General features: G+C 40.8%; 6 protein-coding genes and 1 pseudogene across 7 annotated transcripts in view; 1 reads left to right on the forward strand and 6 right to left on the reverse strand.

Annotated features, from left to right (window-relative positions):
• Window positions 1–5,460, reverse strand: part of LOC140534102 (keratin, type II cytoskeletal 71-like) — a 13,608-nt gene extending 8,148 nt beyond the window's left edge. The window contains exons 1-3 of the mRNA XM_072654746.1: window positions 4,944–5,460; window positions 2,239–2,453; window positions 378–438 (exon numbers count right to left, since the gene is read on the reverse strand). Of these exons, the coding sequence (XP_072510847.1) occupies window positions 378–438; window positions 2,239–2,453; window positions 4,944–5,408 (741 nt within the window). The 5' untranslated portion in view covers window positions 5,409–5,460. The remainder of the gene's footprint in view (window positions 1–377; window positions 439–2,238; window positions 2,454–4,943) is intronic.
• A 16,514-nt stretch (window positions 5,461–21,974) lies between these two features.
• LOC140534103 (keratin, type II cytoskeletal 74-like) lies at window positions 21,975–36,636 on the reverse strand. The gene is made up of 9 exons (XM_072654747.1): window positions 36,141–36,636; window positions 35,139–35,353; window positions 33,973–34,033; window positions 32,820–32,915; window positions 31,752–31,916; window positions 29,957–30,082; window positions 27,442–27,662; window positions 26,811–26,845; window positions 21,975–23,091 (listed from the first exon to the last, which is right to left on the reverse strand). Exons 1-9 carry the CDS (start codon window positions 36,606–36,608, stop codon window positions 22,886–22,888), a joined length of 1,593 nt encoding a protein of 530 aa, XP_072510848.1. The 5' UTR covers window positions 36,609–36,636; the 3' UTR covers window positions 21,975–22,885.
• A 13,546-nt stretch (window positions 36,637–50,182) lies between these two features.
• On the reverse strand, window positions 50,183–64,966 carry LOC140531377 (keratin, type II cytoskeletal 72-like). 2 transcript variants are annotated; one of them, XM_072650341.1, is made up of 9 exons: window positions 64,493–64,966; window positions 62,527–62,741; window positions 60,263–60,323; window positions 59,051–59,146; window positions 57,858–58,022; window positions 56,245–56,370; window positions 53,331–53,551; window positions 51,979–52,013; window positions 50,183–50,646 (listed from the first exon to the last, which is right to left on the reverse strand). In XM_072650341.1, the coding sequence occupies exons 1-9, from the start codon at window positions 64,964–64,966 to the stop codon at window positions 50,462–50,464; spliced, it is 1,578 nt and encodes a 525-aa protein (XP_072506442.1). In that variant the 3' UTR covers window positions 50,183–50,461. The 2 variants fall into 2 exon arrangements, with proteins under 2 accessions (XP_072506442.1, XP_072506443.1); XM_072650342.1 differs by lacking the exon at window positions 56,245–56,370.
• Window positions 64,967–72,021: 7,055 nt separating this feature from the next.
• Window positions 72,022–87,470, reverse strand: LOC140531378 (keratin, type II cytoskeletal 73-like). The gene is made up of 9 exons (XM_072650343.1): window positions 87,018–87,470; window positions 83,596–83,810; window positions 83,203–83,263; window positions 82,225–82,320; window positions 80,402–80,566; window positions 77,130–77,255; window positions 76,192–76,412; window positions 75,639–75,673; window positions 72,022–72,445 (listed from the first exon to the last, which is right to left on the reverse strand). The coding sequence occupies exons 1-9, from the start codon at window positions 87,468–87,470 to the stop codon at window positions 72,186–72,188; spliced, it is 1,632 nt and encodes a 543-aa protein (XP_072506444.1). The 3' UTR covers window positions 72,022–72,185.
• An 11,827-nt stretch (window positions 87,471–99,297) lies between these two features.
• Window positions 99,298–101,609, forward strand: LOC140534105 (carnosine N-methyltransferase pseudogene; annotated as a pseudogene).
• A 1,969-nt stretch (window positions 101,610–103,578) lies between these two features.
• On the reverse strand, window positions 103,579–115,686 carry LOC140534104 (keratin, type II cytoskeletal 4-like). The gene is made up of 9 exons (XM_072654748.1): window positions 115,102–115,686; window positions 111,887–112,101; window positions 110,980–111,040; window positions 109,616–109,711; window positions 109,232–109,396; window positions 108,632–108,757; window positions 106,592–106,812; window positions 105,287–105,321; window positions 103,579–104,854 (listed from the first exon to the last, which is right to left on the reverse strand). Exons 1-9 carry the CDS (start codon window positions 115,603–115,605, stop codon window positions 104,589–104,591), a joined length of 1,689 nt encoding a protein of 562 aa, XP_072510849.1. The 5' UTR covers window positions 115,606–115,686; the 3' UTR covers window positions 103,579–104,588.
• Window positions 115,687–135,803: 20,117 nt separating this feature from the next.
• Window positions 135,804–144,179, reverse strand: part of LOC140534106 (keratin, type II cytoskeletal 2 epidermal-like) — a 12,300-nt gene continuing 3,924 nt past the window's right edge. The window contains exons 5-9 of the mRNA XM_072654749.1: window positions 140,335–140,499; window positions 139,587–139,712; window positions 138,128–138,348; window positions 136,834–136,868; window positions 135,804–136,719 (exon numbers count right to left, since the gene is read on the reverse strand). Of these exons, the coding sequence (XP_072510850.1) occupies window positions 136,226–136,719; window positions 136,834–136,868; window positions 138,128–138,348; window positions 139,587–139,712; window positions 140,335–140,499 (1,041 nt within the window). The 3' untranslated portion in view covers window positions 135,804–136,225. The remainder of the gene's footprint in view (window positions 136,720–136,833; window positions 136,869–138,127; window positions 138,349–139,586; window positions 139,713–140,334; window positions 140,500–144,179) is intronic.

Below are 144,179 nucleotides of genomic sequence, written 5' to 3' on the forward strand. Positions count from 1 at the left end.
TTTCATAGTCTGTTGAAGCTTATGAAACCTTTCTCAGAATAATTTTTTAAATACTTGCATGAAATGATGAATTTCAATTTGGGGTTAGTGAAAATAAAGATGTATTTCATTTCCCACCCAAGTTTATAGATCCCCTGAAATCTATTCATGGATTCCAGATTAATACTTTAGGGCAATCCTCATATGCTTAAAAATATTTCTGAAGTCCTCCTCCTCCTCTACCTCTACCTTCCCTAAAATCTTTCTCTTTTCTGTTGTTTTCATCATGATCTCTCCCCTCCTCTGGTCCTCACTGATCCTGAAATCTCATAGTGAATGACATTAAGGAGCAGGGAGATGTCAACATACCCAAGACCTGGGAGGCCTCTACAACTCACCTTCTTGAGCAGCACAAATTCATTTTCTGTGGCTGTTCGTCTATTGATCTCTTCCTCATACCTGGAAGGGGAATAGCTTGTCAGTGAATATATTTTCTTTTGTGGTTGTTCAGTTGTTTTGGGTTATGTACAACACTTCTTGACCCCATTTGGGGTTTTCTTGGCAAAAGATGCTAGAGTTGTTTGCCATTTCCTTCTCCAGCTCATTTTATAGTTGATGAAACTAAGGCAAACAAGGTTAAGTGACTTGCCCTGGGTCACACAGCCTAGTAGTGACTGAGGCCAGATCTGAATTCATGGAGAGGGAGTCTTCCTCACTCCAGACCCAGCACTTTATCCATCCTAGCTAGCTGCCCCTACATACTTTCTAGAACATCCTTATGTGCAAAGTCCTACCTATATTCCTATAAGGAGATACAAAAGGAAGGAGAAGCCAGGGTTCTGTACTCACAACAACTAAAAAGGAATGTTAATATCAGTATAAATAGGTCTAGACCAGCAGCCCATACTATATGCCACAATAAGTTTCAAATGGACCCGCAACTTAAAGTGATGGTTACATCATAAAAAAATAAAAAAAAAGATTGGAGGAAAATTGATAGAGATCTTTAATGTCTATGGTTAGAGGAGAATTCTTAATCAAACAATGGTTAGATATAACAAAAAATAAAATAACTTTGATTATATTAAATTAAAAGGCTTTTGCAAGAACAAAATCAATGTAGCTGAGACTCCCCTCCCCCCAAAAAGGAAACTGACGTGAGGGGGCAAAAAAGTCTTTTCTTCAAATGTCTTTAATGAGGGTGTGATATCCAAGTTATATAGGGAATTTACACAAATATAAAGGCTCAAGACCCACTTCCCAACAAATTATGAACTTAATAAGGATATGAACCAATGGTTCTCAAAAGAAGAATTGAAAGCTATTAACAATCATAGGAAAGATTGCCGCAAATCCCTAATAATAAGAGAAATGCAAAACTCTGAGGTTCATCTGACACTCAAAAAACTGGAAAGATGGTAAAAGAAGGAAATAGTACTGGAAAGTTCATGGGAAAATAGACACACAGATTGCTGAATTGGCCCAACCATTCCATAAGACTATTTGGAATTTTGTTTAAAACCAAGTGGAGAAGGGAAGATATTAAAATGTCTAGAACCTTTGAACCAAAGATTCCATAGTCATGTATACCCTAAGGAATTCAAAGATAGAAGCGAAAGTCCCTTGTACACCAAAGTATCAGAGGGAATAATAGTTTTTGTGGTCATGAAAAACTGGAAACAAAATATCCATTGACTAAGGAATGGCTAAACAGATTATGGCATATGAGTGCAATGGAATATTATAATACACAACTAATGACAAAGTATAATGCACAACTAATGGCTCAAAGGAGCTCCCAATTCAATCTCATGCTACTTCTGTACCTTATGATCATCCAGGTTCTAGGTGTAGGCAGAGCACAGAAATGATCATAACAACCACTGCCCAATTCACAGGATGCATCATATATATATATATGTGTGTGTGTGTGTGTGTATAATGCATATGTATACACACACGCCTATATGTATATGTGTGTATGTATGTATATGTGTGTATATGTATGCATGTGTGTGTGTGTATCCCTATGTCAGGCTAGGGCCATCCTAGGAATTGCTGGCATCCTGTATGATATTACTAAGGTATTAACTCTAGGGGCACTGCTAGCCTTCTCCCCAATCACTAAACAGTTCAAGTTTCCCTTGCAGAAACTAATGAAAATGCCCCAATCTATGCTGAACTGGCCCAGTTCTGCAGGACTGAATGCATTCTCTGGGGCCCAGGTACCCAGTCCACAAAGATCACCTCTCTTCTCACCTCTTCTTGAAGTCCTCCACAACATCTCGCAAGTTCCTCAGCTCAGAGTCCAGTCTCACCCTGTCCCCTGACAGGGCCTCCAGCTGCCTCCTCAGGTTGCTGATGTGACCCTCGTAAATAGGTTCCAGGTTGTTCTTACAGTTGCTCAGGTCCAGCTGTTGCAGTAAGTTCCACTTGGTTTCCAGCACTTGGTTCTGTTGTTCTAGGAACCGCACCTAGAACCCAACCCCAGAAGTGAAAACCTACTTGAGGATATGCCATTCACCTGGATTGTGAGGGTGGCTGAAACAAGCAAGGTGATAGCCCCAATCCTTCAAAGCATCATATGCCTCTCTTTAACTTCCAAGGCAGAGAATATACCTTAGTTCTCTCCATGCTCAAGTCTCCATAGCAATCCATTGGTGATTCCCACATGTCATTTTGCAATTAGTCTCAGTTTCCCTTTCATGTAAAATAGATAGATTGAGACTTCCCTGCCTTTCTTTTCCTTTAGTAAATAAAGGTCAAAAGATGAGAGAAAGGAGGCAAGTACTTTGACGTTGAGATGTTAGAGCTATATTCTGTTTTATTTTTTATTTTCTATTTCCAGAGGTACTAAGAATACACTAGGAGGCACATAGATGGTGGAGCTGGAGATTACAGGTGAGCTTCAGGCTAGGATGCAGCACTGACATAAGTCAATTTGCTTCCCTGGGATTCAGTTTCCCCAGCTGTAAAATGAGGGGATTGGGCTAGATGGTTTCTTTTAGAAAATGTCTAACATTCTTACCTTGTCTATGATTAAAAATAATCCACAAAATTTCTAATCTCCACATAGATGATCAAGATAATTTTGGTAATCATAGTTTGAAAGACCTTGTAGTATAACCTGGTCTGACACCTTCATTGTTTGAATGAGAAACAGAAGCCCAGAAAAATGAATCAAGACATAGTGAAAGAACTGGAATTCAGCTTAGGTCAGAAATTCAGATCTCTTTCCACTGGACCACACTGTCCCTCTTTCCATGCCATTCAATCCACCAAATATTCTATTTCCTGAACTCCCAAGGGGACTTCTCCGGCTGCTGAAAACCAACCACAAAGCCAACTAGACCCAAGCTAAGCTATGCTTCAAGGACTGTTAGATTCCACACTGTTAAGTGTCTGGCTTTCTGGAAACATCTGGATGATGAAGTTGAAATCCCTACCAGTTATCTGCTTTGGAGGATGCACAGCCTCTACTAGAGGCTTTCGCTCTATTGTCAATCAAAAATAATTTGGGGATGCTCTGTTCCTGTGGATGATTCCCTGGCCTAGCTTCTTTCTCTTAACATGGAAACATGAGAGGGCCCAGTTATCCCTTTCTTGGTTCTCAGACCTTCCTGGATCCACGGCATTTGCCCCCACACAGGTAGCTTGCTACACTCCCATTCTCAGCTCTCAGTGCAGAATGATGACCTCCTTCACATCCCTTGATAATTGACAACTGGAATAGGGCAGAGGCCAACCAATAGATAGTGAATTTCCCAACAGATTCCACACAATTCAGAAAACTAATGCTGGCAAAGTTCAGATGGAGATTACAAATAGACCAATGGATGACCTGTGGGCCGACTTTCTTTATCGTGAATTGTACATTACTGCAAAGGCCTTTTGCCCTGAGATGGAGGCAGCTGGTGGTGCAGTAGATTGGAGTCAGGAAAATCAGAGTTCAATTCTGGTCTCAGATACTTACTAGCTGTATGATCCTGGGGAAGTCACTTAACTTTAGCTGCCTCAGTTTCCTCAGATGTAAAATGAGGATCATAATGGCACCCACCTCCCAGGATTGTTGTGAGAAGCAAATGTGATAATATTTGTAAAAAAGCACTTAATGTGCCTGACACATTAGTAGGTGCTATACAAATGTTTATTTCCTCCCCCTTCCCTGGTCAAAGGAAAGGAGCCCTGTCTGGAAGGCAAAAGACCAGGATTCCAGTGCCTTCTCTGCTAGTAGTATGACACGTCATTAAGCACTTGTAGCCTCTTCTGTAAAAATATGGACTATGATACCTTCCTGGAGGCAGAGGGATGGTTAGACCAGATGACCTCCTATGGTTCTTTATAGCAGACACTATACTCTCCTTCATAGACCCTTTTCCCCTCTCCCTTCCATGAGGTCATATCTAATTCGGTGAAACTTCTGTTTCATGGAAGGGTCGTTCCAGAAATGTTGAGTGCACATGGCTTGAATGATGAGTACACATGGCTTGAGTCCTAGGTCCCATGAAAGGAGACATCATCGGAAAGAGCAAGACGGTCCCAATGCTTCCTTGGTTTTTCTAGGAAGGCTATGGGAGAGAATTGTTATTTCTCATCCACTTTTCTCTACAAAGGCCCAGGAGCTAAATCTTGGCACCAAGATAAACCTTAAGATTAAGGTCTATGTTTCTTTTCCCCCTTAGCTCTCCCCTTCTTAGTTTTAAGGACAAGGTTCTGTACATGGCACTGAGATAACCTAGTAGATCTAGCTTTTATATTCTCCCTAGAAACACTTCTCATAAAAACAACAAGAAAAACTCAGCCAATTCACTTTGTTCCTAGAATATATTTTGACTAAATGCAACAACTACTCTTTTGTTTGGGAAGTCCCCCACAAAAGTCTGATCTTAGATTTTCCTGCTACAACTGAAAGATGTTTTAAAAACTAGTTAGGCACCATTATCCCTCACTTATGTCAAACTCACCTTATCGATGAAAGAGGCAAATTTGTTGTTGAGTGCCTTCATCTGCTCCCTTTCCTGGGTTCTCACTCTCTGTATCTCAGGGTCCAGCTCCACATTGAGTGGAGCCAAGAGATTCTCGTTAACAGTCACCTGGTGAATGCCCCCAGGTGGGCACACCGATGGGCACACAGGTCCTAGGGCCACACTGCCAAACATACTCCCAGCAAAGCCACTTGGCCGGCCCCTGCCCAAACCATAAGTCCCATTCAATCCATTTCCACCAGCCACATTGAATGAGATATTTCGGGTTCCCCGTAGGCTGTAGAGACTTCGACTTCCAAAGTTTCCCCCAAGCCCTTTGCTTCTTGCCTGGTAAGAGGATGAGCTACCCAGTTTGCTGCTGGTAACCCCAGAGAGCACAGCTGAGCAGCCACTGAAACCTCCCTTGCCATAGACTCCTGGTTTGCAATTGAATTGGCGACTCATGAGGTTGGTGGAGAAGGTACTTGGATGAAGCACAAGGAAAGCAAAGCCTGGGGATCCTCCTCCAGTGGTGTGAGGGACAACCACCTATCCCCTTATATATGTTTGACGCCCAGGCTATCACTCTAAAGGGGCAATCCAGGCATTAATTCATGGGTTTGGTTTGCCTGGAAGCAAAAAAACATTTTCTCTCTGCTGAGCCTCCCCATCTCTGAAACAACATGAAACACTCAAATTGCTGGGCTTGCAAGCCTTGCTCATATAATTTAGCTCTTATCTAATTAACTTGCTGTCATAGAGTAATTAGTCCAGAAACTCTCCTCCAAGGGAGTTGGGTTAGGGGGATGAAGTTATGCTTTTTCCTCCTGGTTGCTCTTTTCCAGGTCCTTAACTCCTTTTCTGGGGTATAGAGACAGAACCACTGGTCTACTGGCAGCCTCATCTTTGGTGAGGTGAATTCACTCTGTCCCCATAGGATGACCTCCCCTGAACAGGTTAGGTAGACCATTCCCCAGGAGAGCAAGCTGTTGAACAGAGGCTCAGAAATCCTAATCACTGAGAAAATGCCAATTGTCCAAATTTCCCTCCTCTGCTCCTCCTGGAAAAATGCCCCATTCTTATTTGGGGAAAATGAGGAATCTTCACTTATTTCCCATTTGTTAAGTGATAAGGAGAGGGCAGCTTGGCATAATGGAAAGAGCTATACTTGAAAGTCAGAAGAGTCCACTTGGAATTCTGGTTCTGCTATTTATGTAACTTAGACAAATCACTTAACCTCCAGGGACCTCAGTTTCCTCATCATCAATGAGCTGAACTATGTAAAGGATTCTATGAAGGGTTCTTAGCCTGTGACATGCAAACTTGCTTTTTTCCCAAATATTTTGATAATTGTATTCAATATAATTGGTTTCCTTTGTAAAGGAAGTGCATGTATGCAGCATGTGAGATGTTCAGAGAAGACCAGCAGCTATGCTCATCCACCTTCACCAATTCTGACCTGGCCCCAGGAAGCTGTAGCATGCCATGTAGAAACCACACCCTGATAAAATCATGTTGGTAGACAGGCTACACTAGGTTGAGGGTAACCAACAGGCCTCAAACTAACTGGTTGGTTAGTTATGGAGGGTGTCTACCTCCAAGCATGGAAGACTTCTCCCTGGTGAAATGGCTGGATGAGAACAGTTTGTTCCAGTGGCCATGAAGGTGGCCAAAGCACAAACTGTGGAGTGCTTAGAGTTTCATCAAGCATCGAAAATGCCAAGGTCATCCATTGCCTCCTGAGCCGTCACCAGTTGTCTTGATTTTTATTGTACCACTGGACTTTGATGACTCTGGAAGAGAGAGCGAGGTTGACAGCTGAGCAACTTGGCCTCCCTCAAATCCAAGTCAATCGAAAGACAAGACATCACCCTGTGATGTTATTGGTCCTCTTTGAAAATGAAGGATGAACACCACCACACCACAAAGGTGTCCATGACACATACAAAAAATTATAAAAACTTCTGGACTTGATTGGACTAAGGTCATTCCTAGTTCTAACTCCCACTATCCTAAACCAGGATTCAACTGACCTTCTTAATATTCCTCACACATAGTCCTCCATCTCCCACTTCCATATCTTTGTACTAGCTGTCCTGCATGCCCAAAAGGTACTGACTCCTTACGTCTACCTCTTAGAAGCCTTTTCTTCTACTAAGGTTCAGGTCAAGTGCCAACTCCCATACAAAACCTTACCTGATACCCATTCCTCCTCTCCAGATTATTTTGAATCTATCTTGTATATTACTACATATAGACATGTTGTTTTCTCTTGCTTATTATTTCATCTTTGTATTGCTGGCACCTAGTACATGGCTTGGCATATAACTGGTATTTAATAAATGTTTTCTAATTGATCAGATCAGAACCCCTGTGTGAAGGGTCACTTCTGGTTATATAAACCAAGATACCTAAACTTGTGTTTCCACAGTTTTTCATGACACACTCCTACCTAAGCCATCATTGTGATGGTGGTGGTGGTTCACTTCATCATGTCTGACTTTTTATGATCCCCATGGACCCTATTGCTCATGGGGTTTTCTTGGAAAAGATGCTGTAGTGGTTTGCCATTTCCTTCTCCAATGGAGAAGCTATGTCTAAACTACCAATTCACAAAGAACAAAACTCACCCAATTCCAAGTAGGAGGAAATAACAAGGAAATAGAGGAAGGGAATATATAACTATATAACTATATATATATATATATATATATATATATATATATATATATATATATATATATATATATATATATATATATATATATATATATATATATATATATATATATATATATATATATATATATATATATATAACTATACACACACACACACACACATATATATATATAGTACTAGAAAAGGAAATACAACTAGAGAGAACAGGGAAGGGGGATGAAGGAGGTTTGAGGCTTTAGTAGAAGACAAAAATGGAGTACGCTTAAAATGAATAAGGGAGGAAGATGAAGAGGTCAAGGAAATGAATGACCAGGAGGATGAAGGAGGTTCTGGGAATAAATGAAGAAGAATCAGGACAAAAAAGAGGACAAAAAAGAAAGATGGAAAGTCTCAGGGAGAAAATAAAGGAAGAGGATAGAAGATACATGGAGAATAGGGGAAGAGAAAGGAGGAAACTCAGGAGACGGGGTAGGGAAGAGGTACAGAGTGTGTTCAGGGATAGAATGTGCTTCCTTCTTCATGTCTTTCTTCTAGAATTCTTAGCTTTGTTCAAGACTGTTTGGGTGCCATTTCTTACGTGGAGGGAGCCTTTCTTCATCCCTCAAGCTATTGCTTTCTTCCTCCTCAAGTTACCTTATGAGTACTATCTGCAAATGACATATTTTCCTTTCAAAATATAAGAAAGGAGAGGGAGGGAGAGGAAGAGAGAGAGAAAGAGAGAGAGAGAGAGAGACAGAGACAGAGACAGAGAGAGAGAGAGAGAGAGAGAGAGAGAGAGAGCTCCTTGAGTTCAGGGACTGGTTTTTGTTTTGTCCTTGTATCTCCAGCATCCAATACTGAAGATGAATTCTTTGAATTGAATTGAACGCACCTTCCAGGTATGGTGGAGAAGAGAGAATGAGTTCGTATTGTTTAGTTTGGTATATCTGCTTTTATTATGTATGCATTTGCTAGTGTATTCTCTCCGGGGGAGAATAGAGAAAGAATGAAGAAGGCTTAGTAAAAGAATAGGGAAAATAATGTAGCAGAAAGAATGTTGACTCTGGACTCAGAGGTCATTGTTGCCATTTTCAATCATATCTGACTCTTCATGATCCCATTTGGGGTTTTCTTGGCAAAGTCACTGGAGTGATTTGCAATTTCTTTCTCCAGCCCATTTTATGAATGGGAGAACTGAGGCAAATAGCGTTAAGCAACTTGCCAAGGGCATACGGCTAGTAAGTGGAAGAGGCTGGATCTGAACTCAGGTCTTCCTGACTTTAGTTGCAGCCCTCTGTCAACCCACTGTGCCACCCAGCTGCCCCATGACTCAGAGGGCTAAATCCACATCTCAGTTCTGCCATTTGCTGCCTATATGACATTGAGTAAATCACTTAAATTTGGATCTCATTTTTCTCATCTGTAAATGAGGGTTTGTAATTAGCTAGCTTCTAAGAGTTCCTTCCAGCATAAATCTGTGATCCTATCATATCTAGAGGCAAATATTATCTAAGATTAGTAACTGATTGTCAGCAGAGATGAGATCCATGTAATTCATCCTATGTAGTTTTTTGGTAGATACCACAAACATGTAACTTAAAACTTTATAAATGCTATTTATAAAGATTCTTCCAAATTTTTAGACAAGATTAGGCAAGATGGGTCTCATTATGCCTCCCTACCCAACTTTTGATTTCCTACACCCACCCCAGACTGTCAACAGGCTTCTCTCATTCTAGTCTCCAGGAATAGGATCCTTTGGAAAGAATTCTCCATAAATGATGGACCATAGGCCCTGCATCCTACTGCCTCCTGGCAGAGTCCTAACTTGGCAAGACCCTAGAATAGTTATCATCCTGCGTCTGTGGCTAAAAGCCCCAGCACCACCTCCTCGTCATGGCTCCCCACCCTTCACTGTCACCAGCTCCTCAGCGGGTCCTTACTCAGTAGTTTCACCTGGGTGATTAGAATCACTGTTTGGCCTCCCTGATTCAGCAGATGTCTCTACATTCTGAAAGCTTGGTCTGGCCCAGGCCCCTAGCTGGGTGACTGATGAGTGATCTCTGACTCTTGAATAAAGGGGTGGTTTGGAAGGAGCAGTTAGAATTCCCCTATGCTGCCTACTGAAGGGTCTCCACTTCACATCTGATCCCATCTTTTCTAGTCCTTCTGAGTTTCTCCCCCTTTCCTTCCCTTGATCATCTCTCTCCATTGTCCTCTCCTTCCTTCATCTTCTCCATCCTCTTCTCCTCCCATTCCCTTCCTTTCTCTCCACCCTAAACAGTGGCTGCAATCTGTTGCCAGGGGAGAGAGATCTGCTCAGTCTGAGAAACAAGAACTAGTGACCCCTGTTTTGTCCTTCTCTGTCTCCCCTTTCCCAAAGTATGCTGGGTCTATGGAGAATTGCCTCTGGGGTATGTTATGAAGAGACCAAGGAAGGCTTCTTCCTCCCCCAATCCCAATATCTCCCCACTCAACTGTTGTTGATGTCTAAAGCTCTACCAATTTCTTTAGAATTTGCTCAGCCAACAAATAAGAAACCTTTCCTGTGAAAGGAATAATTTGGTATTTCTAGGTCTAGTTAATTTCATCAGTACAGGTCCTTAATCCAGAAGATGTTTATTAAGTGTATGTCCTATACAATGATTTGTGTCTGATTGGAGTAAGGGGCAAGAGGTGATAGGGAAGAGAATACTAAGACCAAAACAAAATGAAACCATCACTGCCCTTAGTGAGCTTAAAGTCCATCTGAAGGATACAATACAGTACAAGGAAAATTATAATACAAGGTAATTGGAGGATTCAGGAGGAATCAGGGAAGGTTTTCTGAAGCAGATGGAACTTTCAGAGTCTTTAGGGAAAATAAGGATTCAAAGAAGAGGTCAAGGAGAGATGTGGGGTTGGGGAGAAAGATGGGTAGACTCTCCATAGATATGGTGGTATAACATAGTTTTCAGGGAAAAGCTGATAGAGTAATATTCATAAAATCCAGAGGGAGTGTCTGAAAGGGGATGATCAAAATAGGTCTGGAAGGTGAAATGGAAGTCAGTGAGTTTGGAACCAGAATGAAGAGTTCACAATTTTAGCCTAGAAGATAGTGACATGGCCAGACTCTTCTTACCTTGATTTTGTCAGTTAAAAGGAGGCTGGATTAGAGGGAGAGGCTAGAGTCAGGGAGAGGCCAGTTAAGGGACTGATTTAATAGTCCAAAGGAAAGGTGATGAAGACCTGAACTAGGGTAGTAGTCCTGTGAGTAAAGGTGAGAACAGATGCAAAGGCTGTGAATAATAAAGGGACAAGGTCCTATTACCACAGTAGAGGCAAGGAGGCATCAGCACAATCCAGAAGGCTGGTGAGGGACTGGGTTTGGAGTCAGATGATCTGATTCGGCCACCAAACAGGACCTAAAATCAAGAGCTAGGAGGGTTCTTAGAGATGATCTTGTCCAGCCCTCTCTTTTTACAGATGAGGAAACGGAGGCCTGAGGAGGAAGGATAATTTGTCCAGGGCTATAGAGATAATAATCTTAAAAGGCGGGATTTGAAACCAGAACCTCTGGTGGCAAAGCAAGTTCTCTTTCCGTTCCACCTCCTCCCTCTGGTGGCACAGAGGACAGAGAGCTATACTTTGAGTCAGGAAGGGCTGAATTCAAAGTCTGACTCAGACAATAACTAGCTGTGTGACCCTGAGCAAGTCACGTAGTTTCTATCTGCTTCAGTTTCCTTATCTGTAAAATGGGCATAATAACAACATCTAACTCCCAGGATTATCATAAGGATTCTATTTGTAAAACACTTTGCAAACCTCAAAATTCTGTATAAATGCTAGTGATTACTGCCATTGTTGTTATCAATCTACATTGCTACCTGCCAGAGTTTGTAGTCCTTCATTATAATCTTCAAAAGCACAGGATATAAATTAAATTATAGATATGGGATTATACCAATCTGACTGCCAATGTAGCATTTTATAGAGTCAGGCAAAATAATAACAAAGTTCATTTGGAGGAATAAGAGATGTAGAATTTCAAGGGAAATTATTTTTTAAAGGAGGAATTAAGGGAGAGAATAGCACTTCTTAGATCTCAAATTCTGTTTATTACATCATGTCTTATAGTATATGCTCTGTCATATTGTATTATATCATGTCATATCATTTCAAATCATATCGTAATGTATTGTGCTATATATTATAGTGTCACATGGTACTATTTCATATCATACATTATATCATATATCATTATGTTGCATTATATCATATATCATGTATCCTACCATATTATACCACATCACATATGATATGATATGATATGATATTGATCATGAATGCTATTTTGATACAAGTTCAAAAACAAAAAATATATTCAGAGGAACAAACTAAATAAGCAAGTATCAGAAGGAACTGAACTCAGTAAAGCAGTATTTGATAAACCTGAAAATCAGAGCTATTTGGGGAAGGACTCCCTGTTTGACAAGAACTTCTAGGAAAACTGGAATGCAGATTGACAAAACTAGGTTCACACCAGCATCCCATACCATATTCTATAGGTTACAAACGGATACTCAATTTGAGTGTAAAATTACTCATCCTAAAAGTGGAGAAGGGAAATGTATGGAGGTCAGGAAGAGAATCCTTAACCAATCAAGGGAAAGAGGAGATCACAAAAGATAAAATAGGCAACTTCAGCTACATGAAACTGAAAGACAAAAATAACGCAACTAGATTGAAAAGAGAATGTCTCATATTTAATGATAAAAGAATCTTGGTATCCAATATTCATGATAAGAGTATATCTAAGTTATATAAGGAGTTAATGTCAATATATGAGACTGAGAGCCACAGTGGACAAGACCATTCCACAACGGATAAGGTGGTCAGTTTACAAGAACAAACAGTTCTCAAAAGAAGACTCGTGAGCTATTAATAACCATAGGAAAGATTGTTCCATAAAAGTAAGAGAAATGAAAATCAAAGCAACTCTGAGGTTCGTCAGAAAAGATAGCAAAAGATGGCCATGCTTAAGAGACTTGGAGGGAAATAGGAGATACAGCAAATTGGTTAATTGTTCTTAAAAGATATTTAAATTTAAATAGTTTTAAAGGGGTGGAGGCAAGGCATGCCCATACCCTTTGAACCAGAGATCCCACGACTAGGCACATACTCCAGAGAAGTCAAAGATAGAAAGAAAGGCCTCTACCCTAAAACATTTAGAATAGCACTTTTTGTGGTAGCCAAGGACTGATAATAAAATAGACGTCCATTGCTTGAAGAATGGTCAAACGAATTGTGGCACATGAGTGCAATGGAATACTATCATACCATATGCAATGACAAATGCCAAGAATTCAAAGAAGCATGGGTCAATTTATCTGAACTGATGCAGAGTAAACAGGCAAGCAGAACAGGAAATAGAACAGTAAGCAAAACCAAGAAAATAACACAGGTGATGACTACAGCAATGTAGATGATAGAACAAAACAAAACAAAATTGAATGTTGTTTAATTATGATGACCAAGAAGCTTGGCCCTGGAGAGTAGATGAGAAAATACACCGCCCTCTCCTCTTTCCAGAGGTGGAGGATTATGAGTGTGAAATGTTACACATACTGCCCAGTAAATATGTTAGTTCGTTTTTCCTACACTGCTTTTTTTTCTGTTTTAAAAAAACTTTGTCAGAAGGGAAGACTTGCTACCTAGAAAGGAGAGGGAATATACTCAGAAAATCATTTTTTTAATAATCAAAAGGCATCAAGAAAAAAAATTCAAAAAACAAAGAATGAAGGATCACACATGTCTCAGATAAAACATAGAGGTTTTGAGTGATGAAAAGATTTGATTTAGAATCAGAGAATCTGAGTTCAAATCCCAACTCTGTTGAGTTTTTGATCATGACCATGAGCAAGTTGTTTCCTCTCTCATGGCCTCAGTTTCCTTCTTTATAGAATGAAGGAAACTGAAGTGACCTCTAAGAATCATTCCAGCTAGTGTAGGGATATAAAAATGGATTGCAAATCATTCCTTTCTTCAGGGAGTCTAGAATCCAGAATTACCTCTTGAAATGCAGATGCTCCTGGCAAAGGTAACCAATTAAGCTATTATCAGTCATTACCACCTTAGCTGAAATTAGTTTATCAGATTCTTTATAACCTGCCAGTTAATCTTAAATTGTACCAAATAAGAATGAGACACCCAGTGTTTGTTGTTATTGCTGCTGATGACAATAGTGGAGAATAGCAGAACTACCCAGGGAGGGGCAGGTGTTTAAGAGAGCAATATAGGGCGTCCTAAGGAGTGGGCATCAGATATATGTGTGTGCTAAGGATTGGGGCATGGGAGAGAATGTTGTCAAAAACAGATTGGTAAGGAGAGAGGGAGGCGTATAAAAGATAAACTATGAGAGCAGATACAGAGATTTATTTTATATTTTATATTCTATTTACATTGTTTCTATGAGGAATTTAATAAGTGATGAAAGAAAGGAAGAAAAGAGAAATAAAGAAAGAAAAGAAAGAAAAAAGAAAAGAAAAGGAAGGAAGAAAAGAAAGGAATAAAGAGAGAAAAGAAAGAAAAAAGAAAAGAAAGGAAGGAAGGAAGGAAGGAAGGAAGGAAGGAAGGAAGGAAGGAAGGAAGGAAGGAAGGAAGGAAGGAAGGAAGGAAGGAAGGAAGAAATGGAAGGAATTCAGCTTCTACTTAACTCAGTTTTACCAAAGGACAGAACTGATGTGTGACCTCATTTAACACAGCACTGTCCTGGTTTCTGAGTTGAGACTTCGAAGAAGGAGGAGATAATACTAAGAGGATTGATTTGGGATTGATTGGACCTAGGTCCAGTCCTGGTTCTACCTTTTACTTACCTATGAGACCTTGGGGAGGCTGAGACTCAGAGAATCTCTAGACCTCTATTTCTTCATCTTTAAAATGGTAGTCAGACTGGATGACCTCCAAGTCTTTTCCCAACTTCACAACTATGATTCTTGTTCCTTAGGGTCTCTTAGTCTGGTGAGAGAGATAAGTTATTGGTTAGCAGAAGTCCTACAAAAGGAGAGCATCTATTGAGTGCCTACTAGATGCAAAGCACATCATAGGTAATTCCTGATATGAAAGATTCCTTTCCTTGGTACTTATTCAGTACAGAATTTCATTCACATCATTTTTCTTCGTTCCCTCCATGTTATTTATATTATCTGGTTTTTTACTCAAAAATGAAGTTGTCTACTAAATTACTTTAAATGTTATGGTGCTCATTCCCATAGTTAAGAATTTCTAGTGAGTAGGACTTTTATTTCTGCATGGGATCTAGTTTTCTTGTGATCAAATTAGCAATGTATTTATCTGACTTCTCAGTATCCATTTTGATACCTTTAATACCCCCTTTTTAATTCTCTGGTAATCATAGCTAGGGAACATACCTGAGAGGCAGGCAGAAACAGACAAGGATGAGGGGTGGAGCCAAGATGTTAGAGTGAAAAGCAGGGACTTTCTTGAGATTTCCCCCAAACCCCTCCAAATACCTGTAAAAATGACTCTAAACAAATTCTAAAACAGCAGAACCCACAAAATGACACAGTGAAACAAATTTCCAGCCCAAGTCAACCTGACGGTTAACAGGAAAGGTCTGTTGCACCTAGCTAAGAGAGGAGCTCAGTCCAGCATGGGCTGTGGCAGGCACAGATTGGGCCAGAGCAGGCCTCAAGGGACTGAATCAGAGGCAGCTGTGGCAATCTCCAGACCTCTCAACTCACAAACGCCAAAGTCAACTTAGAATATCAGTAGGAAATGTCTGTCAGACCTTGGTGAGAAAGCAGCATGGTCCTGTCCCAGCCCGGGAGTAGGGGGACGAAGGGGAGGGAAATGAGCAGCTGATCAGAGGGGGACTGCAAGCAATCTCTTTGCTAGCACTAAGGCAGGATTCTCTTGCTTTGCCTTTGTCCTGGGTGGCCTTCCTGGGATGAGGAGGAGCACTGGCATGGCAGAGCTTGTGGTGGCAGTGGAGAGAGAATCCTCCTCACAGTTCCAAAGGCAAAAAAGAGTGCTTGTGGTCACTGATAGACCAGAGCACAGGCCAGGAGAGGAGTAAATACCTCTCCTTTGATCACACCATCTTGGAAGAGTTGAAAATTTACAGGTCCCTAGTAGTATCTCTGAAAAGAGTCGAACAAAACCCCTGAGGTTTAGAACAGTTCACCCTCCACCCTGGGAACAGGCTCCCGCCTTAACAAAGATCTAAAAAGTCAAATGAATGGCTGGGGAAATGAGCAAATAGAGTGAAAAAAATCAGAATATAGAATCTTACTTTGGTGACGAGGAAGATCAAAACATGTAACCAGAAGGAGACAACCAAGTCAAAGCTCCTACATCCAAAGACTCCAAGAAAAATCTGAATTGGTCACAGGCTATGGAAGAGCTCATAAAGGATTTTGAGAAACAGACAAGGATATACACAGGGAAAATAATTTAAATTAAGGGTATCCAGCTAGGTGAAGGGGAGGGAGAGGAGATATAAAATAAAGAAACAATTAGAATTGGGCAAATGAATCAAAGACGTTTCCCTAAAAAGGGCAGTCTGGATCCAGTCTTTTAAGGAAGGGAGGGTTGGTAGATTGGCAAGCAGATTTGAACAGAGCATTGTAAACTAAGAGAAGGTTCTGACTGAAGGATTAGAGGCAAAAATAAGCAAGTCACTTGTGTGGGATGGGGAGCAGAGGAGGTGGCGCCAAATAGAGTGAACAGGCCATGTTGGGGCTTTACAAGTAGTAATGCCAAACAATAACCACGAAAGTGCCCCTGTTGCAGTAGAAAAAGGTTGAGCTTTGGAACGAGGAGCTTGAGTTCAAATTGGGCTTTGTGATCCATTACTTTGGGCAAGTCATCTCTCTCTAGAATATCCCTAAAACAAAAATCAGTCCATTCCCCTACTCACAATTATTCAATAAGTCTCTATTGCCTCCAGAATAAGATACAAAATCCTCAGTCTGGAATCCAAAATCCTCCATAATGTTAGTTCTATTTCACCTTTCCATAGAAGGAGAGATTTAAAGCTAGAAAGGATCTTAGAGGCCATTGAGGCCAACACTCTCATTTTACAGATGAGGAAACTGAGTCAGGGAGAGGTTAAGTAAATTGCCACACAGTTAATAAGTGTCTGAGGATGGATATAAAATCAAGTCTCCCTGACTCTAAGACCAGCATTTTAGCCACTGAGTCTTCCAATCTTGTTTTATATCAGTTCTCTTTGTGTACTTTCTGTTTCAACCCAATTAGCTGATTTGTGCCAGCTATGGCATTGTATATCTTATTTCCATGGCTTTACCTAGATGGCATCCAACTTCTATAATATGTTCTCTCTTCCTCTTCTAAAATCCCTAGTTTCCTTCAAAATCTAGCAGAGACAGTCACTTAAATCAGCCTTTTTCCAATATCATCAAGCTGATTGTTCTTCCCACTCTTTTTTCTCTCCTCCTTCTCTTTCTCCCTCCCCTTCCCCCATTCCTCCTCTTCTTTATATCTTGCTTTCTTTCTTCTGTCCTTCCTTTCTCCATTTCTTTTTCCTCCTCCTGCTCCTCTTCCTTCTTCTTGTCCTTCTTCTTCTTGTTCTCTCTCTCTTTCTCTCTCTCTCTATCTCTCTCCTTCCCCCTCTTCCTTTTTCAATATATCTCAATATATTCAGAGGATAGGCAAAGAATATATACATATATATGTGCATGTGTATATTCTTATTTATTTGTATATATGCTCTGTCACTCCAGTGAAATATAAGTTCTTTTTGAAGGCAAGGGTTGCATTTGTTTTGTTTGTGGGGACGGGGGATTGTCCTTCATATTTCCAGTCTCTCGTACATAATAGATACTTAGATGCCCTCTGAGTCCCCTGATGGCTCTAAATCCTTTAACCAAATGAGTTAGAATATACCACAGGTTGCTAAGAGCACGTGGAGGACCCCAGTTCAAAGCTTTTGAGGACCCTTCAATGTGTATGCAGGACAGATGGAGGAGGATTTAAGAGTGTGAAGAAGCTGAAGACAACAAGAAGAGAATAAGGCAAATTGTTAGCTAAGCAAATAGTTTCACTCACACACACACACACACACACACACACACACACACACACACACACACACACACACACACCCTCTGAAAAAGAAATTAAAATGAATTAGTGATGATGATTCCAGTGACATCAGCTCCTATTCCTCCAGCTTCTCATTGCTCTGAAAGGAAGAATTTGAAATGTTTAGCCCCTGAGTTGGGTGAGCCCCCCACTCCTCAGCAGCCCATGTTGGGTCTTTCATATCCCTTCCTCCTTCCTGCAGTTTCTGGCAAGAGCCATCACATGAAGATTGGTCCAGCCCATCCCACTCCCCCCTGGGGATCACCCTCACAATCTGAGCAGCTCATCTATAGGGAGGACCTAGCCGCTGAACAGGTCTGATGCTGGCATTACTATGGGTGGGTGAGGTCATCATGGGTGTTGTAGGTCTCTCGAGTGTGTTAGGTTTGGGCTTGAACAAAAGGAGACCCTTGTAGAGTATCTAACTATTAACAAAAGGAGATTGACATGATTCTCTAAAACTGAAGATGAAACATGCTACTCTGAGAGGTAATGGACTCAAGGTAATAGGGACAGACATTTTTAGAGAGATAGATATCTTTATATTATGATAACATAGTATATATTTTAATACAAATATATATTAAAATGTAAGTTCCCACTTTGATTATATAAATATATATATGTATACAAGCATATATATGTATATAAACATATGTATTGGCTATATATGATATATAGTATGTATGTTTGTTTGCATATGTATACATACATAAACACACATAAATATATCCAATGTGGAAAATTATTTTGCTTGACTGCACATATTTGTTACAGGGATTTTGCTTTTCTTCTTTCTTCCCCCAATGGGAAGGGGTAGCGGAGAGAGAAAATAAATCCTTCTTGATTGATAAAAATAAATTAAAGAAGGAAAGAAAAACAAGTTTCCTTAACCTTAATAAGGAAAGGACAGTCAGCAAGTATACCTTGTTGACAGGCTATAGCATTGATTCGGTGTCAGTTTCCTGTCACCATGTTGGCCATGCTGGTGCTCTGGTCAAGCCTGACAGAGAGGACTTACTGACTCATCATGGGTTGTGTCTTGTACAAAAGCAATCAGGAAGCTACTTTAAAAAGCTGAAGCCTTCATGCCCCAAGTCATTTGAGTCTTGAGGATAGCCCCAATGCCTTTCTTTTTTTTTTTTTTACATGCAAGTTTTATTTTATTTTTTCCTCAATCATGCGTAAATAAAAATTTTTAACATTTAATTTTCATATTCTCTCCCTCCCTCTCCTCCCCCTTCCCTGAGAAGGCAAGTCATTTGATATTGATTATATATAAGAAGTCATGCAAAACATTTCCACATTAGCCACATTGCAAAAGAAAATGTGGACCAAAAAACAAATCCAAAAATAATAAACAAAGTAATAAAAGTATATTTACATGTACATTTAGACTCTGTCAGCTGTTTCTCTGGAGCTGGATAGCATTTTTTCATCATGAGCCTTTAGAACTGGCTCAATACCTCTCCAGGAAATATTCCTGTCACACAGAGCATTGGAAGTGTCCACCTGCAGGCTGGTGAAATAAAAAGGATGGGTAAAGTACTTTTTGACTCTGGGCATTGAGCCCTGTGCCTGTAGGAGAGAGAGCATCATAATATTTTCTTCAGTCATCTGTTCTGTTCCTCTCATTACCTTCCTCACCACTATACAATCAACTTTCCATTTACAGGGTGTCCCAAAAGTCTTAGTACACCTTAAAGCTATTGTGTTGGTGACTGGGGTATTTTTGTTGTTTTGCACACTCTGAATGAATGTGCTTACATATGACTACACATCTATATCTTTAGGTTCTCCTAGAGCTGAAAATATGGCTGGGGTATTGCCAGGTGCAGATAAAGGAAACAGTTAAGTGGCAGGAGAACCCCAGTGAAAGGACAGTTAAAATGGTTATTGATTGGGAAGAACAGTTGCCTCAGACAAATGCAGGGATCTGGGTTCAAAGGTTTTGGGGTCCAGGTCCCAAAGACATGGTCTTTTCCTTTTAGGAGTCCATCATTAGCACCTCATCATGGAGTTTTGTGGCATGGAGACCCATTAGAAGGTTATTACTGTGGTCCAGGGGAGGAATGATGAGGGCCACGACTAAGGCTAAGGCTCTGTGAGTAACTAATAGAAAGTGTAAGAAAGACGTTGTAGAGAAAGACGTTCTAATTTTAGGCAGTGGATTAGATATGAAGAGCGAGTAAGAGACAAGTAAAGGATGACATTGAATCAAAGTTATAAATCTCTGTGACTCCGAGTTTGGTGGAGCCCTTAGGAGTAATAGGGAAATTCATTTTACAGGTGAGTGAACTGAAGCCTGAGAGGGGGAGTGATTTGTCCACAGTTAGCTAAATCAGTGGCAGAAATAGAAATAAAAAGTCAAGATTCTTGATTCCCCGGCAAGCCCTCTTCTAGAAGAAATGTCAGATGACAGGTTCCCTGAACCATAAACAAGGTGCCAGAAGAGAACTTAGGGGTCATCTGATCCAATCTCATCATTTTATAAATGAGGAAACTGAGCTTAAGTGACCTACTAAGGATTACACTTGGGGAGCAAATGTTGGAGCAAAAATTCAACCCAAGCCCTCTTGCTCCAAATATAAATCCCTTTCCACTACATCAAAACCTCACTGAACATCTGAGGTTCCTTCCAACTGTGAGCTTCTATAATTTTATAATTACGTGTGTGCATATACATACATATTTTATAATTGTATATTATGTTATATATTATATATTATAATAATGTATATTATATAATAGGTGGCTCAGTGAATAGAGGACTGGTCCTGGAATCAAAAAGTCATGAGTTCAAATCCAGCCTCAGACACTTACTAGTTGTATGACCCTGATTACCTTAATCTACTGGAGAAGCAAATGTCAAACCATTCCAGTATCTTTGTCAAGAAAAACCCATAAACAGCACTGGTGTCCACAGGTTCACAAAGAGTCAGACACAACGGAACAATAACAATTACATATTAAAATTATATACATTTTATAATTGTACATATGTATAATTTTATAACTGCATATATATGTAATTGTACAGGCAGGCATACCTCATTTTATTGCTTTTCACTTAACTGAGCTTTGCAGATGCTGCATTTTTTACAAATTAAAGGTTTGTGGCAATTCTGTGTTGAGCAAGTCCCAACAATAGCATGTGCTCACGTGTCTCTGTTACATTTTGGTAATTCTCACAATATTTCAATCTCCTCATTATTATTTTATCTGTTCTGGTGACCCGTGATCAGTAATTTTTGATGTTACTCTTGTAATTGTTTTGAGGTGCCACAAACCAGGCTCATGTAAGATGATGAACTTCATTTATAAATGTTGTGTGTGTTCTGAATGCTCCTCTGACCAGCCTTTCCCCATCTCTCTCCCTCTCCTTGAGCCTCTTTATTCCTGAGATACAACAATATTGAAATTAAGCCAATTTATCACTCTACAATGCCTCTGTGTATTCAAGTGAAAGGGTCAATCTATGGGCGAAACCGAGTTTCTTATTTCAAGAAACTGCACTGCCACTCAGCCCTCAGCAAGCACCACCCTGATCAATCAGCAGCCTCAAGGCAATACCTTCAACCGGCAAAAATGTTATGGCTCACTGAAGGCTCAGATGATGGTTAGCATTTTTTAGCAGTAAAGTATTTTTAATTAAGGTGTATACATTTTTTACATAATACCCCTGCACACTTAATAGACAATGTAGTACAGTGTTAACGTAACTTTTATATGTACTGGGAAAGCAAAAAATTCACCTGACTCACTTTATTGCAATATTTGCCTTATTGCAATGATCTGAAGCCAAATCTGCAATATCTCCAACGTACACCTGTATATATCCCTCGGTTTGTGCCATAGTAATGGATGTGTGTTTATGTCTAGACTCACTCCTTCCCTCTGTCATGAAACTGGGAGCTCCTCAAAAGCAAGGACTTTATTTCTTTCTTCCTATGAAACCTTCCCCCCCACCCTAACTCTCACCTGTCTTGGTCCCCAGGACAAAAACCGTACACACATGAGCACACTTGCCACCAGCTCTAACATTTACCTCCATGACTTTGGGGCAAATCACATAATTTTTCTTAATCTTGGTCTTCTTGTCTGTCAAACTGAGATAATATCTCCACTCCCTGTCTTACAGGTTTGTTGTGAGGAAAGAATTTTGGAAACTTCTAAACCTTCTCAGATGAGTTATTCGTAAAGTTTGCTGGAATGTTGGACTAATTGAAAACAAAGAAACCCATTGAAGTTACGCTAGTGCAGTTTATTTGATATACAGCAGCTATAACTTAGAACCATCAACAGTAAGCAGAGGATGACTATGAGCAAAGAGCACGCTGGTTATTTAGGGACTATTTACATAAACAGCTAAGGCTACTCAGGTGTGGGCATTACTGCTCAGGAGCCAAAAGAGAACATTCTAATCACCGAACACAGCTCCTGGCTTTCTCTAGAAGCAAAAAAAGCATTAACAGATTAAGAGCTATTGAGGCAGATGACCCCAAAGAGGAGATCAAAGAGCAAAAATCATAGACCCAAAGGCGTTGAGATAACCTGACCTATTGAGTGTTGCCAAAGTGGCTGAGGCCATTGATCAACTCTCCATTCATGTGATATTAAGGGGAAAGGATAAATAAAAACAACAGAAAGTCCAAAGCTCTTCTGGACTGTGTTTTGCAACAATGGGTATATCTGATGGGCTGAGAAGTCGCAGCCTTTAGCAACCAATAACAAAATTACCCTGTGAGGACTTGATCCATGAAGAGTCAGGAGGCTGGCTAACTCTTCCCTCATGCCCCACTCTTTCCTTCTTCATACCAGGGAAGGACAGTATCAGTCACCTAACAGTGACTAAGCTTCTGCCTGGATACAATTGTTCTCCCTCTCTTTTCCTAAGTATGTACCTTCTTCAAATCTTCCTTAGAACAGAGGATGTAATTATAGGTTTTACTTTTAAAGGACTACTTCAGGAGTAAAAAGCAAAAAGGTCAAAGGGGAGATATTTGTTTCAATAACAATTTGGAGTCAGGAGGCCAGTGTTAACTCAGAAACATTCTAGATACTTGGGAATTGTGAATATTATAGGAGGGCAGTAATTAAGGTCAGTATCCTCCTCAGGCTGTGGGTAAAAATCATTTTCTTCCACAGTGCCATGGAGAGTGAGGCCAGAAAGTTTATCGAGTAGTTTTCTTCACTGGGGAGCTGGCTGAGGAGGTCTTGGTCAGGGATTTCTTGAGATCACCCACTCCTTCCTCTTTGGTCTTGGTTTCAACACTTCGGGTACTGCTAGAGGTGCTTGACCTAATGCCACTGCCGTAGTTGGCACCAATCGAACTGGGTCGGTAGCCATAGCTACTCCCGCTGCCACTACTGATCACAGCTGTGGAGATAAAACCGAAAAAAGACCAATGGGAGTGGGGGACTGTATGCCAAACAGTAAAATCAAGAAGGGATGCTGGGTAGGCAGTTGGAGGTGGGAAAAAGAAGTCAAGTTCAGTAGTTCTTATTCCCGTAAGAGAATGAGATTTCTTTGCAGCAAGCAAAGGGCTTTTGACTAGAAGTGAAGTTGAATTTCCCAACCATAAAGAGCAGGAGGTAACGGGAAGCTGTGATATTTCCTATTTTGGACCTGTTTTTGAAATGATCATCACAGAATAGGAGTGATAGCAACCACACAGCAATAATAGTGGAAACCAAAGATTCTCCATGAGCAACATTCACAAGAGTTCATACAATATATTGATTTAAAAGAGGAATATAAATAAATGACTGAGTTTTGCAGATTCATCAGTGGAAATAGAAGGCTTTATGAAGGCAATTGAGGATCAAGTCAGTGTCACTAGAAATTACAAAAAGTTATCTTTAGAGCCAGGATTTAGTGATCAATGCAGATTATACAAAGCATCAGTGGAAACTACGAAACACGTTACTGCAAACCATAAAAGACTGGCACCCTCTGGATATCTGCAGCATGCTACAAATATATACCTCAAATATCTTTGATAAATCAGCTAATAAACTGTGTTGGCAGCAGACCCAGACCAAATTGTTGCTCCCAACTGCCCAGATCAAAACTTAAGAACAATGTTTTTAATAGTCGTCACACTAAAGAATTGATCCCAAGCTACAGGGAAGGAATAAAAAGATTCCAAAAGAAAAAGAACTGACAAAGGAATTCAAAATCATATGGGAACAGGAATATGTATGTGTGTGTACATATGTCTACGTGTATATATACACATATATACATGTGTGTATATTTAAGTGAATGTATATGTACATATGTATATACATACCTATAAATATATACACATACATACACACACATACACATAAATCCCCATCATCCAGTCTTCTTTCTAGAGTTCATCAACTCACATCTGTACTACCTCAGTAGCCTACTGGTAGGTCTGCTTGCCTCATGTCTATTCCTACTCCAATCCATCCTGCATTCAACCACTAAAAGGATTTTCCTGAAATGCAGGTCTGATCATGTCCCTTCCTCAATAAACTATAGTGTCTCCTTATGACATCCAGGATCAAATACAAGATTCTCTGTCTGATGTTCAAAACCTCGTCCCCTCCCACCTTTCCAGTCTTCTTCTTACCTTACGTCCCAACATGTACCTTTTGATCCAGTGACACACACTGGTGTGTATTATTCCACGTACAAGACCCCTTATCTCTCAATTCCTGGTATTTTTTCCATTCTCCATGCCTGAAACATTCTCCCAACTGCACTCCACCTATTGACCTCCCTAGTTTCTTTTAAATCCCAACTAAAATCCCTTTCTAACTGAAAGCCTTCCCCAACCTTTCATAATTCTAGGGCTTTTTCTCTGTTAATCACTTCCTATTTATCTTATCTACAGCTTGCCTTGTATATATTTGTTTCCATGTTTTCTGCCTCCCCCAAAATATAAGACTCTTGAGGACAGGGACTTGCCTTTGCATTTTTTGTATTCTCAGTGCTTAATAAAGTGACTAGCACATGATAGGAGCTTAATAATAATTATTGATTGATTGATAGAATTGTGTCAGGAATACTTTCGGTGAGTCCTATCCAGGATTAGTTTACATCCTAATATTTTTATGCAACTGCATAAAGCAGTTATTTAATCCACTTGTTTAATAGTCTATAGAACACTAAATATAAATGAAATATTAAAATTAAATATAGTGGTAAATATTAACTATATTTATAAGTTAAATATAAAATCACTATCCTAAGGATAATGATTGGCTCCTAGACCATTCCTATGTGACCTTCATAAAAAAGATGAATCAAATTTTTTATATAGTAATAGTAACTTAGAATTTATAGAAATAGAGGGGTTTGTGAGAGTGATTAAGAATTAAGTGATTGTCATCAGAAATTACAGAAAATTCATCTTAAAGTAGTCCTGATTTACAGATTGATGCTGGTCATACAGTGAAGTGGTAGAAACTGCAAGAAAACATTTAGTAACCACCATATGTCTAAAAAGACCCAGTCAAGCTACTGAAATTCTACAGCAGATGCTCACTATTCTTTATAAAATCACAGATGGCAATCTCCATCCTACAAATAGAAACTTTGAAATGTCGAGAAATCAACAAATAAACTCTGTTGAAAACAGAACATCATTACAAACAGAATTGATTCTCTTCAGCCTTTCTAATTTGATCTATTAAAATTTTTTAAAAAGAAATTTAATAGAGGTTGCCTCCCAGAAGACTCATAAGACTCCAAATTACACAGGATGAAAGACTTTCAAAATATAGAGATTCATAGGAAGAAATTAAAAACAGGTGGGGACAGGACTAGATGCATGTCAGCCTCGTTCTTCCATCACTTACTGGTGCTGTCTCAAAGGTGCTTTCAGTGAATCTGAAGAATATGAACCTATATCCCAATACTCTTATTTAACTACAAGAAAGTCATTTTACCCACCTGCACAGTAGGGCACAAAATAATAAATATAAATGAATGGTAACAGGATAAAAACTTGTCCTGGGACAGTTTCTATCTGAATCCCATAAAATTGACAATAATAAGAAAGCAATGATAGCAATAAAAAATAAACAGCATAGTATTATGGAGAGAGAAAACTGTCCTCAGAGTCAGAAAGCCCCAAGTTCAGGTCCTAATTCCAACATACTGTCTATGTGACCCTGAATAAGGTGGGTCATGTATCGGATAGAGCCCTAGGCCTGGAGTCAGCAAGACCTGAGTTAAAATCCAGTCTCACATACTTGCTGGCTGTGTGACCTGGGACAAGTCACTTCACCTCTGTCTGCCTCAGTTTCTCAACTGTAAAATGGGAATAATTAATAATAATAACACCTTCCAGATGGTTGCAAGGATCAAATGAGATAATATTTATAAAGTGCTTAGTACGGTGCCTGGAATATAATAGGCATTTAATAAATGTTTATTTCCTTTCTTCATTTAATAGCCCAGTGCCTTTAGGCAAATTCTCTAAAAAAATATGCATTGCACAAGTACTTGCTCATCCACATTGGACGAGGGAGTTTCATCACTGGGAATTACCTACACCAATGAAATCACGTGTCCAAGGAGAAGAAAAGAGTCCTGCTCATCCTTCATTATGGTGTGTGTGCAGTTGACCCTGGGTTCTTGCCAGTGGTGTACAAGTTACGACAGGCCCTCCTAAACAGGAGAGATTCCATAACACATTGTGGACCTAGCTCACCACCAGAGGGTGGTGATGGCTTTCAGCAGCAGCTCATGAAGACCTGCCCCTTAGCCACAGAGATATTAGATTCTGCATCACTGGCGGGGGTGCCCGTGTTCACAAAATCACAGATCACTTGGAACAGCACTGACAACAACTTGCCTATTTTGGAGGCTTTACAATCTACAAAGAACTTTTCTCAGAAAAGCTCAGGGAGGCAAACAGACTATAGTCAGAAGAATAAAGATAAAATGTCCCCAAAGCTTCTGTCAGGACTACTTATCTGTCTAATTTCATCTTTGGATCTCTAGCATCAAACACAGTGCCCCACAGAGAGGAAAGAATTTCTTCAATTTTTAGCGGTCACTTTTGCTTCTCTCCAGAACCCTGAACCTCACACATCATCAAATCATATACTTACAGATGCTCACAGAGGAAGGATTCTCACCAGACATCCTGTAAGAGAGAACATCAGAATATTGTAAAACTCCCAGAAGTGTCTCGACAGATTGTGTTCAAATTTAGGGTCATAACACTTTCAAGAAGATCCCAAGGAAGTCCAGGAAATTGCTGTATAGTTAATTAACCAAAATTCTTCCACTCTTTTTCTTCCTCTCCTTTCCTCCTTCCTTCTTTCTTTCCTTCCTCTTCTCCTCCTTCCTCCCCTCCTCCCCTCTTTCACCCTCTTTCCCTCCTTTCTTCCTTCTTCTCCTTTTTCCTCCCTTCCTTCTCTTTCTTTCCCTTCCTCCCTCCTTCCCTTCCTTTCCTCCTTCTCTCCTGTCCATTCTTTCTTCCATGCCTTTTTTCTTCCTTTTCTTCTTTCCCTCCTCCCTCTCTCCCACCCATCCTCTCTTCCGTACCTTTTCTCTTCCTTCCCTTTCCTTTCCTTCCCTTCCCTTCCTTTTCCTTTCCTTTCCTTTCTTTTTTCCTTTCCTTTCTTTTCTCCTTTCTCCACATAATCTTCAAGGATCTTGTCTTCTAGTTCCCATGCTGGTAATCAAGCAACAAAAGAGTATAAAGACCTTGGTCTCATTCATTCAACCCCATTTCACCTGCACTCCTCTCCCTCCAGCAGCTTCCTGTAGGTAGCAATCTCCACATCCAGGGCCAGTTTGGTGCTAGTCAGCTCCTGGTAGTCCCTCAGCAGGCGAGCCAGCTCCTCCTTGGCACCATGCAGGGCACCCTCCAATTCATCCAGCTTGGCCTTGGCATCTTTTAAGGCACAGTCACCCCTCTGCTCAGCATCTGCAATGGCTGTCTCTAGGTTGGAGCACTGTGGGGTAAAGAGAAGGCAGTTGATATTTTAAAGCTGAAATATTTAACTCACATTAACTTTTCCATATCACTTTAAGCCTTACAGAATGTTGTTCTCTCTCGTATGAACCTATACAAAGAGAAGAAAGCAGAACCAGGGGACAGTATACATAATGACCATAATAATGTAATTGAAAATAACTTTAAAGGGCTACTTGATGCAGATTTAATGTAATCAATAATCAATCTATAAGTATTTGTTAAGCTCCTACAATGGACCAGACACTGTTCTGAGCACCAAGGTGGTGCTCAAAGAGGCAAAAGATAGTCCCTGTCCTTAAGGAGTTTACAATTTAATGGAGGAAGTTACAATATAATTATCATTATGACCCAGTACAGAGATTCGTAACCTTTTTCATGTGTCCTGGACCACCTTGGAAAGCCTGTTAAAGGCTCTTGATGTCTTTTCAGGTCGTTTTAAAATATCTGAGGAAATCACCACATTTACATTTGAAGTTAGCAAAAAAAAAAAAAAAGATGCAAATTTTTTCCCATCCAAGTTCCTGAATCTCCTGAAATCTAACCATGAACCCCTGGTCTAGAGGATGAAATGCACTTTCCTCTTCTCACTGGGGATGGGGGTGGCAGTGAGGAGCGGAGAATTATGGATGCTGAATGCTACCTAAACTGAAAGATACAGTTGCTAAATCAATGGGTTTTACGTGACTGTTTCTCTTTAAAACTACCAGAGGATTCTGTCACGGGGTTTGATTGGTGTAGTATACCACGAAACGACTGAAAAATGTTTTTGCCTTTAAAATAATGCTTTCATTTTTGTAACACTTACTGAGATAGAAAGTATAAGTAATATTCTCATTTTATGCATGAGGAAATTGAGGGTCAAAGAGTAGCTAAGTAGCTAGAACTAGACTCAGTCAGGAAGACCGAAGTTCAAATCCTGCCTCAGATACTTAGTGGCAGTTTCTTCATCTGTAAAACGGAGCTAATAATAACACCTCACAGGTTTGTTGTATGGACCACATGATAGGACATGTAATGTAGTTTACACCTTACAATGCTATATAAATGGTAGCTATTACTATCCTTCACAGAGATTAAGGGACCTTCCCTAGGTCACAAAGCCAGAAAGTCAGAGCCAAGATTTAAGCTCAGGTCTACTTATTCCAGATCTAGTGCCCTTTACTTTATACAGGCTGAGACAAGTGGAAAGTACAAAGCCTGGTGTTGTGGCTCCCTTTTCTGGGAATATGGGGACATATAGAACAATGAAAAAAGAGAGCCCAGTGGTGCATCAATCAATCAACCATTACTGATTAAGGTCAGGTTATGGCCAGGAACTGAACTAGACCTTGGAGTTATAAATATAATGAATGAAACAATTCCTACTCATATATGTTCAATATGTGTTTCAATCACATACACATATATGCGCATGCGTGCGCACACACACACACACACACACACACACACACACACACACACACACACACCATTCAGAGCCCTGTCCTAAGATCTCAAAGCAGGGAGAATCATGATTCTTGTACTTGTGGATTCCTGGTCTTGTACAGTTCACACTTAGACAGATGATCTAGATCAGGCAGCCAGAGTCCTCAAAAGATAGCCCAGTGATTGGGAGTGGGAGGTGGAGAAGGGGTCAGTCAAGTCTTCCTGGAGGAAGGATGTATGGAGGAGGCAGAAAAGAAATGAGCAAAAGGCTAAGCAGAGGAAAGGGCATGTGATGCAGCCTGCTCAGGTGGGTTCTCCAGAATCAAGTTTCCTTTTCAGTCTGAGCATTTACACCTCAGAAAAGGGCTTGAGTTATTGTTCTGCTGATAGTCTAGATTAAAAAGTGATAGAGAAAATTTCGTAATTCACAATAGGCTTTAAAGGGGTGTTGTCTATATTTTTTTGGAAAGTTGGTTGTTAAACATTTACCAGCACACCACTGGAAAGTCAATCATTAAACATTTACCAGCACACCACCGGAAAGTCAATCATTAAACATTTACCAGCACATCACTGAAAAGTCAGCTGTTAAACATTTACCAGCACACCACTGATGAGAGAATGGAGGACCATGTAGTCAGGGGCACCTGTGCACACAAGCACAAGGAACTTGTGAGTGAAGTAGTGATTCTGAATGAGAAAATCTAGAATGCTGAAGCATGGGTTCTGGAGGCAGTAAGTGAAGAGACTCTAACCTGGAACTCGGAGTCCTGAAACCCAAGAACTTCAGCTGCACCTTGGTCATCTTGTTCTTTGTAGTGCCAGAAGAGGAGAGTTTCAACTCACCTGCTTTTTCACATTGCCTATCTCAGAGCGAAGCCTCTGGATGAGCCGGTTCAGCTCTGAAATGTCATTCTTGATGTGTTTAAGGTCATCTTCATGCCGTCCAGCAGCCAGCTGCAGCTCCTGGATCTGATTTTTGAGAAAGAGGAGATGGCAAGAAAGGACATGACCCCGGTTCACCCACTATGGGGTCCTCCAGCATGTTGCAGGGGAAGGAAGAAGTGGTCAGACTGCCCACCTCTCAACAGTGTAAAATAAGTAAATAGATAGATGCACCAGGGAAGAAACCAGAGAATAACCTTTTTCCATAGGGAAATTGTAGGGTCCAGTGCCATGAGCCTCCCAACAAGCTATCCAGTGGTGACAATGCCTCTGATGATAACAGGATTTATAAATGGGAGAGCCTCAGTGAAGTCTGGTCTGATCCCTTCATTTCACATTTACTGAGGTCCAGTGACTTATCAAAGGTCACACATGTAGCAAGTATCAAGACCATAACCAATAAGTTGGCTTCTCTTGGTACTTTTATTGTGATGTCTTCCTGTATTGGTCATATTGGTCCCTCCTCATGGTGTGTCTTAGATTTAAAAATTAATTAACATGGGAGGGAATAATATGCACACTCAATTTGCTATGAAAATCTATCTTACACTATGGAAAAGTAGGTGGGAAGGGAATAAGCAGGGGGTGGTGGGGATGGTACAAGGCAGGGAAAATGGGAGGAGGGGGCAATTAGAAGTAAACACTTTTGAGGAGGGACAGGGTCAAAACAGAGAATAGAGTAAATGGGAGGCAGGATAGGATGGAGAGGAATATAGTTAGTCTCTCACAACATGACTGTTACGGAAATGTTTTGCATTATGACACATGTATAACTTATATTGAATTTCTTGTTTTCTCAATGGGGGTGGGTGGGGAGGGAGAAAGGAGAGAAATTGGAACTCAAAGTTTTAAAAACAAATGTTAAAATTTGTTTTTACATGCCACTGGGAAGTAGGACATACAGGCACTGGAGTATAGAAATCTATCTTGCCCTCCAAGAAAATAGAGGGGATGAGAATAAGAGCAGGGAGGGGTGTGATAGAAGGGAGAGCAGATTGGGGAAGGGCTAATCAGAATGCATGCTGTCTTGGGGTGGGGGAGAAGAGAGATGGGGAGAAAATTTGGAACTCAAAATCTTGTGGAAATGAATGTTGAAAACTAAAAGTTAGTTTTAAAAATTAAATTAACATTTTCTTTGAAGAGGATAACAATGGAAATTAAAGGGATAAGAAGAGCTCCCATGTTGTTCCACACTGATGTGGACTAAAACACCAAACACAAAAAAAATCAGAATAAGGAGTCAAGACAAGCTAAGAAACAAGGGTAAGATTTTTTTTTCTTACTGTCTGGGCCTGGGTCCATGAAATTCTCTTGGTATCTTGAAGGATTAATGGGGCTCTGGCTCCAGTGGTCCCATTGAAATAGACTAAAACTCAAATTTCTTCCTTTGGCATCCAAGGCTCCTTAGAACCTGTTCCACTCTCCCTTTCTGGATTTATTTCCTATTATTCCCCTGCATGCACTCTATATTCCAACAGATTTGAACTACAAGTAGATCCTTCATTTTCTCCCACACCATCTGAATCTCTGCCTCCTGAAATCCTCTTCCTTTAAGGCCCAGCTCCCCAGTCACTGCCTTCATGAAGTCTTCTCTGACGTCCCCCACCCCAAACTTCCAGCTAGAGGCGACCCCTCATTCTGAATGCCTGTTTCTTTCCTGGCCTGTATCTATCCTATGGCATTGCCTATCACTTACCTTGCTCTGATACAGGCCTTCAGCATCCGCCTTGCTTTTTAAAGCGATGTCCTCGTACTGACTGCGCACCTCGTCGATGATGCTGTCCAGGTTCAAGTCACGGTTATTGTTCATGGATAGGATGACGGAGGTTTCACTGACATGAGTCTGGATCTGGGCAATCTCCTGTGGAGGCCGAAAGGAGATAGTGTTAGGTGTCTATCCCTACAGCCCTTCATACTGATGCGCACTGGTCTTCCTCCAGCTTGGGGTGAAGTGGAGCTAGGCATAGAGCTGGGACCTGTGGGGTTCAATTAAGGAAGGCCAGAAACCTATATGGCTTGGACCTCATTAGATGGGAAACCTCCTTTTTAAGTCTCAATTCTATGCTCCTATGGAAAGGGAAAATCTCATTGAAAATAGCTAGATGTCAGAAGAATGAAAAAAGATCATAGGCACCATGAAGTATACAAAGGAAACAGAAGAATGCATTTCCTAGAGTCTTACAAAATCCAAGAATTGTATAACTGATGGGACATTACAAGTTTCACCTCCCTGCCATCTCAACCCTAATAGGGTAGAGTTGTCCAAAGGAATGGATTTCAAACCTCTCTTCATCATCTGTTGAAGCAAATTTTGCACTGACATGTATCACAGATTTCCCTTGGTGCAAGTAATGGGAAATGAGTTCTCAGTTGAATGGGTTGAAGGGGACACTGCCTCATGAGATACTAGCTCCAGGATACTACTAAAGGTGTCAGAAAGTAATTCATCTAGCCTGCCATCTGGTAGCCTCCTATTTAAAATAAGTATTCCTGCTAACTAGGTACTAAATTCTGTTGTTTCTTTGTTGCTGGTGGATTTAAAGGATTATCAGTGTCCTTTCAATATGGTACCCTGGAGTAAAGCCCTGGTCATCCTACTTTAGTTAAGACTGATTCAGAAGTCCTTCCCTCATTATATATTGAAGTCCTCCTGCTATCGCTTACTTTTCTCAGGTGAATGACTAAGAGATAAATCCTACCTCTGTCAGTCCCTGGTTGGGCAGAATTAGCCAGTATAGGAAGGTAAAGCATCACAGGTCCTTACCGCCTCATACAAGCATTTCAAGTACTTGATCTCCTTGTCCAGAGATTCCACCTTGGCCTGTAGTTCTACTTTGATGGTATAAGCAGCATCAGCATCCTATGGAGAGTTCACACAGAGTCTGGGTTTAAAAATGTCCCACATTCCCAGTTTCTACCCTCTTGGCTCCAGAGCTATTTTGTTTCTTTGTGATATAGAAAAGGCACTGGACTTGATGTTCTGGTTGAAGTCCCCAGCTATATGACTTTAGGCGGAGCCATTAAGGTTCTTAGTATTAGCTTTAGTATTGTCATCTGCAGAATGGAAACAGTATTTCTTACCCTAACTACTGCATGTGCTCATGGTGAGGGAAACAATCAGGAAGTCTTAACTATAGAAATGTGATCTATTATTATCCCTTTAGCTTTCGATATTATGCTACCCACAAAAACATGTCGATAGCAATGACTTTTAGGAATGTAGCACTTTTTCTATAAATCAGTCTTTTCTATCTATCTTTTCTATAAATCTTTGAGACCTAAAATCATCTTCTCAGGAAAGACAGAGCAGGGAGAGTAGCCTCATTCTTTCTATGTTGGAGTTGGGGAAACCAAGGTGTTACATGGTTTTCCCTGTCACACTTGGACTTAAAGTGTGTTGATTCCCAAGCTAGAGTTCTTTTCAGTTCATTTGCTTGTCTCCAAATGTTTCTAAATGTTTCTCCAAACACTTCTAAACCTCATTTTCCCCAACAAACTAGGAATAGCTCTGGAGCAAAGGAGGTCTCTTCTGCCTTCCCCACCTTAGTTCCCAGGACAGACTTCTGAACAGAGCATTGGCTCCTGGGATGGACACCTAGTTGAATCGCATGATTTAGATCTAGAAAGGTATCTACTAGAGAGAGGAGGGGAATAAACAATTATTAGGTGCATCCTATGTGCCAGGCCCTGTGCTAAGAACTTTACAAATGTTATCCCCTTTGATTCTAATGAATCATAGACTTCTGCAGAGATCATTTGGTCTGACCCTTTCACTTTGCATCTGAGGAAATCTAGGCCCAAAGAAATTAAGGAACTTTCATAGAGTTAATAAATAAGAAGTGTCCAGCACCCTAACTGCAGACCAAATATTCTTCCCAGTAAACTGCATGGCACCTGGGACCGTCCACCCTCCTCACCTTTTTGAGAAGAACAAACTCATTCTCAGCTGCTGTGCGTCTATTGATTTCCATCTCATACCTGCAGACAGGGAGACATAATGAACGTATTTATCTCCCCCAAAACCTCCTCAAGGATAGGGTCAGACAACCTAATCAAATCATATCACATCATGGAGAAAGAGAGAGAGACAGAGACAGAGATAGAGAGAGACAGAGATAGAGAGAGACAGAAAGAGAGAGAGACAGAGACAGAGAGACAGAGAGAGAGATAGAGAGAGACAGAGAGAGACAGAAAGAGAGAGACAGAGACAGAGACAGAGAGACAGAGAGACAGAGAGAGACAGAGACAGAGAGACAGAGAGAGAGACAGAGAGAGACAGAGACAGAGAGAGACAGAAAGAGAGAGAGACAGAAAGAGAGAGACAGAGACAGAGAGACAGAGAGAGACAGAGACAGAGAGACAGAGAGAGACAGAGACAGAGAGACAGAGACAGAGAGAGAGACAGAGAGACAGAGACAGAGATAGAGAGAGACAGAGACAGAGAGACAGAGAGACAGAGAGAGACAGAGACAAAGAGACAGAGACAGAGAGACAGAGAAGAAAGAGACAGAAACACAGAGAGAGAGAGAGAAAGAGAGACAGAGAGACAGAGACAGACAGACAGAGAGAGCGTTAGACAAATACCCTGAATACCATTGGAACACTATCTCTCAATTATTTTTTTTAGCATTACTAACTGGATCTCTTTTTTGTCCCATCATACTTCTTACATCATACTTTCTGTGTACATGTTTTCTTCCTTGTATTAGTCTACATGCCACTTGAGGGCAGGGACTATATCTAATTTAATCTTTTTATTCCTAGTACCTAGTTTAGTGCCTGGCATATAGTACACACTCTTAAAAAATGTTTGTCGTACTAGTGCATTGGTGATGTTCCCATTAATTAATATAACCATACTGGAAATCAATTTGGAATTATATAAATAAAGTCACTAAAATGTTCATACCTTATGACCTAAAAATTCCAGGGCACTAGATGGAATCTAGGCATGGCTTTCCCTTCCCATCCCCTTCCCCTAAAAAATGTCTCAAAGGTCAAGATGCCCCAGAGACATCTTGATACATGTTGTATTTGCCATCTAGGGAAAATTTCACTCTGCCATCCACCCATGTCTTCTCACCTCTTCTTGAAGTCCTCCACCAAATCCCTCATGTTTCTCAGCTCTGAGTCCAGCCGCACTTTGTCCCCTGACAAGGTGTCCACTTGCCTCCTCAGGTTGCCAATGTAGCCCTCAAAGATGGGCTCTAAGTTCTTCTTGCAATTGCTCAGGTCCAGTTGCTGAAGCAGGTTCCACTTGGTTTCTAGTACCTGGTTCTGCTGTTCTAGGAACCTCACCTAGAACCCAACAGAAGAGTTACTTAAAACCACTGATGAATACCTAGATAACAGTTCTCTGTGTACAAAGGCTAGGGCTAAGGATGACATTAAGAGCTTTCTTCATCTGTTTCCTCTGTCTTCTCATATTTAAAAAATTCATAAACAAGAGTCTCACAAAGTAATTAAAGCAATTTCCATCTATGTGATATTTTTATATTCATTTATTGTCTCATTTGATCCTAATAATATCCTCCAAAATCATGGAAGTGTGTCCAAGGACTTCAGACCACAAGTCCAATTCTCTTTCCTATAGATATTTCCTGATAAGTTGCTGAAAGGTTTCTGAAGAGAAATATTCAATAGCACCTCTTGGGCACCTGATTTAAAGATCCAAAAACCATCAGTTAAGAAGTCTTTTCTTGGATCTAACTGTAATCTTTCCTACAATACTGCAAGTCAATTCCCTTTGAATACTACTGATCCCTTTAGCCTTTTCCCATAGGCTGCAAGCCAACAAGCCCTCCAGAAATCATTCTCATCCCTTACGAAGTCATTTCATTCACCCCACCTCACATCCATCTTGCCTTTCACGGTAAGACTAGCCTCCGTGTACCCATTTGGAAAATTCCTAGAAAAACTAATTTGATTATCTTTCTTTGTTTTGTGTCCACTCCCTCTTGAGATCAGGAAGTCTTTCCTACTGTCTAACCTAAATTCTTCTGAATATCCTCTATGTAAACAAGAATAACTGCTCATTTTCCCAGCCCCACTTCACCTTCCTCCCGTCAAAGACAAGTAAGCTCACCTTGTCAATAAAGGAGGCAAACTTGTTGTTAAGAGCCTTGATCTGCTCCCGCTCCTGGGCTCTCACTTTCTGAATTTCAGGGTCCAGCTCCACATTGAGGGGTGCCAAGAGGCTCTTGTTGATGGTCACCTGGTGTATGCCCCCCGGTGGGCATAGGGATGGGCACACAGGACCCAGAGCCACGCTGCCAAAGATACTCCCTGCAAAGCCAGTAGCCCTGGCCCCTCCATGCCCAGTCCCGTGCCCAAAGCCATAACCCCCTGTTCGAATACCCCCAGGCAAATTAACAGGGATGCGACGACTGGCCCCTAGGCTGTAGAGACTCCGGCTGCCAAAACTAGTCCCAGCTCCTTTGACCCCTGCCCGATAGGAAGACGAACTGCCCCCTACTTTCCGTGGCAAAATGGCAGAGTATCCACTGAAATCACTCTTCTCACCACCAAATTTCAGGCCCAGTTGCCGGCTCATGGTTCAGGAAAGAAGGGAGATTGTGGAGTAAGAGATTATCAGAAACCAAGAGAGCTGAGAACAAACAGTGCTAATAGGCCAATTGGAATATCTATCTCCTTATATCCCAATCAAGTTCAGGACAGCCGGAAAAGGGCGTCTCTTCCCTATCTCCTCTCCTCCTCCCAAGGAGCCAGGGGGCGATGGACAATTTGCTGAACCGGGATAACCAAAGCCTTTATACCAACAAAGCCCATCCAATCTACAACTGGATATGCTGTCCTTGCAAGCTGCAGTGGTCTAATTTGCAGTTTATCTGTACTCTCTAATTATGGATTAGAAGAGTTATCCCCCAAAGATCTACAGGATTTATTTTCCTAGCTCTGCCTCCTTCTTGTTTGAACTTTTTTGATATCTCTGGGTTCACTCTCAGGAAGATTTCGTCTCTCTCCTAATTCATTCCTTTCAACTCTACTGGAATTTCCCCCAGTCAAGTTGTCCTTCCTCCCTAGGAGTGGGACATCTTTCACCAGATCTAATTTCCCCTATATTCTAATCAAGAATGTTAGAACTAGAAAGGACCTTACAGACCCAGCAAAATTATCCATCTTACAGATGAGAAAGCCAAAACTCTGAGCAGTAAATCATAGCTAGCATTTCTATCTTTTAAGTTTATAGAGTGTTTTCCTTTGAGGTAGAGAGTACAAGTATTACTTCTCCTCGTTTTACAGATGATCTAGTAGCAAAGGAGGGATTTTAACCCCATCCTTTAATGCTACTGCTAAAGTTCAATGCTCTTTGCATTATATCATATTGGTTTTGTATAACCCACAATATCCAGCAACACCCTGCACTGGAGAATGTAAAAAATAGATTTGTTGAATGAATGAACATGCAGAGATGGTAACCCCCTCATTGTGACTTTCTAAGATGTCCTCTGTTCTGCATTCTACGTGGTCCAGTCTGGGATTCCCCCAGAAAGTTAATGAATAAAGTTACCTTATTTAGAGCCAGTCACTATAGGACGGGATGAAAAGATTGGTTCTAGGGCAAAAATGAATGAGGAAAAGGAAAAACAAGGTTAAAAAAAAAATAGATGGGATGGGGTGGTTGTTGTTCAGTCATTTCAGACTCTTCATGACCCCATTTGGGGTTTTCTTGGCAAAGACACTAGATTTGTTTCCCATTTCCTTCTCCAGTTTCTTTTACAGATGAGGAAACTGAGGCAAACGAGGTTAGGTGACTTGCCCAGGTTCACACAGCTATTAAGTATCTGAGGTCAGATTTGAACTCAGGAAAATGAGACTGATTCCATGTCCAGAACTCTATCCATTGAGCCACCTACTTGTCTGGAATAGTATACATGGGCTCAAATCTTGACTCTGAGGCTCACTACCTGTATGACCTTGTGCAAGTCACTTAATCCTGTCTTCAGTTTCTCCATCTATAGAATGCAAGAGTTGGACTAGATAGCCTCTGAAGTCCTTTGCATTATCTATAAGTGACTGAACCACTTCTTTAGTATGTAAAGTATGGATGAAACTAGATTCATTATAAATGAATTTGGTGCAAATGAATTCATTGTGAGAATGGACAAATCACAACCACAAGTTTTTTTGTTTTTGTTTTTGTTTTTTAAGAGACTTCATTGTAGTAGAAAAGGCACTGGAATACAAGTCAGGAGACATGGATTTGAGCACCATTTCTGCCTCTTACTAGCTGTGTGACTATGATCAAGTTACAAAATCTCAGTTGAAAAGTACCTTAGAGGTCATTTAAATCCAATCTGCATTTGAACAGGAATCCTGCAGTATTCCCAATGAATAATATTCCAGGCTCTGATGAGAAGCTCCCTACTGTCTAAGGCTTGAGAAAATTTGACTTTTTGACAGCTCTAATTAGGAGGAAGTTTTTCCTTATATTGACCTTAAATCTGCCTGTCTGCACCATCATTCATTCATTGATCTTAGTTCAGCCCTCTGGGACTAGGCAGGACAAGACCAATCCCTCTTCCACATGACACCCTCTGTTAGGTACCTCACCCCCACTCTTCTCTTCTCTCACTAGACATTCCCAATTCCTTCAATAGATTCCTATGTGGAATAATATTGAAACTCTTCATCCTTATCATTTTCCTCGTATATATTTCAGCTTCTTAATATCCTTCCCAAAATTTGATTTCTAGAAGACAGATGGCAAACAGATGTGGTACAACCAAAGTTGAGTCTAGTAAAATAACTATCTCCCTCGTTTTTGACCATAGGATGTGCAGAGTGTGAGCCAAATGTGTGTGTGTGTGTGTGTGTGTGTGTGTGTGTGTGTGTGTAGTAAGAGGAGGAAACAGCATATCCATTACCATGGACCATCTCAGAGGGTCCATGCTCTATGCACAGTGTTTTGAACATTATCCTTCTGCTGATATAGCCTAATCCCATTAGGGTTTGGAGGAGACCTTTGGCTGCCAATTCATTCTGATAAATCATATTGGATTGGCATTCCTCTGTCCTATCTCCTCCTTTATTTTAATCTTTTAGATCCTATACTCCAATCCATATTAGTTACCATTCTTCAGATGTTAGTTCACCCACCCTTACTCCATGTTCTGTCCTTCCCTTTCCTCCCTCTGTAGAGTTCTACTTTAGACCTTCAAGGGGGAGAACCAAAGGGAAAAGGAAAGAGACACATGATCCCTTCCTAGAAGATCACATAGAGGAGATCGCACACACACACACACACACACACACACACACACACACGAGTATAGAAAACAAGTACAAAATATACATGTTCAGTGTGAACTGAGCACATCTATACTAAAGAAATGCCATGTAAAGTAAGAATGATGAGGGACTGGTTACAAGGAGATAGTCAGTCTGATGCTCTGATAGTCCTCTGATACCAACAAGGAAGAGGGAGGAAGAAAATGATTTCCTTAAAAACAACAATGGGAGCTTCATCCCTCTCTGATTAGTGGCCCCACCTAATTGGATCCCAGGGAATTTAATTGCATGGAAGTTGTTCTTGTCCTAAGTGATAAGGTCTCTGGCACCTCTGATCTGGAAAGTGCTTGGCCATCATTTAATTAGCCATTGAACACCACAGTCATGGTCTTTGAGTGGGATATTTAGCGGAGAAGAGACTCCTAAGACCTAGAAATATTCATTCATTCATCCAGGAAGAAACACACATGTGCATATATTCAATAAATACTGACTGAGCTACATGTACAGCTCACTGCTAGGCACTGGGTGGGAAGAGGGAGTATATACAAAAGGAATGTAAGACATAGACTTTGCCTTCTAAAAGTTTACAATCTATAAACAATCCTAATTGTTCTTATATAGGGGTATCTTAATGAATTGGGAATCAGCCTGGAAGCCAGGAAGACTTGGATTCAGACTCTGCCTCTGACATATACTGACTATGAGATCCAAGGCCAGTAACTCAACCTTTCAGTGTTCCAGTAACTAAAGGTATCAATTGCAGAGATGGTGCCTACCTACTGGTAGAAGGAATTTCCTCATCTGGGAATTCCTTTTACTAATGAAATTATAAGCCCAGTGACCAATCTCTACTATCTACTTCATAGGGCTTTTATGAAGAAAACACCATTTAAACTATAAAAATCTTGTCAAACTATAATCTCCTCCTCATCTACCTTTTCCTTCTCTTCCTCCTTCTCTTGACGTTCAAGGTCCTTTATAATCTGGACTTTTTCTGTGTCTGTCTGTCTGCCTCTCTCTCTCTCTCTCTCTCTCTCTCTCTCTCTCTCTCTCTCTCATCTAGATCTTACCCATCATTCAAGGCCCAGTCCCCCTTCTACCTCCTCCATGAAGCCTTTCTGAGCAACTTAAGCTCATACTGATCTTTCCCTTCTTTGAATTCCAGTACCATTAGTATCGGTATCACACATTTTGGTGCTTAGTCATCTCCTAACATATTATTACTGAGCCTTATGTATGAGGGCAAGGACCATCTGTATTTTGCCTTAATTGTATAATCCTTAGTTTCAAAACAGTCCTGTGGCCACAGTGATGAACAAATATTTGACAAATGAATGAACAAGACATAGATTTATGCGCTTTTCATATTTCCTTCAAGAATAAATTCATCCAGGCAAACTGACCCCTGCTGCCTGTCTGCAGGAGCATAAAATGAGTCAGGTATTTTGAATGATTTTCCAAAGTCAATTCAAATAAGTTTCCAGCTGTTGTTCCCCATCCCTTCCCTTCCCCAATTTTTTGTCCTTTTGAAGATCATGCTCTGTCCTGCACAAGGGAGAAGATCAGCACTTGCCCTCAAGAGGTTTCCAGTCTGATGCGGGAAGTGAGAAACATGCTGAAGACGTATTCAGAAAGACCAGGAAAGCATTAGCTAAAGTGGGGCTAGACCTCTCCAGGGTTCTTAACCTTGGTCCATGAACTTGTTTTGAAAAACACATATTTTGATGTAGTCTCCCTTGTGACCTTATTAAGTATTTTGATTTATGCATTAAAAATGCTTATTTCATGTTTTAAAATGTATTATTTTATGCATTTTAAATGATTATTCTGGGTTTCACCAGACAGCCAGCTGGAACCCTGACACAAAACCAGGGGTGAGGGAGGTCCTGACATGGACTTGTCTTTCTCCAGGTCACAGGTCATCAGCCCCTTTCCTCATTTTTCCTTAGCTAAATCACCTCTTATCCATGAGTATCATAGACTCCATTCACCTCAGTTCTGTCTTTCCCAGTTTCTCTGTCACTACCCTTCTTGTGCCCCAATTTTTTTCTGCTTGGTTCTTTTCCCAGCTCTTCTATTTGGGATTTACTTACTTAACCTCTCTTGTCTGCCTGCCCCCATAGTTTTACAGCTTTGCTTTGCTTTTCTCTCTTTAGTTTATTTTTTTCTCAGTTATATATAAAAAAAGCTATCCACCTCCATAGTAAGAGTCTGAATATAGATTGAAACATAACTTTTTTAACTTATTTTTCTTGGGGTTTGGGGGGGGTTGGTCTGTGTTTTCTTTCATAACATAACTAATTTGGGAAAATGTTTTGTATGACTGCACATGTATAACCCATGTAACCTCTTCTCAATGAGAAATGATTAAAAATGATTTTACATGTAATTGGAAAAAATAAAATATTATTTAAACACACCAAAAATTACATGTAAAAATATTTTACATTCATTTTTTAAAATTTTGAGTTCCAAATTCTCTATCTCCCTCAGTTTACTCCTCCTTGAGAAGGCAAGCAACTTGATACAGATTATATATGTGAAGTCGTGCAAAACTTATTTCCCTATCAGTCATGTTTTGAAAGAAAACACAGACCAAAAAAAAAAAACACACAAGAAAAATAAAGTTTTAAAAAGCATGTTTTGATCTGTATTCAGACTATCAGTTCTTTCTTGGGAGGTGGATAGCAATTTTCTTCATAAGTCCTCCAGAATTATCTTGGATCATTGTATTCATCAGAAGAACTAAGTAATTCACAACTGACCATCATACAGTTTTGCTGTTACTTCACACAGTGGTCTCCTGGTTCTGCTCACTTCACTTTGTGTCAATTCATATAAGTCTTCCCAGGTTTTTCTGAAATTGTCTGCCCTATCATTTGTTATAGCACAATAGTATTCCATCACAATTACATTTCACAGTTTGTTTAGCCATTCCCCAGTTAACGGGGATCCCCTCAATTTCCAATTTTTGCCACCACAAAGTTATATTCCTTTTTGGGATACAGACCTAGGGGTGGTATTACTGGGTCAAAAGGTAAGGGAACAGTTCTAAATTGTTCTCCTGAGTGGTTAGACCAGTTCACAATTCCACTCACAATGCATTAGTGTCCCAGTTTTTCTACATTCCCTCCAACATTTGTCATTTGCTGCTTCTGTTATATTAGCCAATCAGAATTGTTTTGATTCATATTTCTCTAATCAGTAGTGATTTAGAGCATTTTTTCAGTTGACTTTTTTTTTTGTTATTCAAAGTTCTCTAAACTTTATACAACTTTATCCATCTCCCAAAGGCACCCTCCTCTAGATTCATTCCAGAGCTCCCCTCCCTTTGCAGAAGATTTTTCTGTTTGTGTGAGCTTCTGTCTGAATTCAAATACACATCTACACATTGAATACAGTCACCATATTCTTGGTTAGGACAGGATGTCACCAGCATGATACACTGACCAAAGGACCAAATGAGGAGTCAGGGACTTTGGGGACAAATACCAATTTTTTGCTTCACTCGCTAACTGTGTGGCCACTGGCAAATAGTTTCTCCATTCTGGGCCTCATTTTTCCTTTCATTTCAACTTCCTACCTAATGAATGAGGGGCTTAGATGACCTCTAAGGGTAGTAGATAAAGTGTTGGGCCTGGAGTCAGGAAATCTCATCTTCCTGAGTTCAAATCCAGCCTCAGACACTTACTAGCTCTGTGACCTGTTGGCCTCAGTTTCCTCATCTGTAAAATGAGCTGGAGAAAGAAATGGCAAATCATTCCAGTATCTTTGCCAAGAAAGTTCCAAATGGGGTCACAAAGAGTCAGACACAACTAAAATGATCGAATAGCAAAATCCCTTATAATTCTCCATCCAATCATCCTAATGAAGAAGCCATATTTATAAATGATCTTTCCCAAGTTCCTCTGGGGTCATAATTGCTGCTTGAGAAGGTGGCTGTTTTGGACAGGAGATGGGGACATGGAGGACAGAGAGAGACAGATCAGTGGGAGAAGGGATGAGTCTTTTGATCAAGGCTTTGTGGAGTAAGATGCTTGGTTTGCTGATCTCTCACTTCCTTTGCCTATCTCTAGAGCAAACAAGTCAAGCTTCTTTCTAGGGTATAATTATGGCAGGTGTCATCACACTAATGACATGCTACCTTCCATAGGGGAGTATGTGTCACTGTCCAAACAGGAAGAAAAGTTCTCCCTCTTCTATTCCCTTGCCCTAAAGGCTAGCCTGGGGTGACACCACAACTCAGATGTGGGAGTGGGGGAAGCCTATCCCCTCCCTCAACTATTCTCCACATATTTGATCCCCTATGGGAACCAAAAGGAGAAATGAACAAGGAACAAGACAGCTGAAGTACAAAGGGTTTAGGAGGGGAAAAAAGGTACCAAGGCTAGCTAGACTAAGGGCATGTGAGATTTTGCAGAAGAGAAGTAGTAAATAAAAGAGAAAATATTCAGGAAGTGAAGTGTGTGTGTGTGTGTATGAGCATGTGCATGTGCACATATGCACACATATGTGTTTTAGAGGGAATCTAGGAAAATTAGGGACATGAGGAATGAATAGGGCTATGCTGGGACAGGAGGAATTAGGGTGAGGGGTCTCTCTGAAGCCATGAAAAGTGAACCTGGATTCTATGGACTTTAAATTCTTGAAAACAGAAATTTTGTGCCTACCTACCCCTCCCCTGCACCCTCACATCTAAAATGTCCTAAATATCCTCAGTTTTCCAATGGATTCCCATATGACATTGTCTCTACTCCTCTCTTATATTCCTCTGGATTCTCTTCAGTTTATCAACATCCCAGAATTGAACATAAACCCTATCAAATGGGACAAACCAGGAATGACCCAGATGTGCACTTTCCTCACAACAGCCCCATGAAGGAGAGTGTATGTGCATTATTATCCCATTTTACAGATGAGGGAAAGCTGAAGCTCACAAAGGTTATGAAGTAATGGTCATGCCTCTAGTAAAATACAAGTCTTTAAGACCATCATTCTTACCAGGCTGCCATGATGATCCAGAAGCTATCATCATCAATGTCATAAAAGTATTGGGACAGAGCAGACTGACATCAGAGAAGCTACTCAGAAAGGGATAGTGTTAAGACTAGAGAGGAGGAAACAGTGTTATAGATCTGAGATATGTTACAGTGAGAATTCATTAGAAGTCAGACTAAAAGGTTTTCTGAGATCTCTTATTGTTCAGTCACGTCCAACTGTTCATTACTCGGTGGACTATAGCATGCCAATACGGTCCAGGAATTTTCCTTTTTTTAAAAACAACATTTTATTTTCCCTATTATATGTAAAAACAATTTTTAATATTTGTTTTTTTAAACTTTTGAGTTCCAACTTCCTTCTCTTCATCCCTCCCTGAGATGGTAAGCATTTTGATAAAGATTATACATGTATAATCATGTAAAACATTCAATAGGGTTTTTCTTGGCAAAGATGCTGAAGTAGTTTGTCATTTCCTTCTTCAGCAGATTAAAGCAAATAGAAGTTATCTGACTTGCTCAGGATCACAGAGCTAGTAAATGGCTAAGGTCAGATCTGAACTCAGGTCTTCCTGACTCTAGGGTCCAACTGGACCCAACTCTCTACCCACTGAGCCATCTAGCTGCCCTGCTAAAGTCTCTATCAATGCTCGTATTTTATATTTTTATGATAATACTATGATACAAGAGCAGAAGCTTCATGGGCCCAGCAGTTAATAGAGATCCTGACAGGGGATTGGGTAAATCAAGGCTGGAGATGGAAAGCAAGAGTGCCTGAGAAAGATTGAACTGGGCAAGCAAAATAGAGAGGCTTGTAGAAGGGTTCTTAGGCTGGAATTCAAAAACAAGTAGAACAATTATCAGAGTTCAAGGATCTGCAATGTGTGGAATTTCAATGTGGGAATTAAGCGTCGCATACCTGGAGCCCAACCAGAAAGGACCTGAAATTGTCAAGTACTCAGGTTCAGAGGCAGTGAGGTCAGAGGAATTTAGCTGACTGGGCTGGTGATATGTTTTGTAACAGAAAAAGTTAAGCTCAAGTGTTAAGCTCTGCCATGCAGAATGTGTGACTCAGCTGAGTATCTGTAACTTACCTACTGGTATGTGGTTTACGCTCTTTCAAATTCATTTCATGCCTGACCCTGTAATAAAGTAGACCTTTTCCTCCAAATGGCTGTCTGAAATCACAATGAGGCATTGATGACTCACCATGCAAGGATAAAGGGTCCAGGCTATTCCTGGTCCAAAGATGAAATCTCCCATTCTTTGGGTGGCGGCAGTAGGATTGGCCAGAGGCAAAGATGAGGTGACTCGTTGGAGAGTGTTTATCATCCAACCCCATCATTTCCCACAGCTGAAGGCTGGTGCATCACTGGGTGTGCGACAGGGGGATCAGCTGGCCAAAGAAAACTTGGAAGTCACCAGATAAAATGGCAGAGGGTTGCTTTAAGACTTTCAAACAAACTCTCCTGTCTCTTTCTTTTTCTCAGACGGACCCCATGTGGCATAGTAGAAAGAGAATTAAATAGAGTCAGAAAACCTGGGTTTCTATCACGGCTCTGCTATAGCTGTGATATTGGATATCCTCTCTGGGCCTCAACATCCTTCCATGTAAAATGAAGGAATTAGACTAGGACGGCCAAAGATCTTCTCCAGCTCTTAATTCTCTTGTCCAACTCCAAGTTCTTTTCCTCCAGGAATCCTTCCCTGATTCCTCAATCCTTCTGATCTACACACACACACACACACACACACACACACACACACACACACACACACACACATACACACACACACTTTGTTATTGTTTAGTCTTTTTAGTCATATCTTACTTTGTGACCCCATTTAAGGTTTTTGTGGCAAGGATATTGGAGTGGTTTGCCATTTCCTCCTCCAACTCATTTTACAGGTGAGGAAACTGAGGCAAACAGAGTTAATTGACTTGTTCAGGTCCAGATAGCTTGTAAGTGTTTGAGGCCTGGATTTGAACTCTGGAAGATGAGTTTTTCTAACTCCAGGCCTGGCACTTTATCCACCACCTACCTACCCTCCCCACCTCTCTCTCTCTCTCTCTCTCTCTCTCTCTCTCTCTCTCTCTCTCTCTCTCTCTCTCTCTCTCTCTCTTTCCCTCCCTCCCTCCCTCCCTCCCTCTCTCTCCCTCCCTCCCTCCCTCCCTCCCTCTCCCTCTCTCTTTCCTTTCCTCTGAACCACAGGTATCAAACTCTTAGGAGCATCACAAATTCTTGTGGACAGAACCAGACTGAAGAGTAACTGGGAAATGTTTAACAAAATAAATTAAAATACCCTACGATATAATGTTAATTTATAGTTGTCTAAGTCAACATGAGGCCTGCAGGAATTCTCATCAGTCCTCTACATTGCAACAGTAGTTATTAATTTTGATTAGGGATTCTGAATCTGTGTCCTGTGAGCCTTGTTGTTCCTACCAGCCTGGGAGTTTGGGGGGGGGGCGGAAATGAGCCTCTTCCCTTGGAATCCTATGCCCCCCACTCCATCCATCCTCCCAAAGGCCAGCCTAAGTCCTTGCACATAGCAAGTGCTCAGTGAATGTCACGGGCTCAGTTCTTCTCTCAGAACGGTCTTACCTGCGTCCAAAATTGTCAGTTTCCCAATTCAATTCCCAATATAATTCTCCATAGATCAGAGGCTTTTTATTAGGGTTGAAAAGGAACTAGGAAAGAGAAGCTATGTTTTCACTCTTCCACTATAACTACTACTGACCTGTAAAACTGTCACAGTATGATGGAAAGATCACTGAATCACTGAATCAGACAACCTGCCTAGGTGACTTTGCACAAGACTTTGCACATGCCTTCTCTGGATCTCAGTTTCCCTCATCTGAAAAATGGGATTAGATGATCTCTAGGGGTCCTGTCGCTCTGTCCTGTACACCAGAATCTTATGGTCCTGGAAGGTCAGAAGCAGGGAGAGGAGCCAAGGGGTGTTTGGGAGCCCAAGAGGATAAGCCCAGGTGAGAAATGATTGAAGCAAAGCCCAGACTGGCACAGAGATGGAGAGAGGGCCGGGGAAAGCCTGAGAAAACAATAGCTCGAAGCCAGCTGTCATGCCAGTGATAAGCAGCTGGGCATCGACTCTGCCCCCCAGGAAAGAACAGGCCTTTATCAGGTTTGGGCAGAAGGGACCTGAGCCTTAGGTTTCTGTCTCTCTCACTTAGATGCTTACTAGGCACCCAGGATAAAAGTTGTAATACCTAAGGAAGATCATAGAGGGCAATGTTAGCCCAGGAAAGAGCTGAAAAGGCAGATTAAAAATACTAATTTTTGTTTATATAATAGCAGTACATACTCCACAGGAGGTTTCCTTCACAACGGCCCTGTAATGGGTTTAATCTTTACATTTCCCTGCATGTCACTCGCTGTATTGTACACAGTAGGTATTTAATATTTTTTAATTGAAGCAATATTCCCATTTTGGAGATGAGAAGTTAAATGACTTGCATAGAATCAGAAATTAAATGAAGTGCCAAAGGTTAGACTTGAACACAGTTCTTCTAATTCTAGGACCATTAGATCACACTGTCTTTTATGAAAGAACCTGAGAGTTAGACCGGAGCTTAGGTGTCACCTAGTCTAATCTCCTCACCCATATAGGGACTCCCTTCTTTTAAATCCTTCCGGGGATGAGAGGCAGCAAGCATGTTATAGTTGGAGTCTGGAAGGCAGGGAGTCCTCTGACTCTGCACCATCTGTTCTTTCCAATATATTTGATATTAACTTAGCTATTACTTACACATGTGTGTATGAGTCAACAAGCATTTATTGCCTTGTGCCCATGTATGCATGGGTACATGTGTGTGCATGTATGTAGGCATAGTGAATATTGAGCGCTGAATTTGTATTCAGAACGATATGAGTATAAACTCTGCCTCAGATGCTTGCTGTGTAACCCTGGGGGAGCAAATAATTTAACTTCCCTCAACCTCAGTTTTCTCATCTGTAAAATGAGGATATTAATATCCCCTACTGCACAGGACTGTGAGGATCAACTAAGATGATGTGCACAGAGCTTTGCAAACTTTCATGTGTTATGTACCCTGTGCCTGAATCTTTCTGGCGACCGAGGGCTCGCTACCTCAACAAATAGCCTTTTCCACTGGAAGAGTGTCATCATTGGGAAAATTTTTCCACCAGACAGTAAACCCAGGGTACTGAGCAAATCCTTTAGGACCAGTTTAGGAATATATCAGGGAACATATATGTCAATATATCCCCATCCTTTGTAATGAAAACAGTTTTGTATTTCATTGATTTGTTTTTGAATTGTCTCTTTCCCTTAATCTCTAAGAAAGTCTTTTGGGGAAAATGCATCTTCTGCCCTGGTGCACAGAGAAGAGCTGCATTGAGCTGAGTCAAGGACTGGTGGCAGTAATAGGAAAGGCAGGTACCCGACAGATCAAGAATGATGCCTAGTACAGATGAGGAAGGCAGAAGGTTAGTGATACTCTCAGAAGGGAGTCAAGAGGCAGTTTTGGTCCAGCCTGCCAAGATCCATTTGGTTACATAGGAATGGTAAGAAGAGGATGCATGGGAAAATAAATGGAGGGGTCAGCAAAATCACCACAGGAAACTAATCATTGTGAGATTTTCATCATTTATGAGAACACAAAGTCTCACCAGGCTTTAAGTACTAGGCTCCATAATGGACTGCCTTACAGGACAATGGTGATTAGGAGAACTAGAATCCCTCTACCCTAGACCCCTTTCTATTCCTAATCAGAGAACGCTGATCTATAGAGAACTCTTTATGGGAAGTTGTTGCCTTGGGAACCAGAAAATTCTGAAGGCATTTAGGGTGTGTGTGTGTGTGTGTGTGTGTGTGTGTGTGTGTGTGTGTGTGTGTGTGTGTGTGTGTGTGTGTGTGTGTGTGTGTGTTTCCTCCAAGAATCAACCTAGCTAAATTTTGGTCATCAAAATTCACAAAGACTGTCTAATGTGGCAGAGAGGGACTGTGATCTATGCTGTAATGGGAGAATATATACTGCAGAAGTCTTAAAGCAAGAGAAATTGAGAGAGATGTTATCTAATATTTATGATCTATGTCCATTCAGTGACTGCCCATCCAGAAGCAGAAGGTGAGGACCACAGGCAGGCAAGTACCAGATTAGGCTTGAAGCAGTTCTCTGGAGCTGTTGACATGGCACCTACTGGAAAAGAGTTCTTTCCTTGGAGTATTTTGGGCAACAGAAACCACACAAGGCAACAAAATAGCATAGGACATTTATTCAGGAGGCAGCAGAAAACTGACAACAATCAACTGTAACTAGACAGCAGACACAGAATCAGGACAAGCATATGGACAGTCCAAGGCAAGAGTTCTCTTTGGCAATCTAAAGCCGGTAGAGTTGCATGTGTATGGGGACTGGGACTGGGGAGGAGGGGGAGGTATCAGGGGATACAACAGTTGGAGGAGCTGAGGAGCATCCAGAATAGGTAAACCCTTTGCATCCTGGGAGGTAGCATAGTGTAGCAAATGGGATACTAGACAAGGTTGTGTCTTTGCCACTTAGCAGTGTCACCACGATGTGCAGGCAGCTAGGGAGCATGGTAAATAGAATGCTGTATTGGAGTCAGGATGACCTGAGCTCAAAGATGCTCGCTGTGTAATCCTGGGGGAGCAAGTCACTTAATCCCTCTCAGTCTTAGTTTTTTCTTCTGTAAAATGGGGGTAATAATATCACAGGGATGTGAGGATCAAATGACCTCTCTGAGCCTCAGTTTCCTCAGCTGTAGAATGAGGATGAGAGTACCTATAATATTCTAGAGTGTAATAGTATGTAGTATATACTCATAACAGTTTTGTGAGGCTTAAATGAGATAATATCTGTAAAGTGCTTTGCAAGCATTAAAGTTCCATAGATATGCCAGCCATCATTGGGTTTGTGGTCCTGTGAAGGTTGCCTACAGAGGAGCAGTTATCACAGCCCATAACTAGGCTGAGCTGGATCCCCTTTACAGAAGATGCTGAGTTTGGCAGGAGAGGGAATCAATCAGGCTTTTTGAGAGCAAAGAGAACTTCCTGCCTTCGGAGCAAAACAGGGGGTCGCTGGGTAGCAGCAGGGGCCCAAAGATTCCTTGCATATATTCTAAACTGGGAGAACTCAGCTGCTCAACCTTTATCTGGAACCCTTTTTGGCTTGAGAGCTGCCACCTTTGGTCACTGGCTCTTTGTAGTCACTTCCACAGCTGCCCTTGGTTTTGATTTCAGCAACTCCTGGTTTATAGCTATAAGTGCTCGATGTTCCAAAGCCCACACTGAACCCAGTGCCTCCTGGTCCGGTGTTGGTGCTGCTGATGACCGCTGTGAAAGAATACACATGCTGGACCGATGCAAGGCAAAGGGAGAAAAGCCAGGAGAACAACATATACAACAGCAACAGTGCTGTAAAGAACTCTGATCGATGGAATGACCAACCATGATTCCAAAGGATAGTGGATGAGATGTGCTACTCATCTCCTGATACAGAAGTGATGGACTCAAGATGCAGAATATGACAGAGATCTCCAAATATGACCAATGTGGGAATTTGACTTGCTGGACTACACACATTTTATATAAAGGTTTTTTGTTTTGTTTTGTTTTTTCCTCAGATGGGGTGGAGTGGAAAGGGGGAAGGAAAAGGAGGCTCTGAATAGTTTTGTTTTTTATTTTAAAAAGAAAAATAAAAGATGACTGAAATGTTTTTGAAATGCCAGAAGGGAACAGAAAGAAGGTTAGAAGGAATCATAAATAGAACAGATTCTAACATAATTTTAAGATATGAAAGAAAATATATGCTTAAAAAGAAAAGCAAGCCATATAGACTTCACATAGAGATTCACAGACTCTCTCTGTCCAACTGAGTGTATGAAAATACTGAGTTTTTTTAAGTTCACTTATAAAAGTAAAAAAAAGAGTCTAGAAAACATGAAGGAAAGAAAGAAAGAAGAGAGAGGAAAGAAGGAAGGAAGAAAGCAAGAAAAGGATAAAGGAAGGAAGGAAGAAAGGAAAGAAGGAAGGAAGGAAGGAAGGAAGGAAGGAAGGAAGGAAGGAAGGAAGGAAGGAAGGAAGGAAGGAAGGAAGGAAGGAAGGAAGGAAGGAAGGAAGAAAGGAAGGAAGGAAGGAAGGAAAGAGGAAAGCAATATAGTGGGAGAGCACAGGTTTATGAATCTGGACACCCATGTCCTTCCATTGGCTCTGCCACTTACTGTGTGGCCTTGGAAAATTAATTCCTCTTTCTGGTCCTAGGTTTCCTCCTCCACAAATGAGAAGACTGCACTCACAATCTTTCTCTAAAAGCCTGTTCCAGCTCTAACAATGTGTGATCCACTTGAGACCTTCTACCAAATGCTGGAGGATCCCTAGTCAGATATGCTATAAAGAGGATTCTTGTTTGGGTAGGGGCTGAACTAAATCCCTCTCAGGTTCCTTCCAACTCTGAGAATCCACCATTCTGATGTTTTGGAATTCCCCCTTTCATGGTTCTCCCTTGATTACCACCCAAACCCAAGAGTGGTCCATATTGCTCCTTGGACTTTTGCCTCTCCCTCTCCTCCATGTGTCCTGATCCTTTGGCCTGTACTAGAAATGACTGGCCCTGTCCTATGTAAAGGAGAGTTACTAAGAAGAGGGCTAAGGTCTGCATGTACTTACAGATGCTCACGGAGTTGGGATACTCTCCAGACATCCTGCAGAGGGTGAAACACAATCAATAAAGTGACAGACCAGGGACAGTTATGCTACCTAGCCCAATGCATTTTACTCTTAATTATGCAGCTAAAGAGAGGAAATGCTAAGACAATTTATATAAACTATTCTCAGGTTAAGTTAAATCCTCGGTTGTCATTTCCTACCTCAAAATATCCTCCATATGGAGATTAGGGTCATTAGGACAATGGAAAAGAACATTGGACCTGGATTCAAATTGCCAACTCTACTGCTCAGGAGGTCTAAGAGGTAGACTGTGAAAGTCTCTGTCTCTTCTCCTGTAAAACAAAAAACCTTAGACTGTTGATCTCTGAGGGTCCCATCCACCTCTGAAACTCTACTTCTCCATTCTTGGGGAAATGGATAGAACTCTGGATTTAGAGTTAGGAGACCTGAGTTCTAGGACTCAGCCACTTACTAACTAGATGACCTTAAACTGAGACTTGATTGTCTCAGTTTCCCTATCTGTAAAATGAGGTTGGTCTAGATGATACCTAAAGTACTTTATAGCTGTAATATTCACTGTCAAAGCTCATTCTCACTCTAAGCTCGATTTAAGGCTCAATTTGAATGCCACCTTCTATACAAAGTCATTCCTGACCCCTCTCACTCCAAAATCACTTTGTATTTCATTTTTATGTATTTCACATTTATTTATCTGTGTACATGTTTCCCTGACAGAATGTAAGTTCCTTTAGGGTAACACTGGTTTTTTACCTCTTCATATTTCTAGTACCTAGCATATAATAGATGTGGCAATAAATTTTTATTGATTGATTGATTGACATATAAGAGATGTTCCAATCTACTTTTCCGGACTTGTATATTTTCTCCCATCATGTTGTCCAGCCAAATTAGCCTTCTCACTGTTTATAACATACAACATTTCATCTCCTTTTGCTGAACCTTTTACTAGGCTTTTCCTTATTCCTGGAATGCCCTCCCTCCTCCCCTCTGCCTCTTAGAATGCCTAGTTTCCTTCAGAGCTCACCTCAAACACCCCTTCCTGCATGATACTCTCTCTCTAGCTCCTAGTTCCTCCCCTTCCCCAATTATATTGCATATACACTTATATGTGCATGTATTGTCTACCATAGAATAAAAGTTCTTTGAGGGCAGGACCTATTTCATTTTTATCTTTGGTTATCCATCACCTAACCCAGTACCCAACAAATAGAAAATGCTTTAAAATATTTGCTGATTTACTTATCAATAAATACTCTTTCTATTGTCTTGATGTAGAATCTGACCAATTGCTAGCTTGTACAAAAGCAATGTTACTTTGCCCCTCTCCTCACCTGCACTCCTCTCCTTCCAGCAGTTTCCTGTAGGTGGCAATCTCCATGTCCAGGGCCAGTTTGACACTTGTCAGCTCCTGGTAGTCCCGCAGCAGGCGAGCGAGCTCCTCCTTGGCACAATGTAAGGCACCCTCCAACTCATCCAGTTTGGCCCTGGCATCTTTCAGAGAACAGTCACCCCGCTGCTCAGCATCTGCAATAGCTGTCTCCAAGTTGGCACACTGTGGGGCAAATGACATAAGTTCTAAAGCATATTTGACTACATAGAAAGTACATCTATATTACAGGATCATAGATTTAGAATTGGAAAGAACCTCAGAGGTCATCTGGTCCAGCAAGATCATTTTACCAATGAGGATACTGAGGTCTAAGAAAGTTAAGAAACTTGTTCAAGGTCATACATATCTGAGTTTTAGGGGAAATAATCTACCAACATTGGAGTGAACCCTAGGTTGGAACCAACTTTGTAAGGCTTGGAGAATGAGAACTTCACACATTCTTCATCCCTCTATAACCTTTTAAACTCTAAGGACTCCATCAACTTCTGCTTTGACTCAGGACCAGGCACTAGTCATATGCCCTGCTACTGTGCAATATTGTCCCTTTCCCTGGCACTCCCCAACCCCTACCTTTCTACTTCTTGCTAGGGAACTGTTAATAACATTAACATTATTTTTGGGGGGTGGTGTCAAGATGGTGGAGTAGAAAGACGTGTATACTCTAGCACTTCCCCACATCCCACAAAATACCTGTAAAAAATGACTCTTAACAAATTCTAGAACAGTAGAAGCCACAGAATGACAGAGTGAAAGAAATTTCCAGCCAAAGGTAACCTAGAAGACTGACAGGAAAGGTCTATCCCAGTGGATGCTGAGTGGAACAGAGCCCAGCCCTGGCTGCACAGCACTAGGAGGAACAGGACTGGAACAGGCCTCTGGGGCAGAATTCCCAGCAGGGAGAGTCCCAGATCCCTCAACTCACAAGCGACAAAGAAAGCTTCAGAGATCAGTGTGGGAGGGCTTTCCCAGCTGAGCTAGAGGGGAATGGAGTCCCCCCAGCATTGGCCCTAGGAGGTGGCAGAGGCAGCAGCAGCAGCAGCAGTGGGTGGCTACTGTGGCTGCGGAAGCAGCCTAGATCCACTGTCCAAGCGACTCAGCTTAAAGTCCCTAGGGAAATTGAGCAGGTAATCTAAACCTCAGCCCTGAGTGGTGGCCCCACCCCCACCCAAAGCCCCTGGGGGAATTGAGAAGCTGATCTGAATCTCAGCCCTGAGCACAGTCCTGGGGGAAGGAGGAGCACTAGGACCCTCCTCTTGACAAAGGATTCAGAATTCAAGTAACTGACTGGGAAAATACTCCCAAAAGGGAAAAAAAATAAGACCATAAAAGGTTACTTTCTTAGTGAACATCTATCTCCTTCCATCCTTTCAGTTGAAGAAGAACAAGGCATACTGTCAGAGGAAGTCAAGTCCTCTGCCTCCAGTACCTCCAAAATGAATATGAAATGGGCTCAGGCCATAGAAGAGTTTGAAAAGTGAGTCAGCAGCTTGCTAAAGGAGAACCAAAAAAAAAAATGCTGAGGAAACTAATACCTTTAAAAATAGGCTAACTCAACTGGAAAAAGAGGTCAAAAAAGTTAATGAGGAGAAGAAGACTTTAAAAAGCATAATTAGGCAAGTGGAAAAGGAAGTTCAAAAGCTCACTGAACAAAATAATTCTTTGAAAATGAGAGTGGAGTTCAGGGAAGCTAATGACTACACGATAAACCAAGAAGTTACAAAACAAAACCAAAAGATTGAAAAATTAGAAGATAACGTGAAACATCTCATTGGAAAAACAAATGACCTGGAAAATAGATCCAGGAGAGACAATTTAAAAATTATAGGACTACCTAAAAGCCATGATGAAAAACAGAGCCTAGACATCATCTTTCATGAAATTATCAAGGAAAATTGCCCTGATATTCTAGAACTAGAGGGTAAAATAAATTTTGAAAGAATCCACTGATCACCTCCTGAAAGAGATCCAAAAAAAAAAAATTTCTAGGAATACTTTAGCCAAATTCCAGAGTTCTCAGGTCAAGAAGAAAATATTGCAAGCAGCCAGAAAGAAACAATTTGAATATTGTGCAAATACAATCAGGATAATCCAAGATCTAGCAGCTTCCACATCAAGGGATCTAAGGTATTGGAATATGATATTCCAGAAGTCAAAGGAACTGGGATTAAAACCAAGAATCACCTACCCAGCAAAACTGAGTATAATACTTCAGGGGAAAAAAATGGTCATTCAATAATATAGAGGACTTTCAAGCATTCATGATGGAAAGACCAGAACTGAATAGAAGATTTGACTTTCAAACACAAGAATCAAGAGAAGCATGAAAAGGTAAACATGAAAGAGAAATCATAAAGGACTTTCTAAAGCTGAACTGTTTACATTCCTACAAGGAAAGATAATATTTGTAACTCTTGAGACTTTGCTCAGTATTTGTGTAGGTGGAGGGATTATACACACACACACACACACACACACACACACATATAGGCAGAGATTACAGGTTGAGTTGAATCAGAAGAGATGATATACATAAAAATTAAAATAAAATTAAGGGGTGAGAGAGGAAAATATTGGGCTAATTTCAAGTACTTCATTTACCATGAAGTCTTCTAAGCCTTTGCTATGAGACCCTTTGATCTCCCTTCTTGCCAGTCTCCTACATTTATCATGCCATATGGTTTAGCCATTAATTATATGCTGTCTTAAATTAGTCATCATGTAGACTAGTCGCTACAAATAGACTGTACATTTCTTAAAGGCAGTGTCCATCTATCCTCCACAACATCTTTGGTTATACTAAGCACATCATCGATACTCAACAAATACTTGCTGATTGATTTATCGGCGTAACTCACCTGTTTCTTCACACTCCCAATCTCCGAACGAAGTCTCTGGATCAGTCGATTGAGTTCTGAGATCTCAGCCTTGGTGAGTTTAAGGTCATCACCCTGCCGGCCAGCTGTGACTTGTAGTTCTTGGATCTGAGGTTGAGCAGCAAGGGCAAGGAACAGGGATGAGAATGAGAATTCATTTATAGGGGATTAAATGATTAAACCAAACAACTTGGTCTTACATGCTCATACAATATTGACACAAAGTATCAAGATCAATAATTGTAAGAGTCTGTAACCAAGTACGTCCAAAAGAAAAAGGAAGGACTGTGGAGTATTGTCACAAGCATAGCCTTCACTGACCTTGACAAAGGGTCATCATTTCTCAGCTCTTTGAGGTTTAGCCAAAGAACTCAGGCCACTTACAATCTAGTCAAACGTCCAAGTCTCTACTCAGAAGTATGCACAACACAGGGAAACACAAATCCAGGCACACAGGGAAAGATATCCACATAAACAGGCTCCCCCAGAACCATACTCCTATGCCATTAAAAAAGACTCACCTAGCTCTCTTACTCTCCCTCCTTCCATCCTCAATTCTATTGTCACAGTCTATAAGAGTCATTTTAGTAATAGCAGCTTTGGGGACCTACATGCTTTCATATGCTACCTAAAGGCATCTTCATTGTGGGAGAAAAATCAGTACCCATGTTGCAGTTGTTAGCAGCAGAGTAACCACTGTCTTCCCACAATTGTTCTGCTTTACTTATCAAAATAACACACAAAACGAATTAGAAAATCAGGAAATCATTCTAAGAAAACCAAATGGTATCAGAATGGCCATTGTTTTCAACAGGGATATTTAATTGGCCAAAATAAATCTAGTTTTCTTTGTTCATACCTATACCAAGATAGCTATTCATATTATCAAAGTAGAAAGGACTTCAAAGAACCACCTCTTTATCCAGTAATACATATTTATCAAATGGATCCATGCATGTCACCCAGGGCAAGAGAATCCTTGTTCTGCTCTGAGGGGGACCTCTCTGATTCTCAATGGCTTCCAGGGAATAAAAATGCCTTCAGGAATCATTTACAATCATAGTCAAGAAGTGTTTACTTAAATTTACACTATTTAATTCTAAGAGGGAAAAAATACATTAGGAAGACTTTGGTGGAATTTGAGTTTCCTCTCTTCCCCGTTTCCTGGAAAGTGGACCCAAAGTGGGTGAGAAACGTAAGACAAAGTAATGTCAAGAAAGATCCTGGCCGATCTATAGAGTCAAGCCAAGCTAGAGTATAGGTGAACTAAACAGAGAGTAGAGGCCCTAACCTCACTGTTAGTCCAGTACTAAAAATTCCATCTGAGCTCATCATACCTGAGTGAAACATTTTCTAATAGGAGAACCAGGTTAGGTAGTGATGGCCCACCCCCAACGTCATAGTGTACTGGAAAGAACAAGACTTGGATCTAAATCTTGGCTTTGCCATGTACTAACTGTGTGACTTTGGGCCAGGCTTTTGATCTCTCTGATCCTCAATTTCTTCATTTGTTAAATGAGGATGGTACCTATCTCAGAAGATCATTCTAAGCATTATGTGAGATAATAGATGAGAAAATCTTTGCTATCCTCCACCTTGCTCTGATAGAGGGCCTCCGCCTCAGCCTTGCTTTTCATGGCGGTCTCCTCATACTGGTTTTTGATGTCATCAATGATGCTGTCCAGGTCCAAGTCTCGATTATTGTCCATGGAGAGGATGACAGATGTGTCACTGATATGGGACTGGAGCTGGGCAATCTCCTAGGCAACAGATAGGCAATAGTGAATTTAAGAGTATCTCTCTTTTTCTAAATAACCTCTTATATACCCCTAGGGTACTCAATGACTTGAATAATGCAAATACTAAGGGTATGCTAGGAAATGCTCGATAATCACCTCTCCAGAAAAAGAAATGTACTTTCAATGCACTTTTAAGTTTAACCTGCATCATTAATATTTCCTCTATCACTTTCTTAAGTTTAGACAATCCAAAAAGCAATCAGTCAAGCCCTGAGTTGTAACCTTTGCCTGTTCTGAGTTTTCACCCTGAAAATTTAACAATCAGCTCTTGAGAGCCAATTCAAGATGGCTCCAGCAACATCCTTTGGTCTCACTTTAAATGATCCAAGAGTGGTGCGGGAGGAACAGCAGTTGATGGAGAGTCAGAAGACCTGAGTTTCAGTCTCAGCTGTCACTTATTAACTGCGATTGAAAGTCATTTTATTTCTTAAAAACTCAGTTTCCTCATCTGTAAAACTGTACTATTTTTATCTTTCTTAGTAGCCCCAATCCTAAGCACAACGCCAGGGACCAATGGGTATTTTTTAATTAGGTTTATTAGGGTTTTTTATTTCTATTTTAATTCAGATTATTTCCAAAGTCCCTTTCAGCTCTAATTTTTCAAGACTCTGTTGTCCATATGTCCTGTACTTATGTCTGCTTGGGTTTATATATCCATATCAAAATAATAGTCCCTAACGGTCAGAAAGTGTATGTGGTATTCACTTTTGACTATTCCTAGCCCCATTCTGCCCTCTCTCCAGTATATCTGGGAGTATTTTTAATATTTCTGCTCTTAAGTTGACCAAAAGCCTTTCAGATAACTAGCTATACTTTCTATCTTCCTCCTCACTCCTTCAGACTAACTCCCTTATCATGGCAACTGCTTCCTTATCCCTTTACCCGATTCCAGTTCTCTGTATCTTGGGCAAGGAGACAGATGGCATCTGTGGGGCCACTGGTCTACTTGTTTTACTTTTGTGAGGAAGGGGATGGGAGATGATGCTTACCCCTTCATATAGGCACTTAAGGAATTTGATCTCATCACTTGCAGCATCCACCTTGGCCTGGAGCTCTATTTTGTTCATGTAGGCTGCATCCACGTCCTGTGGAAACAATAACCCAGGCAGATGTCACCTCTTCCTTCACTTTCACTCCTTTGCCCCTGATCCAACTGCTCCAGGACTCAAAGGATGTTTACTGTTGGGGCCATAACTTCAGCTTCACACAGTAATGATGTCTGCCTCCAAAACTTATTACTTCTGCCAACAGAATAGATCTGTACTTTCCCCTCACCTTCCCCATGTTTAATGGAAAGAGGACCCAGGAGGTCAGAGAACCACAAGCCTCCATGAGATCCAAGTGTGCCCTATGTATATGGTCAATCAAACATCTGAATTTTAAACCAATAAATTTTTATCTTGATCTCTTCCAAACAACATGTCAAGAATTTATTCCTTCCCAGACCACATTCCTGCCTCTGAATTTTCTCCATCATGCTATAGAAACCTCTATACCCTGGAAGATCATTCCACCCCAAGACTTCACAATTGGAAGTATTCTCCCTGCTGCTGACTTCTCCTGATTGTCTGCTTCCTCCCAGAATCTCCCTCTTAAGGAGGGTGCCCAGGTCAACTACGTCATCATTGCTCTCCAGGCTACACTCCTGACTCTCTTATACTTTCCCTACTAGTAACTTCATCTCTTCTTTCTAGCTCTCTTTTATGTGTTGTCTACATACACACACACACACACACACACACACCTTTAGAATATAAACTCTTTAAGGGCAGGGATTATCTTTCCACTTATTTTTGTATTTACAGAACTTAGCATGGAGTGTGACACATGATTTTAAATGCCTCTTGAGTCGACTTAATTCAAGACAATAGAGCAAGACAAAAATACTTGGCAGTAATGGACTTACTGGACACTAAGAAATGTCAACCAGGGTCCAAGGGATAAAATGACTCAGATCCTTTCTCAGCTTCTCATTCGCTATGTGACCCTGGGCAAGTGACTTACACTCTTCAACCTATTTCCTCCTCTGTAAAATGGGGATAATATTAGCACTCACTTCCCAAAGTTGTTGCAAGGATCAAGTGAGGTTAACACAGTCAAAGCTGCCAGAACCTTAAAGCACCATGTTAGTTAGCCTTTGCCCACTCACGACTACTCCCACTTGGTTTCCCTTCTTTCACCTCCAGCCGTTACTGTCTCACCTTCTTGAGCACCACAAATTCATTCTCAGCCGCTGTTCGTTTATTAATCTCCATCTCATACCTACATGGGAATAAAGACTGTAAGTGAGATTCACTAGGAAGATAAAGATGCCTTGGGAGACAGGGAGGCACGAAACTTTAACAGCTTTGGGGTCCATGTCCAGTGGGGATGAAAGAGCCTTCATCTCTGTGATGCACATACAGTCTTCTCCAATGAAAGTTCCTCTCCTCCTTCCAAATTTTGTTCAAAATAGTGACTATATTTACATAGTGTTAATAGATTGCAATTTTTTTATCATACTATATGTCATTTCATAATTGCAGACCAACCTTCTAAAGTATGCAAGAAAGGTATTATCATTCCCATTTATAGATGAGGAAACTGAGGCTTAGAGAAGGTCACAAGCATTAAATGGGACAACTGCCACACAAATCCAGGCCTCTCCTGATTTCATATTGCATAACTTTCTACTAAAATATTCGTTGTTGTTCATTTGATCAGTTGTGTCTGATTCTTCATGACTCCATGGACCATAGCATGCCAGGATCTTCTGTCCTCCACAATCTCCCTAATTCTGTCCAAGCTCTTGTTTGTTGTTTCCAAGATGCTATCTCATCCTCTGCTGTACCTTTCTTCTTTTGCCTTTAATCTTTCCCAACATCAGGGTCTTTTCCAAGGAGTCTCATCTTCTCATTATGTGGCCAAAGTATTTAAGCTTCAGTTTTAGTATTCTGAATTAATGACTAAAATATACCCTATCCCAAAACTACACTTGACTCTGATTGACTATTTTCCTCCATATCCCCTCCCCACTGGGGTGATCAGCTTGCCCTCTGTTCCTTTTCATGGCTTTCTACATTGTTTCTAATCAGTTGTAAGTCTTGGTATATGCCCCATTTCCCCTACTCACCCACCAAAACCAACCATACATACAATAAGGACTCCATGCCCTAAGTTTAGGGAACAAGTCTCCTTCCTCCCTTTGTTTCTATGTTCAGTTCTGGGGAAAAGCCAGCTGAGCACTTAGAAATCACTCAAATGGGAAAATACAAGGTGGTACTGAATGGAGAAGATTCTCTTTTGTTGCCTATAGATTGCCTATGATCTCAGAAGCCTCCAATTCCTAGAAGTCTTGAGCCTTGGAAACTATGCCTAGAGGCATGACATCCTGAAAACTGGTCTTCTCATTACTGGTTCAGCCTAATGGGAGAAACAGTCCACTTCCAAATTAAGATGCCTCTTAAAGGTGGGAACCAAAAGTATAGACAATGGTAGGGACTGCACTTTTAATTTCATTGGCATGCAGGTTGGTCTGCAGTTTGTAGTCTTTGGAAATTGTGTAGATTAAGTGACTTGCCCAGGGCCAGTCACACAGTTTCTATGTGTCAGAGGTACAATTTGAGCCTGTCTTCTTGGTTTTGATGCTGGGCTCTCTATTCATTAAACTATAAATAGTGGGTTTATCCAAAAAGAGTTCTGCTAGGAATGAATTTTGGTCTTGATGCAGAAATTGTAAGGAGGCACATGAGGAGACTGTCTAAGAAATTCTAGTGTACAAGGAGCCAGAAAATCCTCCGGTTCCAAATCTAGACCTACTCTACCACCAACTTTGTGCTAGGAATGAACAATATTATTTATCAGAACGAAACCTAAAACATGTTAAGAGCCTGTGCAAAATAGTGTTCTCTCTCTGCTCTCTCTCTCTCTCTCTCTGCATGTATGTATGTGTGCGTCTGTCTGTCTGTCTATCTCTCTATGTCTCTGTCTTTGTCTGTGTGTGTCTGTCTCTTTTTCTGTCTCTAAGTCTCTCTCCCTTCCCCGTCTCTGTCTCTGTCTCTGTCTCTGTCTCTGTCTCTGTCTCTGTCTCTGTCTCTCTCTCTCTCTCTCTCTCTCTCTCTCTCTCTCTCTCTCTCTTTCTCTTCCCCTCTCTCCCTTCTACCCCCTTCCCTTCTAGTCTATCTGATTCACACATTCTCCAAAAGACTGGAGAGCCTGAAGAAAGAAAGGGAAGAGATGATGGTAGTGTCAACAAAGGATTAATATTAGCATGAAATCTTAAATTGTGGACAAAGAGCTGAAATTTTTATTTTCCACAAATAAAATCCATAGCCGCCTTTTCCTCTGTTTGCCTCTTTTTTTTCTCAAGTTGTATTTATTCTCTTTTTAATTTGTGAAATAAAACAAGCATTTCCATAACATTGTGTAATAAAAAGGTGATTGCACATGAAACTGAAAATCAAAACGTATAGCTTGCTCTTCTTACCTTTTCTTGAAGTCCTCCACCAAATCCTGCATGTTCCTCAGCTCAGAGTCCAGTCTCACCCTATCCCCTGATAGTGTCTCCACCTGCCTACGAAGAGTGCTAATGTAGCCTTCATAAATGGGTTCTAGATTCCTCTTGCAGTTGCTCATGTCCAGCTGCTGCAGTAGGTTCCACTTGGTCTCGAGCACCTGATTTTGTTGCTCCAGAAAACGCACCTAGAACCCAATTCAGTTGACAATTAGAACCCCAAACTTGGGTTAGTTTAGAATTCTGAGGTATTTTCTAGCTCTGAGAACACTATAATGATACTATAATTTTTTCACTTCTTCCAGGATAGGAAGGAAGGCTAGAAATCAGTCAAGTGGTGAGGACCATAGTCATTGCTAATTAGAGACTAGCTATGATTGTTGAGGTTATCAAGAAGAAAAAAAAACTATGCAAAAAGAAATCATGCCGTAAGCCTAGAGGAAACAGGGGAATGGGATTCAGAAAATGAATGGTTTCCCTCTTTCTGGAGGTGGGATGGGGAAGCATGCTACCCACTTCCTGAGGTGATGGACTCAAGATGAAGAATTAGATAAACAGTTTTGTATGTGGCCAATGTGAGAATTTGTGTATATTTGTTACCATGGTCTTGTCTTTCTTTTTCCTCAGTGGCGAGGAGGACAGGAGATGAGAAAGAAACAAAATTAAATGCTTATTCATTGAAAAGAATATCATTTTAAGCAACTTGTTTTAAAAATGTAAAGAGAATAGAAAAATTCAGTCACTGCCTTTGAGGAGATTACTTACATGGGCTATTTTCTCATCCTTTACTCTATAGTCCTCCCATTCCATTAATTCTCCCTTCTGCTATTCTCCTATTTTATTCCCCAATTTTTCTGTGACTTCACAGTTCAGGCTCCAACCAGAAAAATCTGTCCTCTGATCTCTTCTCAAAATTCCTCTCTCCTACTTTTGAGACTTCACATGGCCCAGACCCCCTTACCTGGCTTGTCTTCCAATCCAAAGTAACCCTGCAACATACTCCCCTCCTACCTCACTTCCACTAAGAAACTTTCTTAGATTAATTCCCTTATAATGCCTCAATGTCCCCCACCTAATTCCTCTCTATTCTCCCAGTTCTGATTTCAAGAGCTATGTATAGTTGCTTCTATCTCTATGTGTGTCTTTAGGTGCCCTGGATACATTGAGCATCATTTATTTTTTTTCACTGAACTTTTTAAAGTTATTTAATATATTTTGTTTTTCCCCAATTACACATTTTAGCATTTTTTTTACAGTTTTAAGTTCCACATTCTATCCTGTCCCTCCCTCCTCCCTGAGATGGCAAGCAATCAGATATAAGATTATACATGTATAATCATATAAAACATTTCTACCAGACATCATTTAAATCAAGAGTTCTCAGGGTGTGGTCCAAGGACCCCTAAAAGTCCTAAAACTGTTTAAATGAGTTTGTGAGGTCAAAACTTTTCATACATTTGAGTTTTTAATTTAGTAAATATTGGCAGACATAACCCACATAACCAAAAGCTCTTCATTTATGAGGAAGGAGAGAAGTTTCAGCAATTTTTAAGAATGTAAAGGGGCCCAGCTCTGCTACTTGGTTCTAGTCAAGTCACCTCTTTTTTTCTGAATCTCAGTTTCCTCATCTGTAAAATGAGGAAGTTGAGCTATAAGATATCTAGTACCTTCCAGTTCTAAATCATAGATAGACAGACAGACAGACAGATAGATGATAGATAGGTAGATAGATAGATAGATAGATAGATAGATAGATAGATAGATAGATAGATAGATAGATAGATAGATAGATAGATAGACTAAAAACTTTCTATGGGCAGAAATAGAGACTGCTCTTTCTGAACCCCCTACAAATACCCACTGGTGCTCAAGATGGGACTCTGCCTAAGGACAAGAGGGAGGGATTTTCAAGACAATACAGAGAACTGGGTCAACCCACCTTGTCAATGAAGGAGGCAAACTTGTTATTTAGTGCCTTGATCTGCTCGCGTTCCTGGGTCCTTACTTTCTGGATCTCAGGATCCAGTTCCACGTTGAGTGGGGCCAGGAGGCTTTTGTTGATGGTCACTTGGGGGATGCCTCCAGGTGGACAAATTGATGGGCACACAGGCCCCAGACCAGCATTTCCAAAAATTGTTCCCACAAACCCACTTACCCGGCCTCCCCCAAAACCAGCCCCATGCCCAACGGCATAGCTCCCAGTCCGGGATGCCCCTGTTGTGGCACTGATAGAAATGCGACGGTTGCCACATAGGCTGTAAAGACTCTTGCTGCCAAAGGCCGCTGCCCCTACTCCCTTCACCCCACCTCGGAAGGAGGTTGAACTGCTGCTAAGCCGACTTGAAATGATAGCTGAGCAACCACTGAAGCCAATGCGATCCCCACTGGGGTAGTGATTGAATTGACGACTCATGGCAGCCAAGCAAAGACGGCAGCAGATGCACTGCAAGGAGACAAAGAGATGGGACCAAAAGGCAGAGCTCGGCTGATCTACCTTGATAGCCTCTCCTCTTATATAGCCTGGACAGTTGGGATAGGAGACAATGACATCAGCTTAATTTATGGGTCAGGAATATCTTTCAGGTCACTCTGGACCATTTTGTAAATTACCCCTTTGGTTCTCCATTTTGTAGTTTATCTGTCTCCCCACCTCATAGATTTTTATCTCTTCCTCTCCGGACTCTGATAAATGCCCCATAAAATGACCCAGGACACAGAAATTGCTTTGCTTACATGTTGCATTATAATAATTTGGGGTTATCTATTCATGTTGCCCTCCAATTACAAGGGTTATCAACTGCTGGATCTCTAAAGTAGGCTCCCAGATTGTCTCACCCCCTCAGTGGTTTGGGGCAATGTGTTGGGTTGACGTTGGGGCCAATTCTGGGTCAGAAGTGGAATAAGTAGTATTATGAACCATTTGGGGAAATGGCCTTCTTACCTCCACTGCCCACAGATACTGACCAAAATTCTTCCCTTCCTACTCCATGCATGGTTCCTGGAATGGTTGCTGAAGGATGGACTAAGGGAAGGAAGTTACATGCATCCTTCCTTGGGGAATTCAGAGTCTAAAAGTGGAAATATGACACATACTCAGGACAGAGAAAATTTTTAAAAAGAGTCCTAGGACAACTGGTCAAAGAAACCATAACTATCTGAGGCAGAAGAAGGGAAAATAGCTGGAAAGGGAGCAAAAGAAAAACAGGAGAAGGAAGGAAATGGTAAAGTTAGAAGGAGAGGTTGTCCTAGGTAAAAATGGCTTGTGCAAAAATATCCCCAGAGACAGGTGAGGACAGGGATTCTTAATATTTTTTGTATCCTAGACCCTTCTTCCAGTCTGGAAGATCCCTAGACCCTCCTCAGATGAATATTTTTGTTTAACATTTGAAGAAAATGCTTAATTTCAATTAGAGATGAGTGAAAATAAAGGTGTACCTTACCCCTCCCACCCCTGAAATCTATTCATGAGCCCCTTGAAGGTCTGTGGACCCCAAGTTATGAGCTCCTGAGTTGGAAAATGTCCTTCCCCAAAGAGTTCCACAAATGAAAGAGATCAGAGGCTGTACCCGGAGGCAGGGGATTGACTGTGATGATCCCTTAACATCTTTTCTAGTCCCCAAAGACTATGATTCAGGACCTGGGACTATCCAGACACCACTAATCTTGCATCTAGGATCTGATAGGAATGTCAGCCTGTGATGACTCCATTTTGCACCCGGAGGCAAAACATTAGAGTCAGGCAAAGGCAAAATTAGGACAAAAAGCAAGGCTGTACTGCATCTGAATTGACAGTCCATTTTCCTATTCTACCCCTATTATAATTGGAAAGTTCCTTATGTGTAACTGAACTTCCTCTGGCTATAACAAGCCTGTTATTCTAGAGATTCTCTTTAGAGATGAAGAGTAGATGGTCTTCCTTAGTCAAACACTTTATTTGTTACAAGCGTTTGGGCTTTGATTTTTCAGTGGTGGAGGAGGAAAATAGTTTTTTGTTCATTAAAAAATAAATTTAAAAAATCAATAAATAGGAGGCTTAGTGAGTCCCTGCTTAAACATGACTTCTCTAAAAAAGAGCTCTGTCTCAGATTAAATCTCTTCCACTGTTCTGTGTACAATTTGGACTGTGTCAACTGCTCCAGTCTCTCTTTGCATTACTTCATGCCTCCTCTCTCTTGTCAGACTGAAAGGTCCGCAAGGGACCTCATGCCACTTCCCCTAGCATCCACTTCTGTCCTTCCCTCAGCCAGCTCGTGAACCTGCACATGGAGATGGGAGAGGGAGTAAGAGACAGAAGCATCACAGGAAGAGCAGGGAGATGCTGAAAGGCTTTCTGACACATAAGAATCTGGAGCCACTCTAAAAGAGGGTGACAAGGATAGGGAAAGGATTCAGAACCACTCTGTATCAGGATTGGTTGAAGGAGATAAGGATGCTTATACTAGAGAAGAGGAGCTTCAGGGGAGGAAAATTGTAGCTGTGGTCAAGCTTTGGTAGGGTTGTCATGTGGACAAAGGGCCAGGATTATTCTATTTTGGCCCAGAGGATAGAACTAGAAACAATGGGTGGGAGTTTTACAGAAGCAAATGAAGACACAATGTTGGGGGAGGTTCCCAATAATTAGACCCATCCAAAAGTGGATCAGACTGCCAGGAGAGAAAGTGGGCTCCCCCTTCTTGGAGGTCTCCAAGCTGAGGCTGGACAACCACTTGATGGATGTGTTAGTATAAGGATTCCTTCCTGGATGGGTTAGACTAGATGATGCTGAAGTCCCTTCGAACTCCAGTGATTTAATTGGGGAAGGGGAGTAGTAGAGAAGACATATTTACTCTTCAAGTCTTCAGAGAGCTGTCATATGGAAGGGGAATTAGATTTATCCTAAAATAAACTCCTTGAGAGCAGGAACTGTTTTATTTCAGGCTTTATATCTCCATCATCTAGTAGGAGCCCTTGCACATAGTAGGCACTTAGTAAATATATTTTAAATTGAGTTGTTCAATTGTTCTGCATCACTGCAGGAGAAAGAATTAAGACCAAAAACTATAGGGTAGCTGATCTGGACTCAATGTAAGAATTTTCTAATAATTAGAGCCATTTGAAAGTTGAATGGGCTGCCTCTCAAGATTTCTCATCATGTCATGATTTCCCATCAAGTCATAATTTTTCATCATGATTAGCAATGTAGACAACCACTGAAATCCAGGATGTTAGAGAAGAGATTCATATATTAGGCAGGGAGTTAGACCAGACAACATCAGAGGTCCCCTTCATCTTTGAAATTCTTAGTGAGAGGCAGCAGGGTGTAATGGAAAAATCACTAGACTACAAGTCAGTAAATTTGTATACAAATCCCAGCTCTGTCACTTTCAATGTGGGCTCTCTAAGTTTGGTTTTCATCATCAATCAAAAAAAAAAGAGATTGGATGAGATGATCTCTATGGGTCCTCCTATAAGTTTATGTCTCCCCGGCTTCTTTCTGTACCATTGGGATGTCTCTGTGGCCTTGACTTTACTAGGCCCTTCTGGGGAGTTAAGTGATGCCCTGTGTATCAGAGCCAAGGGCCCTGTGTAATCACAACCAAAACTGTTTACCTTCCAAGGAATGAAGGTGTTAGAATCTTAATAAGCAATGGAAGCAGAGGGAGAGGGAGGCATCAAGGTGATGAGAAGATTAAGAAGTCTAGGGCTGACCTGAATAGAAGGATTTTGTGACTCATTCTTCTGGGGGATATGTGTGACCAGCCTCTTAGAAGAGACCTGGGGGAAATCTGTGTACCTAATCCTTCTGAAAGATCTACATGAACTGCCACTCTGAAGTAATGATCTGTGTGTTCAATCCATGGTAGATTGGGGGAAGATCTATGTGTCCAGACCCACCAAGAGTGTTCTATGTCACAGGTCCTTCTTTGGGTTTGTATAGTCAATCTCCTGGGGGAGTTCTCTGCCTCCTGTCTCTCAGGAAAGGAAGGATGTCTCTATGTCTGTGCTTCTATCAAGAGAGTCTATGTATTCAGAACCTTTGGAGGAGACGGTCTATGAGGAGGATCTTTGTCTAAATATTTCTTCCAGGGTTCTTTGTAACCAGCTTCTTCCTCTGTGTGTTCACTTACTTTGGGAGAAATAGTCCATATATCTGGGCTTCTTCAGGTGTATATGTGTCTAATTCCTTGAAGAGTCAGGAAATATGTATGTCTTTCTCTGGGCAGGGGGTGGGGGAGTGCCGTAGGGATGTGTGGAAAGTTTTGTAACCTCTATGGGCTACTGGGAAGAGAGTGTAAGTAGAGATGTTGAGTAGTGAAGAGAATTCTGGAGAAATCTGTAGACCTGGATCTGAATCCCAATTCTGACACTGATGAATTATATGACCATGGACAACTCACTTCAGAACCTCAATTTTCTTACCTGAAAAAATGGGAATAAATTACATTTTCAGTACTTATCTCACAGAGTCATTATGAAGAAAGCATTTTATGAACTTTAAGTGCTATGTAAATATGAACTTTTATTAACGAACTCCACCCTATTTTCAACCTCTTATGTATTTGGCATCTCTCCCTTCACTTTAAGCATGTTTTACTTTTGAGGACAGAAATACACGGAAGAAATCTCAGTTACCGAATTAGGTTAGACTAAGGAGGAAATCATCTCTGAGGTGTGTAAGACAATGGAAGGAACTTTTGAGGGATGCTTTGGCAATCACTTTTTCTGAATAGAGACGCCCCATTTGTCTGGGATATTAGTAGTTCATCCCAAGGACAGGGGAATCGATGAGATAACATTTCGACATCTTTTTGAAAAGGGATGAATAAATGTATGCGTGAGTCAGTGACCTGTCTTCTCTCAGAAGGAGGGAAATTGCTAAAGACCAGAGGTGAGAATGAAGTACCAGAGTGGGAGGATCAAAAGGGTGAAGGGTGAGGGATGAGGCCTGGAGGATAGCTTTCATCAGCATCCCAGGCTGGATCACCCCAATTGCTAAGTCATGAACTGAGGTTTAGTATGCCGCTAGACCACCCTCTGATCTTCAATCAACACTGAGATGCTGCTCCCAGAGAAGGAGTCTTTAAAGCAGAGGAAAGAGTACCATTTGGAGATTAAACAGAGAGGTAAACAAGATGGCCCCTGGATTGGGTTGTAGTGGCAGTTTTGTAATTGAAGGAATGATCAGAATGTCAGTCAGTGGAGGCAGTGAGTGTCTCTTTCCCCAAATCCAGGTAGGAACTCTCCCAAAAGACAGTAGGCTCCTTATTTGAGGTCTTTGGGGCCTTTCGCTGGAGGGATGGTATTAACTGTGGTCCAATCCTCTAATCCTGTCCCCCAACCCATTTTCTCATGTTAGACCTCTGGCACTACTGATTAAAGTTGCTTATCTGGTGCCCCATCACTCGGGTACAGAACACACTAGAGGGGAAGGGGATATTGGGTCTGCTGCACTTCCTGTCTTCCATCATTTGGGAACAGGGTTTTAGACTTTGTAGTGAACCTAGTAATTCTCATCTTGGGGGTATATATCATTTCCCCTTGTCTCAGCCTGGGAGCTCCCTGAGGGCAGAAATGGTGTCACCCTCTCCCAGTACAGAGTCCAGAATGGCACTTTTCACAAGGTGGTCCAGTAAAGAGGAGGGGAGAGAGGAAAAATAATTTCATGACACTGTGGCAATCTAATTGAATTTAGACAGGAGATCTCCATTCTAATCCTGAATTTATCTTCAATTAGCATATGAATAAACTCTAGTTATTATTCTCTTTGTGTTAAACTAGATGACCTCTAAGATTCTTTAAGCTCTAAGATTCAATGATTCTGATTTGCGAATCAGCTTTCATATCAAATCAGATGAGTGGGCTGATAAAAAATATTAATGGATACAGTAGTATGCTGGAAGCCAATTGTTCAATTTGCATTGTGAGCATTTAGGTGTTAGAAATTGCAAACGATCTATGAATCAGCATTTATTTATTATTTTGTTGTTTGTCTGGACTTGAGAAAGGGAAGGAGAAAATGTTAATATTGCAGATTGAACTGAAAAGTATGTCATGTAATCCTGGAAGAAATGTTTCTCAAACTAAGATACTTTGCAATTCTCCAAGTTTAGTTGTTTTTTAATAAAATTTTGATAATAGGATTGAATTTTGTTTGTTTTTTGTTAATAGGAATTAAAATAATAATAATTTTAGAGGATTTTTCTACAAGGGCTAAACTGAAGGATTCTACCACTGTGGAAAAGTTTGAGAAACCCTAGATTCTAATCCAATGCCCTCATTTTGTACAGGAGATAACCAAGGCTCAGAAACTTTAAGTAACTTGCCCAAGATCACACAAGTAGTAAGAGACAGAGGCAGGATTTGAACCCAGGTCCTCTGGCTTCAACTCTAGGGAGTTTTCCACTGTACCAGGCTGCTTCCCTTAATGTCTCACTCTACTTAAAACAAACTACTGAGTCACCTCCTTAAATCTAAATTTAATTCATGTAAAAATGAAGCAGTTGGACTTGATAATTCTAAGGTCCTTTCCAGCTCTAATATTATTTGGATAGAATCATTGGTCTGGGACTAACCCTGCTTTTTAGATTATTTTTGGTGATGCTGGAGGAGACAAGTCTGCAACAATAAGTCTCCTCAAGGAGGGACCTATCCAGTTTGTCCCAATAAAAAACCCTCTAGGCAAAGTTACAGATAACACAGAATGTTTGTCGAGTTTATTGGAGGGACACAAAAAGGAGGAAAAAAAACAGTGAGCAGGCAGACCAGGCAGCAAGCAGAGAACAACACCATGAAGTCACATGTACAATTGCATGTGGCCTTTTGTTCACAATCCTCTCTGAGAAAAGCCATCCACTAGAACTGTTCATCCCCTTTCTGAACTGAGACTACTTTCCTGTGGTAGTGTCATCTGGGAAAAGGGATTACAGCTGACAACTGAGCCCTCTCCCTCTCTGCATTCAAGAACTTTGCTATCAGTACACCTTCCTGGAAACTATCTCTTTCAATCAGGGACTTCAACTCAGTCTAGAAAAAAAAGAATTTCCACTTCCACTCAATCAGGACAAAAAAAAGGAAAAGAAAAGCTCACATCCTTGCACATAGGAGATGCTTGATAAAAATTTTCACTGAATCATAGGCTGGGTAACTTCTTCGGAGTTACAATAGACATTCCCTTGAGAGGGAGACCAGGGTACTCAGTGTACAAGCAGGATGGAAACTGAGGCAACTGGGATTGCTCCTGGGGGAGGACTTCTTTTTTCTCTAAAACCCCAGGTTGGTAACTATGATGCAGAATGTGGAGTCTTCTTCTCTAGAGAGGTAATAAACAAGGAAGCATTTCTTTCAGGAGTGGGTGCTGGCTGGGTGCCCTGGGTGGAGGCCGGGGTGGGGGGCAGACAAGGCAACCTCTAGTCCTAAAAGTCTGTGATTTCTATCAAGAAAGACTAAGGTAGAGAGCCCAGAGATGGAGGAGGTTCCAGTGACAAAGGAAAGGAAGGAGAGGATTCTAAAAAAGGAGAGGAACTTCTTGGAAAAGTGAAGTAAAAGGAAATTAGGTGAATCTTCCATCTCCTTCAGGTTGGTGCATGAGGGCAAGAGAGAACCACAGAGAACAGAACCTCAAAGCATCCAAAGCCAGCCTGGCTCTAGGCTGTTTATCGGGTCATTTTCTTGGTGGGTGAGCTCAGAGCCAAAGACACCTTCCCAAGGGCATCCTTGTATTCGTTGGCACTGCTCAGTTGTGTCTTGGATTCCCCCCTTGGACTGCAGGCCCCGCTGCCAATGACACATCCTCCGCCAAGGGTTCCATAGCCACCGCTAACTGAGCTGGGCCTGAAACCATAGGAGCTGGCACTGCTGAGCCCAAATCCAGTCCCTGTGCTGGCATTCCCAGCCATGGTGCTGCTGATCACAGCTAGAAAAGAAGGAAGAAAGATGGTTAGATCATGCTCTGGAGAAACCAGTAAGGCAGTGTCTAAAAATGAAGTCAGGGCTGTAGAAAGCATTAAGTTTGCAACACAGGGAAGCACGTTAGAGCCAAGAAGACTTGGAAAGGACCTACCCCCAACCCAACAACTGTTGATGCTTTGAGCAAATGACACAGCCAAGTGTAAAACTTCCCAAATAATTTATGATTACAGTGTATTGGATCATCTAAAAATTAGCAAAAAATTAAGCTTGGAATGATATTCTGACATTTTTAAAGTGAAATTTTAATAACTACAAAGAAATGTTTCAACACAGAGAATGAAAGAGAAACTATGAACTTTTATTAGTTTTTATAGTAGAAATATTCATGTCTACTAAATTTAACAAGATAGAAACAAAATCACCATATTTGTGTTCCCTCCTCTATTTTTTTGTTTCATTCTGTGGCTCTTATAAATGCTTATTGATAGGGGTTTTGCCTATCGCTTACCCACGAACACCCCTTCCCTAAGCCTTCTCTTTTAACAGACAGGTAGGTAGAATCAAATAAAACAGGTCAGCACATTGAACATGCAACCGTGGCCCTGTGGCAAGAACCCTTGAGAAGGTATCCAAAGACCTGCCTTTGAATTGCGACTAGGCTACTCCTCATCTGACCTGGGTAAATCACTTCTGCTCTCTAGACTTGTTTTCTCAGCTATAAAATGGGAGGATTGGACCAGCCCTAAATCTTGTGATCTAAGATTTTTTCCTGCAGCTGATTGGTTTAATCAAAATAAACTTGGTGGGAAAGCCACTACAAACCTCACTTGGGGACCAGCTGAACCTCTATGTGAAGAGGAGACAAAAGAGAGATCTGCTGATAGTAAAAATTGTCTTGAGGACAATCCATAAAGATTGAATGGTGGTCTGGACTTCCCAAGGTTTTTGTTGTTGTTCGTTTGTTTGTTGTCTGATTGGGGGGTAGAGAAAGAGGAGAATTTATTTTTCTGGAATCTTGTGATTACTGGGGAGAGTGCAGGAGTGAAGTGTTTGAATGACAGTCACTTTCTAAGAAGGCAAGCTTTTCTCTGCATGTTACCTCTCTCATTAGAATGCAGAGGCTTTCCATGGATGAGTTCTCAGAGAGAATTTTAAACAAAGGCCAGGGGGTTATGTACATATAACTTCATGGTGTTACTCTGCCTGATCTCAGTTCACTGCTTTTCTGAGTCCTTCCAATACACCTGTCAAATTTATTATGTTAATGAAAGTTTGGCTTAGAGAATTTTCTCTTGGGAGGAGGACCAGTCAACTCCTCCCCTAAAGAACAAGGACAGTCTGTCTTTTTAGCTGCTGTGTTTAGCACAATGACTGAGGCAAAGTAGATACTTACTAAATTTTAGTTGCCTGACAGTGAAATCCTTGAAAAGAGAGAGGAGAAAAGCTGTCACCCAATCAGAATACAGCAGAGAAGCCTAAGGGATAGCTCACCATAGAGGTGTACAACTGTTAGTGGCAAGAATAAATTGTTTATTTGTGTCTAATGATAGTCATTTCTAGGGTGGGAGTAGACGAGGAGAGGGAAGAAAAAAAGAAAAAAGAAGAAATTTAACATGATAATTTTGTTGTTATTTGAAAGAAATAGTAAGTCGCGCATAGTAGATTTGTAGTTTCATGTACAATCATCTTTTTATTGTATTATGCTATGGAAATGCTCATTTTATTCCATAAATTAAAAGTAAAAGAAAGAAGTTTTGTACAAATAAAACAAATATGATGAAGATTAGAAGTAAAGCAGAAAACTGGGGAGGGTGAAATTTTATAGACAGCTTATCAGATAAAGGTCTCATATAAAATATGTAAAGAACTTCATCAAATCTATAAGAATATGAGTCATTCCTCAACTGATCAATGGTCAAGGGATATGGACAGTTTCAATGAAGAACTCAAGGCAATTTATAATCATATAAAAATCCTCTAAATCATTATTGATTAGAGAAATGAAAATTAAAACAACCTTGAGAAATCATTTTGCATCTGCCAGATTGGCTAAAATGATAGAAGAGGAAAGTGATAAATGTTGGAGAAGATATGGAAAAACTGGGACAATAATTCATTGTTGGTGGAATTGTAAAATGATCCAATCATTTAGGAGAGCAATCTGAAATTATGCCCAAGGAGTTATTAAATTACCTATACCCTTTGATTCAATAATACCACTACTTGGTCTGTTTCCAAAGATGATTAGGGGAAAAGGAAAAGAGCCTATGTTTCTAAAATGTTTATAGCAACTCATTGTGATGGAAAAGAACTGGAAATTACAGGGATGCCCATCAACTGGGGAATAGCTAAACAAGTTGTGGCATATGATTGTGATGGAATCCTACTGTGCTACAAGAAAGGATGAGCTCAATGATTTTAGAAAAACAAGGAAAGATTTGCACAAAATAAAGAGGAGCAAAATGAGCAGAAACAAAAGAACACTGCGCACAGTAACAGCAATATTGTTTTAAGAATATCTTTCTGCAAATAAGTTATTATTTCATGAAGAAAGGTGCTATTTAAATCCAGAGAAAGAACTGATAAATACAAGCAGGTAGAGAACAGTTTACATATGTGTGCATGCGTGCATGCATGTGTGTGTGTGTGTGTGTGTGTGTGTGTGATGGTAGCCATCTCTGGAGCAGGAGAGGGAGGATGGAAGAAAAAAAAGAAATTTACATGACAACTGTTGCATATTTGGAAGGAATAGCAAATTGTGACTTGCAGGTTCATGTACAATCATTTTTTTAATTGTACTATGTGATGGAAATGCTTGTTTTATTCCACAAAAATAAGTTTTCAAAAAAGAATAAATGGTCAGTCAATAAACATTTATCAAGTTTCAAAAGGTTGGAGGAGCCACCAAAGGCCATTCAGTCAGTCAGTCAACAAGCATTTATTAAGGACCTATATTTGCCAGACATTGTGCTAAGCACTGGGAATAGAAAGGCAAGAGACAGTCCCTGCTCTCAAGGACCTCACAATCTAAAGGAAGAAAAAAACACACAAACTATGATTAATTAATCCATATGTAAGACAAAATAGGAAATAATTTGTAGAGGGCATCTACAACTATATTTGAAGATCTCTGTCACAGGTACTCAATAAGTATTTATCAAGTGATTATAATTGATGAAAGGGTTCAGGATACTTACAGATGCTCACAGAGTTGGTGTACTCTCCAGACATCCTGTAAGAAAGAAATGAGCAGATCTGAGTCCTCCTGCATGGTACAGCATCCCAGAAGGACAGACATATTGAGCTCACTCAACAAACATCCAGATGGGAAGACTGGAGGCATAAAAAATAAATAACACCTGGAAGCCAGACTCACTCATTCTTTCCAGCTGTCTGACTTTATTCACTTCCATTCCCACATTTCCAGGCCCCTACCCATCTGCTAACTTCTCTTCATTCATCAAAATAACAGAAAATTACGCCTGAATAGGACCTTGGAGAGCAGCTAGTCCAATATCCCTATTTTACACAGACATTAAAGGGCTAACTGATACATTTCAAGTCATACAGTGAGAACATCAGGATCTGAAGCCAGGCCCCTGGGGAGGAGGCTAAATGTATTTCCTGTCTCTTAGACCTGCTCCTCGATTTTAGCTAAGCCCACTGCTTTCTTTCCATGAGGTTGACTGACTTCTCTTCACATGAGCCACACTTAAATGATCCTCAGTTATGCTTATTCCCCACTGTCACCTGCACTCCTCGCCCTCCAGCAGCTTCCTGTAGGTTGCGATCTCAATGTCCAGGGCAAGCTTGGTACTCATCAGCTCTTGGTAGTCCCTTAGCAGGCGAGCCAGCTCCTCCTTGGCACTATGCAAGGCACCCTCCAGTTCATCCAACTTGGCCCTGGCATCTTTCAGGGCACAGTCACCCCTCTGCTCAGCATCTGCAATGGCTGTCTCCAGGTTGGAGCACTGTGAGGCAAAGGACCAATTCTAAGGCTTACCCTCTAATAATCATTGTAATCGGTTCCAGATTGAGTCTACTGCTCTATTCATTGGGAGCAGTTGGGAAAGAGTAGCCACTATGTGATCAGGGTAGAAACCTTATTTTCGAGGATAAATATTTCCACTGTGGTCCTCAGAGACCTATGAAAAACATTTTCCAACTGTTTCTTCTCTAGAGTTCGAGGATAATTCCCAGGGCTGGAGACTAAGTAACGTAGAGACATAGAGTCAAATATAAGGAAATAAAACTGAATATGGAGACAGCGGAGGGAAGGTGTGTGTGAGGGCTCCAGGCTGAGTATGGAGGACGGCAGGAATGTGTAAAGTAGATAGGGATGGGATGAACATAGAGAATGGAGTGAACATGTCAGTTGAAAAGAATGAGTGGAAAGGCAGGGGATAGGATTAAGTAAAGAGAATGAGAGATGTGAAGGCTCTAAGGATATGAGGATAGGGAATAGGGATGATGTGAGAGATGGGAGCCTGGGTGTAAAGGCAGGCTGAGTGGAGGGAATGAGTTAAATACCAGAAATGAAAAGAAATAATACTGGGAATTCAATAAAAGATTAGGTGTCTGTGGGGACCCTATCTCATCCTCAACTTAGGTTCAGAGTGCCAGAATACTCCAACTCCCACTGTCATCCCCACTGTGGACAAGGCCAGCATCCGTTATGATGCACTCACCTGCTTCTTCACATTCTCAATCTCTGAACGAAGTCTCTGAATAAGCCGGCTCAACTCTGAGATCTCATTCTTGGTGAGTTTGAGATCATCCCCATGCCGGCTGGCTGCCAGCTGCAATTCCTGAAACTGGATTCCAAAACAGTATCATTGACCCAAACAGTTATTTGGTGCTAACCAGAGCACATGGCAGAGCATCCCTGCACTGGTGAGCTGCGATGGTGGGGAAGAGATCTGTGGGGAAAGTCCCAACATTAGGCTGACTCCATTGGCAACCATCCATTCGGCCATTATGAGCACCTGAGGGCCAAAGTTTTCTTCTTTGTATTTACTCAGAATCTAGCACAATGCATTTCATCGTAGGCACGGAACGTTTGCTGAGTGAATGTTGAGTGATTAAACCATTTATTCATTTTTATTTGTTTTTATTTTTATCTCAGACAATTTCTGCTCGACTTGCTACCCCATTTCATAATGTGGCCATAAGGACACCCAAAAGTATCCTCTTATCCCTATAAAACTCACAGTTACTCATGAGAGGATTCTCTGATTTATCTTTAAAAAGTATGGGGATCAGGAAGGGAAGCTCTGCTTGGTTATTTCTATAACTCAGGCTATCAACAGTTACCATGATAGTGGAGAGATAAGTATATGAGAGAGGGAGGAAAAAAGACAGAAAAAATGAGAGAAATATAGAGATAGAGAAAAAGAGTCAGAAACGGAGAATGACAAATATACAGAGATAACTCCTACTGAAAAGATGCAAATTTTGACTTCATGTAAAGAGAAACTTCCTAACTACTAGCTATTGGAGCTATCCCAAAGTGGAATGAAGAGCCTTAGAGGGTAAGGAGGAGGGTAGTAGCCTCCCCTTCTCTGGAGGTCTTCAAGCAAAGACTTGATGCCCACTCATATATGGTTTTAGAAGAGACTTTTGTTTAGATCCTTCTTGGGTTCAATGCTCTCTGGGATCTTATCCAACCCTGAAATTTGGTCATCTGGATCTGGAGATTATGCAAGCCTGAGCTCTCTTTCTAATGACACAATTAATTTAAAATAAACTAGATTCCATGCCAATAGTATGTCTTTCTTTGGTCCGACACCACACTGAGACATTCATTAGACAAATACAGTCTACTTTCCATTCTCCATTTGTGAATTATCTGTAGCACGTAATCTCCAGAATATCTCCTCCCTAACCCTTCTGATGCTTCTGGACTCAGACTTCTTAAAATGTACATGTCCTCCCAAGAGCATGGAGCTCCTTCCCACCACCTTTTGATTTTATCCCATCTCCAGGTGGGATGGTAACTTTCTTCCTCTTCTACATAAGTCTGCTTAGTATTTTCCTCACCATCATTATTATTATCAACAATGATAAAAGCAATAGCCATAATAACAGCTTACGGTGATGCTGTTGTTTGTGGCTACATGTTACATGTGTTATCTAATCTATTTGAGGATGATGAATATTTTAGTCACTCAGAGTGGGGATGGGTGTCTCCTCCTGGCCATACTTTATCTGGATGGTTACCTCTAGCGTAAGGGTCCAGGAACTTGTTTTTGAAATATTTTGATCAGTGATTTCAACATAATTGATTTCCCTTGAGATCCTAGGTATTCTATTTTATACATTCAAAATTTTGATTCTGAAAGGGCTCCATAGTTTTCATTAAACTTAACCAAAGGGGTCCAAGGAGCACACACACACACACACACACACACACACACACACACACACAAATGTTAAAAACCCAGGCTCTAGAGAGAGAATCAATCCTGATCCCTATCATTTTATGTGAACTATGGCCATCCTGTTGCTCCTTATCAACTATGTATCCCAACACCTGAGTGAATCTAGCTAACTCTCTTTCTTAGGGTTAACAAAGGGAACAGTGGCAGAGATAACTGAAAATTTATTTTTAGGTGACTCTAAAACACATTCAGCAACTTTCTGCCAGAAAGCTGACCCAAGATGAGTCTTCCCTCCCCAGCTCACACCGAGAAGCTTTAATTTTATATCAGAGTACTTGAGCTCAAATTTCAGCTTTTCTGTTTACAGCCTGTGTGATATTGGACAAGACACTTTTTGTGGACCTCAGTTTCCTCATATGTAAAGCGTGTTGGACTTGATGACATTTAAGGTTCATTCCATCTCTAAATTCTAATATTTTCTGAAAAGATAACAAGAGACCAGTCCTGGAGCAAAAATCTGCCTTAAAGTAATACTGACCTTATTAAATGAATAATTCACTCAAGGACTCAAAAGTATTGCATCATATACTCGCTGGGTGGATCTCAAGGCAATGAGGTGATACAGTAGATAAGAGAAATGGACTTAGAGTCAGGAATATCTGAGTTTAAATCCTGCCTTTGACATTTGCTGACTGTGTGACTCTGGGCAAATCACTTAATCTTTCTCAGGATTAGTTTCCTCATCTGTAACATAAGGAAGCCAGACCTAAGGTTCCTTCCAGATTTAAAGTTTTGACTCCTCTAAAGGGAATGGGAGTGACAGTCTTGTTTTTAAATACTGATTGTGCCTCTCTCCCAGATTTGGAGGAATCCATATCCTCTAGTCTCTCACTCACCATCCTGTCTCCTAAGGATTGTAATAAAATCTCTCCATAGTTTGTAGTTCCCTTGAGAAAGAGTCTGATAAACCCCAAGGGGTGTTTAGGAAGTAGTCTTCCAGTGAGAAACTAAGCTATCTGAAGAATCACCTTCCCACTCACCAACCATTAGGGAGGTTAAGATCAAAGTGAGTCATTTTCTCTCTCTTTCTTGAGCCTAGAATTGGGTTTGATTGGAGACTAGGGGAGATTCAGATAACAGCAAAAATAGCACCCCCACTTCAGCAATTAATTTTAATTAACAAGAGAGACTAAAATGCATGTCTGTTGCATCCTTCAAAACCTGCTTCAAAACTCATCTCCTGTAAGAAGCTTTCCCTGTCTAATTCTACCCAATGTCAATAAAGTCTGTACTCAGCCTTTATGTACCTATTTAACCCTAAACTCACTTACACTTGACACTCAAAGTGTCTTTGCCTAGAGATGTATCCTGGGTAGGTGTCCAGTTCTCCCCAATCAGATTGGTATTTCTCCCATGGCAGTGACCATGTGTTCCCCAGTCTGGATCTCACTCCCCAATCACTCACGACAGAACCATACACACCGTGGGTCTTGAACCTCAGCACAGGCTTCATGAAAAGAACAGATCGGCCCGGTAGTCCTGAGACACGTGGTAGGTGGGGCTGCTCCAGCCTCACTCACCTTGGATTGGTACAAGTTCTCAGCCTCAGTCTTGCTCTTCATGGCAATATCTTCATACTGGCTCCTGACCTCATCGATGATGCTGCCCAGGTCCAGGTTGCGGTTATTGTCCATGGAGAGGATGACAGATGTGTCACTGATGTGGGACTGGATCTGGGCAATCTCCTACAAAGATGAAAGAAGTAGCAAGAAACTCGAGTTCAATTGACTTCATGGAGGAAACTGAAAAAAACAAAGGCAGGATTCAGATACATTGATCCAGGGAAGTTTGATGGAGTGGTTAACTGGAAATTTCATTGAGGAGGTAGACTTAGATAGAGAAAGATTTCAAAAGGTAGAGTTAAGAATGGAACATTCCTGGTGGACGGGACAGCTTTTCCCAATACAGAGGCTGGGGTGGGGAGGGAATAGCAGGACAAGGACAAGATTTGGGAGCAGGGACCAGTCTAGTCCAACTAATAAAGAGAGTGTAAGAGGAGAATAACATGAAATCAGGTCATACAGATAAGTTGGAGTCAGATGTGGACATGTCAGATTTCAGACTAAACAGTTAATAGTTAATCCAAGAAGTGAGAAAACTGAAGATTTTTAAATGAAAGAATGACAAGATAAAACCTGTACATTCTAATTGTTAATAGGACAGCATAGCACAGAACTGGAAAAAGCTCCGACAGGGAGAGAGCTATTCACATGTGTCACCATGTGTGGTAGAGGACATTTCTGGGTAAACAATGCAACCATATGAAAGTCTGGGGGATCACCATTGCCCTAGAGACGAGACTTCAGCCTGTTTGCCAAAGAGTGTCCAGGTAACTGTGGACCTAAACCCTGAAGGCACAGAGAGCAACCTGGGTCTTGGAATCTTGTAGAAATAGAGGCAAGGGAGAGGAGCTCCACCATCCCCTAAGATTCCTGAACATAAAGCATCTACTACTGAGGCTTGATTGATTAGAATTCAGCATCAATGGGGAGAGAGAAACTTCAGGGCCCCAGAAAGAAAGACAAGAATGGGAAGGTGCTTAGACTGGCCAAGAGAATGCCCTAGGTACTCAGCATCACTGAGAACCTTCCTCCCCCTGTCCCAGCTTGTGGGGGGGGGGGGGTGTGTGGGTGTGGGTGGGTGTATAGAAAAAAAAAGGGATTGACCTCAGTGGCCTGGAGGCCAAGAGGGGCTACCAGATCTCCCTGGAGAGAGAATAAAGCAGAGTTGGTATGACCAGATATAAACCAAAGGAAGTCTGCAGCTGGATAGTGCAGAATGTCAAGATTGAGCAAAACTACATATATGAAATCAACATTGGTCTCCTCCTCCACCCCCAAATGTATACACTAGGGAATGCCTGGGTTCTTAGACTTTCCAAGGTCACAGGAGCCTGGCATTCTTACTCTAAAATGGGCTGTCCCCTCTGCTTTTATCTCTGCTGCTGCCTGTTGCAAGAACTCTAACTAGGATGGTCTGAGGCAGGTCATTCAATGCCATGATCTCATAGGCAGCTGAGAAAGAATAAATGCCAACTTGAAAGTAAAAGGAGGACATTGAACTTAATCAGGAACTGTCTTTTCCAATTACTGCAGGGGTTGTTTTCAGGAGGGCGATGGGAGCCAGGGGAGAGGTGAAGTATGACAGTGATTGCTTGAAACGCAGATCAGTGTTTTAGTAAGGAGTTGGAGGGAGTCCTTGGATGAAGGCTTGCACAGATTCATTCCTCTATGGAGTGGGTAGGAGGAAGAAAAGGAAGAGAGAGAGACAGGAACATAGCAGAGACAGAGAGGAAGAAAGGGAAAGAGAGAAGCTCAGTGGGAAACAGTAGAAGGGTACTCACTCCTTCATACAGGCACTTAAGAAATTTTACTTCTCCATCTAGGGATTCCACTTTGGCCTGCAACTCCACCTTATTTGTGTAAGCAGCATCCACATCCTAGAAAGAGGACAGATATTCCTTGATGTGGCTTTTTCCATGCCTTGAAAAGTACAGACACTTTCCCTTCTCCTCTCCACCATGGAAACTTCAAAGCCAGTTCAGATTGTGTCCATTTAGTCCAAGGGAAAGAGCCCCAAACTGAGTATGTGGGTTCTAATCTCTCCTCTGCCCAGACATGACTCACTATGAGACCGTGGGCAAATCACTCCCTCTCTCAGGAAACGAATGGGAATGAAATAAGATACAATCATCTTTCCATTATCTGCACGTGGATTATCCACTTGAGCTTCTTACCACCACCACCACCACCCACCTCTCCTCCCAACTCCCCCATCCTATCACACATACACACACACACGCACACGCACGCACACACACACACACACACACACACACACATGCTTGCAATCATTCCCGCTTCTGTGTATGCTCATGGAATGCGTACTCATTTAAGCCCTTGCCTCAGATAAGCAGGATTCAAAAGGTAAACCTGCTGTTTCAGAAAATCAAGTAACACATCCCCAAACCAAACATTTTTTTTTAAATTAGCCACATCCAGAGTCCCCTAGATTGTCCTAGATAATCAAAAGCTTACCATGATAATTGTAATAAAAATAGATCATGTTTGCATAATGCCTTGTTTTATTTATATCTTACCACTGAGGCAGAATTTTGAAAGTGCTAAATAAACACACAGATAATAAATACCATCACCACCACCTACCCCTTGTTGTGTCCTTTTCTTCCTGAACCCACCTACCATTTAGTAGAGCTCCTCAGAAAGCCTACTACCTTCCTCTGAGAGCTGATCTTCCTTCTGTCATCCCTCCATCCCCCACCTTTCCTATTTTAGATGCTGATGGATCTTCACCTCCTCACCTTTTTGAGCACCACAAACTCATTCTCCGCTGTTGTCCGTTTATTGATTTCTTCTTCGTACCTTTGGTTGGAAGGATGGGGGAGGGACATGGAGGAGAATGAGGATGAGAATTACGGTAAGCATATGTGATCTGACCCCATCTTGATGACAAGGGACCTACCCTCATCTCACAAACAATAACATATTTAGAAGGATTATTCTGGGACCATGCAAATAAATCTTAAGTTACCAGCCACAGAATCTTACCATCAAATCTTTAAGTGTGGTTGGCAATACTGAAACCTACATGAATGGAGGGCATCTTTGGGACAGGATGTCTCACACTCACCTCCTTGTCTCCCCAGTGCCCACAGGACTATTCTCCACTCTATAGGACTGATCTCCCTTCTCACCTCTTCTTGAAGTCCTCTACGAGGTCCCTCATGCTCCTCAGCTCAGAGTCCAGTCTCACCCTATCCCCTGACAGGGTCTCCAGCTGCCTCTGCAGATTGTTGATGTAACCCTCATAAATAGGCTCTAAGTTCTTCTTACAGTTGCTCAGGTCCAGTTGCTGCAACAAGTTCCACTTGGTCTCTAGCACCTGGTTCTGCTGCTCCAGGAACCGTACCTAAAATCCAGACCAAATTGGGTTTTACATTCCCAGAGCCCAGGATATGCTGGCACCAGCTCCAGTAAGCTGGCAAGAGCTAATTGCCACATTTTCAGTATGAGCATTTACATCTCAGAAATCAGGGACTGCCACAAATTAGGACTTGACATATTGCTTTGTTGGTTTCTATATTTATTAGAGCAATGGAGAAAGTATTAATAATACAGATTAAAATTTTAAGATGTGTCATGCATACACACTTTTTGGAGAGCTGGTTGTTAAACACTTACCAACACTTATCCCTGCCTAAAGCCCAATATGACGAGCACCCAAAACTAAATTGGATAGCCAAAACTTTGTCTCTTCACTCGCTCTCCTATTTCATTATTTGTTCATTCATTCATTCTTTCATTCATCAAATCTTTATTAAGTATCTCCATGTGTACAACATTGTGCTAGATGCTAATGGTGGTGGTGGTGGTGGTAAGTTTGGGGGGTGAGGGAGGAAGGATATCTCATAAGACTCCATCCCTGCCCTCAAATTGCTTACAATCTAGCTGAGAAATGAGATACACACACATGAAAATTAGTAAGTTATCAGGACTATCAGTCATAGGGACTGATTAGTTGCAAGAAGAGCTCATCTTTTTCAGTTCATTGAATGGCCTGCTCACTGGTTCCTCAGTGCTCCATAAAAGTCTTTATGTTTTCTACTGTTATTTCTCTGAATCTAGTCTCACTAATTCACCCTCTCCTATCTTAACAGTTCAGTTCAACAAACATAGCATGCTTATTGTGCTAACCCCAAGGGAGATATAAAGTTTACCCAAGACAGGATCTCCATCCTTATGAAATTTACAATCTAGTAAATTCTAAACATGAGCACTTCATGAAATGAGAAGACTAAATCTCAAAAGTTCCTTCCAGCTCTAAAACCAATGGTCCATCTGATCACCTACCTGAGACATTTTCTCCCTCTTTTTCCCACGTCTCTGTCCTTCCCCTTCTTCAAAATTCTATTCCCTACTGCCCTCCCTTGTTTTTAGCTAAGGATAGCATGACTTTGCTTTCCCTAGCCCATTATTTAGCACTAACCCCAGAGTCCTAGATCTTATTAGCAAGAGATGAGGGAGTTCTTATCAAAGGAAACAAGTCTTAGGATCAACTCTCAGCTTTAGTATACGATGCATCCTCAGCCTTTGGGTAGAGAGGTTCAATATCTTTGATAACTCTTCTTAATAATGATGCTCACCTATAACACTGATATCTACATGCCAATCTTTCACTAGAGCTCTATTGCCCCTGGATAATGAGTTGCTTTAATCCCTGCAGAACATAGATGCTTAGTAAGCAAAGAATGATGACCTAGAACCAACTGTCTGTCAATGGAAGAAAAACCCAGGCCTGATTTGACCCCACTTAATGAATGATCAAATTCTAGAGTTGGAAGGCACTTCAGAGGTCATTTAATGCAACCCATAACCTATGCATGAATTCCCTTCATGATGTACTTATTGCCTATGTGACTTTGAATGAATAATTCACTTCTCTCAGCCTCAATTTCCTCATCTAAAAATGAGGGAGTGGAACTTATTGATTTCTAAAGTCTCTTCCAGCTCTAAAAACTAGGAGTTTTAGGATCCCTGACAAGGAGTCCTACAGAATCTGCTTGAAAATCCCCAATGACAAGGAACTCTCCTCACAAAACCACATTGCTTCTGCCCCTAAAAAGCTCATATGTCATGAAAGACCCCCCAGAAAAGATACTGAATACAGTAAGAAGAATTTGGACTAAATTACAGTTGCCTCATGAGCATCTTCTGATTGATGTGAAGTTATTAGATAGATATGTTTGAAGGAAGAAAAGCGGAAGAAAAGTTAAAAAAAATTATAGAGTCTCCTTCCCTGGAGAAAAGCAATTTAAATCCTAATAATACTATCTGTTATCAGTTGGTGAACAGTTATCAGAAAACATGAAATGCCTCCCTAGATCAGCCTCAGTCAATCCTTTCCTAAATTGGAGGTACCACAGGGGAGTTGGAGTCAGGGAAAGTGGGCTGTCTTCCTTTACATTAACCTCAACTATCAAGCAAGTGCTCAAATATTCTTGTTTTTCCCAATGAACCATTCGGAATTGGCCAACCAGAAATTTACCTAAACATTCTAAACTCTGTTTACAATTTTATCTTATAGCATTTTTTCCTTAGGATAGTCCTCTCTCATTAGGGGCGCAGTGACCACTCATGAACCAATCAAATTAGTCACTGGTAAGGAAGCTTTCATCAGTTTCCTTTTTCTGTTCAGGGCCAGTCTTCTGCTTTCAGGGGACTCTCCAAAAACTAGTGCCAAACAATGCAGACAATCAATTTCACCCCCATGGCAGCTCAGAACTCCTGAACTCAAGAGAGTTACCAGCCTTCTCCTATAGCTGAGATTACAGACATGTGCCACCACTATCTTAAACTTGCCTCTCTCAAGCTCAGTGGGTACCAGGTTTTCTAGAGTAGGTTCATTCTTCACGGTTTTTTAGGTTTTCAGCAGATATCAGTCATGGCTTTTAGGCAGGGTGTGCTGATGCTCTGAGGTCCTCCCAAATACAGATTTCTGAGGACACTAATCAGAGCACCTCCCCAGAGAATATAACAGTTGGCTTAGTGACTAGAGTGCTGGACCTCACATCAGAAAGACCTAAGTTCAAATCTAACCTTCCAAACTTCCTAGCCTTGAGACACCCCTAAGAAGATCACTTAACCTTTGTCTGACTCAGTTTCCTCATCTTTAAAACAAGGATAAAAATCTTATCTACCTTCCGGGATTGTGATGAGGATATTTGTACAGTGCTTAAAGCGCTATAAAAAATACTAGCTTACAGAGATTATTATAGAGATTGAGCTGTTTCCTAAACCTGGAGATCGTTCAGTAAGGCCATGAGACTATGGGCCTGTGAACACCTCTCTCCATAGCTTTACTTCCCCTATTCCCTCCCTCTTCAGAAGAGGGAAGAATCGCTCTCCTGTTTCCATCTCCTTGATACTCAAGGACAAAAATTAGTCCTCTTTCTTTTGTTTTCCTCTGCTCTCACTACCAACACACACACACACAGACACACACACACACACACACACACACAAGCAAAATGGGAAACAAGGGTAGGTCATGCATTAACTGGCTATTATATAGGAAGAGGGATTTTCAAGGCAACACAAAGAAGCTTGGCCAACCCACCTTATCAATGAAAGAGGCAAACTTGTTGTTGAGAGCTTTGATCTGCTCCCGCTCCTGGGTCCTTACTTTCTGGATCTCAGGGTCCAACTCCACATTGAGTGGAGCCAAGAGGCTCTTGTTGATGGTAACTTGGTGAATGCCTCCTGGTGGGCATACCGGGGGGCACACAGGGCCTAGGGCAACACTCCCAAAAATGCTCCCAGCAAAGCCACTCGCCCGACCCCGAGCTAAACCATAGCCCCCACTCCGCCCACTCCCACCAGCCACACTGAGAGAGATACTCCTAGTCCCTCTCAGGCTATAGAGACTCCGACTGCCAAAGCCACCCTGGAGTCCTTTGCCCCCTGCTCGGTAGGAAGATGAGCTGCTCGGACCCCCAGAGAGCACAGCTGAGCAGCCACTGAATCCTCCCTTGGTGGAAGCTCCTGACTTGTATGTGAATTGACGGTTCATGTTGTTGGTGGAGAAAGCAGTAGTTAGACCTGAGCAGAGATGAGTGAAGTCCTTTGGGCAGTGGTTTAACATTTCCCCTTTATAGAGCTCAGAAGAGAATTCACTTCCCTAATTTGAGGGTTTGGTTTGCCTTCAAGCAAGAAGTCATTTTCTCCCAGTAAAATCAGAGACACCAAGTAAATAACACGAACCCCCCCCCACTTTCCAAACTGCTTGGCTTGCAAGCTTTGCTCATGTAATTTGGATTTTATCTAATTAAGTGACTGCCATGGGTCAATTAGCCCAGGCTGAGTTATCTCTAAAGGGATCTGGGCTGTGGAATTTGTCTTCGCATCAACTGCTCTTCAATAGGGACTTCTGATAAGGGATGGGGGGTCAGTCTGGAGGGGGTGTGAAAAGAGACTCTTAATCCACTATGTCATTGATAAGAGATCTCTGGACTGGCTGGCTGGATCAGATGGGCTAGTGCAGGATCCTTGGGTGTATCTCTTTAATGTGGTTAGGAATGTATCTCCAGGCTTGTCTTCCCAAGAGCTCCAGAAACTTTTCTCATGGTCTTATAGAATGCTGGAATCTCCAAGTTGGAAAAGACTTGGGAGGGAATCTAGTGCTCCTGGCATCAAAAAGAATGAAACCCATGCCAGGCAAGCATTTTCCCAACCTCTGCATGAATACTGCTGGGTTAACAAAGACCATATGGACATTCCCCCAAATCATATGAAATTAAGGGAAAATCTTTTATATTGGTCAGTTGAGAAGAAATGGGTAAAAACACTAAACTTGAAGTCAGGCAGACCCATGTGTAGGTTAGTCACTTAATCTTTCCAAGTTTTAGTCTCCTCATTCATAAAATGGGAATAATAATTACACATATCTCACAGAGTTGTTACTGTCAAATATAAAAAAAAAAGTACATGTAGAGCTCCTATATAAACTACACTTAATTCCACAGCATGTTTGAAAGCTTTATAGCAGGTTTTTCAGGAAGTTATGGCAGATTTCAGTTATAATTATTGATTAATTGATTGCTAATGTTTTAAGAAGCTTATTGGAAAACATCAAGCAGAGAGCATTTAAAGTCAAACTCTTACATCCTGGCTGGCAAGGTTCCTCTACTCACTGTCTACTTCCCTACCAAACACACACACACATACACACACACACACACACACACACACACACACAGACATGCACACACACACACACACACACACACACACACACATGCACACTTCTCAGGGCACTTTTCACCTAGCCAGCTAACCCGCTTAACTTACTAACTTACTAACTTACACCCTGCAAACTCCAGGCTGTGGGCAAAGCAATCCCTTCACCTAAAATGGTCTTCCTTTCCTTTTTCCTCTTTACAAACTCTATGCCAAGTGACTTTCCATAGACAATCTTCCCTGATGAGCTCCCGCCCCTCAACCCCGGGAGAGGCACTCACTCCATTCTTGCCATCAAACGTCCCCATCCCATTCCCCTTCATACTTAAGGCTTTGCTCATCAACAATAACAGTTTATACTGGCTTGGGGATACTCTATCCCCAGATGTGATCCAGGACTTGGACTTCTTTGTAAGGGGGGGAGGATTAATAAGTAGAGAGAAGGTCAATCAGTATGACAGGGGACAGAATGGGGGTAAAGAAGAAGAAAGAAATTGACTCTGGTTAAATCATATAATCGCAGAAGACCAGAGCTAGTAGGCACCCTAGAAATAATCTAATCTGATTTTAAAGATGAAATGTTAAAGTATTTCTCTAGTAAGTACAGGAGCCAGGACTTTAACCCAGGTCTCCTAATGCTCAGTGCAGCAGATGAAAAAACTCAGAAGCAAGAGTACGCTTATAAATATTTAACAACCGGATCTTACAGGGAGGAATAGGAGAGAGGGTCAAGAGCATATCCATGACATGCTTTCAAATTTTATCTGCATTTTTAATATTTCTCCATCATTTTATTAAGTTTAGAGAATAAAAACAAAAAAATCAAACCTCCATTTATAGCATTTGCCTATTTTTTAAATGCTCCACTGAAAATCTAACAATCAGCTTTCACTAGTTGGTTGCAGCAGGCTCCAGTACATCTCTGTCCAGAGGTCCTTAGGGTACAGTTCCAATATCAAGGCAAATGACAATGCATCTTTATTAGTGTTGCTTCCATTGGAATCAATCATTTTGAGTCATCTGACTGTTTCAATGACTGTAGTAACAAGTGTTTTCTGTCTCCTCAGTAGTATTTTTGGATGCAGTGTCCAGGACTGCCCCCAGGAGAGTCTGAGGAACAGTGGTGATAGAGGCAGACAAACTCAATACACATCTCCAATGTGTGGTCACTTCACCTTTGTGGACCTTAGATTCCTTGTCTATAAAATGAAGGATTTGGGGGGCTTACTGACTGGAAGCATTTTGTTTGGCCAGATGAGACTCTGAGAAGCCGCTAAGGAGCCACCCTGGCTTTGAAAACTCAGATGTTGGTGCTTCTCTCTCTGGTAACTATGTATGTATGGTCAGGCAGTTGCATCTGTCTGTTGATTTGTGATATATGCGTTGCTTACTGTCAGACAGTTTGGAAGCGCTGTCTGTTGATTTCTCTATGTTTTCTCTGAAGTTCAAGGTGCTGACTTTTTCCCCTGAATGATACATGTGCTTGAGCAAAGTGATCGCTGAGCCCTCAAAAATAAATTAAGGTTTTATCTAGAACAGGCCTACACAAAATAGGGCCAAAATTAAATAGACTAACCTTCCTCAGGACGCAAATAGGTTTTTAACAGCTCACTTTTCAAGTAAAGATATAGTTAAAGATTAAACTATTTTGCAAATAAACCATTTGTCAAAAGGGAAATTTCAATTAATATCAATTAATTGTATTTGTTACTTAAGATTTTTATTTATCATGAAATCATATTAATGTTAAAAATTACTTTGCTAAGCAGCACAAGTTTTAATACATTTTTAATATATTTAACATGTTTTTTCAGGGTTTCTTACTATTTACATTTAGTTAATGGAACATATTACACTTCTTGCCAGCAATCAGTTTCTCATACTCCATAATTGGGGCAGCTAGGTGGTGCAGTGGATAGAGCACCAGTGCAGGAGTCAGGAGGACCTGAGTTCAAATCTCACCTCAGACACTTGACACTCACTAGCTGTGTAACTTTGGGTAAGTCACTTAAGTCCAATTGCCTCATCCTGGGTCATCTCCAGTCATCCTGATGAATATCTGGTTACTGGATTCAGATGGCTCTGGAGGAGAAGTGAGGCTGGTGACCTGCACAGCCCTCCCTCACTCAAAACAAAGTCAAGTGCAAGTCATGTCATTATTTCTCTGATGGCATGATTTTCTTTGGCAATGAAGGACAAACACACTCCATAATCATGTTTGAAATTGAGTTCTTTAGATATTTGAAAGCTAACCTTAGTAACCACCTCATTTTCTGAGTTTACTTTCTTGAAAAAGCATTGCCCCACTGAGATTATTCAACAATTTGTACACTTTAATTTGTTTTTCATTGGCATCCAATTTGCTTAAGTCAGGATGTTTTGATTCGAAATGACAACAAAGATTACATTCTTTCAGAATGGCTGTTATTTCTCAGCAAACAAGATGCAATATTTTGTCTCTCATGCAAATAAACAAGTACCTATTTGCCCACTCTGGTTTAAACCCTCTATGTTCAGATTTGATCTTCCATTTCTATCACCCATTTTACAAAGTCACCCCCAAAACTTTAATGTTAGAACCAAAAATTCTCCACAGCAACTCCTCACATACAAAGAAACACTGAATTGAGTGTCTGACCTTGGAGAGAGCCCAGACACTTATGTACCTTGGGAGTCAGCTGCACAGCAAGGGAGGGAAGAAGTCCTCTAATTGTTACTTCTCATCACATAGCTGGCATTAACTGCGTTGGTGTGTGCCTGCACTCACTTTGTCCATGTTCAACACTAGTCATGACAGAAAACACGGCGATATGACTCTCACTCCTCTCAAACTAGAGACAAACTGATAATGGTTGCCACAAGTCATGTGACAAACAGGAGAACATGACCAATGGCAACCCACCTGCCAAGTTACAGGACAGGCACAGTAATGACTACTTTCTTTTACAATATCTACATTTTTCTCAGGCCACCTGAAATCCTTTGGCAGGCCATATACTGTATAGGCCTGATCTAGAAGGCCCTATCTAACTCTAAAAGTCAATAAGAATATAAAAGACCCTTTCTAATCATTCCTTTTTCTGTGTCCCAAGACTTTGACACTGGGCTAAAAAACTTTCCAAAATGAACAAAGTTAAAATACATTTTTAATAGGTTGCTCATAACATTATGTAATGACCAACTTTGATAGACTTAACTCTTCTCAGCAATGTAATGATCCAAGACAATTCCAAAGGACTCATGGTGGAAAATGCTGTCCATATGCAGAGAAAGAACGATGGAGTCTGAAAGCAGATTGAAGCACACTATTTCCTCTTCTTTGGTTTGTTTGGGTTTTTTCCTTGTGTTTTTTTTCCTTTTGTTCTGATTCTTCTTTCACAACATGACTAATGTGGTAATATGTTTAACATGATTGTACATGTGTAGCCTATATCAGATTGCATGCCCTCATGGGAAGGGGAGGAAAGGAAGGAGGAGGGGAAATTTGGAACTCAAAATCTTATAAAAGTGAATGTTGAAAACTAAGAACAAATAAATAAATTTTAAAATAAAATTAAAGGTTGTTTACGCTGAGACCAGGTGCAACAGATTGTTAGTCCAACATAGTCATTCTATCAGCCTGCCTCAGTATAGAGTGCAAAGAGTTTGCAATTCTGAGAAGTTTGCCCAGCTTTCAGGGTCCTTTGAAGAGGTCTGTCACAAATGAAGTATGAACATAAATAACACGAGGAGATAACACAAGGCTGGGAGATACAGGGAAGGATGGAATCAGTCTGCTGGCTGCCAGAAGATCTTTATAACTAGAACTATGGGCAAAACCTAATCAAGAGGTTGCTTATACCTTGTAAGTGAACTTTAATCAGCGTAAGTCCAACATAAAAAAAGTAATTCTACAAGGGAGTTTAAAGAAAAACAGCTGGAGTGCAGGACAGAGGAAACATAACTACCCAAGAATTCATTAAGTAGCCAGCCAACAAGTATTATTTAAGAGCTTACATTAGAATCAATGCACTGTGCTGTGATATGGTGTGTGTGTGTGTCTGTCTGTCTGTCTTTGTGACCTGCAGGGTCAGTATGAGTCAACAGGGCAATATTCATTTCTGGGCTTACCTTTTAGGGAAGTCTTTGACAAGCTAGAACACGTACAGTGGAGAGCAAATGGGATGGTGAGAATAGCAGAATCTATGCTGCAGGGGAATTGTTCGCAATAACTTGAGATGATTAGCCTGGAAAAGAGATTATTGGGGAGGAAATGACCTGATAAAGAGCCTCTAGAATCTGAAGACATGTCATGTAAAAGAGAGATCACACTTATCCTTATTGGCTCCTAAGCACAGGACTAAGAACAGTGAATAAAATGTGTAAAAAAGAAGCTTTCTTCTTTAAGTGAGGTAAAACTTCTTAATAGTTAGAAGTATCCAAAAAATGGAACAGGTTGCTTCAGTAAGTGGTGAGTTCCCTATCACTAATAGTCTTCCAAAGGAGCTTGGATAACCACTGACTTGTCAGGAATGTTGCAGCAGCGATTCCTAAGCAAGTTGAATTTAGATTAGATGACTAAAAGAGGCAGCTAGAAATCATTACACTGCCAGTTCCTTGAGAACTGCGACTATCTTTTGACTTTGTTTATATACTTAGAGCACTGAGGGAAGTGTTTGCCACATAGTAGGGTGCTGAATAACTGCTTGTTAACTGATGATGGGTTCAAATCCCATCTCAGACATGTATAAGCTGTGTTACCCTGGGCAAGTCATTTAACCTCTGTCCTCCTCAATTTGCTCATCTGAAAAGTGTGAATAATAATAGCTCCTACTTAACCCCACCAGGGTTGTTGTAAGATTCAAATGAGATAATATTTACAAAGTGCTTTGTAAACTTTCAAGTACCTAAATAAATGCTAACCATTAGGATTATGGCCTCAGAGATCCTTTCTAACTCAGAGATTCTATCATTTTGTCATTGTGAAAAAGAAGGTCAACAAGCTTCCCTCACCCAAGATTAGACAACGTAGACTTGGGATTTAAACATTTTGCACATTTGAAACATTTGGAAACTTTCTCTAGCTTGATCCAGTAACAGGTCAAGTGTATGACAGAGGTGATTCAGATTCAGGGTTTGGCAAGGTATGGGCAGCAATAGGACAAAGATTTGAGAGTGGAAGAGAGTGAAGAGTTGACTTGGTTCAGTCAATCAGTAAATATTTATTTCGCACCTACTATGTGCTAAGCAGCTAGTTGACACAGTGGGTAGAGTGCTTGACCTGGAGTCAGAAAGAACTGAGTTCAAATTCAGACACTAGTTGTGTGACCCTGGGGAAGTCATTTAACCCTGTTTGCCTCAGTTTCCTCATTTGTAAAATGAGTTGAAGGAAATGGCAAACCACTCCAGTATCTGCCAAGAAAACCCCTAAAAGTAGTCACAAAGATTCAAACATGACTGAAAAAAATGACTAAACAACATGTCAAGTACAGTGCTGAATCCTGGTGCTAAGTCCTGAGGATATAAAGGAAAGTAAAAGACAACCCCTGCCCTTGAAAAGCTCCCAATCTAATCAGAGAGACAATACAGGTAAACAAATGGGAAATAATTAAAAAAGCAAAGGTCCTAGAATTAAAAGGGAGTGGGAAAGGTTTCCTGTAGAAGGTGATATTTTAACTCGGTCTTGAAGAATTCCAAGGTAGCCAAGAGGCAGTGATGAGATGGGAGAGAATTCTGTACCTGGAGGTTAGCCAGTGAAAATACCTGAAGTCAGGAGAGGGCATGTCTTGTTTCAGGAACAGCAAGGATATCAGTGTCACTGGATCACAGAATACTTGCAGGGGTATGAGGTTAAGAAAAATGGAAAGCTGAAGAGGGACAGATAACTGAGCAGGGATGTGACATGGCCAGGCCTGTGTTTTAGTAATCTCTCTGACTGCTGAGTGGTTAGTTGTTGTCCATTTTCGAAGAGGACCAAAATACATCACCATGATAAAGTGAAGTTTCAGTGTGTCCAACTGTGGCTGATCAGATCAATATGTGCTCAGAATGCTCTAACACAGGTTGGGCACAGATACTTCATGTGAATATTTGGGGTGGATACTCCAAATCTGTGCACCCTACATTTACTTTGTGCTGTCTCAATTCTGCTTTGCTCATAGAGGACAGCACCCTTTCTGATGGTCCTGAGTGGTCCTGTGCCAGTGTCTTCCATGTTGCACAATCAAATCCAAAGTTCTTGAGAGAGACCTTGAGAGTGTCCTTGTATCTCTTCTTCTGGCCACCATGCGATCGCCTGCCCCATGTGAGTTCTCCATAAAATAGTCTTTTTGGCAAGTATGCATTTGCATTTGAACAACATGGCCAGCCCATCAGAGTTGCACTGTCTGAAACATAGTTTAAATGCTTGGCAGTTCAGCTCAAACAAGGACTTCAGTGTCTGGTTCCTTATCCTGTCAGATGATCCTCAGAATCTTCCTAAGACAGTTAAATGGAAGCAATTCAGTTTCCTGTCATGGCACTGGTAGACTGTCCATGTTTCACAGGCATACAGCAATGAGGTCAGTACAAAGGCTCTGTAGACCTTCAGTTTAGTAGTCACTCTAATACCTCTTCTCTCCTAAACTTTTCTTTGGAGCCTCCCAAACATTGAGCTAGCTCTGGCAATGAGTGTACCAACCTCATTGTCAATGTGTACTTCCCTGGAAAGTACACTACCAAGGTAAGTGAACTTATCCACAGCATTCAAAACTTCTCCATTTGTTGTAACCACATATGGATGGTGCAGTGGTAGCTGATGGAACACCTGTGTTTTCTTGGTGTTGATTATTAGGCCAAAATTAGCACAGGCAGCAGAGAATTGATCCATACTTTGTTGCATCTCAGCTTCAGAGGCTGCATTGAGTGCACAATCATCTGCAAACAGAAAATCATGCACCAACCGCCCCTCCACTTTGGTCTTGGCTTGTAACCTTTTCAAATTGAAGAACTTACCATCAGTATGGTGGTTGACCTTGATGCCATGTTCATCCTCATTGAAAGTATTTGACAACATGACTGAAAACATCATGCTAAAAAACATGGGAGCAAGCACATGTTTCACTCCTTTGGTGACTGGGAAGGCACAAGAGCATTGTCCACTATTCAGAACCTGGGCAAACATGCCATCATGAAATTGACATACAATACTGATAAACTTCTCTGGGTAAGCAAATTTTGACATAATTTTCCATAAGACCTTATAACTACTAGTATCAAAGGCTTTGGTCAGATCCACAAACATTGTGTACAGACCTCTGTTCTGCTCCTGGCATTTCTCCTGGAGTTGTCAGGCAGCAAACACCATATCTACTGTTCTTCGGCCCTTTCTGAAGTCACACTCTCTCTCAGGTATATGACCATCTTCCAGGTGAAGGAGCAGTCTATTAAGGAGGACTCTAGCAAGAACTTTGCCAGCAATGACTAAGAGAGAGACCCCCCTGTGATTGTCACAGAACAATCTCTTCCCTTTACCTTTATAGAGATGGACAATGGAGGCATCCTTGAACTCCTGGGGGATAACCTCCTCTTGCCATATAACCTGAAAAATTTCAGTCAGCTTTTGTATGAACAATGGTCCCCCTACCTTGTAAATCTCAGTTGGAATATAATTAGTATCAGGTGCTTTGCCACATGAAAGGAACGTAATAGCCCTCAAAACCTCTTCTTCAGTTGGAAGTTCACCTAAGGATGGATTGACTTCAACTTGAGGTAAGCGGTCAATGTCCTCAGCATTGACTGATGATGGTCTGTTGAGAACACTATGAAAGTGTTCAGCCCATCTCTCTAGGATCATGTCCTTATCACTAATCAATGTGGCTCCATCAGCACTGAGTAGTTGTGATGCACCACAGATTTTTGGTCTATAAATAGCTTTCAGAGAAAGGATGGACTTGATTAGGGAAAGACTTGTGTCTAGGAGAACAATCAGTCCATGATAAGGGTCTGCCTCAGGGGTGTTGGGGCTGTCAGTGGAGAGAAGGGAAGATATCTGAAAGATATTACAAAAATAATGTCAACAGGCCCTGAGCCCTGTTGCACAGATTGACCATGGGGGATAAGAGTGAGGAGTCAAGCATGACACTTAGGTAGTGAGCTTGGGGAACTGGGAGAATGGTGGTGTCCTGAAAAGTAATAGAGAAGTTTGGAAGGAGGAAAAGACTGAACTCATTATTTGGAGATGTTAAGTTTAAGATGTCTACAGGATATCCAGCTCACTATATCTAATAGGAAGTTGAAGATGTGAAGTTGCAGGTCAGTGGAGAGGCTAGGACTGGATAAGGAGATTTCAGAATCATCAGCATAGAGATCATAATTAAATCCTTAGAAGCTAATGAGATTACCAAGTGAAATAGAATGAAGAAGAGAGGAGGGACTGAGATAGAGCCATGTGGAATACTCACAGAAAGTTCCTAACCCAGATGAAGACCCAGCGAAGGAGACTGAGAAGGAGCAGTCAGATAGCGAGGGAGAAGAAAAACCAAAAGAGTAGTTTCACCAAAAAACTAGAGACGAGAGATCAAGAAAAAGGAGAGAACAATAGTGTCAAAGTCTTGGTTTGGATCTTGTCCTTCGTTCTTGAAGAGAATCAAAATGGCATGACAGTCAAGGTACAGTGCATCTGACTATGGCTAATCAGACCAATGAAAGTTGGAAACATTCTAGGTCAGGTGCAGATAGTCCACGTGAACTTTTGGAGTGGAGACATCTCTAAGTTTGTACATCTCACATTTCTTTTGAGCTACTGAAATTTTGGTCCGTACAGAAAAAGCATAGCTCCTTCTTTTATGCACACAGTAGGCATGCTATGCTGACAGGTCCTTTGCCAGTGTCTCCTATGACATGCAATCAATTTCAAAGTCTTTCAAAGAGACTTTGAGAGTGTCCTCGTATGGCTTCTTCTGACCTCCTTGTGAGCATTTGCCTTGCCAAAGACTACAGAGAGGACAAGAATGAGAATTAAGAAAAAGAAGTTTGATTTTGCAATTAAGAGATCATTAGTAACTTTATAGAGAGAAGATTTATTGAATCAAAAACCAGACTGTAGAGAGCTGAGAAGAAAGTGACAGGCAAAGAAGTAGAGGTATATATTTTAGATGGCCTTCTCAAGGAATTTTGGGTTGAGACTGGGAAGGGAGGGAAGTACAGCCAAAGTGACAGTGATGGTCTGGCAAAATCCAGGTGGCTGAATAGAGCACTGAGCTTGGAATCAAGAAGACCTGAGTTCAAATCCTGCCTAAGACACTGACTAGCTGTATGAAGCATTTGTTAACTACCTTCTATGTATATGGAATAGTTCTGGCTCACTCCACAAGAGCCAAGCTACATTATCTAGGTTCTAGGGTACTCTGAAATGTTAGGATGTCTCTTTTCCTATAACTCTTGGCTAGAACCCACACCAGCTGTGCTCCTCCCATTTATAAGAAGCCAGTGACTAAAACTGGGTAGCTTACTTCAAAGATATAGAAAGACCAAAATATTATGTTTTCACAAATACTTCAGAAGCATACTTTCCCCATACCCTCATTAAATTGTAAGGCTCCTGAGGGCAAGGACAGCCTTCTTCTTCTTTCTATATTACCCATACTGCCTGGCACATAGTAGGTGCTTAATCAATATTTATTGATTATTTAGCCAACAAGAACCAATTACAGAATGTCCATACATGTTCCACAGTCTCTCCTGAATATTCTCATTCCCCATCATCACGACTCTCCTGAAAGCAGACACTTCAGCTTCTCTACATGGGGAAACATCATTAGAGGTACTCTTCAAGTGTGCTAGACCTCATTACACAGTACCAAGCCTTTAATTTTTCTCTTTGTATCTCTTCTAAGCTAGAGATACTTACTAGTATTACTATAGAACTAGATATACTATACTATACTACAGTATAGTATCACTATGGGGCAGCTAGGTTGTTACAGTGGATAGAGTACTGGCCTGGAGTCAGGAACATGTGTCTTCTTAACTTCAAATCTGGCCTCAAACATTTACTTGCTGTGTGACCCTGGGCACTGTTTGCCTCAGTTTCCTCATCGGTAAAATGAGCTGGAGAAGGAAATGGCAAACTATTACGATGTGTTTGCCAAGAAAATACACAAAAGAAGAGTCAGACATGACTGAAAATGACTTAAAACAACAACATAGTATCATCATAGATATTTAACTTACTAGAGATACAGAGATAAAAATTAAAGTCCGTGCCCTCAAGGAGTTTATGTTACATAGCATGTACAATTTGTATGTGTGTGCGATGTTCCTGGAACACTTCAGTAATTCAACAAATATTGAATTGAGTTGGGCGATAATCGGAAACTATGTTCCTAATCAAGAATTCAACACAAATCAGTCATAGATATGACAACCCCACAGGTCATAAAGTCAGATAATCCAGGTGGCATATTGGAAAGTAGTCCGGTGTGGCATGAAAACATGGAGGGCTTTTCTCAGTGTGACCTCAGGCAGGACCACAGGCAGTGACTACTTATTCCCTCTGGGTCTCATTTTCCTTTTCTTTAAAACAGAGAGACTGGGCTAGTTGATTTCCTGAGATCCCTTTTAGCTCTAAAGTTTTATTATCCTCTGACACTGTCCTGTCCCAGCAAGAGGGTGGGGATAGTGGAAAAGTGCTGAAGATTTGTGTTACCAGACAGCTTTCTAGCCTCTTCTGAGTTACGTCTACTTCATCCTGAGTCTCAAGGCTTATAAATTCTCAGGACATGAGATAAATCCATGTGCATCTATTTTTAAGAAGCATTTAGAGAAGGCTCTGCAGCCGCCGCTGCCGCCTCAGTCTCCGCGAGAGGACAGAGCCAGGCCGGCGATGCACCGGAGGCGCTGCCCTCCGCCTCCCGCCGCTCAGCCGCCCAAAGGCGGAGGCCACGGCAGCAGCGGCGTGGGGGGAAGAGGGGAGAGCGAGGACGTGGAGGTGCTGTTCTCGGCCGGGGCAGCGGCGGTGGCGCATAGCGCCGAAGAGGAGGAGGAGCGGCTGGAGCGGGAGCATTTCTGGAAGATCATCTACACCTTCCGCTACTACGGAACGGACATGCACGAACGAGTGAATCGAACAGAAAGGCAATTCAGATCACTTCCAGCTAACCGGCAAAGCCTGCTTCCTCAGTTTCTTCTTCACTTGGACAAAATTCGGAAATGAATTGATCATAATCAAGATATACTATAAACCATTGTGAATGACTGCATGCATATGTTTGAAAATAAAGAGTATGGAGAAGATGGGACATGGAAGATTATGCCAGCATCCACATTTGACATGGATAAATTAAAATCTTCATTGAAACAATTTGTGAGAGATTGGAGAGGAACTGGAAAAGCTGAGGGAGATGCTTGCTACCAGCCAATCATTAAAGAAATTTTAAAAACGTTTCCGAAGGATAGATGGGATCCTTCCAAAGTAAATATTCTGGTGCCTGGTGCTGAACTAAGGAAGAGTGGCCTGGGAAATAGCTGTGCTAGGTTATGCTTGCCAAAGAAATGAATGGAGTTTTTTTCATGCTCTTTTCTTCCAGTTTTGTACTCAACAGATGCTCCGAAATTAACACGCATAAACTTTATCCTTGGATTCATCAAGTTAGCAATAACAGAAGATCAGCTGATCAGATCTGACCAGTCTGTTTTCCTGATGTTGATCCCCATCTTCCTCCTGGTGCTAACTTTTCTATGACAGCAGGAGATTTTCAGGAAATATACTCAATGCAATACCTGGGACTGTATTGCTGCTTGTTTCTTCATAGACACAGCCCATAATGTCATTCATTACATTGATACAATGTGGAAAATACTGAAACCAGGAAGAATTTGGATAAACCTAGGTCCTTTGCTATATCATTTTGAAAATCTGGCAAATGAACTTTTCGTTGAACTGACCTATGAGGATATTAAAAATGTTGTTCTCCAGTACAGATTCCATATAGAGGTAGAACAAGAATCTGTATTGTCCACATACCCTGTAAACGACCCCTCTATGACAAAATACTACTATGAATGTGTGCTGTTTGTGGTTCATCAACCACAGTAATTTTCTCTTACGAGTTGTTCAGGAAAAAATGATTAATGCAGCAAATGTTGAAAGTAACAGCGCAAAATCAACTATCAGTGGTGACAGGACGCAACCTCAAATACTAACAGGATTTAGATATAGTGTCCATTTTCTTAATATATATCTGTTGCTATCCAGACATGTACTATGCCATGCATATTTGTACTCTACCAATTAGTGAAAGTGAAGGGAAGATCTTCAAATGTATGTTTTACTTGAAGTGCAAAACTGTTTGTCTCAAGTAGAAAAACTATCCTTCTGTGTCTTTATGAGGCTGCCCTATTGATGCTGATCTGCACTGATGACTCAGTAGTATTGAAACCCTAATGCACTCTTGACCTTGTTATAAACATGTACACATTCAACTCAAGAAATGTCTAAACCATCTTCATCTCAAATTGAAAATTTTTCTCAATTTAGATGTGAGGCAGAATATCTCATAAGCTTCTTTTATCACTAAAATTAGTTGAGCATTTCATTTCTACAGTTCAATTTGATTTAGAGGAGTATTTAAAAATTTTTGCATGTAATATTGAATTGGGTCATCCACAGATAACGCATTTAAGTATCAATGAATTTTACTGAATCTTTTGGTCATACTAAACAAATTTTTAAAAATACTAATCATTGGGTTGTTTTTTAAACATTTGACAAGGCCTCAGAGACTTAAATGAGGCATAAAGCCATCTTTAAAATGTAATAAATTTGAAAAATGGGAATAAGACTTTGCCCACTTATTACTTAAGACTTTAAGCTATAGTCACATATGGAAATCATCAGTGTAAAGGTTTATGTATTGTTTTTTCCTTTAGCTATGCTATCTGAATTACTAATAACCAGGCATTCTGTTTAGAATAACTACACACTAAAATAAAAATTATTACACGGTAAAATCTATACTATATAAATGTTGTGTGATGTGGGAAAATTGTGAATGTGAAAATCAGGGTTGCATTTCTACCTATAGGATACACCTTAATTATTGTTAGCAACAGCTACTAATGTAATTTTGAATTAAGCAGGTCAATTCTAATGATTGTTGGCGGCTTTAAATTTCTACCTCTAGTAGTTCATTTCTTTGGAGGACATTTGCTTTGTGGAAATTGTAATTTGCAGGACTATCCCTTCCACACTTTAAAATATATAGAGGGGAGGAATTGCTCTTGCTGAAGAATTTCACAGATTACAATATATAGTATCAAAAAATTTATGGTGAAATATATTAGATAAATCTATTGATTATAATAATGTGCTGATATAATGACACTTTTATTGGTAAGAAAAATTCTGGGAAATCTTTAGTTAGATATTTGTTTTCAATGAAGTTAGGAAGTCATAACTCCATTAAGGTGTCTTATGACCCCAATCACTACTTTCTTCTACCTGCATATTTTTAATGGGTCTTCTGTAACCTTGGCTACAAAGGAATTAAGAAAAATCCCCTGAATTGCCTTATTCACTGGAGTATGAGACTTGTGAGGACTTTACCTTACTGAATCATTTTTTCTCTTTTTTGATCCCTGAGTACTTGCAATATTGATGCAGAACACCATAAATCATTATCTCCACAAACTAATTTGAACTTTTTTCAAGAAACTTTGGAAAAGAAGAAGGAAGTTTGAAAGGAACATGACAGTAAAACCCTTTGAAAGTTCGAGCATGCCAAATGGGGACAATTTTGAAATATTTCACTTATATAAGCAATTTACCAGTATTTACTTCATTTTCATACACGAGTCAAAACAGTCTATGATCTTTTGACAGAATTAAAGCAAGAGTATATCAGTATGTGTGAGTCAGCTTTATTACTGAACTATTTTTTTTCTATTTTCTGCATCTATCATATAATAATGTAACATACTTCCAAATTATATGTAGTATTTCAATTGGTTGAATTCAGAATGAGTTGTTTCTTTTTCTTTTTCCCTTCAATCTCTTTTTTCCAATCTATAATGCATTTTCATTTGTCTTGCATCTGAAATATTCTAAACTTGAAGAGGTGGCTTAGATCAATAAAAGGCTCCAATGGAGGTTAGGATTTAGTATTTCTTATATTTAACTACCCCTTATCACTAAATTGCATGTTCTTCATTGTTACTTTCTGAAGTGTTCTATATGCACAAGCATTATCATTCATGTTTTAATAAAAGAGAAATAAGCATGTAACTTTGCTTAATTTTTCTTGCCATAATCTAAAACAACACAGATTGATCAAGTGTGCAGACACAAAGTGTAAAATGCAAAAAAAAAAATGTATAAATCACAGTATAAAATTTCAAATGAAGTTGTTTGGCAACTATAAAATGTACCATATTGATATGTAATCTTCATTCTAAAGCAGCTAAAATTGCTGAATTGGAAGCTTCATGTCTGCATGAACTTTCCTATATTTATAATTGTGTATGATGGGCTTAATTTTTCTTGAACATTAAAATCTGCAATTGCTATGAAGAAAATAAAGTAAAAAGCATTTAGCAAAACGAAACAGAAATAAGTGATATCATACGTGAAAGATAGACTAGGAGTTGGGAGGCCTAGTTCTGAGCTTTGTTCGATTATGTAACTTTGAGCAAGTCACATGACCTATTAAAGTCTCAGTTTTCTAATTTGTAAAATGAGGATAATGATTCATGTACCAGCTACTTCGCAGAAATTTTGTGAGGAAGGTGTCTTGTAAACCAGAAAGCACTATATAAGTGTGTTACTTTTCCTCTAATTAATATAATGTCCTCTCTTAATAAATAAGGAAGAGATAGCTAACTGTTCCCATTTTGGTTGAAAGAGGGGATAGAGTGGGGCATATGATTAGGTGAAACTGCAGTCCATCTTCTCGGTACCCATGACCAATATTTAGACACAACATGACTTCTTTTAATGAAGTTTATTGATAAGATGGGGAGAAGGGGGAGGAAAAGCATCCAAGACTTTAAAATAAGGCACAAAAGCATAGATGGCAAGGTATTATCCACAAATAGGTATCAGCCTCAGCTTAATTCTTACATCTCTTCTAACCCAATTACTCAGCTGGAAGATTCATTCTCAACCTGAGATCAGATAGTTACCAGGGGGCCCACTGTTGTGCTGAACACTCCATTTGGTGGAAATTACACCTTCAATCCTTTTCATAGGATTCTAATTATACCCTCCAAAAGTAATACTGCACCCCCCCCAAAAAAAAACAAGAAAGAGCCTACCCTACTGGCTCCTTGTGGATGGCAGATGTGAGTGATCAGGTGGTCTCAATGATTCAAATACAGATTATTCTTTTTATAGAAAAAGTTTGAGTTCTGGATAGAGTACATCCGGCCTTTTGGCATACTCATGGATTTATCTGTTCTCCATTGTTTGAGATGTACTCAGAGGTGGAAAATCTGCCTGAGCAGAAAACAAGCCCTGTTGTCAATAATATCAATAATAATGATGATGATGTCATACAGTGCACACCCCAATAGGCATAATCATTGGAGCTTCCATTACTGTGAATTATCTCCCCTCCACTGGGGCAGATAATCAAGGGATGATACTAATTGACTTACATTTGAGTCCCTTGTTTAGAAACAAGAATGGGTAGAAAAGGAGAAAGGGGAGAACACACTTCTTTCAGCAATCTGATAGGGAATGGGGAATGGGAGGAATCCAAAGGAATGGAAAAGTGGGAAGGAAGACAAAAGATGAACAACAAAAAAACTGCTAAAAATAGATCCTCCTCCTGCCTTCCCTATTTCACTGAGACGGGTGAATTGAGAAAAGAGGTCTGCTTTTGATTCAAGAGACCTCCATCCCTAGATGGTATAAGATAATGAAGGACGGATCAGAGGCCAGAACAGAGGAAATCCTATCTACGCAAACATGAGGTTACCAAAAATCTAAGCCAGTTTAGAACTTCACTTGGGTATGGGAGCCCTCCTGACTTTCTTGCCCTGAGCTATAACCCTGGGTCTTCCTAGAACTAGATTCTTGGGTTCCAGATCCAGAGCTGGCCCCTGCTGATCCAAAAGAAGCATGTGTAGAGCCAGACCTGGTGCCAGAGCTATATTCAGTTCCAGAGCTGTGTCTGTTGCCTCCTTCTGCAGAGCTCTTCCTCCCATGACCAAGGCTTGTTGGTACTGCCCCAGTAGATGAGACATTGCTGGTAACCACAGCTACAAGGAAACAGAAAAGAAGCTCAAGACCTTGAAGAGCACCATGGCAGGTCCCGAACTATCCATCCCACACACAAGATCAAGGATCATCTTCCTCAAGAGCAAGCTGATTTTGCTTTTGACTCTCTCTCTCTCTCTCTCTCTCTCTCTCTCTCTCTCTCTCTCTCTCTCTCTCTCTCTCCCCCTCCCTCCCTCCCTCCAAGGGCTCATAGCCAAATCCCAGTTTCTCATCCTAAGCTTTAAGACACCTCTCACACTTTCCCCACTACCACCTCCCATCTTGCCTATGCTCTGGATGCCCTCCTCCTCCTCCTATATCTTTCCAGTGCCATATCTTTGTATACAAAGATACAGGGAGCTCCCATCCCAAACAGGAAAGAGTGTGAGGAGATCAACAAAATTCTGCCCCTATCCTTAATACAGATTACTTACAGTAGGTCACAGCACTGGACACATCCCCAGAAAGCCTGTAACAAGAGAAAGAAAAAGCATAACTCTTACTCATCCTTCTAAGTGAGACTTGGCAAAGAATTCCAGATTTGAGTCATTCCTTCTCTTGGAGAATTCCAACATGGTTCTTAGCTAGGGCGATGAGTTACAAAGACAGCCATTCTCAACCATACCTTTCCTGTTGTTGCTTCCCAGATACTTTCTGCTCATCCCCACAATCACTCTGTCCTCCAGGACTACTTTGCCCTTCCTGAAGTCATTAGACCATTTACAGTGAGTGACTAGCTCCAGGGCACCAAAATTTAGAAGGCATAAACACATTAACTCCTTCAGAAGAGTAGAATCACTTCTTTACTGACTAGGAGCTAAGCACTTCATTAGTGAGAATAATTAGTTAAAATAGGAAGCTATCAAATTGTTAAATACACCTACCTATTAGCCATTATAATGATTCCCCCTCCTGCTCAATTGAATTTGTCTTAATTACTTCTTATATCATTCTCATATATTGAATTATAAAGTTGATTTGAATGTACCTCTTCAAGCAACTTGTCCCATTGACTTTCAAACTTCATCCACCAAGGGGCTAAAATTTCTAGTTACAATTCGGTATTAGCCAGACCTCTACTCTATCTCAGCCTTTGATACTTCCCCCTGTCCCTTTTCTTTATCCTTTCTTAATGTTAACCCAAGATACCAAAAGTGCAGCTCTAAGGAGAACCTGATTATGTCCTAAATGGGCAAGGTCAAATGGATAAAGACATGACTCCCTCTATCTTCTCAACAGAAAGGAAATCCTACCACAAAATTGGGGGTGGTTTATTTGAAAAGGGAGAAAAAGTATGAGATCTATACATTCAGAAAACCCTAAAACAAAAGTTGCTGGAAAGTATGATTATATTGGATATAACCCCTAAACTAAACTCAGCATTTTAGGATCCATTATCAGTGGGTCACAGAGTGTTGGGTATGTCTAAGGTCACAGAGTAACCAGATATACTCAGAAGAAACTAACATTGGCTCTGTATAAGAGAGGAAAAGAAACAAAAACTTCCTAATAATGCGAGCTGTCCAAAATTGAAAGGAGAGACATAGGTAGTGAATTCCTGATCCTTGAATGTTTTCAACCAGAGACTGGATAACTCTGGGTCAGGGTGTTTGTAGCAAGATACCTGACCAGGTTGGGATAGAGCTAGATTCAACTCTGGGGTCCTTTTTAGCTCTAAGAGTCTAAGATTCCATGACTTCATGGAGCAGTCAGGACAATGCATATCTTGCTGCACTCACCTACTCTCTTCTCCCTCCAGCAGCTTCCTGTAGGTAGCAATCTCCACATCTAGGGCCAACTTGACATTCAGCAGATCATGGTAGTCCCGAAGCAACCGAGTGAGTTCTTCCTTGTTCTGCTGCAGGGCATCCTCCAGCTGGGCCAGCTTGTCATGGGCATCTTTGACAGTCTTCTCACCTTTCTGCTCGGCCTCCAGGATGGCCTGTTCCACTGTGGCATTCTGTAGAAGGTAGGATAAGATGAGTCAATAGATCCTTTGCCATGTTAGCAACTCGACCATAAAGAAGCACTCCATGAATGGGATCGTAGGATTGAGAACTGGTAAGAATCTTGGCTGTCTATTCCAGCTCTCTCTTTTGACAGATGAAGAGCATGAGGTCCCAACACATTAACTGACTGACCCAATGTCAAAAAAGTAGTCAGCAGCAGAGCTGAGATCTGAACATAGATCTTTTGAGGTAGCTAGGGGAGCTAGCTGCTAGGGGAGCTAGCTGCTAGGTAGCGCAGTGGATAGAGCACTGCACTTAGAATCAGGAAGACTCATCTTTGTGAGTTCGAATCCAGTCTCCGACACATACCCCAGCTATGTGACCCTCGGCAAGTCACTTAACCCCATTTGCCTCAGTTTCCTCATCTGTAAAATGAATTGGAGAAGGAAATGGCAAACTACTTCAGTATCTTTGTAAAGAAGACCCCAAAACTCAATGAAGAGCCTGACACGACTGAAATAACTGAACAACAGCTAAAGGTAACACAGTGGATAGAGCACTGGATTTGTCATCAAGAAGACCTGAATTCATCCCCTACCTCTGATGCTATCTGTGTCACCTTGAGCAAGTTATTTAATCTCCCTGAGCCTCGGTTCCCTCATCTGTGAAATGAGGATAACAATACCTACCTCCTAGTGTTATAGTGAAGATACAATGAGATGAAATTATTTGCATATATTTGCAAACCTTAAAGTATTATACAAATATTAGCTGTTCTTGTTCTTATTCTCTCCATATTTAGATCTTCATCTACTACCCTATACTGTCTCTGCCTTATATGATCTTCCAGTAGGGATCACCATCCACCCAGTCAATGGGATGTAGACAATGAATTTGAATCAAGCAGGAGTTCAGGCATGTTAACACTGATATTAACAGCAATATTCATTGACAGTAACGCCCATTGACATTTAAACAGAACCCTAAGGCTTACATGGCGCTTTCCTCACAACTCAGTGAGATAGCTTGTGTAAGGTGTTCTTCTCCACATTCTGCAGATGAAGAAGCTGAGACAAAGAGAGGTTAAATGACTTCCTCACAGTCATCTAGTTTGTCAATATCACAGCAGGAATTTGAACCCACTGGACCTGGAGAAGACCTTGATTCTCAAGTTAACTAGTTATATAACCAAGGACGGGTCATTGAACTTTTCTGAACCTCAGTTCTCTCATCTGGAAAATAAAGAAATTGGGCCACTTGAACTTTAAGGTCACTTAACTGCTGCCTTCCTCAATTTCTTCAGCTGTAAAATACGGATAATATTAGCACCCTCTTCCTAGAGTTTGGGAGGATCAAATGAGAAGATATTTATAAAGCCCTCAGAATAATTTCTGGCGCAAATAAGTACTTAATAACTACTTGATTCCTTCTTTTCTCCTTCTTCCCTCCCTCTTCCTTTTTTTCTTTTTTTCTTTCCTTCCTTTCCTCATCTTTCCAACTTGATCATTCATTCCATTAGTCTCTGACTCCTGTTCTAGCTTTTTTTTCCTTCACACTACACAACCTTCTCATTGTGATTAATTCTCATGACTCATTCACATCTTCTTTACTGGGCCCATATCAAAAATTTCCCAAGGGCAGAGACTAAGGTACCTCTTTATTCTGGAGCTCTTTCAGAACCCTGTCTCCTCCCCTGCCTCCAGCCCTTTTCTTCATTCCCAGCACCTAGTACGGAGTTTTGTACGTGGAGACAGAAAGTGTTCATTGATTGACCTGGAAATCATAGGCATGAGAGAATTTGACCACAGAGAGTCAAACCACAGCCCCTACCTGTTTCTTGACATGGTCGATTTCTGCACGTAGTCGCTGAATGGTTCGGCTCAGCTCACTGATCTCAGTCTTGAGCACCTTAACATCGTCAACATGTTTCCCTGCAGTGACCTGAAGCTCTTGGTACTAGAATTAAAGAAAAAGACCAGAGTCAAAAACAAGTAGGGGGAGATTGTACAGATGATGGCAACCCTTCTCAGCTGGCCATTCTGCCTCTTTGTGCATTTATACAACAAGGTCTTCTTGAGTAGAGTGTCCACGTCTACTAGATGTCTGTCCTGAAGCTGGTCACTGAACACAGAGAGATAATTTAGCCAATATAGAATAGAAAGTAAGTTTGTTATATTTGATTTAAGGTTAGTAGAGCCATCCATGTGCCCTTGAGGGTTCCCTTGGTGATCTAGCCTTCTAAATGAAACAATCTCCCCAAAGTTGACCAGGCAAAGCCTAAGGGTGCTGGGATCTATTGGAAAAGTTTACAGGAGTTCTGATAAGAGCTACTTCTACCACTCACTCCTTCCCAGAAAAGGGTTAAAAAAGATGCTGGTTCCTCTACAGACCAGAATGGGCCCTAGATGTCGATCAGTTTCCCTCACTTACCTTGGTCTGATACAAGGTATCAGCTTCTGTCTTACTCTTCTGGGCTATCTCTTCATACTGAGCTTGAATCTCCTCCAGAATGCTGTCCAGGTTCAGGGTACGATTATTATCCATGGAAAGGACTACATTGGTGTCACTGGCCGTTTTCTGTACTTGGGCCAAGTCCTGTAAGACATAGTTTGGATTGGTCTTTGACAGTTACTGAGGTCATCTTCTTTGACTCTCCTTTCTCCTGAGGTTCACAGAGCCCCCCAGTTCCACTCACAAATTTAGAGACCAACCCAGAGCTTCCCTCCTGGAGCTTTTCTCCCTTGTCTCTCTATTGTCCAAGGGCCCCTGGGTCTCCTATGATGGCTAAATGGAGAAGGTAGCCCCTAAACTTACAGTCTCATACAGGACTGTGAGGAATTCAATTTCTTGCTGCAGACTGTCCACTTTAGTGGTGAGATCAACTTTAACTGTGTAGCCAGAATCCACATCCTAAAATAAAGCAAAGGGGAAAGTATATTAAGATGAAGTTAGGGAAGACTCCTTATGCCTGAATGTCTCTTAAATATGTTTTGAGTACAGGTTAGTCTGGGAAAAGCATAAAAGCAAAAGTCATATGGGGAAGAATTGGCTTAGGATACAGAACACCTGAGTTCAAATTCCAGTTCTCCAATCTATAGGTTATGTGATTTTGGACAAGTCTTCCCAGGGTTCCTCATATATAAAATAAAGAAAGAGAGAGACAGAGACAGAGAAGACACACACAGAAAGAGACAGAGACAGAAGCAGAGAGACAGAGAGACAGAGAGAGACAAAGAGACAGCTAGAGAGACACAGAGAGAAACAGAGACAGAGAGACAGAGACAGAGAGAGATTAGATGACCTCTGAAATCTCTTTCAGCTCCAACACTGATTCTGTTCGAAGTCAGAAAGGCAGCTGGGCTCCCCATCACTCCCTCATCTAACTTCATCCTTTTCCCTGATTCATGCTAAGGATGGGTGACATTACCTCTCTGACAGAACTGTTTTCTGTCTTAGCTTATTGTCAGCCTCAGCCATACTTAGTCTTCTTCTAGATAGGAAGATGTAGTTAATAATAAACCAGAACACTAAATTGTTGCTCAGTTTAGTCATCTCCAGGTCCTTATGACCCCATTTGGGGTTTTCTTGGCAAAGATACTGGGTGGTTTGACATTTTCTTCTCTAGCTCATTTTACAGATGAGGAAGCTGAGGCAAACAGGGTTAAGTGACTTGCCCAGTGTCTGAGACTAGATTTAAACTCAGAAACATCAGTCTTCCTGACTCCAGGATCAGCACTCTATCTACTGCACCACCTAGCTGCCTTTTCACTAAAAAAAAAAAAAAGCACTAACCCATGTTTTCGTTTAAAATATCCTCCCTCCCTACACTGGCAGTTTGCACCATCATGGAGCGAAAGTCATCAGCTGGTAAGAATATGGGCAAAGAAGGTAAAGAGCAATCATAGCTAACATTATATATACCAACAAGAAATTGGTTTTGCAGAATTTACTGTCAATAAGTTTTAAAGCAGAAGACCAACAACTAATTACATTTGCCTTATCATTGATGTGATTACTATAGATTTCACAGAACTCCACATCTGAGAAGTGGATTGGGGACTAGGATTATTCACAAATGAAATAACTGAGGCACCATGAGTGAGGAACTATAATTTCCCAAGACCCCAGAAACAGTGCGTGCTTCCTTGACTCCAAATGGAAGATTCAACTATACTCGCCTTTTTAAGTACCACAAAGTCATTCTCAGCATTTGTACGGGTGTTGATCTCTGTTTCATACCTGGTAAAATTGAGAAGATATCCATCTTATAAGTGACCACCATGAGCCCTGATGACTAGTTCTATAAGGTTATTACCACCAGAAATGTACCAATTACTAAATTCCCCTGTGCTTAGGTGACCTTAGTCTCTGCAACAAACCTGGGGTCTGGGAACTTGGTAGTTGTAGATAGATAAATAGACAGATAGATAGACATAGAGACAGAGAGACAGACAAATAGACAGACAGATAGACAGAAAAAGAGAGAGATAGACAGACATATAAACAGCTAGACAGACACAGATAGACAAACAGACAGACAGACAGATAGACAGGATTCATTTCCTTTGAAATTCTATGCATTTGAAAACATTATTCTGAGAAGAAACATAGGCTTCTCCAGACAGCCAAAGGAGTCCAAGACACACACAAAAGTTATAAATCTAGAGCCTTAAAATATCTCCAAGGCCACCTAGTCCAACCCTCTCCCTTTATAATAAAGAAGCCAAGCCTCAGAGGTTTAGTGACTTGCCCTGTTTCACATAGTAGTAAGTGCCCAGATAGACAAGATTTAAACCTAGGCCCTTTGACACAGAGACAGGATTCTTTCTACTGCACCAGCCTGCCTGTGCTGCATTGGGAAACCTTTATTATACACACTGAAGGAAAATGTCTTTTTTTCCCTATGTCAGAGCAGTAGGAGCAGCTGTTTGATGGTGATAGTCTATAGAATATAAACCAGGGCTCAGTCACATGTGAGAATGTGGGGGAGATGAGGGTCTTTGTAAGAGCTGCATAGAAGTAGGGTAAATAAGGTAGCATTTTCCTCCCACAGATGGTAACATTTCCCCCATGGGTTCCACTCACTTTTTCTTGAAGTCTTCCACTAAGTCCTGAGTGGTCTTCAGCTCCACATCCTGCTGGCTCTTCTGAGACTTGAGATTGTCCACCTGGACCCGCAGGCCACTGAGGTAGGCTTCAAAGATGGAGTCCAAATTGGTTGTGTGGGTACTGACATTCACCTGCTGAAGCAGGTCCCATTTGGTCTTCAATACCTGGTTCTGCTGCTCCAGGAACCGCACCTGAAATCAGAAAACAAATACATTCCGCAGACCACAGGGACCACCTCAGAGCAGAGGACGCTGGGACCTCTGGAGGACCCTTTTCAGAATCACAACATCCTGAGCTGTCAAATCTGAAAAGGACAGTTGACTGGTCTGACCTTCCTTATTTTACAGATAAGACACAGAAAAAAAAAGGGATTTGCTCAAATCACACAAGTTTGTAGCAGCTCTAATTCTCAATGCATTCCATTCCCTGTAAAGATCATTGCCCTTAGGGTCGGGGGGCTTGGGTTCAATCCCAGCTCTGCTCCTTACTGCCTAGGCACCAAGGTGACCCAGTGCATAGAGCAATGGGGCTGGAGTCAGGAAAAACTGATTTCAAATCTAGCCTCAGACATTTGGCAACTAGGTGGTACAATGGAGGACCTGAGTTCTAATTCAGATTCAGAGACTTACTAGCTGTGTGACCCTGAGCAAGTCACTTAACCTCTGTCTGCCTCAGTTTCCTCAGCTGTAGAAAGGGAATACTATTAGCATCTACCCTATAAGATTATTGTAAAGATCAGATGAGATAATATCTGTTAAAGTACTTAATACGGTAATGCATATAATTCATAGATAATATTTGTAAGGCACTATGCTAAGTGTATGGCCTGGTACATAGTAGGCACTGACATGTTTTTTCCTTTCCCCTTTCCCCACCTCCCACATTAAATAATTCACTTCATCTCTCTAGGCCTCTTTTCTCCTCTGGGGAAGCAAACAATTGGACTAAATAATCACTAACATGCTTTCCAGTTCTGCATTCTATGATCCTTACAAGGTTTCTCCTACTGCCCCTCCATCTATGTCCTTCCTTTCAACCTTGGTTCAAAGGTCTCCTCTCTCAGGAAGCCCTCTCTGATTAACTCTGAGCTGTGTAGGAACACTCCTCCATTCCTCTCTGCCCTTAGCCCCTCAGTGAGTACTATGTTCCTTCCCATCTATTTGCATGTTGATTTGTAAGAGTTCTTAAGTCATTTGATAAATGCATGCTTAGTGTGCCTGACTTAGAGTCTCTTGCGTGCAGAGATACTGTCTTCTTTCTTTCTTTCTTTCCTTCTTTCCTTCTTTCTTTCTTTGTTTTTTGGTATCTCTCTACCTCTCAAGGTTCTGCTGACAGTAGGCATTCAACAGAAGTTGCACTCTTTTCATTGATTTTCCCCGCTCTTGAACTTCCCTAAGGCAGAATTTCCTCTTGAGTGTTGTATGACATTTCCATGAAATATGATTTAATCAGATCATCATCACAAGGAACCCTCTTGACCTTGCATAACAGCTCACTGATGCAAGAGTCTCCAGGTTGTCCAGAGTGCTCCCCAACATGCCTTACCCCTCCCACTGTTCCAGTGAGGATTTCTCAACTGACCTTACCCTCTTTAATTCCTGCTTTAATATATCATCTTGGGGAGGAGGGGACCTAGGTTTCTTGAAGCCTGAATGTCCACTTGTGGGGGATGGAGTGGAGGAGAATATGACTTATACTTAACTACCTTTATGGCCTCCAAGATCCCTTGCAATGCTGAGAATATGATTCAATAATGCCACCTCAAAGGAAAACAAGCTCCAGTCCATCCATACCAGTAAGCTGGAAACATCTAAGAACATTTGTCTGTCTGCTGCCTGAGTACCAGTCTAGTTAAGTTCTGCTCAGCAAGCAGAAAACAGATGGCCACCAACAGGTGGATATTTTGAGCTATGTCAGTTCAGGAAGAACTATTTTCTAAAGTGTTCCAACCTGCATTAATGGAGGAAGTTTTGCTCAGATCTTCCTTCCTTTCTTCTTTCCTTCCCTCTATCCCTCCTTCCCTTTTTCTTTCCTTCCTTCCTCATTAATATCTAATATCTAATCTAGGTTGAAAGTGCAACAGCCACTCACAGCCCAATCTGACTACTGATAAGCACTGATCCTTTGCCATTTTTCCTCCCCCTAAGGCCATATTTGTATAGGATTTAGTGAAAATATCCAATCAGCTTAATCCCTGCTACAGTTTAGAACTCCAGAGCTCAAGAGATCCACCAGCCTCAGTCTCTACCTGTAGCAGGGATTACAGGTGTACATCATCACTGCCCACATCACCCAATCCAAAATCGAGTGTAAAGTCACACTGACTAAGATCAGGAAAACAATCCTGGGAAATGGCCAGAGAAGGAAGGGTCTTCTATGATAGCTTGGTATGGGGAAAAGAGCCTTGGCCTTGGAATCAAGGGATCTGGGTTCAAACCCTAGTCTTAATTATGTGACCATAGGCAAATGGTCACATTAAACCTTAAAATGCTGTGTAGATGCTATGAATAAGTAGGATTAAATAAGTAGGTTCATTTAAAAATAGATTTCCCAATAAAGTAGAAAGTTCCATTTTTACATCTGAAGCCAGACCCAGTAACTCTGGCCAGCCTGACTAATAGAATTTAAAGTCAACTGATCATCTCACCTACAACGGCCCATTTTCATCTCTACCTTTTATTACAATTCCCTGACTTCTACTCTAGAAGGACCAACATGCTGCCAACATGCTCATAATGCCTTTTACAGTTCTAAATTTACATGAAAACCCATAGGAATCAGAGACTATTCCATTATTTTGGGGTTCCTTGCTTGTCTCTAAGGAAGTTGACTGGGAACCCTCAAAGGTTCTACTGTGAAAACATCTTCTTCTTCATTTCTGGGTAACATCACTCATAGAGAACTAAAAGGAGGTATTGACTTGAAACTGAAACTGAATTTAGGTTCAATGTTGGGAAGGCCTTCCTGTCAAAGGTGAGACCTGTCACCCCCAAGGAAAGCTCCTTCATTTTGGAGAATTTTGTGAATAAAGTGAGTGTCTATTGTACTTGAAAAACCTTAGATACTTTCCTGTTGAAAGACAGTGAAACAAACTAAATAGATAATCTCTGAAAGTTTAGAAAGCTTCCTTTTCTGTAGATCTTTGAAACAGTTTACTCCTGGCTCTCTGGATGTTAAATGTCAGGACTTACCTTGTCAATGAAGGTAGCAAATTGGTTGTTGAGAGCCTTGAGCTGCTCCCTCTCCTGGGTCTTCACCTGTTGGACCTCAGGGTCTAGCTTCACATCCAGAGGCACCAACAAGTTCTGGTTGATAACCACTTCATGGATCCTACCAGGGCAGACATTAGGGCCAAAGGATCCACCACCTAGACCAACTCCTCCCAAACCACCTAAACCAAAGCCTCCCACTCCAAAACTGCCACCACTTATATGTCCACTTCCAAAACCCGCCACTGTGTAGGCTCCATAGCCCAGGCTGCCTTGGTCTACACCTGCCACACTGGTAAGGATACTCTTGTGCCCACCGAGGTTGACAAGGCTCCAACTGCTGGAGCTGACCCCTCTGCCCCCAGAACAGCTTCCAGTTTTCTGAACAGAGGAGCTTCCAGCCACTCTCCGGCTCCTGCCAAGCAAGACGGCAGAGCCACTGCTATGACCTCCGCTTTGGGATGTCCAGACAGCCTGCCTACTCATGATGGCTAAAGGACAGTGAGTGAAGATGAGTTAAAGGGAAGAGCTAGAAGACTATTGAGTACTCCTCTGGTGGGAGAAGGGAAGGATCCCCTTTTATTCTCAGCTGGCTTTGGCAGCTGTCCAAGGTAATTGGAATACAAATATATGGGTTTGGTTCCCCCACAGTAATAAACTAAAAATGACATGAAAATAAATTAATGCCATCCATCTAGGGAACAGTTTGTCAAATTATAACTGCTTAGTTAGCAGGTTTTGCTCAATTATCTATTAACTATCTGCTGGCGTAGGCAATATGAGGTGTGTGAGATGGTTTCCGAGGGCCCTCCAAGATGCTGTCTTTCAGTTGTTAGTATTTCCATTTTTCATTTCGATCAGGATGGGATCGAAACCCAGGCCATATTGCCTTAGACACTGGAGGTCAGAGACTTTGATTATCTCCAATCAGCTGCCCAGCAAGAGCTCTGGTTGAGGAATTCCCCAACTCCCCCATTCAATTTTTTAGATTGATGGAGAATTGCTTCCCATCTTGTTTCCCCTATCCCTCACTTCCTCAAAACAGGAATATGTCAGATGGGGCAGACTAATCCAATATCACTGAAGAATAGCTATTCTTTAGATTCTCAAGGAAGGAGAAAAATAGCAAAGCAACAGGTAATTTCCTGATCATTAGATTGTGAGCTTTTCAAGGACAGGGATCAGCTTTTACCTTTCTTTGTATTCCTAGTGCTTAGTATGGTGCCTGACAGAGAGCAGGTTCTTACTGATTGATCAAGGTTGGAAAGCCCTCTAAACAAGGCTAAGAAAATTCTGATGGAACCAGGATACCAGTATTCCAATATCTGGAAGCCTGGCTTTTCTTTTAGCCTTTGCCCTCCAAAAAAATGGCCAGAATCCAATGGGCCAAGTTTCGTTCCCCCTTAGCGGAGTATTACCTCTTCTCTCTAATGAATCTGAGTGGTCCTTTTCCCCAGGCACTGTAACCCTTGCTGAGGCAGCAGAATTTATGCCCAGAGGCTTGTGGGAAAATGACCTTGGAACAAGCCATTCCCATCCTAACTTTGTCTTCTCTCCTACCAACAGGGTGACATAATTTATCCAAACTGAGCTATTTCTCAGAATAAAAGGCTACTAGACACATTTCATTTTTCTCCCCCTAGAAAATTATGGAATATCTAAGCCTTTAATCCTCCAGATCTCCTTATCCCCAGGTCTTCACATATCTAGTTCTATAGGTCTCCAAGTTTCTAGCTCTCCTATTCATCAGATCTACTATTGTCCAGAGCTCCAGGCTTTTTCACTTAGAGACCTTCAGGCCTCCAGTTCTCCAAAGGCAGCTGGAGGTCTAGCAGATAGAATAATGGTCCTGGAGTCAAGCAGTTCTGAGCTCAAATCCAGCCTCAGACACTAGCTGTGTGATCCTGGGCAAGTCATTTAACCTCTGTTGGACTCAATCTCTTCAACAGTAAAATGGGGATAATAATAGCACCTACCTCACAGGATCGCTGTAAGACTCAAATGAGATAATAACTGCAAAGTATATAATTCCTGGCACATAGTAGGTGCTATATAAATGCTTATTACCTCCTTTAAAATCTCCAGGTTTCTCAGTCTCCAAAACTTCAGAGCTCTTGGACCATCAGTTCTACAGACAAATGACTTTTTGATCTCTAAGGACTCTGCTTCCTACTCCCCATAGTTCAGCATTCCCACAGTCACAAATTCTATATGTGTCCTTGTTTCTACGCACTGAGTCAAAAGAATAAAAAATAAATGGGGGGTGGAGGAGCAGGAAATCATATAACTCTGACTTGGGTCCTTCTAAAGACTTAAGGCTTAAGTCCAAGTGGAAAAGACTTGGCTTTGAGTCCCAAGTGCCTTTAGACAAGTTACTTCATCTTGCCCTCAAGGCAACCCTCTAGGACATTCAGATCCAAAGAAGGTCCTTCATTGACAGGGGAGTTCCCTACAACAATGAAATCACAGATCAAGTCCCATGTCTTGAAAACTTGCAAATCATCTTCCAAATACTATCTCTTGTAAGTCTCACAATAACCTGATGAGGCAGATACCACAATTATTATTATTCTTCATTTTATACATGAAGAAATTGAGACAGAGACATTCAATGACTTGCCAATAGTTAGAATGTCAAAGATGGTGCTTGAACTCAGGCCAGTCAGTCAGTAAACAAGAATTTAGTAACTGCTACTGTGTGTTAGGTACTGTACTAAGAATCAGGTATTTCTGATTCTAAATGGAGCACTCTAATCATATCACCCTCAACTGAGATTTAGAACACAAAATCAGAGTTCAAGAACCTAAGCAATTATGTTCAATTCATCAGCTACTTAATGCAACTACTTCTGCGCATAGCACAGTACTAGATGCAGAGAATGAGCGAAAATTTAATTGAGTCAACCTTCTTGGCCCTCGTGGAGAAGATTTTCTAGTTGGAGGATAAGACACATACACAGATAAACCTTTTATCCTCTCAAGGCTCCCTGAAGGGAGGGAAGGTAGGATAAAGTCTTCTTGATTTAAAAAGAAGAAAGTTGAAAGGACAACTGCTATCAAGGAGATTTGGGAGAGTGAATCCCTTGAACCCTGGAGATCCAACACCAATATGATGAACCCTGGGAGCAGTTAATCAGTCAATAAGTATTTATTAAGCATCTACTGTGGGCCAGGAGCTGTGCTAAGCATTGCAGATATAAAAAGAGGGAAAGCACTATCTATGCTTCCAGGGACCTTATAATCTAATGTAAAAGATAGGAACCAAAAAAAGGCACAAACAAGCTATATACAGGAAAAATAGAAAATAACTAACAAAGGAAAGCACTAGAATTAAGAGGAATTGGGAAAGGTTTCCTAAAGAAGATGAGATTTTAGTTGAGACTTAAAAGGAAGCCAGGGGAGCTAGGAAGGAAAGGTGAAAAGGGAGTGTACTTTAGGCTTGGGGGAATAGCCAGAGAGAAATGTCCAGAGTCTAGAGATAAACTGTCTTGTTCATGGAATAGCTAGGAGGCCAGTGTCATTGGATTGAAGAGTATGTGTTAGGGAATAAAGTAAGAAGACTGCAGGATGGTGGTGAAGGGTAGGGGGGCAAGGAAGGGTATGAAGGACTTTGAAGACCAAACAGAGGATTTTGTATTTTATTATTTATTTCCAGAGGTAATAGACAGCCACTAGAGCTTATTGAGTAGGGGGGTGATGTGATTGGAACTCAACTTTAGGAAAATCACTTTGATGACTGAATGGAGGATGGATTGGAGTAGGGAGAGACTTGAGCTGGGTAGACCAACTAGAGTTACCTGGTTGCCTAAGAAATAGCAAACTGGTCCAGGCAAGGAAATGGATGAGGTCAATTTTCTGTGTGGTTGGGTAATGAGATCTGGCCTGTGAATAAATCACTACATTTCTAGCCTGGGTGAGATAGGGAGACTCAGTGTTGAAAAAACAGAACATATAAGGGCACTGTTGAATGATCAAATGTCATGATGATGATGATGATGATGATGATGATGATGATGATGATGATGATGATGATGTTGGCTTATAGAAAATGCTTTGAAATTCACAAAGTGCTTTATGTACATCTCACTTGATCATCACAACAGTCCTGTTGGATTGGGACTACAGATAGTTTTCTCCTCTTTTACAGATGAGGAAACTAAAACTCAGAAGTTTAGAGACCTTTCCATGATCACACTACTAGTAATTAGAAGAGGGAGAAGGTTCCCCACATAGATTAAGGACCTTGTGTGGATACAGGAAGATCATCTAATAAAGCTAAGAATCAAGCTCAAAAAGTATTACTGGACACAGATCCTCTCTCCTCTCTTTCCTTGTAGGTTCATTTCCCTACTAAGTATTTCTCTGTTTCAAAAAGGCAATCTATGATGTGTCATTATTATTTATTATTATTAATTATTCATTGTTATTAAGTTATTATTCATCTATATTTCTAAATTCACTCCAATCAACTCATCCACCCCAACCTGAACTGGGAAAAATTTATTCTTCCTGTGAATTAGTTTCCCTGCTCTTTATCAGACCCTAACTGCGCATTTAGAGGCTCAGACACAAATCATAGTGACTATGTACTTTATTTAATGAGGGCAGTTAGGTGGCACAGTGGATGGAGTATGATCCTGGAGGCAAGAAGATTCATCTTTATGAGTTCAAATCTGACTTCAGACACTTTATAGCTGTGTAACCCTGGGCAAATCACTTCACCCTGTTTGCTTCAGTTTCGTCATCTGCAAAATCATCTGGAGAAGGAAATGGCAAACCACTACAGTATCTTTGCCAAGAAAACTCTAAACAGGGTCATGAAGAGTTGAATACAACAACTTTATTTAATAAAAGTTTCAAACAGCATATAAACATGGATAAGCATTAAAAGGAATGAGGCATCCAATAGCAAACTACAGTCTGATTTTTCCATCCCTTTCTACCTCTCATCCCTTCTTTTCTCGAGTTGGAGGGGGAAATGGAAAGAAATGTGGTCTGACTGGAGCCTCCTCAGGCAGCGCCTCCTGGGAAGCAGGGAGGGGCTGGACTCTGCTCTTACTCTGCTGCCACAGCTGTTTTCCAGGCCACTTTTCTGCTTCTCTTACTAGTTCCACTGGCTAGTCCATGCTCAAGGCAACCCTCTAGGATGTTCAGTTACACAGAAGGTCCTTCATTGACAGGGGTGTTCCCTGTAACAATGAAATCATAGGTCGAGTTTCAATCCCTTAAAAACTTACAAATCATCTTCCAGATATTATCTCATGTAAGCTTCATAATAACCCTATGGGCCAGGTATTACAGCTACACTTTGATTCTGGTAGCAGGAGGAACAGTCCATCCATCCCATCCCTGCTGGCTTGGGAGGAGATGCATGGATAGGGACATGACCCCACACGACCTCTCCTTATGACACAAGTTGCTTCTCAAGGTCTAAGGTCCTCCCAACCAGAGAATGTTAAGCTTTCCTTTACATGCTCCCCATCCCCACCCCGTTATCCCCTACAGTCTAGACTGGGGTTCTCTTTAAGAAAAGGGTGACCCAAGTGTCTGAGTTAGGATTATAATTCAGATCTTTCCTGACTCTAAGTCCAACAAATACTTCACATTACAGCATTTAGTTATTGTTGTTCAGTCATTCCAGTCATGTCCTTCCCTTCACAACCCCACACGGGTTTTTCATGGCAAAGATACTGATGTGATTTGCTATTTCCTTCTCCAGGGGATCCAGTAGATCCATTTTGTCAATCAATAAAAAGTTAAGTGACTTTCCCAGGTTCACACAGCTAGGAAGAGTTTGAGGATGGATTTGAACTCAGGTCTTCCTGATCCCCGGTCCAATGCTCTATTCATTGAGCCACCAGCACTACAGTATAACCTCTAAAAAAAATTCACAGAACATTGTTATAGAGATGAGATAGAGGCAAAGATAGGGATAGAGACATAATACAAATACATACATATATGGAAAGGGAGAGAAGGGGAAGGGATTAGACTTCTATAATGCATCTACCATATGCTACCAGTGCTTTTTTTTTTTTAAACAAATATTCAACAACTGTCTTCAAGGTTTTAAAAATATTTTTTTATATGTTGGTTCATCTAATCCTTAGAATAATCCTGTGAGGTTGGTACTAAAGGTGACTTTACTATCCCAAGTTTACAGATGAGGAAAGTGAGGCTCAAAGAATTTAGGTAACACTAACAGCAGCAGTAAGCTACCAATAGAAGTGGCATTTGAAACCAGGTGTCTCCTGATCTGAAATCCAAGACCTCAAAAGAAACAGTATATTTTCTGCTTGTCCTGAATATAGTTTGGCTTCTATGTATTTGTTTGCATATTGTCTCCTCCATTCTATTGTAAGCTCTTTCAAGGCAGGGACTGTCTTTTGTCTTTGTGTGTGTGTGTCTACTTAGCACAGTATCTGGTATGTTGTTATTGTTGTTGTTGTTCGGTTGTTTCTAATTCTTCATATCCCCATTTGGGGTCTCCTTGGCAAAGATACTGGAGTGTTTGCCATTTCCTTCTTCAGCTCATTTTACAGATGAGGAATCCGAGGCAAACAAGGTTAAGTGACTTGCCCAGGGTCACACCTTAAGTTCTGCTGTTTTTATCACAAATACCTGAAAGTATTTCAGTTCATTAAATGTCCATTTTTTTCCCATTCTAGATTATACTTTTCTGGGTAAGTGTCTGAGGAAGATGAGTCTTCCTGACTCCAGGTGTGCACTCTATCCATTGCATCACCTAGCTGTTCCCAAAACATAGTAGGCATTTAATAAATATTTGTTGATTGATTTATCTACAGAGAAATATAGATGGAGCAATAGATAGTGTGCCTTGCCTGAAGTCAGGAGGGTCTGAGTTCAAATCTAGCCTCAGGCACCTGACAGCTGTGTTATCCTGGATAAGTTACATAGTTTCTGTCTTAGTTATAAAGTGGAGAGGATCATAGCACCTACCTCCCAAGGTGGTTGCAAGGATAAAATGAGATGTTTACAAAATACTTTGTAAACCTTAAAACACTATGGAAATCTAGCTACTCCTGTCATAGTAGATAACATGCTAAACATGAAGTCAAAAACACCTGGTTTCAAATTCCTCCTCTGACTTTGTGACAGCAGGCAAGTCACTTAACCTTTCTGAACCTTGGTTTCCTCTTCTGTAAAATGAGAGAGTGGGGGGGGGGGGGGGGCGTTGGACCCAAGATGGCAGAGTAGAAAGATGGACCTGTTCTAACTCTTCCCCCATAACCTATAAAATACCTGTAAAAAATGACTAAGCAAATTCTAGAGCAGCAGAAGCCACAAAACAAAAGAGTGAAAGATTTCAAGCCCAAGACAGCCTGGAAGGATGACAGTAAAGGTCTATTGCACGGGGCTCAGATAACAGGATAACACATTTATTAGGTGTCTGAAGCATAGCCCAGCCTTGGCCACTGGGCACAACAGGGACAGGACTGGAGCAGGCATCAGGGTGTGGAATCACAGGGAGCAGCTGTGATCCCCAGATTTCTCAACCCACAAATGCCAAAGACAGCTTCAAAGGTCAGTGAGAAATCTCTTTCACCTGGGTGAGAAGGAAATGCAGTCTGGCCCCAAGATAGCGGCAGCCACTGCAGCACAGCTTCCGTTTTGGGGGCCCTCAATCTAAAGACCCTGGGGGAATCGAGCAGCCAATCTGGGTCTCAGCCCTGAGCAGGGGTACTGGGGCAAGGAGGAGTTCTGCTGTAGTGGAGCTGATGGTGGTTGTAGAGAGAAATCCTACTCACAGATTCTGGGCAGAAAAGCTTGTGGTTGCTCACAGACCAGAGTGCAGGCCAGGAGAGGGAGTAAACACCTCTCCCTTGATTGTGCCACCTTGGAGGAACTGAGAACTTATAGGTCCCTAGAGTATACCCTCCATTTGACAAAGAATTCAAAAGTCTAATAACAGGCTGGGAAAATGTCCCCAAAAAGGAAAAATAAGACTATAGAAGGTTACTTTCTTGGTGAACAGGTATTTTCTTCCATCCTTTTGGATGAGGAAGAACAAAGCACACCATCAGAGGAAGACATAAAAGTCAAGGTTTCTGTATCCAAAACCTCCAAAAAATATATGCAATGGTCTCAGGCCATGAAAGAGCTCAAAAAGGATTTTGAAAATCAAGTAAGAGGGATGGAGGAAAAACTGGGAAGAGAAATGAGAGCAATGCAAGAAAATCATGAAAAGTGAGTCAACAGCTTACTAAAGAAGACCCAAAAAATGATGAAGAAAATGACACCTTTAAAAATAGACTAACCCAATGGCAAAAGAGATCCAAAAACTCAATGAGGAGAAGAATGCTTTAAAAAAAAGAATTAGGCAAATAGAAAAGGAGGTTCAAATCTCACTGAAGAAAATAGTTCTCTAAAAATTAGAATGGAGCAGTTAGAAGCTAGTGATTTATGAGAAACCAAGAAATTACAAAACAAAACCAAAAGAATGAAAAAATAGGTGACAATGTGAAATATCTCATTGGTAAAACAAATGACCCTGGAAAATAGATCCAAGAGAGACAATTTAAAAATTATGGGACTACCTAAAAGTCATGATGAAAAGAAGAGCCTAGATGTCATCTTTCATGAAATTATCAAGGAAAATGGCCCTGATATTCTAGAACCAGAGGGAAAAATAAATATTGAAAGAATCCACCGATCACCTCCTGAAAGAGATCCAAAAAGGAAAACTCCTAGGAATACTGTAGCCAAATTCCAGAGTTCCAGGTCAAGGAGAACATATTGCAAGCAGCCAGAAAGAAACAATTTGAGCGTTGTGGAAATACAATCAGGATAACACAAGATCTAGCAGCTTCTACATTAAGGGATCTAAGGTACAGGAATATGATATTCCAGAAGTCAAATGAACTAGGATTAAAACCAAGAATCACCTATAGAGCAAAACTGAGTAAAATACTTCAGGGGGGAAATGGTCATTCAGTGAAATAGAGGGCTTTTAAGCATTCTTGATGAAAAGACCAGAGCTGAATAGAAAATCTGACTTTCAAACACAAGAATCAAGTGAAGCATGAAATGGTAAACAAGAAAGAGAAATCATAAGGGATTTACTAAATTTGAACTGTTTACATTCCTACATGGAAGGATAATACTTGTAACTCTTGAAACTTTTCCCAGTATTTGAGTAGTTGGAGGGATTTTATACACACACACACACACACACACACACACACACACACACACACACACACACACACACACATGGCACAGGGTGAGCTGAATAGGAAAGGATGATATCTAAAAAAATAAAATTAAGGAGTGAGAGAATAATGTATTGGGAGGAGAAAAGGAGAAATGGAATGGGGCAAATTATCTCTCATAAAAAAACAAGAAAAAACTTTTTCAATGGAGAGGAAAAGGGGGAGATGAGAGGGAAAAAGTGAAGCCCACTCTCATCATATTTGGATTAAGGAGGGAATGACATACACACTCAATTTGGTATGAAAATCGATCTTACACTACAGGAAAGTAGAGGAGAAGTGAGGTGTAGGGGTGATGATAGAAGGGAGGGCAAATGGGAGGAGGGAGTAGTTAGAAGTAAACACTTTTCGGGATGGACAAGGTCAAAAGAGAGAATAGAATAAATGGAGGGCAGGATAGGATGGAGGGAAATATAGTTAGTCTTTCACAACATACTATTATGAAAGTCTTTTGTATAAATACACATGTATAGCCTATATTGAATTGCTTGCCTTTTAAGTGGGGATGGGCGGGAAGGGAGGATGGGAGAGAAGTTGGAACTCAAAGTTTTAGGAACGAATGTTGAGAATTGTTTTTGCATGCAACTGGGAAATAAGAAATACAGGTAATGGAGTATAGAAATCTATCTTGCCCTACAAGAAAGGGAGAAGATGGGGATAAGGGAAAGGAGGGGTGAGGTAGAAGAGAAGGCAGACTGGGGGAATGGGTAATCAGAATGCATGGTGTTTTGGGGTGGGGGAGGGTCTTCTCCTCCCAGTTTGATTTTTTTTTATTAAAGAGGCCATCCCTTGAGCAACTACTTAAAGAAGCCTATTCATTGAATAGATATATCTCATTCAAAGTGAGAATGCTGTAAGACCTTAGCCTGAAAGAGCCAGGGTCTCACATTGCATCCTGGGCCATCTCCATTCATCCTGATGAATATCAGGCCACTGAATCCAGATGGCTCAGGAGGGGAAAGTGAGGTTGGTGATCTTGAACAGCCCTCCCTCACTCAAATCAAAGTCAACTGCAAGTCATGTCATCATCTTGATGTCATGGTCCTCTTGGAGAATGAAGGACAAACACAACATATACATAGATCTCTATAAGCTTACGTATGTATACACAGGTACACTTTTCATTATATACAATATTACTTATGTAAGACCACATCATGATTATTTCCTTCTATCATCTGTTTCTCTGAAGGTGGTTAGTATCTTCTTTTATGAGTCTAAGTCCTTTCCTGTTTTCCTAAATTAACTAGCTCATAATTTCCTGTACTATAGCAACCTGCTAACCTAATCACATGCTATCTGAGAGATTGTCTATTGAAATTTTCCCCCCAATTTTTTGCATTCCTTCTATTCTTGGCTACCTAGGCTTTTATACAAAAAAAAATTTAATTTAAAATAATTGAAATAATCTTTTTGACACTTTACCAATGCTCTCACTTTATAATACAGTTTTAAGATCTGATACTGCTGAATGTACTTCCTTTACATCTTTTTCCCCTGGTTCCTTTGAAGTTCTTCCAAAGGAACTTTGTTACTACTTTTTCCAACTCAGTAAAATAATTTTTAAATACTTTAATTGGGATGATCTTGAATAAATAGATTAGTTAAGTGAAATTGCCATTTAAAAAATTACATTGGCTAAAAAAATTACATTGGCTTTACCTACCCCTGAACAATAAATTATTACTTCAGTTAGTTAGGTCTGAGCTTATTTGTATAAAAAGTGTTTTATGTTTATGTTCATATAGTTTCTGCATCGGATTTGGTGGGTATACACTCAACTATTTTATACTGTCTAGGTATTTTAAGCGGTCTAAAACAATATTGAATAATACTGCTGACACATAGTATAGTTTCTCTGTTTTTCACTTTTGATTAGATCTATTTTACCTAACTTTATCTGAGATCATGATTACTGTCCTTATTTGTTTTACATACTAAATTCTAATCCTGTCCTTTATTTCATCTTCTTGTATATGTTTCATTTTTGCAATGTTTCCCAAAAGCCACATATTATTGAATTCAAGTTTTTAATCTATCTGCTTCCATTTTATGGGTAAATTTGTTCCTTTCATATTCTAAGCTACAATTAATCATTGTATATTTTCCTCCTTCCTATTTTTCCTCACTGTCATTCTCACCCTATTTATCCTATCCCTCCTTACTCTTCTGATTTACTTCTACCCACTACATTACCCTCCTGTTTCCTAATTTGGCTGGTTGGTTTGTTGTTGTTCTTCATTTTCAAAGAGGACCAAAATGGCATCACCACAATAAAGTGAAGTTTCATTGTGTCCAACTGTGGTTGATCAGACCAATATAAGCTCAGAATGCTGTATCACAGATTGGGCACAGATAGTCCATTTTGGGGATGGTTACTCCGAATTTACACATCCTATGTTTCCTTTGTGCTGTCTCAATTCTGCTTTGCTCATAGAGCATAACACCCTTTCTGATGTGGGCACACCATGCTGAGCAGTCCTGTGCCAGTGTCTCCCATGTTGCACAGTCAAATCCAAAGTTCTTGAGAGTGTCTTTGTATCACTTGTTCTGACCACAATGTGATCACCTGCCCCATGTGAGTTCTCCATAAAATAGTCTTTTTGACAAGCATACATTTTGCATTTGAACAACATGGCCAGCCCATCAGAGTTGCACTGTCTGAAACATAGTTTGAATGCTTGGCAGTTCAGCTCAAACAAGGACTTCAGTGTCTGGTTCCTTATCCTGTCAGATGATCCTCAGAATCTTCTTAAGACAGTTCAAATGGAAGCAATTCAGTTTCCTGTCATGGCACTGGTAGACTGTCCATGTTTCACAGGCATACAACAATGAGGTCAGCACAACGGCTCTGTAGACTTTCAGTTTGGTGGTCAGTCTAATACCTCTTCTCTCCCAAATTTTTCTTTGGAGCCTCCCAAACACTGAGCTAGCTCTGGCAATGCTTGTATCAACGTCATCATCAATGTGTACATTCCTGAAAAGTACACTACCAAGGTAAGTGAACTTATCCACAGCATTCAAAACTTCTCCATTTGTTGTAACTGATGGTTCCATGTATGGATGGTGCAGTGGTGGCTGATGGAGCACCTGTGTTTTCTTGGTGTTAATTATTAGGCCAAAATTAGCACAGGCAGCAGAGAATTGATCCATACTTTGTTGCATCTCAGCTTCAGAGGCTGCATTGAGTGCACAATCATCTGCAAACAGAAAATCATGCACCAACACTCCCTCCAACTTGGTCTTGGCTTGTAACCTTTTTAAATTAAAGAACCTACCATCAGTATGGTAGTAGACTTTGGTGCCATGTTCATCCTCCTTGAAAGCATTTGACAACATGGCTGAAAACATCACGCTAAAACACATGGGAGCAAGCACACAGCCCTGTTTCACTCCACTGGTGATTGGGAAGGCACAAGAGCATTGTCCACCATTCAGAACACAGGCAAACAAGCCATCACGAAATTGACGTACACTACTGATGAACTTCTCTGGACAACCAAATTTTGACATAATTTTCCATAAGCCCTCACGACTAACAATGTCAAAGGCCTTGGTCACATCTACAAATGTTAAGGAGCACCCTAGCACACTGAGGATGACCTACTTTGATGTGCTTTATAAAGCAAAGGCAGCTTCAAGGTTGTGAACAATCTTTCTTTAATTCAACATATATGTCATTCACTAGTTCAGGGGAAAGTCAGCACCCTGAACACAGAGAAAATACAAGCAGAGAAATTAGCATAGTGATTCAACAGATAGTGCTCCAATTGTCTGAACAAAGTAATACAACCATTCCATGCACCACCAGATGGGGAAGCACCAACAACATCTGAGTAGTCAGAGGGGCTCTTAACAAATGGCTACTCAGAATCCCATCCAGGGAATCAAACATCCTTCTAAGCGAAACCCTCAAAGTAAAATACCAGCCTCCCAGTACGTGTAGTTTTCAACTAATAAGCTCAGAGCCAGAAGGCACCACAACTCACATGACTCAGCACAGATGTCAACTACTGAAATTCAAAGGAAACTGAGCCTTCAGATGTTTTCAATGAGCCTGGGAACCTGAACTCCAAAAAGAAAATAACAAAAATCCCACTTTACTTGCTCTTACACATACCCACCCCTTATCCGCTCCCCACCCCCCACCCCTACTCCCTTACCCTCTTACTTCTTCATGAATTTAGAAGACTTTTATACCCTTCTTGTTCCATCTTTAATCCATTCCTGATGAGAGTAAGATTCTGGCACTACCTGACCTCTCCTACTAGCTTCCTCTGTATCAGTTTTTCCTTTTATGCCTCATTTGAGTGAGATAATTACTCCTTTTTATTGCTCCCAACACAGTTTTGTTTTTTAGAATGACCCCATCATACTCAGCTCAGCCCACGCCTTTCTTACAAACTACACAAAAAAAATGATGGCAATCATAAAAATACAGCTAATATTTTCACATGTACAAAATAAATAATTTTACCTTATTGAGTCCCTTATACTTGGTCTTTAATGTTTTAACTTATATTTCTTCTGTATCTTATATGTCAAATTTTCCCTTAAATTCTGCTGTATTTATCACAAATACCTGAAAGACTTTCAATTCATTGAAAGTCCTTTTTTAAATTCAGGATTATACTTAACTTTGCTAAGTAAGTTACCCTTAGTCATTATTCCAGCTCTTATGCTCTATGAAATATAATACTCCAAGATCTACAGTCCTTCAACACAGCAGCTACTAGATCTTGTGTAATCCTTATTGTAGATCTGTGATATTTAGATTGTTTTTTTTTTCTTGTTGCTTCCAATATTTCTCCTTAACCTGGGAGCTTTGAAACTTGGCTATAATATTCCTGTAATTTCCCCCTGAGATCTCTTTCAGGTGGTAATTTGTGGGTTTTTTCCTATTTCTACTTTTCTTTCTTGTTCTAGAACTTCAGGGCAATTTTCCTTGATAATTTCATGTAAAAATATACCAAAATTCTTTTTTTATTGTAATTTTTAGTTAGTCCACCTATTCTCATATTACTTTTCTCTTCTTCAGATTAGTTGTTTTTCTGATGAGAGGACTCACTTTCTCTTCTATTTTTTCACTCTTTTGATTTTGTTTTATGATTTCTTGGTGTCTTATAATGTCATTAGCTTCCTCTTGCCTAATTCCAGTTTTCAAGGAATTATTTTCTTCCTTAAGTTTTTGATTCTCTATTTCTGGTTGGTTGACTTTCTTTTCATAATTTTCTTGTTATTCATGGATTGTTAGTATTTTTTTCTAACTTTTCCTTAATCTCTCTTATTTTGTTTTTAATGTCCTTTTTAAATTCTTCCAAGAACTCTTTTTGTGCTTGGGACCATTTGATGTTTCCTGTTGAAAATGGGGTGGCTTTTTATCTCCTTTATCCTCCTCTGAAAAAGAACCTATATCTTCTCACTCCACATGGTAACTATCTATGAATAGATTCTTCCCTCTTTTCTTAATTATTTTTATTCATATTTCTTTGTTTTATTTTGTTTTTAGCAGTTATTAGTGTAATCAAGGAAAATTGCTCCAATATGTTAGAACCAGAGGGGGAAAAAAGAAATTGGAAAAATCCATTGATCATCATATGAAAAAGATCACAAAATGAAAACTCCCAGAAAATTATAGTGAAATTCCAGAAGTCCCAGGTCAAAGAGAAAGTACTTCAAGCAACAAGAAAGAAACAATTTAAATACTGTGGAATCATAGTTAGGATCACACAAGATTTAGCAGTAACATATTAAAGTACTGGAGGTTTTGTCATATGCTATTCCAGAAGGCAAAAGGGTTGGTATTACAAACAAGAATAACCTACCAAGCTAAACTGAGTATAATCAGGAGGAAATGAATATTTAATGAAATAGAAGGTTTTCAGCCATTCCTGATGAAAAGACCACAACTGAATAGAATAATTGATTTTCAAATGCAAGACTTGAGAGAAGTATAAAAAGGGAAACTTTAAAGAGAAATCATGGGACTCCATAAGTTTAAATGGTTTACCTTTCTATAAGGGAAGCTGATACATGTATCTAGCAAGAATGCTTTCATTATTAGGGCTGTTAGAATGATTCTACATAGGAAAAGGGTACAGGAGTGAGTCAATTATGTTGAGATGATGTAGAAAAAATGGATAGGTGAGAAAGAGGGATTCTCTGGGAGAAGAGGGAAGGAAAAGCAAGGGTGGTAAAAAAAATAATTTTCTGCTCTCCTTTCACATAAAAGAGATGTCAGAGAGAGCTTTTACAATACAGGGGGAAATGGGGGGAGGACAATACTTGAACATTACTCATATCTAAATTGGTTCAAAGAGGGCAAAATATATCTACATACCCAATTGGCAATAGAAATCTATCTTACGAATGATAAAAGGGAGGACACATAAAAAAGGCTGTGATGAGAAGAAAAACAGACTTTCAAGGATGAACAGGATAAAAAAAGAAAAGGATAAATACAATAAAATAAGATAGAGAGAAATACACAGTTAATAATAATACCTGTGAATGTGAATAAGATGAACCATCCATAAAATGGAAGTAGATAGCAGAATGGATTAGAACTAGAATTCAACAATGTGTTGTTTATGAGAAACGCACTTGAAACAGAGAAACACATAAAGTTATTTGATTTGGAACTTTATGTTAATGTTGGACTCTGTTCCTAGCATGGGAGGGGGGAGTGGCCTGCCTCAAATTTCAGGTTTTATTGCACTTCAGTTTTCAAAGGTAGTTCTGGGAGTTTAGAAGTTTTTAGTGCTTTCAAGGTGATAGGATCTGGGGTAAGGTGATCAGATTCCCTCCCTTTTTTTCATCCCCTTCTTTGTAAATAGTAGAATTTGGAGGGGGAAAAAGGAAAAATTATGAGATGTTGTGATGTAGGGAAACATACAATTAACAATAATAACAGTAAGTATAAATGGAATAAACTCACCCATAAATGGAAGAAGGCAGCAGAATGGATTAGAAAGCAAAACCCAACAATGCATTGTTTACAAGTCCAACAATGGTAGGGGGTTTAACTGAAGAGGAAAACTGTCTATCTCTCTGTCTGTCTCTCTCTGTCTCTCTGTCTGTCTCTCTCTGTTTCTCTGTCTTTCTCTCTCTCTTTCCCTCACTCCCTTATTTTTTCCCTCTCTCTTCCCTCTCATTTAGGAATATCAATTCTCATCTCTTTCTTTTAGGCATCCTCATGGGGGCAATGGGGGTGGGGAGAGAGGGATTGCAGAATTTTGTCTTTTATTCCCACCTCCAACCTGCTGAGGCTGTCTGTAGTGCTTTAACTATAATTGTAAATCCATAAATCCATATGGGATAAGACAGGCTCTTCAAAAATAGGATTACAGTTCCTGGGGGTTTTGTAATCCAACTCTCTCTCTCTCTCTCTCTCTCTCTCTCTCTCTCTCTCTCTCTCTCTCTCTCTCTCTCTCTCTCTCTCTCTCACACACACACACACACACACACACACACACACACTCACACACATGCACACTGTTGTACTCCAACTCACTATCCTTCTCTCCCTAGGCACCATGCAGGAGAAGTCACTTTGATACAGAGGCCATAATATTGAACTTGAAGCCAGTTGATCACATACTTTTTGGGAAGTTGGAAAGAGGGGTACTTCCCTCTGCATATCATCAAGGGCCCACTCTCTCCTATTGCTATGTCAATGTGCTCTTTATGACTCTCACATCTCTCAGCATCCTTGCTCTTTCCCTGTAGTCATCATCTTAAAGGAAATGCTTCCTGCTCTCCCCTTCCTAATGAATCTTACAAAATGATAAATAAGTTAAGGAACTGGATGGAATGTTTGAAGTTAGATTTCTGTACATTAATTAATGGAAACAAAAGGAAATATACATATATTTAGTTGTATGCAGTACCTTTACCTTGACCATGTGCTAGATCACAAAATCATTACAAAAAAGCACAGAAAGTCAAAAATATTATACATATCCTTAACTAAACACAATAAAAATATATTGTTTAAGAAAGTATTCATATTTAATTGAAGATTAAATAATTTAATCCTGAAAATTAGTGGATCAAATAACAAATTATACAAACAATAGAAAATTTAATTAAATTACAGCAATGGAACAACATACCAAATCTTTTGAGATGCAGTCAAAATAGTCATTAAGGGAAAAACATCTCTCCAAACACTTTCACCAATAAAAGAAAAAGAAAAATTCATAAAATTGGAATGCAATTAAACATTGGAAAATCAGCAAAAAAAAATTGAGAAATTCTGAAAATAAAAGAAGAAAACAGAATATTCAATAAAATGATAAAAAATAAGGAAGTTTTTAATTTATAAAATATATAAATAATTGATCTTGGAGGAAGAAGAAAATTAAATTGATGCAATCACAACTGAACAAAAGAAAATCCACAATGTAGGAAAAGGAAATTATTGTTTGTCCTTCATTCTTGAAGAAGACCAATGACATCAAGAAGGTGTTGTCTTGACTTGCAAGCAAATTGAATTTAAGTGAGGCAGAGCTGTGCAAAGTCACCAGATTCACTCCCTTCTCCAGAGCGATCTTCGTTAAGTGGCAAGACATAGATCAGTACAACTGGAGATGGCCCCGAATGCACTGGGAACCTTGACCTTTTTAAGCTAAGGTTTTTTCCCACTTCTCAGTTTGTCTGAGGCAACAACCATTTGGCAATTGTACATGTTGATCAATTATATGCCAACAAAACCAATAACTAATGTAATGGACCTTACAATTATTATTAGTAGGAAAGAAGATAATCTAAAAGTACCAAATCTTAGACTATATTACAAAGCAATAAGAGTAGAAGGAAACAAGTTTTGTTAAGTGTCTACTGTGTTCCAGGTACTGTGTTGAATTTATTATTGCTGAGTCATTTCAGTCATGTCTAATTCATTGTGACCCAATTTGGGGTTTTCTTGGGAATGATACTAGAGTGGTTTGCCATTCCCTTCTCCAACTCATTTTACAGATGAGGAAACTGAGGCAAACAGAGGTTAAACGACCTACCCAGGGTGCTAGTAAATATCTGGGGCTGGATTTGGACTCAGATCTTCCTGACTCCAGGCCTAGCACTCTATCTAGCGTATCACCTAACTGGTGCTATTTAATCAAAATAGAAAAAGCTGATCAATGAACAGAGTAAGTACAGAAGACCTAAAAGCAATGTACTGAAGAACCCAGCTACTGAGGCAAGGACTCACCATTTAGTACAGAACTCCTAGGAAATCTGGAAGTATTCTGGCATGAGTTAGATTTAGACTAGTTTATCATGTCATATGCCACAACAAGCTTCGAATAAAAATATAGGCCAGGTATAAACAGAAATAGATCCAGGAGAGATAATTTAAAAATTATGGGACTACCTAAAAGCCAAGATCAAAGAAGAGCCTAGACATCATCTTTCATGAAATTATCAAGGAAAACTGCCCTGATATTCTAGAACCAGAGGGTAAAATAAATATTGAAAGATTCTACTGATCACCTCCTGAAAGAGATCCAAAAAGAAAAACTCCTAGGAATATTGTAGCCAAATTCCAGAGTTCCTAGGTCAAGGAGAAAATATTGCAAGCCTCCAGAAGGAAACAATTTGAGTACTGCGTAAGTACCCACAAATAAAATTGATTCCTCTGTATATTTGATTTCATTTTTCATAAAATTTATTTAACTTATTACCCTCAGTTTCCTCATTTGTAAGATGAGAGAATTTGATTCAAAGGTCCCTTCTAGCTAAGATCTTATGATAATGAAATACTCTACCATAAGAAATTATGAAAGTGACATACTTAGGAAACATGTAAGGACTTGTATGAAGTAATAGAAATTATAGTAAGCAGAACAAAGGAGAAGAATTTCTACAATGACAACAACATTGTAAAGAAAACCTGCTGTGAAAAACGTGAAAACACAAGAACTACCCAAAATTCCAGAAGGCTGTTGGTGAATCATGCTCCCCACCTTGGGAATCTGGAACTAGGGATGCTATGGAGCAACTCCTCTAGGAGCACTGGGAGACTAACTCCTATCTCTGTGAGTCGTCTAATATAGTCTATGCAAACATAAAAAAAATACATCCTATACAGACCTTGAGACTCCATGAATCCATGGCCTCAGATGAAAGCATCAACCTTAATCCTGTTTAGATTAACCTTTCATTCTGGACAAATCTGATCTGCCCTCTGGCTCCTTCCTCCAGGCTAAATTAATTGCTTGAGTCTTGTTAACTTCTACTTTAATTCTCTCAGGTGCAGGGATCAATCCCTGATACAGCCTTCGGGGCACATGGCGGTTCTGTAAAGAAGAAGTCCACATTGTCTTAGTACTCTGCAATGGGGCACTGGTCTGATCAGAAAACCCCTTGTTAAAGGAGGTACAAGAATGAAGGAAGGAAAGATTGGTCACCAAACAACAGAGCATGAACTTTGATTTGGAGGCTCAGATGTGAGAGAGTAATTCTGGAAACTGAGATGTTTAGCTTCAGAAGGAAGGCCTTTCTTGGGTTACCCAGTTTGCCAAAGTGGAAAAGAAAGTGGAGCAAAAAGAGGCCAAGGAAAAGATCTTTGTTTTCCATGGAGAATGTTTCCTTCCTGCATAAACACTCCTCATCCTATGTCCATGGTCTTGTGAAGTCCATGTGTCTAAGGGTACATGGAATAAATATGGAATAACTAGGACTAGGTAGACTTAAATAGGAAGCTTTCCTTGGGCAGGTAATCTTGCATAGGATTTAGGAGGAAGGGAGGCCAAGGGCAGAATAGAGGCTGAAGTGATGGGAAAAAGGGAAGGTTTATGGGAAGGCTTGGGAGTTGGATACATTGAGGTCCAAGGGATGGAATACTGAGATCCTAAGAATTACTGGAGAGGATGGAAAGGAAGGGTCCAAGTTCAGGGTTTTGAATTTAACATGAGTGATAATAAGGAAACCATTATAGATTTGGGAGCAGGGGAAGATAGTGAGTCTATTACATATGTCTTCCTCTGAGACTTTGACTAGCCCAATAGAATGGGATTCTTTCCTATCCTTAAAGACTTCTACAGATGGAAATTCTGAAACTTCTCCAGGATACAGTTTATCTAAGATGCAATCTTCTCTGTCAGAAGGGATAAAGATGAAAAGGGACTTTTTTTAAAGTTCTATCTTCCTTATGTCCAATTAAAGCTTCAAGTGAAGTCCATTTTTCCTTGCCCCATCCCACATGGGAATGAAGAACAGAGTAGAGAACCTGTGGCCTCAAGACCACATGTGGCCTTCTAGGTCCTCAAGTGCAGCCTTGGGACTGAATCCCAATTTCACAGAACAAATCCCCTTAATAAAAGGATTTGTTCTGTAAAACTGGGACTCAGTCAAAAGACCACACACAAGAGCCTAGCCTAGGCTCTTCTAGCCAGATCCCAAAACCCTCCAGTTAAGGTCAAATGTAAGAAGGTCATCACACAAACAACATGAATTGCAAATGAAGTTTATTTTATAGACAAGGGTAAGGGCAGAGTTACATTTTAGACAGCAGATTCAGAAGGAAGAATTATATACACAAGGAATATGACTTTTTTTCCTTTTTGCTGCATGCAAGGAAACAGGAATTCTAGAATGTTGATTCAGAAGGGGGCACTGGAAAAGGGGGAGGATGAAAGATGCTACAGCCCCCCCCCAGCCCTAGGAGAATCCCCCCCTAAAGTAGAAGAGCTATAAATAACTCTGGCCCTTTTCGGAGGGGTGGTGGAGGCAAGAGCTTTCTGCAAATATGTTTGAGCATCTCTTTCCCCCTGAAATGAGGCTGGGTGGTGCAGTTTGGAATGCTGTCAACAACTGGAGCAGAGAAAGGTTTGTTTTTACATTCTGTGTAGGGAGGCACTGGAACATCAGCTTTATCTGAATGAAAATGACACACTGGTGTCACAGCTCTCCTCCCCTTGGCCGTGACTTGAATTGTAGCCTCCAGACCCTCCTGCAGAGCTACTGCCTCCACCTCCTGATCCTGAGACTCGACCCCCAGAACTGGAACTTCGACCTCCAGAGCCATAGCTGCCCCCTCCTCCTCCACCACCACCTCCTGAGCTAAACTCCCTGGATCCAGAACTGCCGCCTCCAGAGCCATAGCCTCCTCCTCCTCCTCCAGAGCCAGATCCCCTTCCTCCAGATCCATAGCCTCCTCCTCCTCCTCCAGAGCTAGATCCCCTGCCTCCAGAGCCATAGCCTCCTCCTCCAGAGCTAGATCCCCTGCCTCCAGAGCCATAGCCTCCTCCTCCTCCAGAGCCAGATCCCCTGCCTCCAGAGCCATAGCCTCCTCCTCCTCCTCCTCCAGAACCTCTGAAGCCAGCCTTGGATGCCACACTGGATGAGATAGTGCTGCTACTTATAGCTGTAGAAAGAAACCAAGTCACAATAAGCACACTGAGCCTCCTCTGCATACCCACTCCTTCTGATAGCCCCATCCAAGAAATTTCATAAAGAGGGGTCATCCCTCATTACTTACATATGGACACATTACTGGGAACTTCTCCAGATATTCTATCAGGAAGAAAGGGATAAAAAGAGGTATTGGCATCAAATTGTATTTTTTTTTCTAATCCCAATCCCAAAGCCCATTAGTATAAAACTATCTCTTCATTAGTGGAAAAAAATGCCCTGCCCTGAGTGAGGGGTGAGAAGAAGTCAAAAGCCCCCAGAGTGGCTCTCACCAACTCTATCCCACCATGTTCATGTGCTTTGGGACTGAGATTGCATTTTTTTCCTTTGAAATTCAAGCTCATCAAGCCATAAATTCCCATAAGGAAACACTGCCCAATACCACTTGGACAATTCCGTTTTCTTCAACAAAGACACAATCCTGTTTTTGTTCCTTATTTTTAAATACTCTTCACTTCTTGTGCTAAATTGGGGCACTAGAGTCCTAGATGACCTAGCTGAAAATACTCACTTGGTTTTCCAAATTTTTTTAAGAAATAATAAACAAATAATGTTGGATCCAATATTCTTCAAATTCACTCAAATAAACAAAAAGTGAGGCTGTCCTGTAAAGATTCATCCAATCTAGGAGGACCTAGAATAAGACTATCAAGTTGCTTCCCTTCTGTCCCCCACTCCCACCTGCCACTACCTCCAGCTGAAATCGTCCTACTCCCTCCTCTAAGCCAGTGCCCCTTCACACTTACTGTAAGCACAACTGCCATTCCATGACTCATACCTTTCTTTGGAAAAAAAAAGAAAATGAAGCCTTCCTTTTTCCCTCCTTCTGCTGCCAAATTACAGGCTTCTATTTAAGCAACTGTAAATTGTGTTTATGAAATTGGGAAATTGGGTTTATTCTTTCAGGGGGTAGGATTGGAGATACAATGTAAAACCTTACCTAGAGTGCACAAATACCTTGGCCTTAGCAACTCTGTTCTACTCAGACTTAGTCTCTCACAATGCCACAGTTGGGAAGGAATCTTACAGCTGAGGAGACTAAGACCCAGAGAGGGCAAGTCCCTTATTCCACAGCAAAGGCTTAAGTCCAGGTCTCCTGACTCTGTATTATCTGCTGCCTCCCCTTCCATTCTGAACCTCTGCCCTGACAATTATCCTGTTTTACCCAGTACAAAGAGAGCTTGGAGCTGACATAATTTCCCCTTCCCTGGTCTCTAGTTCTCTTCTGCGTTTCCTGGTCCCCAGAGTTCTCCCTTCCTGTCTTTTTCCTGGGGAAAAGCAGAAGAGCTGATGCCAACTTGGGCCTTTTATCATTCTTCATCTCCACCTATAAAATGTGAGTCATCATTCCATCCCCTTACCTATCCTCCTCTCCCTCTAGCAGTTTCCTGTAGGTGGCAATCTCCAAATCCAGGGAAATTTTAGTATTCATCAGCTCCTGGTAGTCGCGCAACAGGCGCACCAGCTCCTCCTTGGCCTGCTGGAGAGCTTCCTCCAGCTCCTCCAACTTGTGTCTGGCGTCTTTGAGAGCATGCTCGCCCCGTTGTTCTGCATCAGCAATGGAGTCTTGCACAGCACGGCACTACAAAAGAAGTGAGGGAAAGATTCTGGGTGTTCTTGGGAAGCTATGGGAAAGGGCAGTCTACACATCCCAAGGGAAAGAGCCAAGGTGAACAAGAAACAGAAAAATTGGTGGGCTGATTCAAGTCCTTTGAAGAGTGCCATTGCAACTGCTGACTTGCCCAGGGTCACACAACTAGTCAGTGTTTGAGGTCAGATCTGAACTCAGGTCTTCCTGATTCCAGGCCCAGAGATGCACAGCCACCTAGAGTCACAGTGCCTGGCACATGGTGGGTACTTAATAAATATTTACTGACTGCCTGGATCATGGGGTTTAGAGCTGAAAGACACACTTTAGAATCATCTGATCCAGCCCATTCATTTTACTCAAAGAGAAAACTGAGATCCCCAAACCTTAAATGGCATGTCCTAGGTCACATAAGGAGTGAAAGAATACATTCAAAATTTCAATGGATCATAGCATAGCATCTTGAAGGGGACTTTAGAGATCATTTAATCTGACCTTCCCCCCTCATTTTATAAATGAAGAAATTGAGACTCCAAAGGTTTAAGTTACTCACCCAACACTAGTAGCAGAGCCAGGTTCTCTGACTATAAATCCAATCTTTCTACTATATCACAGACAGGAATGAGGCTAGAGCCCAGGCCTGGTATTTCACTGGTATAAGGAACTCCCAGGAGAGGAAGCACCACTCTGCCAACACAGCTCAGCCTCTTCTCTACAACTTATACTCTTAGAGAATTTCCTAGAGCACTGAGAAGTTAAGTGATTTGCCTAGGGTCACACAGACAGCATTTGTCAGAAGCAAGGCTTGAATCTAAGTTGTCCTGGCTCTGAAGCCAGTTCTTTATCCACTAGGCCACACTGCTGCCAAGTGTAGCCCCTCAGGAGGTAGAAACTGGGTCTATGGGGTATACAGCACAGCCCCCTATTAAGAAATCTGGTAGTTCCAAGTACGGGGTCATTTCATTCTCAGGTTAATTCTGTCTACAAATAGTGGAATTCATCTGTACATTTCTCTCTGTCATTGTCTTCTTTCTTCCTTTACTCTCTGCCTCTGTTGGTCTTTCTCTCTCTATAACACACACACACACACACACACACACACACATACACACACACACACACATACACACTTCCTCACCACCTACAAAGACCCTTAGAACTCATCAAGCACCCCATCCCAACCAACCCCTGAAACCAACCGAAAGGCAAACCAAATTGAAGCCCTGGCTCACCTGCTTCTTCACGTGGGCAATTTCTCCCTGAAGTCTCTGGATCATGCGGTTCAGCTCACTGATCTCCATCTTGATTTCCTTCAGGCTCTCTCCATGTTTCCCTGCAGTGATCTGGAGCTCCTCATACTGATTTTACAGCAGCAGCAGCAGCAGCAGCAGCAGCAGCAGCAGCAAAAGAAGAAGAAGAAGAAGAAGAAGAAGAAGAAGAAGAAGAAGAAGAAGAAGAAGAAGAAGAAGAAGAAGAAGAAGGAGGAGGAGGAGGAGGAGGAGAAAAGAGGAAGGAAGGGAAGGAGAAGAAGGAGAGAAAAGGAGAAAAAAGAGAAGAAGAAAAAAGAAAAGGGAGAAGAGAAAAGGGGAGAAGAGAAAAGGGGAGAAGGTTTGTTTGCAGTGGATTTTGTTTACTGCCCAGGAAGTGATGGTTGAACCCCCCTCCCTGCACATAACTCTCTGCTCTCCTCCTCAAGAGAAATCAACTCTAGGACATTGGAAGAAGTCAGTGGAGGGAAGCTTCTAGCCTCTAGCTTCTAGCCTAGGATGGCTAGAATGTCAATATGTCATGTACATTTCTCCTAGGGAATTTGGATAGCTGATCTACATGTGAGTCCTTTTGGGGACAGGAGCAGGATAGGTATTGTGAATCTCTACTTTAAGCAGTTAGTTCATTATCCCTTCTAACTGATTATAAGCTCCTATAGATTCCCTGACTGGAGTTCAAAGTCTGTGGTAATGGATTTGGTTAGGTTCTCACTTTGCTGTGATAAAGGTTCTCAGCCTCTATCTTGCTCCTCTTTGCAATCTCTTCATACTGGGATTGGACGTCCTTGATGATGCTTTCCAGGTCCAGGCTACGGTTGTTGTCCATGGACAGGATCACATTGGTGTCAGTGATGTTTTGTTGCATCTGGGACAGCTCCTGAATTAGGCAGAATACTGGTCATGACTCACATTCTCAGAGATATGGAAAGAAAATAGTCATAGGAACAAGAAGATTTGACCAGGGTGAGATAACATTCAGACTTCTGTTTCAATCCCCTTCTAACCCTATTCTAGGGCTCCGCTTACTTATTCTTATGCATCTGGCAGTATTAAGCCTTCCAACCAGCCCCAAACACCATTCAACAATACTGACCAGTTTTGCCAGAAATAGCCAGAGTCCAGAGGGGTTGGAGCTAAGCTCATGGAAGCTGTCCCTTCCTTGGGTACTATCTTTTGAGTCATATCACCAAGAAAAGGTTGTCTCTGATACTTTGTTTAAATTTCAGATGGCTAAGTGAGTCAAAATGGTATAATACAGGCAGCAACTCAGCTGAACTCTCCCAACATTATCCTCCAAGCAGCTTTAAATACCTCCTCAAATTAAATTTTGGAGTGGCAGAGCCAACAAAAGATCAGAGTGAGACATTTTCCAGCCTAAGACAGCTTAGGAGGTCAACAGGAAAAGTCTATGACACCAGGTTGAGGGGCCAGCCTGGAGCATGGCAGTAGCATAAGCAGTAAAACTTGGAGGCAAACATGAAAGTGGTGGCATCAGAAACAGGAGCTCTGAGGGCTCTCAGTCCAGAGAAAGTAAGGGATTGGACAACTGATCAGAAAGAGATTACAAGGGAGCACTGAGTGCACTGAGCACTGAGTGCAAATGGCACTGATATGCAACTCTATTATCCATAGACAGTTCTAGATCACAGTAATAGGATGGAGAGGAGCACTGGTAGTTGATCACAAGGGAGAAGGGACATTTGTTGCAGCTCCAAGGCAGAGAGGAGCACTAGAACTTGTGGCTGCAGGACAGCAGGGGAACTAGTCACAGTTTCAGGGCTAAGAGGACCCATGTCCTCTAGTGCTTTCAGCTGCAGGAGACCAGGGGCCCTTCCTGGATAAAGACCAAAGTACAGACCAAGAAAACCAGGATCCTCTCCCAGGATCATACCACTTAGGAAGCACCAAAAACTTGAAGACCCTCCAAGAACTACTTCTGAAAATAGCAGCATGAAAAACCCTGAAACTTGGAGTGGTACTTCCCCAACCCCAGGTTAGCAGAGTCCAACTTTAACATAAGATTCAAAGTCAATAAATGGATTAGAAAAATGAGCAGACAGAAAAAAAGAAAGAATTTGACCATCACAAACTACTAGAGTGGCCAGGAAGATCAAGGCATAAACCCAAAAAGAAGAAAGCAATGCAAAACCATTTACAAACAAAGCCTCAAAGAAAAATGCTAATTGGACCCAAGCCCAACAAGAATTCCTGGAATAGCTAAAGAAAGAGAGAACAGTAGTAGAGGAAAAATTGGAGAACAAAATGAGAGTGAAGCAAGAAAATTATGAAAAGAGAATTAAACGCTTGGTAAAAGAGGCACACACAAAAATGTGGAAAAAAATAACAGTTAATAAACTGAGTTGATCTAATGGTTAAAAAAAAAGACAGAAATTCACTGAAGAAAAGAACTTTGTAAAAAAGAATAGGTCTTCTGGGAAAGGAGGTGCAAAAGGTCACTAAATAAAATAATTCCTTAAAAGTTTGAATTGGATGAGTGGAAGCTATTGGCTTCACAATATATTAAGAAACAATAACATGGAGTTACAAAATGAAAAGACAGAAAAATCTGAAATGTCTCATTGGAAAAATAACTGACCTGCAACACAGATTGAGGAGAGATAATTTAAGAACTGTTGAACTACCTAAAAGCCACGATTAAAATAAAAAAGAGCCTAGATATCATATTTAAAGAAATTGTCAAGAAAACTGCCTCAATAGCTTAGATCCAGAGAGCAAAATAGAAATTGAAAGAATCTACCAATCATCTCCTAAAAGAGATCCCAAAATGAAAACTTCCAGGCATATTGTAGCCAAATTCCAGAACTTCCAGGTCAAGGAGAAAATATTGCAAGTATCCAGAAAAAAACAATTCAAACATCATAGAACCACAGTCAGGATCACACGTGATTTAGCAGCTTCCACATAAAGGAGCAGAGGGTTTAGAATACAATGTGGAAGGCAAAGAAGCCATAATCACAAACAAGAATAACCAACTCAGCAAAACTGAATGTAATCCTTTTGAAGGAAAATAGTTATTTAATGAAATAGAAGACTTTCAAGCATTCCTGATAAGAAGACAGGAGTTACACAGAAAATTTGGCATTCAAACACAAGACTCAAGAAAAGCATAAAAAGGTAAATGTAAAAAACAATTATAAGAGACTCAAAAAATTAAACTGTTTACATTCCTATAGGGGAAGATGATACATGAAATCTTTAAAAACTTTATCATTCTTAGGACACTTAGAAGGAGCCTATATAGATATGAATGTGAGGGCAAAGGTGTAAGTAGATTATATTGAGATGATCTCAAAAAGTAAATGAAGGGGTAAGAAAGAGGAATGCACAGAAAGACGGAGGAAGGGAAAAGTAAAATGGAGAAATTTTCTCACATAAAAGAGGCATGCAAGGAAAAGCTTTTAAGTCAGAGAGCAAAATGGAGGGAGGCTAGCAGTCAATACTTGAACATCACTCTCATTGGAACTGGGCCAAAGAGGGAAGAATATATATAGATATAGATATAGATATAGATATAGATATAGATATAGATATAGATATAGATATAGATAGATACATAGATATATAGATATATATAGATATAGAGATATATATATATATATATATAGAGAGAGAGAGAGAGAGAGAGAGAGAGGTAAGGATAAAAGGGAAGGTGACTTAAGAGAGGCAGTGGTCAGATGGAAGATAAAAGACAAGAAGAAGAAGAAGAAGAAGAAGAAGAAGAAGAGGAAGAGGAAGAGACCTAATTAAAAGAGTCATTCAGAGAAACTACATTTTCCTAAAGAATATCATAGACAATAAAGTAACATCAAAAAATTTTACAGCAAGTTTCTCTGACAAAGGCCTCATTTCTCAAATATATTGGAAACTGAGTCAAATTTATAAAAAAATAAATAAAAGCCATTCCCCAATGGATGAATGGTCAAATGATATGAAGAAATAGTCCTCAAACAAAGAAATAAAAATATCTGTAGTCATATGAAAAAAATTACAACTCATAAGAGAAATGCAAATTTTAAAAATCCTGACATGCCACTACTGGAGAGAATGAGGGAAAATGGGTACACTAATAAAATGTTAGTAGAGATGTAAACTGGTCTAACCAATCTAGAAAATCACTTAAGACTATGCCCAAAGGGCTATAAAAATGTGCTCCCTTTAACCCAGTAATATCACGACTAGCTCTGGACCCCAAAAAGATCAAGGAAAAAGGAAAAGTATCCATATGACAAAAATATTTATAGCACCTCTTTTTCTAGTGGCAAAGAATTGAACATTGAAAGGATGCTCATCAATTAGGGAATGGCTGAACAAGCTGTGGCATATGATTGTGATGAGAGGAGTGGTTTCAAAAAATATGACATGACCTATATGAAAAAAGTGAAAGTGAGAAGAACCTGAGGATCATTGTGCATGGTAAAAGCAATGTTGTAATGATGACGAGCTGTGAAAGAAGTGGCTACCCTGATCAATTCAATGGTCTCAAACAATTCCTAAGGACTCATGATGAAAAAATGCTAGAGAAAACTGATGAATTCA

This window comes from Notamacropus eugenii, chromosome 3, assembly GCF_028372415.1.
Source record: "Notamacropus eugenii isolate mMacEug1 chromosome 3, mMacEug1.pri_v2, whole genome shotgun sequence".
Lineage (NCBI taxonomy): Eukaryota > Metazoa > Chordata > Mammalia > Diprotodontia > Macropodidae > Notamacropus > Notamacropus eugenii.

Coding starts and splice junctions, on each gene's coding strand:
- LOC140531378 (XM_072650343.1), bottom strand. CDS start 87,470: ATGAACCGTCAATTCACATACAAGTCAGGAGCTTCCACCAAGGGAGGA. Junction 77,256..80,401: donor AGAACTTGTACCAATCCAAG/GTGAGTGAGGCT, acceptor TTTGGAATCCAG/TTTCAGGAATTGCAGCTGGC. Junction 72,446..75,638: donor CACCAACTCTGTGAGCATCT/GTAAGTATCCTG, acceptor CTTCTTTTCTAG/CTGTGATCAGCAGCACCATG.
- LOC140531377 (XM_072650341.1), bottom strand. CDS start 64,966: ATGAGTCGTCAATTCAATCACTACCCCAGTGGGGATCGCATTGGCTTC. Junction 59,147..60,262: donor AATTTGTGGTGCTCAAGAAG/GTGAGACAGTAA, acceptor TTGTTTCCACAG/GACGTGGATGCAGCCTACAT. Junction 58,023..59,050: donor TTAAGTGCCTATATGAAGGG/GTAAGCATCATC, acceptor TCTGTTGCCTAG/GAGATTGCCCAGCTCCAGTC.
- LOC140534104 (XM_072654748.1), bottom strand. CDS start 115,605: ATGAGTAGGCAGGCTGTCTGGACATCCCAAAGCGGAGGTCATAGCAGT. Junction 112,102..115,101: donor TTGCTACCTTCATTGACAAG/GTAAGTCCTGAC, acceptor TTCTGATTTCAG/GTGCGGTTCCTGGAGCAGCA. Junction 111,041..111,886: donor GTGGAAGACTTCAAGAAAAA/GTGAGTGGAACC, acceptor CAATTTTACCAG/GTATGAAACAGAGATCAACA.
- LOC140534103 (XM_072654747.1), bottom strand. CDS start 36,608: ATGAGCCGGCAACTGGGCCTGAAATTTGGTGGTGAGAAGAGTGATTTC. Junction 34,034..35,138: donor GTGGAGGACTTCAAGAAGAG/GTGAGAAGACAT, acceptor CCCTGTCTGCAG/GTATGAGATGGAAATCAATA. Junction 30,083..31,751: donor AAGGCCTGTATCAGAGCAAG/GTAAGTGATAGG, acceptor CTCAAAAATCAG/ATCCAGGAGCTGCAGCTGGC.